The 144,179-nt window shown below is 43.2% G+C and overlaps 5 protein-coding genes across 17 annotated transcripts; 2 read left to right on the forward strand and 3 right to left on the reverse strand.

Annotated features, from left to right (window-relative positions):
• Window positions 1–3,009: 3,009 nt before the first annotated feature.
• On the forward strand, window positions 3,010–47,858 carry si:dkey-174m14.3 (uncharacterized protein LOC563117 homolog). Of its 8 annotated transcripts, none has more exons than XM_020056351.3 (8): window positions 3,010–3,933; window positions 14,159–14,187; window positions 14,598–14,699; window positions 36,163–36,324; window positions 36,577–36,643; window positions 40,609–40,716; window positions 41,216–41,296; window positions 44,366–47,858. In XM_020056351.3, exons 1-8 carry the CDS (start codon window positions 3,388–3,390, stop codon window positions 45,854–45,856), a joined length of 2,586 nt encoding a protein of 861 aa, XP_019911910.2. In that variant the 5' UTR covers window positions 3,010–3,387; the 3' UTR covers window positions 45,857–47,858. The 8 variants fall into 8 exon arrangements, with proteins under 8 accessions (XP_019911910.2, XP_010880570.2, XP_034143691.1 ...); XM_034287800.1 differs by lacking the exon at window positions 14,598–14,699 and adding an exon at window positions 33,704–33,922 and having other exon boundaries at window positions 3,917–3,933; XM_020056350.3 differs by lacking the exon at window positions 3,010–3,933 and adding an exon at window positions 13,759–13,937.
• A 422-nt stretch (window positions 47,859–48,280) lies between these two features.
• Window positions 48,281–50,967, reverse strand: rdh14b (retinol dehydrogenase 14b). Its single transcript, XM_010882269.5, has 3 exons — window positions 50,496–50,967; window positions 49,613–49,839; window positions 48,281–49,386 (listed from the first exon to the last, which is right to left on the reverse strand). The coding sequence occupies exons 1-3, from the start codon at window positions 50,847–50,849 to the stop codon at window positions 48,984–48,986; spliced, it is 984 nt and encodes a 327-aa protein (XP_010880571.1). The 5' UTR covers window positions 50,850–50,967; the 3' UTR covers window positions 48,281–48,983.
• A 199-nt stretch (window positions 50,968–51,166) lies between these two features.
• crip2l (cysteine-rich protein 2-like) lies at window positions 51,167–59,390 on the reverse strand. Its single transcript, XM_010882270.4, has 8 exons — window positions 59,208–59,390; window positions 55,800–55,894; window positions 54,727–54,784; window positions 54,298–54,426; window positions 54,093–54,161; window positions 53,770–53,864; window positions 51,969–52,026; window positions 51,167–51,835 (listed from the first exon to the last, which is right to left on the reverse strand). Exons 1-8 carry the CDS (start codon window positions 59,248–59,250, stop codon window positions 51,759–51,761), a joined length of 624 nt encoding a protein of 207 aa, XP_010880572.1. The 5' UTR covers window positions 59,251–59,390; the 3' UTR covers window positions 51,167–51,758.
• Window positions 59,391–63,969: 4,579 nt separating this feature from the next.
• Window positions 63,970–105,637, forward strand: rad51b (RAD51 paralog B). Of its 6 annotated transcripts, none has more exons than XM_010882272.4 (10): window positions 63,970–64,377; window positions 64,478–64,591; window positions 64,693–64,797; window positions 64,909–65,045; window positions 65,845–65,961; window positions 66,120–66,192; window positions 71,625–71,697; window positions 80,351–80,460; window positions 83,388–83,466; window positions 105,347–105,637. In XM_010882272.4, the coding sequence occupies exons 1-10, from the start codon at window positions 64,294–64,296 to the stop codon at window positions 105,478–105,480; spliced, it is 1,026 nt and encodes a 341-aa protein (XP_010880574.2). In that variant the 5' UTR covers window positions 63,970–64,293; the 3' UTR covers window positions 105,481–105,637. The 6 variants fall into 6 exon arrangements, with proteins under 6 accessions (XP_010880574.2, XP_010880577.2, XP_010880573.2 ...); XM_010882271.4 differs by having other exon boundaries at window positions 63,971–64,377; window positions 66,120–66,303; XM_010882273.4 differs by having other exon boundaries at window positions 63,978–64,077; window positions 66,120–66,303.
• A 3,556-nt stretch (window positions 105,638–109,193) lies between these two features.
• Window positions 109,194–113,511, reverse strand: zfp36l1b (zinc finger protein 36, C3H type-like 1b). The gene is given in 3 exon segments (XM_010882276.5): window positions 109,194–112,308; window positions 112,310–112,402; window positions 113,323–113,511. Coding segments are annotated over 3 exon segments (1,110 nt in total). The 5' UTR covers window positions 113,374–113,511; the 3' UTR covers window positions 109,194–111,342.
• Between the last annotated feature and the right edge of the window lie 30,668 nt (window positions 113,512–144,179).

Below are 144,179 nucleotides of genomic sequence, written 5' to 3' on the forward strand. Positions count from 1 at the left end.
CTGTGTGACAGGAATTCATTTCAGGACCATTACTTAGCGGCAGCCACTGGCTGACAGTCTCTGTCTCTCTTTGTCTCTCTTCTCTCTATCCTTCTCTTTCTCTGTTAGGGTGATACTTTAAAATTGGCTACCTCCCCTCTCCTCCTCCTGAGATTGAAAAGAGATTATTAAAGACATTAATCATGGGAGAGGCTGAGACTGTCAAGAAAAATCTGAGAACGGGAATGCGGAGACACGTGGGGGAGTCCGAGGGAGAGTGAGATAGAGAGGCAGAGAGAAAGGGAAAAGGAGAGACAGTAGAGGCAGGAGAGACAGCACCCCTTGATTGTCCTCCCCAGCAGAAGACAGGCTGGTGGCCCCCCCCTCAGGGCCGTTTGGACCAGCTGGACTGGAGCAGCAGGCTGGGTGTGGTGGCCCATCACCAGAGGGCCCGCATGCGCAGCAGTCCCCATTCAGGAACATCGCTCAAGACCACCATAACGAATGAAAACTAATGACCACCCTGGAGACCAGTACAGTCTGGGCATTGCCCAGCAAGAGACTCATAATAAAAAAACTTATATTAAAAAGATAATAATAATGACTCAAAATGTCCTGTGTCCACAGAATGAACTAGAACACTATAATCCTGTAGGTCATGGTGGTTTCTATGTTGACTTCATGGGGATACGGTGCGGGGTTTGGCAAGTCTCTTGTGCCGATCTCAGATCTGGGCTCTGATCCCGGGCATGCTCTGTGATTATGGTGACTGTAGGCAGCATCATTAAATGAAACAAGTTCAGAGTGAGGATTGTGGACTGGGTGTGTTATAAATGAATCCCTGGTTAGGAAGTATCTAGAGTGAACATTCTGGTACGGGACTAATGTGGCTCAAAAGGCCTGTTGCTCCATTTCAATGACTTGAGTTCATTGCTATCTGACTATCTGCCACTCGATAGCCAATCATGATCTGGAACGCACAGTTCTGACACACAGAGAGGAAGAGAGGCATTATCGACCGCATTATGTAACGTGCTGAATATTGATGAGTGTCTCTTCCATGGCTCTCATTTGAAGAGAGTAGATTCAGTCATTCCCCTCTACTCAGTCATTCCTCATAGAAAGTGAGCTCATATCTAATAGTGGTTGGGGTCAATTCCACTTCAATTCCAGACAATTCAAGAAGTACACTGAAATTCAATGTCCAATTATCTTTAATGCTTTTCAGTGAGGAGCATTTGGAGTTGGAATTTGGCTTATTTTCTGATTGAGATCTGTCACAAGGTATCTGTACAGTACAACCCTGTTTCGGCCTGACAGTGGCGGCATGCAGGCGGTAGCATCCTCCCTTCTACTCCTGGGTGTCTATCTCCTCCCTGGCTCCTCCTTGGGCAGAGCAGCTTCGAGTGAAACAAAAAATACAACAAAGAAGAGCCGGAAATGTTGAGCAGCTGAAGTCCTATACCAAGCAAGAATAAAAATAAATAAATATTTTCAAAACTACAGCAACTACAGCAGGTGTGGCCCTGCTGGCTGTGTCCGGAAGGATCCGGAACCTGACAGCTTTGTTCCTTGGGAATGTTGTTGAGACACAGGCATGTCCAGGGGTTGTAATGTCTGTTAGAACAACCGGCAGTTGAATTGATGGCCAACCAACTTTATGTTGCTGTGGCAATTTTACTGTTAGATTGTGTTATTACATCATTACCTGGAAACCAAATGAGAAAGACCATGTTAGTAAATGTTAGGAGAACATTCCAATAATATTTCATTTAAACAAAAAAACTAAACAAACTAAAAGTTATCAAGTACAATATGTTATTGTCCTACACTTACATAAAACCCTAGCTTATGTTCTGGGAATGTTCAATGGAGTTTGATGGAAAGTATAAGTATTTAGTATAAGTATTTATTACTACTGTTTGAACATATTGTGCATTTTGGCCACAAGTAACTGTTCACATCATTACTATTAACGTTTTACAATTCATCTCAGTCTCTCTCTGTGTTTCTATTTCTATCTCACTTTCTTTCTGTAACCCTGACCCAGTTGCTCTCTCTCTCTCTCTTTCTGACCTTCTGTCCCTCTCTGTCTCTCTTTCTGACCTTCTGTCTCTGTCTCTCTCTCTGTCTCTCTCTCTGTCTCTGTCTCTCTTTCTGACATTCTGTCTCTCTCGGTCAGTCTTTCTAACCTTCTGTCTTTTTCTGTGTCTTTTTCTGACCCTCTGTCTCTCTCTGTCTCTCTATCTGTCTCTCTATTTCTGTTGCTGTCTCGGCTCCTTTTTTCCCTCAGTTCAATTTCAATTTAAAGGGCTTTATTGGCAACAGAAACACCCTCCGTCTGTCACTCTTTCTATCTCTGTCTCTTTCTGTATCTCTTCGTCTGTCACGCTTTCTCCATCACTCTCTCCCTCTGTCTCTCTCTCTCTGTCTGTCTCCTCCTTTGTCTCTCTTTGTCTGTATTTCATTATGTCTTTTTCTTCCTCTCTCGTTCTCTCTTCCCATTGAATGCCATGTGTTTCTATCTGTGATCAATGCACTGTTGTTGCCAATGACCTGGATAAGGCGAAAAGGCCTCATTGGCATCCACTGCTATCAATAGATGGTCTAATTAATGACTTTGACTGTGCTCTCAGAGCAGGGCATGATGAAATGCTTTAGACTTATTTTCAACAAATAAAACAGATATTCGGCTGATTCTTGGCTTGCTGCTTTTACATTATAATGTTTGCTGTAATCTTGTTTTCAACCTGGACAGTAACTAACTAACCTTTTAGTTTAATAAAGCTGTAACAAGGGGATGGAAGATAGCATATGAAGGCCACATATTTAGGCTACTTTGTCTTTTACTTCCAATGCGGCAGCCCTCAGAGGGGTCGTGTATTACTGTGCTAGTTGAGGTGGTCCAGGGGCCGACATAGTGTCATATTGCATGGTAGATGGCCACTCATTTGGCGTGGGGTATAAATAAACCAGACAAGGTCAACCCGACTGGCAGAAAGGACAGAATTGGGGCTGAACAACACTTTGCAATCATTGACGTGAACCGAACCATGTTTCAGTCATTACTACAGATTTACTGAAGGGATCCTTCAGCTCTTCCCCAATGTGTCTAGTTAGCAGCAACCATGCAGAGGAGATCCATGCTGCCTCTCCAGACATGGGTAGCCTCCCTAGCCTTCTTGTCTCTCGGGAGACTTTCGAGCCCAGACTCTGTGGCCCCACCTCAAGCCCCACGGCAAAAGGAGCCCACATGGACTCCAGGGAGGGGCATGCAACCCCTCTGAGCGGCAGGAGGAGGCACCACAGGGAGGGGCAGTGTGGAGAGAAAGGGCTGGGACCCTGTTCCCTACAGAGCCTGACCTCCAGTAGTCAGAACTCCACAACAGCCACCAGAAGCAAAAGCAAATGATTGTTGGCTGGAAAAAAAGACTGCAGACAGTTCTCAGAGTTCTTGGACGACGTGAGCGGCAGAGCGCTGGTCCGGTCAGCCTGGATGCCTTCAGAAAACGACCACCCCCCCCCCCCCCGCCAAGATCCAGCTCACTTGGCCCGAGCCTCACCCCGACCACAGGGTCCAGAGACGACATTGTCCAAGCAGAGCGCCGGTGGGGCAGCAGTTGGCCCTGCTCAGGCTCCCAGCAGCAGAGCACTCGGCCTGGGGAGAGGATGCAAGATCGCACAGAGTCGACGGTGGGGAAAGCCTACCTGGAGACAGACATCGACAGTGTCCGGAGGGAGGATGAGCTGAAGGACATCAAGACTACTAAGGAGAGAACATTGTCAAAGCTGGAGAGGCAGAGGACAATGGCACTGGGAGGAAAAGCAGCTCCTCCAGAATTCTGGCAGGGAACTTTTGGATGGATGAGAAGTCCAAGTCTAGCTTTGCGCGATGAGGGGTTAGGTGTGAGATCCCACTACCGATCCTACTCTCTACCCAGAGGGATCAACATGGTGAGTTCAAATCATTGTGGTTTGTCCTCTTCTACCTTGATGTGTTGTGACATTTGTATACTAATTCATTTACATTAAGGACACAAATTGTGCTATACACTATTGTGCAATCACAGTAATTACCAATGGAATTTCAGTTTCTTCAACAAAATATTGTCTAAAGAAAATGAAGTCTAACAATTTACATAACGTTTGAGCAGCATCAACATGCTGCTTTAAGAATTTTAACAAAGGCTAACATACGTATCCTGAATGTGTACTACATTTTCTCAAAATTATAAACACAAATATTGTTCTCAAAAGGCAATTTTTTGTCAAATGAATAAAATTTTGCCCTCAGATGCCACACAAAAGTATAAAATACAGTATCACTACCAAACACCCATTGCAAACAGCTAAGAAGAATTAGACCTTTTTCACAACTGCTAACACACATTTCCTAAATGTGTTCTAATTTTCTCCAAACTATAAGATACACTTTGCAAAAATCCTACTACATTGATTAAAACCCAGACTTCTCACACAAAATGAAACAACATCAGCATTTTCATTTGCTGTTCTGGTTTGCCAATGCATACAAATTCAGAGTATAGAAAACCGTAGGGTAGTCAGCACAGTAGTCAAATACGTCTCCAGTAATTAACCTATTTTCAAATCTGGATAATTGATGCAACAGTAAAACGGCTCAGGTTTGGCTGTAGTCTCAGCCCAGTTTCCCTTATTATCATATAATGTACAAGAACAGGGTCAAGTACATTGTCAAGAAACTCATTACGGACCATTTCCTTCTTCCTCTTCCTCATCCACCTCCTCCCCTTGTTCCTTTTCTTCTACCCCTCTCTCTCTCTGATGTTTTTATCCATCGCTCCAAAATACAGTTGAACTTATCTATGAGCCTCTTTAGTCATGTTTGTATCCTTATTGCTTGTTGAGTAACCGTGCTTGTTGATCTTCACACTTTGACAACTGTGTGTCGAAAGAATTGTAATGATTTGAGTTTGGTTCACTTAATAATATTGTCCTCTACATGATAACATGGTGACGATTTTGGTTCACAAAGACATGGGTTTTGCAATAAAGGTTGAGTGAAACAGAGGTTTGTGTGAGTGGTGCTTATGGGTTGGGGTATATGACTTTCCTTATGTAACTTTGCAAAATGCTTTAGTGTATATTGTTAATGAAACCAGTTTTTGTTTTTAGCGATTGTGGTAAAACTGCATACTGTACATGTTGCTTACGGTACATTCTTCATTAATGTACATTTTATTTAATGGACTGTACTTTTTCTCGATTCCTAAGATACCTTTAATTTCCATTATGATGAAGTAGTTTTAAAAAAAATATTACAACAGTAATTTCTCATTGCTTTCACAAATAATATATACGCCAACCACATTTTTGAAAAACACAACTCTCTAGGAAACCTGCAAGACAGTTTAATAAATCATGCCGAACGAGGTTAATACATTTGGTCACAGCTGATTCAAACTACTCCCTTCAATGTGAACTTCTTCTGCATGTATAAAATCGTCTTTGCACAATTGTTAAATCACCAATCAGTCCCTTTTCATGCATAAAACATGTCACCTTTGAATTGCTATTTGCAAGAATAGACCAAGCAAAGTGAGGGGAAGAGGAATACCTCAAAGGGGAATAGTAGAACTATAGTTCTATATTACATTTGTGCCACAAATATTGACCATTTTGTGAAAAATGGCCTTTCCATGAAAGAGGCTGAACAACGGGTCTGCCTCAATTTCAGCAGATCAACTATGACATCAAAATAAGAATATTCAGGAATTCATTATATAGAGCACAATATATGTGTCAAATATATTTGGATATTGCTGTATTTTGTTACAAGTCATTTGATAGCTTGGTATATATTCTCTGAATATACAGTATCATTTAATTTCTTAAGGACAAATGTGAAAACATAAAATAAAACCTTTTGTTTCTGGATGTCCATGATCTTGAGTGACATTCTTTCTGCATGGGCCATCTATGGTAACATCGTTTTAGGAGTAATTCAGCCCATGCTTTGATATGTTTACTTCCCATTAAGTTTTAATATAGGTAGTTTTATGTCATATATTTAATGTTTTGAAAGTCTTAATGCATTTAAACAAGAACCCAGGCAAGACTAGTTCAGCCGGCCCGCAATAGAAAGGTTGGCCATCTCAAGATTCAAACCCCAGCCGCTAGGTAAAAGGCTGTGTCGTTAACATTACACCACGGAGCGGTACATCACGTCAAGTTTGAATATTTCATTAGACACCATTAACCATTGTGTTAAACTGAGTAACGTTTCTTATTAAGTTTACCTCCACCACAAATAGTATCTATGAAATGCATGACTTTTGCCACTGGTCGTTTTAAAAGCTTATTAGCCAGTAGTATGTCGCTAGACGCCTTTACGCAGTGTGTTAAACTAATTAGGTTTTTTATTAAGTTTACCTCCACCACAAATAGCATCTATTAACTGTATGGTTTTTGCCACTGGCCGTTTTAACAGCTTATTTGCCCTTTGTGAACGACATTGATACAATAACTAATATCAATATAGGTGATGATAACAGACTTTTATGTCAATTGAAAAGAAGAGTGAATCGTGTAGCCAGTGAAGTGTTTGACTATCCTGAAGAAATGCTAAGACATCATTCGAAAATCCAACAGAAATAATCGCAATATAACAGCAAACTAGTGATGGACGTTCTTCTAGCAGGATATTATGCTAGCAGCGCTAACTCAGATAAATCTTTTCAAAATAAAAGACATCATTGAATTATATAAGGTGATATAGTTAACAATCTAGTCTGTCAATCTAGTCTGTCCTTTTATGTTTAATGTCTGTTCCAATGTTATTCTTGTTTGTTCTTTTTTTACATACTAGATTGTTAACTATATGGCCTTATGAATGTCAATGGTGGCTTTTATTGTGATAATGAAAATCTGAGTGCTGCCAGCATAATATCCTGCTGCTATAATAACGCTAATGTAGCCTCGTTTGGCCATCACCACAGTAAAGATTTTCATTTTAGGCTTCCCGTAGCTACAGAAAGTTATAGCCAGCAGAGTTTTTGTTTGTCCTGAACCTCCGGCATAATGTGTGTTGACTGTTGCAGGAGTCAAACACAGGACCTGCTGTTCTGTAGCCCACAACTCTAACCACTATACTATTTAACAAGGGACTGACAGACTTAGTAAGAGACATTCACAGCTTACACGGTCCGGCAAAAGCAAGGAAAGTGAAAAAAGAAAAACTGTAATTGTGACTCACTCAGTTACAGCACAGTATTCTATCACGTGACTCAGGTACAGCACAGTATTCTATCATGTGACTCAGGTACTGTACAGCACAGTATTCTATCACGTGACTCAGGTACAGCACACTATTCTATCATGTGACTCAGGTACTCTACAGCACAGTATTCTATCACGTGACTCAGGTACAGCACAGTATTCTATCATGTGACTCGGGTATGGTACAGCACAGTATTCTATCACATGACTCAGGTACAGCACAGTATTCTATCATGTGACTCAGGTACAGCACAGGATTCTATCATGTGACTCAGGTACAACACCGGATTCTATCATGTGACTCAGGAACAACACAGGATTCTATCATGTGACTCAGGAACAACACAGGATTCTATCATGTGACTCAGGTACAACACAGGATTCTATCATGTGACTCAGGTACAACACAGGATTCTATCATGTAACTCATGTGACTCAACTCATCTGCTCGTGAAAATGGATGGACATTTTCTGGATAGAGGATGAATCATTTCCACTGTCTGCCAATGTGTGGCTTCCATTGAGAAAGCACTGGAAATCGTGGATACAGATAAATACATTTCTGGCTGCAGCCTAAGTTCTCTGGGGAGAAAATATACTAATGAGAAGTTTTTACCATTTCTAAACTCAAAACTCTCAGCCAGAAGTCTGAGCCAAAATATCTTCTCCCCTTCAAATCAGGATTGGTCCGAATAATCAGCTGTTACATTTTGATAACCATAACAGAACTTCTCAATTAAGTCTTAGGGACATCATACCAAGAATGGTCTTTACACATAGGATAATCATATGTATGATTTTAATCAAGTGTGCGATTAATCATGTATTGAAGTAGTATAATAATGCAGGTTTAATGAAAGCATAGTCATATGCTATGTATAATAAGTCCTTTGTAATAAGGTCTTTAGTTTGCTAAAAAAAATTGATTGACTGCATTGACTTATATGTGCTCCCGTGGGCTCACCACCCACAGGAGGGACCATAAGGGGCCGGTGCGAAGAGGATCGGGCGGCAGTCGAAGGCAGGGGCCTAGACAACCCGATCTCTGGACACGGAAACTAGCTCTAGGGACGTGGAATGTCACCTCGCTGGCGGGGAAGGAGCCTGAGTTAGTGCGTGAGGTTGAGAGGTTCCGATTAGAGGTAGTCGGGATCACCTCTACGCACGGCTTGGGCTCTGGAACCACACTCCTTGAGAGAGGATGGACTCTTCACCACTCTGGAGTTGCCCATGGTGAGAGGCGGCGGGCTGGTGTGGGTTTGCTTATAGCTCCCCAGCTCTGCCGCCATGTGTTGGAGTTTACCCCGGTGAACGAGAGGGTTGTTTCCCTGCGCCTACGGGTCGGGGATAGGTCTCTCACTGTTGTTTGTGCCTACGGGCCGAACGGCAGTGCAGAGTACCCGACCTTCTTGGAGTCTCTGGGAGGGGTGCTGGAAAGTGCTCCGACTGGGGACTCTATTGTTCTACTGGGGGACTTCAACGCCCACGTGGGCAACGACAGTGACACCTGGAGGGGCGTGATTGGGAGGAACGGCCCCCCTGATCTGAACCCGAGTGGTGTTCAGTTATTGGACTTCTGTGCTAGTCACAGTTTGTCCATAACGAACACCATGTTCAAGCATAAGGGTGTCCATCAGTGCACGTGGCACCAGGACACCCTAGGCCGCAGGTCGATGATCGACTTTGTTGTCGTCTCATCTGACCTGCGGTCGTATGTCTTGGACACTCGGGTGAAGAGAGGGGCGGAGCTGTCAACTGATCACCACCTGGTGGTGAGTTGGATCCGATGGCGGGGGAAGAAGCTGGACAGACTCGGCAGGCCCAAGCGTACTGTAAGGGTCTGCTGGGAACGTCTGGCCGAGTCTCCTGTCGGAGAGATCTTCAACTCCCACCTCCGGCAGAGCTTCGACTGGATCCCGAGGGAGGCTGGAGATATTGAGTCCGAGTGGACCATGTTCTCCACCGCCATTGTCGAAGCGGCCGCTCGGAGCTGTGGCCGTAAGGTCTCCGGTGCCTGTCGAGGCGGCAATCCCCGAACCCGGTGGTGGACACCGGAAGTAAGGGATGCCGTCAAGCTGAAGAAGGAGTCCTATCAGGCCTGGTTGGCTTGTGGGACTCCTGACGCAGCTGACGGGTACCGACAGGCCAAGCGGGCTGCAGCCCGGGTGGTTGTGGAGGCAAAAACTCGGGCCTGGGAGGAGTTCGGTGAGGCCATGGAGAAGGACTATCGGCTGGCCTCGAAGAGATTCTGGCAAACCATCCGGCGCCTCAGGAGAGGGAAACAGTGCCCTACCAACGCTGTTTACAGTAGAGGTGGGCAGCTGTTGACCTCAACTGAGGATGTCGTCGGGCGGTGGAAGGAGTACTTCGAGGATCTCCTCAATCCCGCTGTCACTTCTTCCATTGAGGAAGCAGAGGATGAGGTATCAGAGGTGGACTCGTCCATCACCCGGGCTGAAGTCACTGAGGTGGTCAAGAAACTCCTCGGTGGCAAGGCACCGGGGGTGGATGAGATCCGCCCTGAGTACCTCAAGTCTCTGGATGTTGTGGGGCTGTCTTGGTTGACACGCCTGTGCAACATCGCGTGGCGGTCGGGGACAGTGCCTTTGGGATGGCAGACCGGGGTAGTGGTCCCTCTTTTTAAGAAGGGGGACCGGAGGGTGTGTTCCAACTATAGGGGGATCACACTTCTCAGCCTCCCCGGGAAAGTCTATGCCAGGGTTCTGGAGAGGAGAATACGGCCGATAGTAGAACCTCGGATTCAGGAGGAACAGTGTGGTTTTCGTCCGGGCCGTGGAACACTGGACCAGCTCTATACCCTCTACAGGGTGTTGGAGGGTTCATGGGAGTTTGCCCAACCAATCCACATGTGTTTTGTGGATTTGGAGAAGGCATTCGACTGTGTCCCTCGCGGCATCTTGTGGAGTGGGGTCCTGGGTCCTGGGTCCTTTGCTAAGGGCTGTCAGGTCCCTGTACAACCGAAGCAGGAGCTTGGTCCGCATTGCCGGCAGTAAGTCAGACTTGTTCCCAGTGCATGTTGGACTCCGGCAGGGCTGCCCTTTGTCACCGGTTCTGTTCGTAATTTTTATGGACAGAATTTCTAGGGTGAGATAGGGTGAGAAGCTCGGTCACCCGGGAGGAGCTCAGAGTAGAGCCGCTGCTCCTCCACATCGAGAGGGGTCAGCTGAGGTGGCTTGGGCATCTTTTTCGGATGCCTCCGGAACGCCTTCCTGGGAAGGTGTTCCGGTCCCGTCCCACCGGGAGGAGACCCCGGGGAAGACCTAGGACACGCTGGAGGGACTATGTCTCCCGGCTGGCCTGGGAACGCCTCGGTGTCCCCCCGGAAGAGCTGGAGGAAGTGTCTGGGGAGAGGGAAGTCTGGGCATCCCTGCTTAGACTGCTGCCCCCGCGACCCGGCCCCGGATAAGCGGAAGAAGATGGTATGGTATGGACTTATATGTGATGTACACTTTTGTATAAATGTTGTGGACTGGGGGCAGTTCAGGATGCGTTTAGCATGGTATCCTGTGGGATGATTTTTATATTCAATTATGCTTAAATCTGAACATCCTAAGTTAAAAACTGCTTTCCATGTTACACAAGAATGTACTTCCTGCACAATGCACATGAATTGTGATGTTAATGTCAGAGACACAATCAGAGATATGTAGGGAATTCTAGGACCATTAGGGTCATGGGAAATGAATGTAATGTAGAGTATATGTCACAAGGTGGAAGGGGCATCTGTTTTCTTTCCATATCTGTGTTGATTAGATCAAGTTCAGCTTTTTTGTCACTGAACGAGTACAAGTACAGTACAATGAAATACATTTTGCATCTAACCAGAAGTGCAAATGGAAGAGGGCAGCAAATTTACAAGTATTAAGTATCTTGTAAGTATCTTGTATGTATGTATGTACAAGTGGAATGTATAGATGTGCAATTAATGCAAATGCATTACATATGGCAATTCTAAATGTGCAATGAAAAGCAAATAGAGGAGGGCAGAACATTTACAAGTATTAACTATAGTGTATGTACAAGTGGGATAAATAGTTGTGAAAGTAAAAGTGACAATTCTCAGTGGCTTCTGAATTTGCAATCGAGGCAAACTGAAGGAGTAGGGTAGCATGTGCAACTGAGATGCAGCGGTAGCAGCAATAAGGTTCCCGAGGTAGACACGTATGTGACAATTGAAAATGCAAGTACAGTGGCAGTTCTAAATAGGAAATGATGACAATTTTAAGGTGCAAGTCTTGCAAAGGAAATACAGGAATAGCAGCAATGACACATGAAAACTTTCTTATCAGACTTTGTAAGGCAGTGACAGAGTCCAGTAGTACTAAGGGTGGGTATGGTTGGGCAGGCAGATTGAAATAGGGACCAAGAAACGCAAGACCTGTATACAATATAATAAGTGAGGTTTTCATAGTTTTCTATACATCTCCACACTCCAGCCAAACATTCTTGAATTTCAATTACCTTTAAAGATTTCATTTCATCGTCTTCCATCTGTTATTTAAACATCAGCTGGGAAAACATGCTATTTAAAATCTGTACACAAAATCCGACAACATACAAACCAACAAAACTGGCCACAGGAAGCAACGCAGCTCAGGAGGCATCCAACATTACTCTAACAGCCATGTGCTCTCACCAAACTCCACATTTACGTTCACCGCACATGCCACCAGACTGCATCGAGGGGTTTTAAATATAATGTTTGAAATCACATGATCATTCTAATTGTCTAATCAAAATGAAGTTGTGGTGAAAACTGCAATTAGTCAAACCTGTGATATACTTGCTGGTCTTTACAGATACGGGTTGGTGACTGTCAAGTGGTCTCTGGTTATTTGGGAGAACAGGAGCTTCAGACAGATATCACAGCCAGTCTTCTGTTAGTGATTGTCTGCTGTACCTGGGCTTGCCTGGCCATCTGCCAATGCAACTGTGGTACTGATGATTGGATCAGGAATGTAATGACTCTTGTAGAATGATTAGGAACAGTTGATATATTCAACTGTCAAATGTGAAATTATTGTTGTGTCTCTATGCACGTAATTCACTGGGTTAACTTTCATGGTGAGCTCTGTGCTTTGAGCTTTTCACTTGCTGTGTGTTTGACTTTCTTCACGTGGAAAAGCTCAACTTTACATTATTTTGCATTATGCTTAAACTGACTGACGTGGACTACATGTACATTTCTGGTAGCTATATAGTGGAACTTTTTAATCAGCAAGAAGAAATCTCTGTTCCCTATACAATGTATGCTTTATTCATCGCGTTCCACAGTCTTTCAATAGGCACAGCTAATACTCCTCTTACATCCATATGTCCATGAGAGGTTATTACTGATTTGTTGCTGTTGCCCGGTGCATTGAAAAGCAAAAACATTTTTCAACATGAGTTTCAACTGGGAACATAGAAAATGTTGCATTCTGTCATCGTGCTGTAAGAATCATATGACTTTGGTCTTTACAGCTTTCAAAAGCATAAAGACATCACCTCGCCATACATAATAGGTATCATAGACATTCAATAATGAAGTAGAAAATAACATTGCCTTAATTTATTGTCTGATTAAAATTCAGTATTTGCCGTCACCTTAGCAACTGCTTGAAAAAAAGGTGGGCGGTGAGGGGGCTGAGAGACAACAGTGTGATGTCAGCTTGTATGTGTGCGTTTGTGAATAGGTGTGTATACTATGTGTGTATTCTTGTGTGTGTGTGTGTGTGTGTTCTATATGTGCGTGTAACTGTAAAGTTGAGTTCTCTCTCAGTGGCATGTCACAGGAGTCCTTGTACAGAACATGATGCTGGCATAGAACAGGGCTGTGACATCCATCAAATGGCCTTCTGGTCTCATCACATTTCCTGTGAAATAACCACAGAGTTTTCAAACTGTGTGTATTTTGTCCATTACTTTGTTTTATCATGCACAGCATGTTATGTTCTTCAGTTCATTCCAGTGATTGCCTTCAACTTGACTACTTAAGCTCAATCTTAAAGAAGGAAATATACCACTGAATGTCCCTGCGACTTGGTTAGCCCTGCACTCTAAAATCTGAATGGAGAATGTCTTAATCTCACCTAATACATTATGTATAAGGGGCAAGAGAGGGAGAGGAAATAAAGAGAGAGACAGAAGCAGAGTGTTACAGAGGAACTGAAAGAGCGATGGATAGAGAAGGAAGAGAGGGGGAGAGATGAAGAGAGAAAGCCTGGAAGAGTGGAAGAGAGAGACAGAGGGCTGGCCTGTGGGGTGGGTTTTTCTCCTTGAGAATCCAAGCATCATGCAGACGAGGTGAGAATCTCATTCCTCCTCACTGGCTGGTGACATAATATGTGAAATTCAACAGATGGGGCCACCTGTTTCCATCCATCCACCTCTCTCTCCACAGCCCTCTCTCTCTTGGATGTCTCTCTCTCCCTGCAGCTCTATTCAGACATGGAGTCACTGACAGTATCTCTCTTGTTGGGGGGGGGGGGGGGGGTGCAGTTGGTCTCTCTGTTTCTCTATCCCAATACGACACGATTTTAGCTTCACACCTAGGCTAAACACAGATGTAGACAGGCTATATAGCCTGGTAGGCTCTCTGCATGAAAGATAGCGGGAAGGAGCACCAGAGAGAGAGGGAAACAGAGAGAGAGAGAGGGAAACAGAGACAAAGAGAGACAGAAAGAAAAGGAGGGAATAAGGTAGGGATAGGGAGAATTTAGAAAATAAAGAGACAGCGAGAGTGATTGAGAGAGAGAGAGCGGAGATGGGAGCAGAGTCTGTGAGTGTGAAATTAAATGTGTGTGTGTTTATGTGTGAGTGAGTGTCTTGTTACTTGATTGTGACTAGCGATGCTTTTGGCAGTAGTCTCAGTAGCCAATGGACTCGTCCGATCCTCTAATCTGCTTTGACTTCCTTATAGGTTCCTGACGAAGAGATGAACACCATCAGGTAAGATGACTCTCTTTCCCTCTCTGTCCTTCTCTGCCTGACTACCAAGCTCAAAGAAACACGTTCTGTTCCACGGTCTCTCTCACTTTTCCTCACCCTCTCTCCTTTCTCTGTCCTTTTCTAGTTCTGACTTTTTATCGTCTGTCTCTTCATTACCTTCCTCTCCCTATCTATCCCTATTTCTCTCCTCCTCTCCTCCTCTCTCCCTCGTATCTCCCTCTGTTCCCTCCTCTCCTCTGTCCTACTGCCGGGGGTTTCTCCGGGCTTTTCAGAGCTGGGTAAGCCAGCCCTGGTTTACACAACAGGGCTTTCACCAGCAGCCCCAGCACACACATACAAACACAGACACAGGCAGAGACACACACACACACACACACACACACTCAGCACTGCTCCCCTCACACATACAGTGAGCAGCAGAGGCAGCAGGCAGCAGGAAAGCAGGATTTCTCTGTCATCATCTCAGGCACCAGGCGATTCACTATGAGGCTCTGTGTGAGCACCAGCGGAAGGTACTGCTTCTTCAGCAGAGGGGACACCTTTGATTTGGGATTGGGAGGTGGCATGGTGTGTGATGTATGTTAGTGATTGTGTAGGTGTGTGTGTGTGTGTGTTTGTCTGTCTATCTGTCCGTGTGCGCGATTTATTGGTACTGTATGTGCGCAGTTTCAGCTTGCTTTATGTTGGTGTAGCCTACAGCCTTTAGAATTTAGAATGATCATATTTTCGTGCTTTGCTAAGGTTACTTGTAAATTGCCTCACTTCAAGCATGTAGTTAACCTGCTCTTGTACAGTTATGCCACCAATTTCTTCTGTCTTTTTATTCAGTACAGGAAGCATGGACATTTAGAAATACACTCTTCTGTATTTAAATATGTTCTCCTAAATGCAAGAGACAAAGCTTGGCTAACAGGTTTGCTAAAAAGGTTGATTGAAGATTTGCTGAGTGAACTAGGATGGGTTTGTATGTTTTTAGTACTCATATGTCTGATATTATTCTGGGGAGTCACCTAGTTTCAGAGAAGCCACAAATTGTTTTTTCAATGTTAGATGGAGAAAATGCCAAGTACCTCTTGAGGTTTCTTCCTGTAGGTTCCTGCATTCTGTCAAGTTTTTTCCAGCCAATGTGCTTTGCCATTAAACTGATTTGCTCTTATTGTTTTTTTTAGCAGGATGTCATATTTTTTATTAGTTAATATATTCCATTTTATTTTAAATATTATTTTGTGGCCTCCTGAGTGTTGCAGCAATGAGTTACTTAATCAAAGTGCTGGTCGGCTGCCTGCAAGCAGCATTTCTGAGCACTCTCCTCCAAACATTTGGGTTCCGGCTTACTTCATTCCATAGTAACAAATCACAAATGATTCAAATAGTTTTATATTTAACACCTGAAAAATTAAATGTCCCAGTCTCTCTTACTTTTAATTTCTGTTGTACCTCCCTCATACATCAGCTTCGGTCTTGCCGTCTCTATATTTTTTGTTTAACTTGTCCGGCGATAAAAAAAAAAAGCCTGTAAATAACCTGGAACATTAAGTACTAATAAAGGCAGACTCTAAACATTGTACTGCTCTGTGGATTGATGAGGCAAAATGGCTTTTGAGAAGCGCAGGTTGCGTCATTTAATCTGATGGGCAGTTACACCAACACCCTGTATTGATTGTATTCACCTCTGTGACCAGTGTTAGCCACAAACTACTTTAAATATACACTTCTAGAGCACAGGTGCATGATCTACATTATTATAGACGCTAGTTGTTTTATAAATACGTTGTTATTACAAAAATGTGGAATGATTTCATTGGCTTAGCCAGAAATTATTGACATGAAAAAACATTTACACTTCAGTACTAATGGGGACTAGCTATGCACCAATCCCCTCTTTATTGTCTCTTTAAATAATCTTTAAATGGACTCACACCAGGGGTGAGTCATGTGGTTGTGTTTTTACTAATTTTATGCATTCATCACTGGTTTCAATTTACAAACAGAACAGAGTCTTGGACCTCACCCACAGTGACAGCCATAGCTTGGCTCATCACAGGTACATCTTCAGGTGACCTTAACCCAATTGTCCTGTAGGCCCCCCAGCCAAAAGTTACTGCTCAGATGGAATATAAACATGGCGTAAATCATGGCAAAATGTGTAAAATGGAAGGAAATGGGTTTACTTAAAATGGCAACATTTTAAGAATATTTTTTTGTTCCTCACCCAGGGTCTTGTTGTATTTTGAAAAACTTGATATAAAAAAATGTGTTATACACAACCCTGGAGAAACACAGAGTAGTAAGGCATAAAACCAAAAAGAGACACATATAAAAAGATTTTACTCCAAATCCCAGACTGCCTCACTCAGCACTGCTGTGCCAGTGATCCCAGCCAATAGATGTCTAGATATATTGACATATCTGCTGTGTCTTTTTCTAATTTACTGTATGTATTCCGCGGTCAGCTGGGATAGCAGGTGTACAGTATATGGAGAGATACGTAGGTGAGAAAGAGAGTCGTGTGGCCCTCTAGCCTTGTCATGGCAGATATAATTTAATAGGGTAGAGACTGTCTCTCAGACTGGACTCGGCTAGATAACCATTGATGAGAAAGAGAGCCATGTGGCACTCTAGCCTTGTTGTGGCAGATATAATTTTATAGGGTAGAGACTGTCTCTCAGACTGGACATGGCTGGATGACTCTTGGTGAGGAAGGCAGTCGTGTGGCCCTCTAGCCTTGTCGTGGTGGGTAGAAATTAGTAGGGTAGAGACTGTCTCTCAGACTGGACATGGCTGGATGACTATTCACTAATGAGCTATTCAAAACATGCCTCAGTGCACATGGAGACAGACCTGTCAGCTGTCAGTCTTCTCTCTCTCAGTCTGTCTCTGCCTCCCTCTCTGTGTCTTCCTCTTGGTCCCTCTCTCTACTGTCGCCTTGTTCTCTGGTTTCCTCTCTTACTCATTATGTGAGCTATAGCCAGTTACTCTGGAGATGATTATCCTCAAAACCACAGTGAATCTCACCCTCTGTCCAAACATTATGTCTGGCTGTCTCCGGCTGTCCCCCTTCCCTATCTCCCTCTCCTCTGTCTCCCCTCCCCCCTTCGCAGAGGGTCAACATGGGTTGGAATGGGGGGAAAAATGATAGACATGAAGGACAGACAGGCCAACTAATGATGAATGCTTGCATAGTTAGGTAGACAAATATTTTGGCTCTTACATTTATTTTCATTATATTCTAATTCGAACACACCAGATTGGTTCCCCAAAGCCTAGTTTCAATTAAAAATCTTGCCTAATGGAGAACGTACGGTATATGGAAATAGGTGTACATTATATAGACACGCAAAAATGTACACACACACACATATGCAAGGACAGAAGCTCACACACACACCCACACAAACAGACACAATGTCCAAGTATCCTTTTCCACAATATCTTGCATCCGAACTAACAAGCTATCTTAAAACCTATATTATTTTTGGCTTTCATTATGTGTGAGAAAGTAAACTATAACACGTTCTCCTTTGGAATAAAATGACCTGTTTTTTTTTTTTTTACAATCTGTGACTTAGTGTTACTCTGCCAGAAAAGTTTTACATCTCAGTTGAAGTGTAACTTTGGGAAAACAAATCACAATCTGGGAGAATGAACAACTCCCTGTAGGGTTGTTTGGCACCATAACACGTTTTGTATTGCCTGCGGGCGGAGCTTGTTTTTGTTTCGGAACAGCATGTGTTTGCATGCATGTGTGCGTTCTCCATCCGTTATGTTGCGTTTTGTTGTTGTTTCCGGTGTTTGTTTGTGTGCACCAATTTGTGTAATTTCCTCACGTTTGCCGTATTTTCCTGACATTGGTTCCATCAGGTATCGGACTTCTCCACTGATCCCAAATTCTTTCCTGGATAAGTGGCCTGATTATACTCTTCTCCTGTTTATGTGCCAGTAACACTTCATGAATCCTACTCTACCAGTACTAAGTCAAAAGCTGTTGGGAATGGGAAACTAGAGCCTGATATATACAGTAAGGGAAAACATTTTTTTATCCCCTGCTGTTTTGTACGTTGGCCCACCAACAAAGAAATGATCAGTATATCATTTTTATGTTAGGTTTATTTGAACCGTGAGAGACAGAATAACAACAAAAAAATCCAGAAAAACGCATGTCAAAAATGTTATAAATTGATTTGCATTTTAATATGTGAAATAAGTATTCGACCCCTCTGCAAAACATGACTTGGTGTCAAAACCAACTTGGTTTGGCAATCACAGAGGTCAGACGTTTTTTGTAGTTGGCCACCGGGTTTGCACACATCTCAGGAGGGATTTTGTCCCACTCCTCTTTGCAGATCTTCTCCAAGTCATTAAGGTTTCAAGGCTGATGTTTGGCAACTCAAACCTTCAGCTCCCTCCACAGATTTTCTATGGGATTAAGGTCTGGAGACTGGCTAGGCCACTCCAGAACCTTAATGTGCTTCTTCTTGAGCCACTCCTTTGTTGACTTGGCCGTGTGTTTTGGGTCATTGTCATACTGGAATACCCATCCACGACCCGTTTTCAATCCCCTGGCTGAGGGAATCTCCCCCAAGATTTGAAGGTACATGGCCCCGTCCACCGTCCCTTTGATGCGGTGAAGACCCCTTAGCAGAAAAACACCCCCAAAGCATAATGTTTCCACCTACATGTTTGACGGTTTGGATGGTGTTCTTGGGGTCATAGGCAGCATTCCTCCTCCTCCAAACACAGTGAGATCAGTTGATGCCAAAGTGCTTGATTTTGGTCTCATCTGAACGCAAACCCTTTCACCCAGATCTCCTCTGAATCATTCAGATTTTCATTGGGAAACTTCAGACGGGCCTGTGCATGTGCTTTCTTGAGCAGGGGCACCTTGCGGGCACTGCAGGATTTCAGTTCTTCACGGCATAGTGTGTTACCAATTGTTTTCTTGGTGACTACCTTGAGATCATTGACGAGATCCTCCCGTGTAGTTCTGGGCTGATTCATCAACGTTCTCATGATCATGGCAACTCCACGAGGTGAGATCTTGCATGGAGCCCCAGACCGAGGGAGATTGACAGTTCTTTTGTGTTTCTTTCATTTGCGAATAACCATTTGCGAATAACCTTCTCACAAAGCTGCTTGGCGATGGTCTTGCAGCCCATTCCAGCCTTGTGTAGGTCTACAATCTTGTCCCTGACATCCTTGGAGAGCTCTTTGGTCTTGGCCATGGTGGATAGTTTGGAATCAGATTGATTGATTGCTTCTGGCTCCCAGGTGTCTTTTATACAGGTAACAAACTTAGATTAGGAGCACTCCCTTTAAGAGTGTGTTCCTAATCTCAGCTCGTTACCTGTATAAAAGACACCTGGGAGCCAGAAATCTTTCTGATTGAGAGAGGATCAAATGCTTATTTCACTTATTAAAATGCAAATCAATTTATAAAATGTTTGGCATGCGTCTTTCTGGATTTTCTTGTTGTTATTGTCTCTCACTGTTCAAATAAACCTACCATTAAAATTATAGACTGAGCATTTCTTTGTCAGTGGGCAAACGTACAAAATCAGCAGGGGATCAAATAATGTTTTTCCTCACTGTACCATACATCTTTTGTTCTGATCTTGTCCACATTGATATGTGGGCAGGAAGTAGTCTGGGCTCTTTGGGATTTGAAAGATTCTGGAGCCCTGTAAACTCAATAACTCATCAAAATTCAAGTTCACCATATTTTTAGACTTATTCTGTACTACTATGATTGTAGTTGATTCATGAAACGTTATATACGGTTCCAGTCAAAGGCTTGGACACTTACCCATTCACTTGAATGGGTGTATCAAACATTTGACTGATACTGTTTATATACACTCATAAAGTAGACCATGTTCTTAACAAGCTAAAAGAAGCTGTGGTTTAATTCAATAAATGCTGCCTGAGGTAGTGACAAGACCCGTTTTGAATGCACTGCTGACTTCACAGCTAGCGGTCCCTGTCAATGTGGAGTAACTGAATAATGCCGTGACATCATTTTGGACTCCTACTTGATAGAAAAAAAACAGGAGAAGAAGGTAGTTAACATAGTGAAGTTTGGACTTCAACAATGTTAACTACACAGGAAGCTGCCAAAACACATGCTAGGATGCTCTCTTATCTAAGATATTGCCACACAAGCTGGCCCAAATGTAGGAGCCACCATCTAAAAATCAATCTACAAACACAGGATTCTTTATAGTCAGTCACCACCGTTGTCCAGAAACATAACATATTCAGTGTGGACAGCTTGAAGCAGTATTCAGATTCAGAAATGTTAACTTAGTCTTTAAGACCCTGCATGACCCCGCCCCTTCACCTCTACTGTACCCCAGGATAACAGGGCAGTAAACAGAGGGGCCTATGTGGCCAAGAAAACTGACCATCGCACTCTCATGAATAGATATTAAATCCTGGAATACACTGCCCATACACTTGAATAATTGCACTTATTATTGTACTTTGAAATACAATTTAAATAAGAGCTCTAATATAACCAGGTCCATGCACACGAGTACCAGAGACCCCTCATATCTAAGACAACAGATGAACACAGTAATTACTAGAGAGAAAAAATTGGTTGTGGTTATATTTCATTGCATGTAATGTATTTCCATTTGGTATTGTTTTATGTGAGTATTTGAATGTAACTGACCAGCGCAGTATCTCCTACAGTAGCTGCCCAGGAACTGCGGGTGCTAATTAGCTCTTGCCTAACCCGGGCACGGTGGCTGTTCAACTGTATTATTGATGTTGATGAAGGTGTGCTGTCCCTGTTGAATAAATACATGAATAATAAATATGAATTAATGTAGGTTATATTTTCTTCTTAAATGCTTTAGACATAAAAAGCCTTTTAAAATGCATTACGTGGGAAATCCATTTTTTACAATTTGAGGTGATATTTGATTATTAGATTATTGTCAATAGCAAGTACTGATTAATCCGAATTGAACAACACTTTTTTGTGAAACAAAACAGAACCAACAGTTTTGGGGTCAAAGAAAGGCCACACTTAAGCACAGATGAACTCTTGATATTAACGATTGTCTACGTTGTGTACAGGGAGTTGTGGTCTGACTGTGATTGTTGTGTACAGGGAGTTGTGGTCTGACTGTGATTGTGTGTGTTACGTACAGGGAGTTGTGATCTGACTGTGATTGTGTGCGTTGTGTACAGGGAGTTGTGGTCTGACTGTGATTGAGTGCATTGCGTAAAGGGAGTTGTGGTCTGACTGTGATTGTGTGTTGTGTACAGGGAGTTGTGGTCAGACAGTGATTGTATGGTCTGACTGTGATTGTTGCGAACACGGAGTTGTGGTCTGACTGTGATTGTGTGTGTTGTGTACATGGAGTTGTGGTCTGACTGTGATTGTGTGGTCTGACTGTGATTGTTGCATGCAGGGAGTTGTGGTCTGACTGTGATTGTGTGCGTGAGTTGTGGTCTGACTGTGATTGAGTGCATTGCGTAAAGGGAGTTGTGGTCTGACTGTGATTGTGTGTTGTGTACAGGGAGTTGTGGTCAGACAGTGATTGTATGGTCTGACTGTGATTGTTGTGAACACGGAGTTGTGGTCTGACTGTGATTGTGTGTGTTGTGTACATGGAGTTGTGGTCTGACTGTGATTGTGTGGTCTGACTGTGATTGTTGCATGCAGGGAGTTGTGGTCTGACTGTGATTGTGTGCGTGAGTTGTGGTCTGACTGTGATTGTGTATGTTGTGTACAGGGAGTTGTGGTCTCACTGTGATTGTGTGCATTGCGTACAAAGAGTTGTGGTCTGACTGTGATTGTGTGGTCTGACTGTGATTGTTGCATACAGGGAGTTGTGGTCTGACTGTGATTGTGTGGTCTGACTGTGATTGTTGCATACAGGGAGTTGTGGTCTGACTGTGATTGTGTGCGTTGCGTACAAAGAGTTGTGGTCTGACTGTGATTGTATGTGTTTTGTACAGGGAGTTGTGGTCTGAATGTGACTGTGATTGTTGCGTACAGGGAGTTGTGGTCTGAATGTGATTGTGTGTGTTGTGTACAGGGAGTTGTGGTCTGACTGTGATTGTGTGGTCTGACTGTGATTGTTGCGTACAGGGAGTTGTGGTCTGACTGTGATTGTGTGCGTTGTGTACAGGGAGTTGTGGTCTGACTGTGATTGAGTGCATTGCGTAAAGGGAGTTGTGGTCTGACTGTGATTGTGTGTTGTGTACAGGGAGTTGTGGTCAGACAGTGATTGTATGGTCTGACTGTGATTGTTGCGAACACGGAGTAGTGGTCTGACTGTGATTGTGTGTGTTGTGTACATGGAGTTGTGGTCTGACTGTGATTGTGTGGTCTGACTGTGATTGTTGCATGCAGGGAGTTGTGGTCTGACTGTGATTGTGTATGTTGTGTACAGGGAGTTGTGGTCTCACTGTGATTGTGTGCATTGCGTACAAAGAGTTGTGGTCTGACTGATTGTGTGGTCTGACTGTGATTGTTGCATACAGGGAGTTGTGGTCTGACTGTGATTGTGTGGTCTGACTGTGATTGTTGCATACAGGGAGTTGTGGTCTGACTGTGATTGTGTGCGTGAGTTGTGGTCTGACTGTGATTGTGTGTGTTGTGTACAGGGAGTTGTGGTCTGACTGTGATTGTGTGCATTGCGTACAAAGAGTTGTGGTCTGACTGTGATTGTATGTGTTTTGTACAGGGAGTTGTGGTCTGAATGTGACTCTGATTGTTGCGTACAGGGAGTTGTGGTCTGAATGTGATTGTGTGTGTTGTGTACAGGGAGTTGTGGTCTGACTGTGATTGTGTGGTCTGACTGTGATTGTTGCGTACAGGGAGTTGTGGTCTGACTGTGATTGTGTGCGTTGCATACAGGGAGTTGTGGTCTGACTGTGATTGAGTGCATTGCGTACAGGGAGTTGTGGTCTGACTGTGATTGTGTGGTCTGACTGTGATTGTTGCATACAGGGAGTTGTGGTCTCACTGTGATTGTGTATGTTGTGTACAGGGAGTTGTGGTCTGACTGTGATTGTATGTTGTGTATAGGGAGTTGTGGTCTGACTGTGATTGTGTGTTGTGTACAGGGAGTTGTGGTCTGACTGTGATTGTGTGCATTGCGTACAAAGAGTTGTGGTCTGAATGTGATTGTATGTGTTTTGTACAGGGAGTTGTGGTCTGACTGTGACTGTGATTGTTGCGTAAAGGAAGTTGTGGTCTGACTGTGATTGTGTGCGTGAGTTGTGGTCTGACTGTGATTGTATGTTGTGTACAGGGAGTTGTGGTCTGACTGTGACTGTGATTGTTGCGTACAGGGAGTTGTGGTCTGAATGTGATTGTGTGTGTTGTGTACAGGGAGTTGTGGTCTGACTGATTGTGTGGTCTGACTGTGATTGTTGCGTACAGGGAGTTGTGGTCTGACTGTGATTGTGTGGTCTGACTGTGATTGTTGCATACAGGGAGTTGTGGTCTGACTGTGATTGTGTGGTCTGACTGTGATTGTTGCATACAGGGAGTTGTGGTCTGACTGTGATTGTGTGCTTGAGTTGTGGTCTGACTGTGATTGTGTGTGTTGTGTACAGGGAGTTGTGGTCTGACTGTGATTGTGTGTTGTGTACAGGGAGTTGTGGTCTGAATGTGATTGTGTGCATTGCGTACAAAGAGTTGTGGTCTGAATGTGATTGTATGTGTTTTGTACAGGGAGTTGTGGTCTGACTGTGACTGTGATTGTTGCGTACAGGGAGTTGTGGTCTGACTGTGATTGTGTGCGTGAGTTGTGGTCTGACTGTAATTGTGTATGTTGTGTACAGGGAGTTGTGGTCTCACTGTGATTGTGTGCATTGCGTACAAAGAGTTGTGGTCTGACTGTGATTGTGTGGTCTGACTGTGATTGTTGCATACAGGGAGTTGTGGTCTCACTGTGATTGTGTGGTCTGACTGTGATTGTTGCATACAGGGAGTTGTGGTCTGACTGTGATTGTGTGCGTGAGTTGTGGTCTGACTGTGATTGTATGTTGTGTACAGGGAGTTGTGGTCTGACTGTGATTGTGTGCATTGCGTACAAAGAGTTGTGGTCTGACTGTGATTGTATGTGTTTTGTACAGGGAGTTGTGGTCTGACTGTGACTGTTATTGTTGCGTACAGGGAGTTGTGGTCTGAATGTGATTGTGTGTGTTGTGTACAGGGAGTTGTGGTCTGACTGTGATTGTGTGGTCTGACTGTGATTGTTGCGTACAGGGAGTTGTGGTCTGACTGTGATTGTGTGCGTTGCATACAGGGAGTTGTGGTCTGACTGTGATTGAGTGCATTGCGTACAGGGAGTTGTGGTCTGACTGTGATTGTGTGGTCTGACTGTGATTGTTGCATACAGGGAGTTGTGGTCTCACTGTGATTGTGTATGTTGTGTACAGGGAGTTGTGGTCTGACTGTGATTGTACGTTGTGTACAGGGAGTTGTGGTCTGACTGTGATTGTGTGTTGTGTACAGGGAGATGTGGTCTGACTGTGATTGTGTGCGTTGCGTACAAAGTGTTGTGGTCTGACTGTGATTGTGTGCATTGCGTACAAAGAGTTGTGGTCTGACTGTGATTGTATGTGTTTTGTACAGGGAGTTGTGGTCTGACTGTGACTGTGATTGTTGCGTACAGGGAGTTGTGGTCTGAATGTGATTGTGTGTGTTGTGTACAGGGAGTTGTGGTCTGACTGTGATTGTGTGGTCTGACTGTGATTGTTGCGTACAGGGAGTTGTGGTCTGACTGTGATTGTGTGCGTTGCATACAGGGAGTTGTGGTCTGACTGTGATTGAGTGCATTGCGTACAGGGAGTTGTGGTCTGACTGTGATTGTGTGGTCTGACTGTGATTGTTGCATACAGGGAGTTGTGGTCTCACTGTGATTGTGTATGTTGTGTACAGGGAGTTGTGGTCTGACTGTGATTGTGTGTTGTGTACAAGGAGTTGTGGTCTGACTGTGATTGTGTGGTCTGACTGTGATTGTTGCATACAGGGAGTTGTGGTCTCACTGTGATTGTGTATGTTGTGTACAGGGAGTTGTGGTCTGACTGTCATTGTGCGCGTTGCGTACAGGGAGTTGTGGTCTGACTGTGATTGTGTGTGTTACGTACAGGGAGTTGTGGTCTGACTGTGATTGTGTGCATTGCGTACAGGAAAATGTGGTCTGACTGTGATTGTGTGCGTTGTGTACAGGGAGTTGTGGTCTGACTGTGATTGTGTTTGTTACGTACAGGGAGTTGTGATCTGACTGTGATTGTGTGTGTTGCGTACATGGAGTTGTGATCTGACTGTGATTGTGTGCGTTGCGTACAGGGAGTTGTGGTCTGACTGTGATTGTGTGGTCTGACTGTGATTATTCCATACAGGGAGTTGTGGTCTCACTGTGATTGTGTATGTTGTGTACAGGGAGTTGTGGTCTGACTGTGATTGTGTGTGTTACGTACAGGGAGTTGTGGTCTGACTGTGATTGTGTGCATTGCGTACAGGAAAATGTGGTCTGACTGTGATTGTGTGCGTTGTGTACAGGGAGTTGTGGTCTGACTGTGATTGTGTTTGTTACGTACAGGGAGTTGTGATCTGACTGTGATTGTGTGTGTTGCGTACATGGAGTTGTGATCTGACTGTGATTGTGTGCGTTGCGTACAGGGAGTTGTGGTCTGACTGTGATTGTGTGGTCTGACTGTGATTATTCCATACAGGGAGTTGTGGTCTCACTGTGATTGTGTATGTTGTGTACAGGGAGTTGTGGTCTGACTGTGATTGTGTGTGTTACGTACAGGGAGTTGTTATCTGACTGTGATTGTGTGTGTTGCGTACATGGAGTTGTGATCTGACTGTGATTGTGTGCGTTGCGTGCAGGGAGTTGTGGTCTGACTGTGATTGTGTGCGTTGTGTACAGGGAGTTGTGGTCTGACTGTGATTGTGTTTGTTACGTACAGGGAGTTGTGATCTGACTGTGATTGTGTGTGTTGCGTACATGGAGTTGTGATCTGACTGTGATTGTGTGCATTGCGTACAGGGAGTTGTGGTCTGACTGTGATTGTGTGGTCTGACTGTGATTATTGCATACAGGGAGTTGTGGTCTCACTGTGATTGTGTATGTTGTGTACAGGGAGTTGTGGTCTGACTGTGATTGTGTGTGTTACGTACAGGGAGTTGTGATCTGACTGTGATTGTGTGTGCTGCGTACATGGAGTTGTGATCTGACTGTGATTGTGTGCATTGCGTGCAGGGAGTTGTGGTCTGACTGTGATTGTGTGGTCTGACTGTGATTGTTGCGTACAGGGAGTTGTGGTCTGACTGTGATTGTGTGCGTTGCATACAGGGAGTTGTGGTCTGACTGTGATTGTGTGTTGCGTACAGGGAGTTGTGGTCTGACTGTGATTGTGTGTTGCGTACAGGGAGTTGTGGTCTGACTGTGATTGTTTGCATTGCGTACAGGGAGTTGTGGTCTGACTGTGATTGTGTGCGTTGTGTACAGGGAGTTGTGGTCTGACTGTGATAGTGTGCATTGCGTAAAGGGAGTTGTGGTCTGACTGTGATTGTGTGGTCTGACTGTGATTGTTGCATACAGGGAGTTGTGGTCTGACTGTGATTGTGTATGTTGTGTACAGGGAGTTGTGGTCTGACTGTGATTGTGTGTGTTGCGTACATGGAGTTGTGATCTGACTGTGATTGTGTGCGTTGCGTACAGGGAGTTGTGGTCTGACTGTGATTGTGTGGTCTGACTGTGATTATTGCATACAGGGAGTTGTGGTCTCACTGTGATTGTGTATGTTGTGTACAGGGAGTTGTGGTCTGACTGTGATTGTGTGTGTTACGTACAGGGAGTTGTTATCTGACTGTGATTGTGTGTGTTGCGTACATGGAGTTGTGATCTGACTGTGATTGTGTGCGTTGTGTACAGGGAGTTGTGGTCTGACTGTGATTGTGTTTGTTACGTACAGGGAGTTGTGATCTGACTGTGATTGTGTGTGTTGCGTACATGGAGTTGTGATCTGACTGTGATTGTGTGCATTGCGTACAGGGAGTTGTGGTCTGACTGTGATTGTGTGGTCTGACTGTGATTATTGCATACAGGGAGTTGTGGTCTCACTGTGATTGTGTATGTTGTGTACAGGGAGTTGTGGTCTGACTGTGATTGTGTGTGTTACGTACAGGGAGTTGTGATCTGACTGTGATTGTGTGTGCTGCGTACATGGAGTTGTGATCTGACTGTGATTGTGTGCATTGCGTGCAGGGAGTTGTGGTCTGACTGTGATTGTGTGGTCTGACTGTGATTGTTGCGTACAGGGAGTTGTGGTCTGACTGTGATTGTGTGCGTTGCATACAGGGAGTTGTGGTCTGACTGTGATTGTGTGTTGCGTACAGGGAGTTGTGGTCTGACTGTGATTGTGTGTTGCGTACAGGGAGTTGTGGTCTGACTGTGATTGTTTGCATTGCGTACAGGGAGTTGTGGTCTGACTGTGATTGTGTGCGTTGTGTACAGGGAGTTGTGGTCTGACTGTGATAGTGTGCATTGCGTAAAGGGAGTTGTGGTCTGACTGTGATTGTGTGTGTTACGTACAGGGAGTTGTTATCTGACTGTGATTGTGTGTGTTGCGTACATGGAGTTGTGATCTGACTGTGATTGAGTGCATTGCGTGCAGGGAGTTGTGGTCTGACTGTGATTGTGTAGTCTGACTGTGATTGTTGCGTACAGGGAGTTGTTATCTGACTGTGATTGTGTGCGTTGCATACAGGGAGTTGTGGTCTGACTGTGATTGTGTGTTGCGTACAGGGAGTTGTGGTCTGACTGTGATTGTGTGTTGCGTACAGGGAGTTGTGGTGTGACTGTGATTGTTTGCATTGTGTACAGGGAGTTGTGGTCTGACTTTGATTGTGTGCGTTGTGTACAGGGAGTTGTGGTCTGACTGTGATTGTGTGCATTGCGTAAAGGGAGTTGTGGTCTGACTGTGATTGTGTGGTCTGACTGTGATTGTTGCATACAGGGAGTTGTGGTCTGACTGTGATTGTGTATGTTGTGTACAGGGAGTTGTGGTCTGACTGTGATTGTGTGTTGCGTACAGGGAGTTGTGGTCTGACTGTGATTGTTTGCATTGCGTACAGGGAGTTGTGGTCTGACTGTGATTGTGCGCGTTGCGTACAGGGAGTTGTGGTCTGACTGTGATTGTTTGCATTGCGTACAGGGAGTTGTGGTCTGACTGTGATTGTGTGCGTTGTGTACAGGGAGTTGTGATCTGACTGTGATTGTGTGTGTTACGTACAGGGAGTTGTGATCTGACTGTGATTGTGTGTGTTGCTTACATGGAGTTGTGATCTGACTGTGATTGTGTGCGTTGCGTACAGGGAGTTGTGGTCTGACTGTGATTGTGTTTGTTACGTACAGGGAGTTGTGATCTGACTGTGATTGTGTGTGTTGCGTACATGGAGTTGTGATCTGACTGTGATTGTGTGCGTTGCGTACAGGGAGTTGTGGTCTGACTGTGATTGTGTGGTCTGACTGTGATTATTGCATACAGGGAGTTGTGGTCTCACTGTGATTGTGTATGTTGTGTGCAGGGAGTTGTGGTCTGACTGTGATTGTGTGTGTTACGTACAGGGAGTTTTTATCTGACTGTGATTGTGTGTGTTGCGTACATGGAGTTGTGATCTGACTGTGATTGTGTGTATTACATACAGGGAGTTGTGGTCTGACTGTGATTGTGTGTGTTACGTACAGGGAGTTGTGGTCTGACTGTGATTGTGTGTGTTGTGTACAGGGAGTTGTGGTCTGACTGTGATTGTGTGTGTTACGTACAGGGAGTTGTGATCTGACTGTGATTGTGTGTGTTGCTTACATGGAGTTGTGATCTGACTGTGATTGTGTGCGTTGCGTACAGGGAGTTGTGGTCTGACTGTGATTGTGTGTATTACATACAGGGAGTTGTGGTCTGACTGTGATTGTGTGTGTTACGTACAGGGAGTTGTGGTCTGACTGTGATTGTGTGTGTTGTGTACAGGGAGTTGTGGTCTGACTGTGATTGTGCGCGTTGCGTACAGGGAGTTGTGGTCTGACTGTGATTGTTTGCATTGCGTACAAAGAGTTGTGGTCTGACTGTGATTGTGTGGTCTGACTGTGATTGTTGCATACAGGGAGTTGTGGTCTGACTGTGATTGTGTATGTTGTGTACAGGGAGTTGTGGTCTGACTGTGATTGTGCGCGTTGCGTACAGGGAGTTGTGGTCTGACTGTGATTGTTTGCATTGCGTACAAAGAGTTGTGGTCTGACTGTGATTGTGTGCGTTGTGTACAGGGAGTTGTGGTCTGACTGTGATTGTGTGTGTTACGTACAGGGAGTTGTGATCTGACTGTGATTGTGTGTGTTGCTTACAAGGAGTTGTGATCTGACTGTGATTGTGTGCGTTGCGTACAGGGAGTTGTGGTCTGACTGTGATTGTGTGTGTTACGTACAGGGAGTTGTGGTCTGACTGTGATTGTGTGTGTTGTGTACAGGGAGTTGTGGTCTGACTGTGATTGTGCGCGTTGCGTACAGGGAGTTGTGGTCTGACTGTGATTGTTTGCATTGCGTACAGGGAGTTGTGGTCTGACTGTGATTGTGTGCGTTGTGTACAAGGAGTTGTGGTCTGACTGTGATTGTGTGTGTTACGTACAGGGAGTTGTGATCTGACTCTGATTGTGTGTGTTGCTTACATGGAGTTGTGATCTGACTGTGATTGTGTGCGTTGCGTACAGGGAGTTGTGGTCTGACTGTGATTGTGTGTATTACATACAGGGAGTTGTGGTCTGACTGTGATTGTGTGTGTTACGTACAGGGAGTTGTGGTCTGACTGTGATTGTGTGTGTTGTGTACAGGGAGTTGTGGTCTGACTGTGATTGTGTGTGTTATGTACAGGGAGTTGTGATCTGACTGTGATTGTGTGTTTTGCTTACATGGAGTTGTGATCTGACTGTGATTGTGTGCGTTGCGTACAGGGAGTTGTGGTCTGACTGTGATTGTGTGTATTACATACAGGGAGTTGTGGTCTGACTGTGATTGTGTGTTTTACGTACAGGGAGTTGTGGTCTGACTGTGATTGTGTGTGTTGTGTACAGGGAGTTGTGGTCTGACTGTGATTGTGCGCGTTGTGTACAGGGAGTTGTGGTCTGACTGTGATTGTTTGCATTGCGTACAAAGAGTTGTGGTCTGACTGTGATTGTGTGGTCTGACTGTGATTGTTGCATACAGGGAGTTGTGGTCTGACTGTGATTGTGTGGTCTGACTGTGATTGTTTGCATTGCGTACAAAGAGTTGTGGTCTGACTGTGATTGTGTGCGTTGTGTACAGGGAGTTGTGGTCTGACTGTGATTGTGTGCGTTGTGTACAGGGAGTTGTGGTCTGACTGTGATTGTGTGTGTTACGTACAGGGAGTTGTGATCTGACTGTGATTGTGTGTTGTGTACAGGGAGTTGTGGTCTGACAGTGATTGTGTGTTGCGTACAGGGAGTTGTGGTCTGACTGTGATTGTGTGTTGTGTACAGGGAGTTGTGGTCTGACTGTGATTGTGTGCATTGCGTAAAGGGAGTTGTGGTCTGGCTGTGATTGTGTGCGTTGTGTACAGAGAGCTGTGGTCTGACTGTGGGGCTGGGGCTGTGTGGTTTAGCCAGGTACTGTGGCTTTCTGAAGGCTAGGCACACACCCAGGCAGGCGGTTCCTGCTGCTGCTGCATGAGTCAGCCAGGCAGTCACTCAGGGCTTCCCTTTAATGCTGAGTCTGGGCCTGCGATTAGGGCTTTCCTGCCAACTAATCCGTCGACCGGGGTAGACGTGTGCAGAATGGGGTGGAGAGACGGGGTGATGGGAGCCATGCTTGGTTCTCCTTTCATTTCTCGCCTTTTGTTCTTTCTCTCTGTCATTCTCGTTAGTTGATTCTCTCGTGTCTCCTTCTCCCTCTCTCTATCTCTGTCTTTCTCCCTCCGTCTCGCCCCTCCTTCTCTCTCTCGCTTTCTCCTTCTCTCTCTCGCTTTCTCCTTCTCTCTCTCGCTCTCTCTTTCTCCCTCTCTGTCCTTCTTTGTCTCCACTCTTCTCCTCTCTCTCCCTGCAGATCTGAGGAGAGGAGCTGGCCTCCCCCTACTGCAGCTCGTGCTCTCTTCCCTCCTACCTCACCCCCCCCCCCCCCAGCCCATCCTCCTCTAGCTGCTCTCAATACCTTCATTTTCCTCTGAAATGTCAGCATGGCACATGAGTGGGAGGCAGCAGCAGCTCCATCTGAATGGAGGGAAGTGTATGTTTTTTCCCGTATCAGAGGATTGTGCAGAGGAGGGCATCTTGGTCTGAACTTACTCAGGAGCGTGACTGTTCTTCTTGAATATTTGTATTATATTGGATTTTGTATTTGATTAGGTTTGGTAAAATATGTCATGAGGGGCTATGTTGCAAAGCCGCAGTAGCCAGGGAATTTTACAAAGGGAGATGTGCGTCTGTCAGTGAAGGTTGTCCGTTACCTCTCAGCTAGAAGACTATGTTCTTTTCTTTCCCAGGGAGGATTATTTGAGTGGGTAGAGTCTTGCTGAGATATAAACACACAAACACTTGCACATTAAAAAACAAACATGCACTCTCTCTCTCTCACACACACACACACACACACACACTCACACACACATCCATACAGTACATTGTGTGTGTGATGACTCAGAGGGGAGCAGCTGGAGATGACAAGGCCCCAGTTGTGAGGGTGAGCTGTCACCATCTGGAGGAATACATGCATCCCTGACACACCTTTCGTCAAGGGGCAGAACAGCTGATCTCTCAATGACAGTGTTTGTGTGTGTGTTTGTGTGTGTGCACGCATGTGTGTGTGCATGCGTGTGTGTTTTTTTTTGTGTGTGAGAACACGTTTTAAATGAGTTTTAACTGAACACGTTTTAACTGAGTCAAAGATTTCTCTGAAAATGTTTACATAATATGTTTTGGGCTTGAAGGGGAATACTGGCAAATATCGAAAACACGCCCAAGTTCATGAATTGCTTAAGCAATTGCTGTACTGTATTTGTAAGCATGAATCTCTGTCCTTTCTGACCTCTGCCAAAGATGAGGAAATGCCAGCCCATGTGTGTGCTTCCCATACAGGCGTGCAGTACTAAGTCTCTGCACGACAGATCAACCAGGGGAACTCCTTGTAGGCAAATTAACCAAAGAGGCAGTACTTCTCAGGGGACAAATTCTACCTGTTGCCATTAGCGGTGTAGAAATTGGAAAACGTTTAAACGACTGTGACATCTTTAACGATCAGAAAAATCTTTTTTTTATATACTGAAAAACAAATTGTGTAACTACCATATCTAAAACAAAAAATTGTGTTACTACCGTATCGTAATTAACTGGAGCTGTAACGCCAATGCAGGAATACAGCAGCAGAATCCGGCGTGTGTGTGGGTATGGTAATGAGGGAAGACAGAGCACGCCTGGTATGGACCAAATGCTTGTTATTTATTGTCTTTTCTGATTACACAGCAGTTGTAAGCCATAAGCTAGCTAGCTAATGCTAGTGTTGGCTAATTGAGAATACAAAAATGTAATGCTAAGTTAATTGTGTTTTTTGCCCTTACAACTCATTATTAGCTATTTGACAAGGCTACCTCTTTGGTGCAATAGCCTGTCCTTCTCATTTCAACACTTTGCGGTTTCATGTTGTGACAACGACAACCAACATTTTCATTTTTTTCATTTTCTTTCTTTGTATATTCCGGTTCAAATTAATATGGTTGTGCAATAGCCAAAAACTTTTCCTCACTGCTAATTGAGGTAGCATCGTGCAATTTCTTCCTCTGACGACACTCTCGCGCAAGTTCTTAGACACATCGTTGATATTTGCCATGATTTCCCTAAACATCAAATTTTGGGTTGGAATCCGAATTAGAAAAAGGTTTTGGAGTTTGGCTTGGGTGTAGGTTTAGGGGTAAAGTTGTGTTTTTATAATAGAGATTGGTAAAAATAATATATAAAAAAGTGATTTTTTTGATTTTCCTAATTTATATAGCTATGTTGTATCTGTGTGTGTGTGTTTGTGTGTTTGTGCGCGCATCTATGTGACAACCTTAACATGGCTATTGCGAGGCCCACTCTGGCCCGGTCTGTATTTGAGTCTATTTGAGTAGCATTCACGGCTTGAGAGTCTATCTTATTCTTAGGTGCTTTGATCAAGTCGCACTCTGTCTACCCTCATCGCCCACACAACCTGTCGGCTTGATGACAGCTACACCTGTGCTACGGACCCAATTGTGGGAAGAATACATTTTTACAGAAGTGTGCCCTCCTGAAGCAAGTCCATTACCTCTGTCATAACGCTTTAACGTCGCAGAGTGTGAAAAAGCGTAGATGTGTCTGTTTCTCCCTATGTGCATGCACTGCGCGTCCACTTGAGAAATAAGTTTGGTTTGACGATGGGCAAGGCCAATGTCTAATCACTGTTGTTGGGTTTTAACGGGTTTTAATGGCTGCCGAAATGTTTCTTTGCTCTGTTGACAGGACCAACACAGGTAGACAACTCACTCAGACAACTCACTCAACCGGACAACCTTAACCGACCCCCTCTGCCAAGACAAATAGACTCACTCCCTCAGACAATTTCAAAACACAAAAGCACATGAGAGGGAATGAACACAACAGCCAAACCATGAAAAAGATATATATTGGCAAAACGGCCCTAAAAGTATCCAGAAATGGCAGTAAACATCAGAAAAAGAGGTAAGAGAGAATGCTGCATCCACCCACCAGGCCATTCCATCCCCCATCCTTGTCAAGTAGTGGTGAAAACACGGTCATTCCTCTAGAGTCATCGTCCTCATCGTTCTCTCACCACTGACTGCCATCGAAATGAAAACACCCATTACAGTGTGACTCAGCTCTCATTTTCCACAGGTCACTAATGTGCAACTCCCATCCGGAGATTGGCTTCATAAACTCATTCACTTGTCACATACCGAAATACCTATGTTGTTTTGGTGTTGCCAGCTCCTGGCGAGCAGGTTGTTAAAGCATGAAGACCATTCAAACAGGGTGTAAATAAAAACATTGGAGTAACCCTACATTTCAGAATGGGATAACATGAAAAATATAGTCAGAAATGTGTTAGATATGAGTGCACTGTGAGCAAGTGGAGTAGTATGCGACCAGACTCTATAAATCGTTGCCTGAAAATGATTCATATTTCACACGTTAGGTAATTAGGAATGAATAATGGTATTATTACTCCGCTGACTTCTGTTTTTGTTTCCAAACAAATATCTCCGTTATCTCTCATGTTAAGGGCACTCTCTCTATGCTTTAAAGGTCCAATACAGGCATTTCTTTTCTTTTTCTACATCAAATCATTTTGGGTTAACAATTTAGTACCTGATAGTGATTTTCTTTTTTTTTTAAGAAACAAAAATAGCTTGTTAGTAAAGAGCAATCTCTCAAGTTATCCTTTTACTAGAACAGTCTGGGAAACACCTGAGTGGGATAGTACATGTTATTCAATCAATCAAGAGACATGAGACAGGACAGATTGATCCGAGACCCCATCATACAATATAAACAAACCCAAAATATACTGAGACAGGACAGACTGATCCTAGACCCCATCATATAAAAAAAATATATATATACTGAGACAGGACAGACTGATCCCAGACCCCATCATTTAAACAATCCTAAAATATACTGAGACAAATTTCACATATTCCAAACTTCTGTTGTGAAAAAACACTTTTCACTGCACTGGGCCTTTAATGGAAATGCTTTTTTGCATATGAATAATCATGATTTGAGGTTGTGTTTTGTGTATTTTCTAAGATATGCACTCACATGCATGCGCTTTTCTGCATATTGGCATGCCTGCATTTGTGTGTTAATTTATTCAGTCACTATTTTCATTAGAATTCAAGAGACCGACTACGTCCAGGAACAAAAACCTCCCAACAACAATTAAAATCAAAATCCGACACCCTTAAAAGAACATCTTTAATTTCATAATCTTACATCCTGTTAAAAAGATAAACCTCTCTCTCTCTTTCCCTCTCTCTCTCTCTCTCTCACCCTCTCTCCTTCCTCCGTTATCTCCTGGCAGATAGAGTCATTAACATCTCCCCCCTCCATCTGCCCATCAATAGAGGTCCATTAGGGTGCCACGGACACCCAGTGCCATCCAATGGGGAGGGTTACGTTTCCTTTGCCTCTCACACCCCTACCCTGTTGAATCTTAGGTGTTGAGGCGCTATAAATAGTCCACAGTATGCTGTCTCATTGAATTACACATGGGAGATCAGTATTCAGTGAATCTTAGGCGTCAGAATATATTCCTGTGATAGATTACATCTCATAGAGTCATATTTCATCGTAGGGCGCGTTCCAAAAGGCAATCATTTTCATATAGAATGCACTACTTTTTACCATAGCCCACTGGTCAAAGGTAGTGAACTATATAATCAATAGGGTGCAATTTGGCATGAGGCCTTAGTTGAAAGTGATCCACTCTCGCTGGCAATGGTGGTGGTGTTCTGTGTTTTGCAGTAAGGTTGTAGAATATCAAGCACAGCATCGTAGCTGAAAGCCGAAGGCATCCCAGCCTTAATGTACTGTACAAACGATCATGTCCAGGATCTCAAATGTATAATTCTCATGTCTTCTTATGTTCATAATATCTTTATCACCAGCATGGAAATATTGTTCATACGTCATCACACAGAAAACTCCCATTACGTCTTATTTTGACTCAGGATATGATTTGAGCAAGCGTGCGTAGCATGGATGTCTTCACCAGCATCTGAAAGAAAGCCTGTAGAAGCCTCATTGTCGCTTGTCTATTGTGCCCAACTAAAACACCTGTTGTCTTGAATCCCCGCTGAAGTTCCCTCAGTAAAATGTACAGTAGTATAGTAACAGTACAGTGATATGCTTCTTCCAGTTTTTCTAATGCCTGGCGGATGTGTGTTTGTGTCCTGTAGCTCTTTGCAGGAGCAGAAAGAAGACCTACGTAAGCGTCTGTCCTACACCACCCACAAGCTGGAGCTGCTTGAGAGCGAGTTTGACTCCACCCGCCAGTACCTGGAGACAGAGCTACGCCGTGCTCAGGAGGAACTTGACAAGTTCACGGACAAACTACGCAGGTGCGCCAAACTACACAACCGCACACCTTCATGGATTCAATTTTGCATAGATGTTCTTGTTCGATTCACATAAATAGTAAATGTTGAATACCTCAGAAGGTAAAGCCCTTAAAGTAACACCAGTATGCATTATCATGATGGATGCACGCACAGAATCCCAATTTTAACCTCATTAATCCAATTGGTGCAGAAGGGGTTCAATTATTAATAGTGTGAGTTGGTAAGCCAGTGTCATTGTGTGTATCCTGGTAGAATACAAAGCAGCTACTCAGCACTGCAGAGGATCAATCAGGACCTGGAGGATAAGATCCAGAGAAATGTAAGTGAAGTGTGTGTATGTGTGTATGCATGTATGCGTTTGTCTTAGCATGCTTATGGACAAGCATGTGTACCCCTGTAGATGTGTGTGTGAGAGAGAGACAGTGCTAAACGCGTGCTAAGCGCTTTCGTGTCTGTGGTGAGTCCATACATGTTTACGTTTGTATGTATGTGTGTGTGTTTGGGCCCAAATGCACACTTGTCGCTGGCTGTGTATACTCTTTAGAAAAGGCAGTGAAAGGCACTGAGCAGTGGATTTAAATATGAATTCACTAGCTGTTGGTACCAGTGACATTAATTACAGCCTATTACGATAGCCTGTCCTCCTTCTTATGGCAGGATGCTAGCAAGGCCATTGTTCTCGATTAGACCTGCGACTCACATCTTCTGTCAGTTGCGGCTCTCCGAAAGGAAGGACACAATTAACGATCTGCCGTGCTAGCGTTGTCTGATTACCATGTGTCTTCCCCCTTGCTATGAACAGGCAGATGAAAATGTCACCTGCTCTGAATTAGTTAAGAGAAGGAAAGTCATCAGCACAAAGAGTTTGGAACATTAAGGTGACGCTGGCTGAGAGGGAGGAGTGAATAGGGTATTTGTTTTTCATGGAACTAGGAGGACTAAATCATGAATCTAAATGCATAATGGTTTAATTTGGATACCAATTAGATTTTTAATCAGCTGTAACCCTTTAAAGGTTATCAAGTTGATGATGTAGTCACCCTGTTGGTGATGTAGTTTTCCAGTAGATCATCAAATGCTTTCAAATGGCTGTTTGTAAATCACTGGCGTAATTAGATCATGACAAGCCCCGGTGCAAAAACAATTATTCACGGGCCCCCTCTCTCCCCATCACCACCCGCATTCCCCACTAAATACCCCAGAATATCCACAGAGCTAAAATGGATTTTGTTGGAAAGGTTGTGAAAAAAGTAGGCAAAGATCAGGATGACAAAAATCATTCAGTTTTCACCCTGCCTGAAAAGAACAGAACAGAAATCTGATTAGAATTGCAGAAGGTAATCAACCAAGTGGAACATGGGAAGGGCAGCAAGGCTCAAACTGAAGTAACCACAAACAGTGGCCACTTTGCCAAAGCCAGGGGAGAGAATTGAACATGCCCTCTGCAACTCTCCCAGGTGCTGTAACAGAGACGCAGTGCTGCAGCCCACCAGTCCAACAACACCTCATCAAACCAGGGTTTTTCTTCACCTCACACAGAAAGTCCACAAAGGCTTTCTCTTTCACAGGGAATGACAACAGCCTAGTTCCTAGCTCTATTTAAAAACCTCAATATCTGGTAAACAATAGTGAGGGCTGGATGTTAAAAAGCAAAATTGTAAAATATGATTAAATATGTCAAGTGGAAATGTCAGTAAATGCCTGAACACTTCTCGTTTGCACAAATTGAGCTGTACCTGTTCTGAGTTCACTGACACGGTAAGCTGAGGGCTCAGAATAACACTGATACATTTTTGCATGAGATATCCAAAGTCAAACAATAATTATTACAGGTATTAAAACTGTTAGCTTACTTTAATAAACCCTTTGTACCATAACCTCTTGAAAACAAAACAAAGCAGAGGTGTGATCAGTTCCCAAGAACATGTGCTAGATCCCTGAATAGGCTGTACTGAACAATTGTAAATACAGCTATGGTTTCATAGTTATTTGGGGATATTAGTCACTTGCAAATTAGTCGGTTGCATTATCCATACTATTGGTAGTGGAGAGACTCACAAAGTCACTGCAATTAGCTTCAAATAGTCTCCAAACAAAATGTTGAATAGAATTAGGATGTTAATAGGTCTGTAGAAGAAAGTGATATTATTTGTAATATAAATATCCAAAATGTTTCATTTCAACCGAGCAAACAATCTGAAGATCTTGAGTAGGCGTCATCTTTTGCTTTGTTACCCTGGATATACTATATATAAGGAAATCCGGAAGCATTTAACCAGGACAGGTTAGAATCTACAGTGCCCTCAACGATTATTCGGGGGAAAAACTCTGTATTAGCCATGGCAGTATATATTGTCTTGTTGCAGGCTGAAGCACCATTCAGTGAGTTTGGCATTTGCTCATGATTTACCAGACAATATATTTCTGTAAACTTCAGAGTTCATGCTGCTGCTGAGTTAGCCAGTTACAGTGGCAACTGTCATAAAACATCTTTCACCATATTTCACAGATGGTGGTGCCCTGAATTTTTTTTCTTTATGCTTTCTTTCTACACATCTGTCCATAAGGTATATATTATTTAACTGTGCAGGCCTTTTTGGTGCTCTGGGCCATTCTGTGTTCCAGTCCCACTCACTGTGTAAGAGCTTGGGGGAGTGGTAAGAATACATATGCACTCCCTATTGTAAGTTGATCTGGATAAGAGTCTGGTAAATGACCTAAATGTAAAATATACAATAAAGCTAACTAGTGTTGCACTTTGATGTGCTGCCTGTGTAGTTATGCTGGTCAATTCTGACAAATCCACTCCTACAGTACCTTCTGGAGAGTATTTCTGATCTGTCACCTTCAATATTTGAAGCATTTTTGCCTCATAATGGCTTCACCTATTTGGCCCCCTTGTTCACAGACGACGATACAATGCTCCAAAGGCAAATGCATAGCCTAGAATCAAGGCTTGGCATTGACCTTTGTCTTATGCCTGCACAAATTATGTTGTGACACTCACATGTCCTGCCATTGAAACATTGAAAATAGCTAAGTGTTTTGATATTTACAATGGTCCACAAAGGCAGATGGCAGTGGAGTTTGTCTTGAAAACATTTTAAGCTCATCGGGGTACATTATTTGGTGAGTCTGATCACTACCACGCATGACTTATGCAAGCAACTAAGCCAGCCAAAAGAGACTTCTGATAGGATTCACAACCTTAGTACATGAACATTACAGAAGGACCGGCCATCAGGAAACATTTTAAAGATTTAAGGCAATCTGTTACAAGCATGACCCTTGCAGTGCCAGTGTTGTGGGTTTATTTCTCAGCAGTACGAAAAGTAGAAAATTGCATGCAATTACTATTGTTACTACTATGTTGCTATGGAAGACAGCATCTGCTTAATGACAAAAAATGTAAATTGTGCCACCACAGGCACTGTATTCCATTTACATATGGTTTATTCCTGAATCATCAAAGTGGTAACTAAAGCAACTGATACTCATAGAAATACTTCCTTTGAACAGCTGTTGCAGCAAGGACTTTGATGCCTCTCTTATGTAGTTTTCACCTTAGTTACATCCAGCAGAGCAGTTAGATTGTTTATTAATTGCTGCAACTCTGAGTATCAGCTTGTTAGCTTCTTTGGTTTCTTCCCAACTAAGTAACCACCTTGGTGATTCAGAAATAACTGTGTCATGTGTTTTCACTGCATTCTTTTTAAATTATAGTTAAAGTTAACATTTTAAAAGTTTGATAACAGACATAATACCTTCACAAAGACCAGGCCCCATGAGCAATCATTTCAATGAAATTATAAAATCAAATGCATAAAACTTAGCTAATCTTGTTCTGGAAATAGTCTTCTGTCAGAATATGAAGTAAAATGTTGCCTTTTCAACCATTTCAAGGCGGGTTTGTCACAAGTTGTTTTATCTGAGGCACAGAAAACTCTTTTAGAGCATTTTAACTGATGTGAACACCAAATACACAGGATAAAGATCATTTATGTATGATGTGGGATCCAGCTGGGTTCTCACCCTCATAGAAATCAAACAAATGGGCCATACGAACGCAGTTGAAAATTAATTATAGAATATATAAAAAGTGTCCCGGCAAATATCATTCCGTCCCTTCCTCCTTCCCCATCTGTCTGTCTAATTGACTTTCTAAGGTAAAGTAGATCTCATCCGCAGCCCTTCGAAAAACCGGTGGGCATTAGCTACATAACATAAAATGGAAGGCAAAACCAAGGGCCATGTGAGTCTGACAAGAGCCTGTGCCCTCTTTAGTCTCAGCACCATGACGATGAGAAGAGAGCCCTGAGCAGAGAGATCATTGTGCTCAACAACCACCTGATGGAGGCCAAGCTGACCATTGAGAAACTGCGGGAGGACAATGTAAGGCCCTGGCTATCACTGAACTCTATCAATGTTACTCTAGATACTATCTAAAGTCTGACCCCAAGTCTACATTTGTATTGTAGGGAATTGCTGACTGTTTGAAAGCTATGATATGCTATTCCATTGGTATGATAAAATGTAAATATTTTAATGTTGTTAAATGGTTTAAATTAGCAATAAGGCACCTCTGAGGTTTTTGGTATATGGCAAACCTACCAGAGTGCATTTGGTATCCATGTACTCTGTGCTGCATTGTAAGAACCGTTTTGAGCTGTGGTATTGACTACTGTATATACCAATCTCTGGTCCCTGTTTGCCTAAATACACAGCTCATAACACCTAGCATCTTCACCAACAGTTTCTGAGCCTTATGGCTAATGGAAAATTATTTGGACTGCCAGACACCTTAGTTCAAATCCTTAAGGTGTTCCTTAACGTTATCTCTTCATAACGTTGTTTTCTTCTAACACATTCTCACACGGTCTCTGTCCTGTAGGATTTGTACAGGAAGGACTGTAACTTGGCTGCCCAGCTGCTCCAGTGCAACAAGTCCCACTACCGGACCCAGCTCTCTGAGGTGAATCTCCCAACCATAGAAACAGAATTATTTGAACAACTACATTAAATATACCTGCAAGTATTTCAGTCAATTCACAATGGTCAAATCACATTAGCACCAGGTTCTCAGCCAATCGGCTCAAATAGTTCATGTTTCTCTTTCCCAGAGTGACAGATAATGGTGTAGATGGGACTTGAACTTTGGCTGGTATGCTACCAGGCCCATTGAATCATGCAGGCACAATCTAGCACAGCTTAAGTATTGGAAAGAACATTTATAGTAACTGACGCCAGGTCTGCAGATAAAATGTTATCCACATACTCCACTGGACATACTAAAGCCAATGCTAAGCTCAAGCTATGATTTTCTCAAGCCCAGCTTTATGATGGTGTTAATGAAGCTACATATGAAGGAAAATTCCTTTTCATAATCCACGATACATAAAACAGCCTTCGTTCTTCATCTGAACAGTAGAATACTCCTGACTTGAGGAGGGAGGAAAGTGTGCGGCATTGCAAATATCAGAGGTATAAAAAGTACAAAGTAGAAGTACTCAGCTGTGTTCACCAGTTTTGGGAAGTTCCTAAATCTTTGCATTGGCTTTCAATCGGTTACAGAATAGATTTCAAAGTTGTGCTTTTAGTTTATAAATCTCTGAATGGTTTAGGACCCGAATCCATTTCTGATATGTTTGCAGAATATAAACCGAGCAGGGCTCTTAGATCAATGAACACAGGTCAGCTAGTAGAACCCAGAGTCAAAACTAAACATGGAGAAACTGCGTTTAGCACTTATGCTGTACAAAACTGGAATAAACTACCAGAAGATCTTAGACGTGCCCCAAAAGTATTAATTTTTAAATCCAGGTTAAAAACACTTCTCACATGCCTATGACTGAGCACTTAAACTTAACCACACTGTTTAGCCTTATAGCTACCTATGTTTTTATCCCATTTTTAATCAGTATTTTTTCTTATTGTATTTTTTATTATTATGATGTAATCATTTGCTTTGATGTTTTCTTTTGTGTATTTGTTTTTGTGTTATTGTACTTTCATATATTTTCCTTTGTAAAGCACATTGAATTGCTTCAATGTATGAATTGTGCTATATAAATAAACTTGCTTGCTTGCTAAGGAAGGGCTAAATGACCACGTAAGCAGAGTTCATAACTCACCGGTGACCTTAATTGATAATTAAATGTTTTGGGACATTCTGTTGTAGCTTTGCTTGTGTGTTTTGGATCATTGTCTTGTTGCAGGATCCATGTTTGGTTCAGCTTCAGCTTTTTGCAGAGGTATAAAAAGTACAAAGTAAAAGTATTCGGTTGTGTTCACCAGTTATAGGAAGTTGCTAAGTTAGAGCAAAAATACCAGAGAAACAGAGTTCATAACTAACCAGTGACAATAATTGGACATTTTCACTCTTCCTTTTTATTTAATTGATCACTGGTTAGTTTTGAAGTCCCTTTACCTGATTACCTAGATCTTAATTCTATACTTCTCTAAAGTGGTGAACACAGCCGAACCCAGTTAAATACTTTTACTTTATACTTTTCACACCTCTGGCAAATATTAGCATCGAGTCCCAACCCATTCACATCAATCAGTGCGTAAGCCCACCTGAGCAGATACGCTTCCAACCTGCAATATTAAAACCGTGTGAATCACAAAGTGATTACCTGCTAATGAGGTGAATGTTGACACTGATTAACTGTAGGATGGTGAAGCTACCTTATGTGACAGGTAGGTGAGGAGGCCTCATTGGAATTGGGTTGCAGAGCGATAAAACAATAACAATGCACATAAAGAAACTAAGATTTGCATGTGCCCATACCCAAGAATGACCACGCTGCTTTTGTTTGCTAGCGGGGAGAGGAAACAGTGAGTCGGCTATTGTTGTGTTCGTCGCTGCCAGGGCAGATTAGCAAGGTTTCCTGTTGTATCAGCCCTGGGCCTCATGCCCGGCCCACGTGGCAAGAGCAGAATCAAAAGCTGGCCCATTGCCCGTACCATGAAAAGCAAATGCCTTACCACAGTTGGCACCAAGACCCTGAATAGAAACATTGGTGCGAACATGATTCATCGCTTATGTTATGGTTGCAGCATCATGGTCATAAACTAGTGTTGCCCCCCCCCCCCCCCCCCCCCCCCCGCTGATGTGTGTGATATTATTATATGGAGTGAAAAAAAAACGGAACTCTTCTCATTCTCCGTATGCTGTCTACTGCTACGGGGTCAAAGGTTATAGATCTAGTCATGTCCTCTAGGCTGATTGTCTGGGGGCTGGCAAGTCATCAAAATGTTATGGATGGACTGTGGTGCAGCGGCGATGCACAGCTCTGCAGCCACGGTGGAAGGGAATTAGACACTCCCTCCACCGCATAGCAGGCGTGAGTTGTCACTTAAAGTAAAGACTAATATTACAAAACCTTGTTTAGTCGGATGTTTGTAGCAGTTTGTCAGTGAATTATGTGCTAATAATTGGGTATTTACATTGGTTAAAACCAACCTGTGATACTAATGTTATGAAAGGTTGTTTGTGCAAGTGCTCAGCTTAATATCTTTTGCTCCTTCTAGTCATGAAGCTATAAATAGTTAGCTTCTCATATCCAATCAACCTTAAATGAGTAGATTCTTGCTGATAACATCATTCAGCAATTATCAAAGGGCTATATTAAATCTGTATCGAAGGAACTTCAGCGAATGAGTTGACATTTTTAAGTAATGCTCCTGTGGAGAAAATTAAAGCTATTTGCTATAAAGGTTACATCAGAAATGACTTTAAAGTGTGTTCAGCGATATATAGACTGATTACAACTCTCAAATCTTACTACTGCATGGTGCCAATCGCAAGGGGCAGCTCCAGATACATCAGTGTGGGTGGACAATTGGCCAGAATATTAGAACCTGGGGCCATTATCGATATTTTGTTGCAAATGTGTAACCACACTGGTGATAAATTCTGTTTCTTAATTGTTTCATCTTCCCATGAAAACTGCAATAATCTCACAATGTGTATCCACATTGTTTGTACTCCTATCTTTAACAAAATATATATATTTCTGCCTCTCTTTCACCTTGTCAGTTGCCAGCTGAGTTCCAGGAACGTGTCAGCATGCACATGGAAGGCACACCTCTTTGCCACACTGCCTACGCCGACTCAGTTCCTGCCTCTGTCATCGCCAAGGTGCTGGAGAAGCCGGACGAGGCCTGCAGCGGCAGCCAAGCCTCCAGTTCACCCACCCCCCAGGCCCAGGACCAAGGCTTCCTCCTTGACACCCTGGACAGAGGTGCGCACCTGGGCCTCCGGGCGGCCTACAAGTCCGACCTGTACAGCAGCGACACGGCCCTGTACTGCCCGGTCGATCAAAACCGTGAGCGCAGGCCAAGCATGGACCTCCATGGACAGAGGAAACTGATTTACGGACCCCAGAACTCCATGGACAGTAACCCAGAGGAGGGTCCCTTGTTAGGGCTAAGGTCTGGCTTCTCCCAGGAGTGCTTTGCCAAGTTCCCCACCACTCTGGGACCCGCATCAGGGAGCTCGTACTCCAGCTTCAGCGGAGGGGGCTCGGACGACAACAAGGGTGACGGCCCCCCGAGCAGTACTGCCTCCTCCCCCCACCACCACTCCCTGTACATGGACTGGAGAGATGGGGGAGACTATGAGAGGAAGAGCGACTCCTCCTGGGAGAGGGACAGTCCTGGCGGGGGTGGGTTTGCCAAGGTCCACGCCGTCTTCCAGCAGGCCGGTGAGCATGGCGGAGCACACCACCAGAACGGCAGCTCGCCCGTCTACAGCCGCACCATGTCGTCCTGCTTCAGCGAGCCCTACGAGCCCCTCCCTCCCTCGTCCTCGCCCAGCGTCGCCTACGGTGACAGTCGCCGTGGCAGCACGCTGGCGCCAGAGGAGGAGGAGCTGATTGGCCGCTGGAGGCAGCTCAGTGTGGAGGACCTGAGCGCCCACTCGTACCACTCGCCAGGCCGGGCCTCGCCCTACAGCTTCTCCGAGCAGCACTTCTCCGTACGCCCTGCCAAGATCCGCCTAGGGCCCCTGTACAGCAGCTTCCAGGAAGGGGCCGACTACTACCACCAGGGACCCATCATGGAACCCCCAGTGGGCTTCTCCACACCCAGCCCAGAGTGCAGCCCTGGTGGGGGCCTCCGTCAGGCCCATCAGTCCCACAGCCAACAGGCCCACCAGACCCATCTCTACCGGGCCAAAGAGGACAGCCAGGACTCTGAGAACAGCCCCTACCACTCAGGGAACACCAAGGAGGGTAGTGTCGGCGGGGCGGGGGGTGGGGTTGGTGCGGGGCAGAACAAGGAATACGTGGACGTCAGTCCCAACAGCTCCACTGAGTCCCTTAACCAAAGGTCCCTGCAGATGGCCGCCGAGATGCAGCAGCATTACCAGGCCGAGATGCAGCCCCCTTCGCCCCCTCAGGGGAGCCCTCCACCGCCCCCGCCAGCACCATGTCCTCCACCCCCGCAGTACCAACAATTTGGCACATTAGGACTCTCCAGAAAGGACAGTCTGACCAAGGCCCAGCTGTACGGAACACTTCTGAACTGAAAGAAGAAAATGCTCTTGTTCTCTGAGGTAATATTCTCTCTCTTTCTCCATCTCTTTTTCTGTTGGGATGTGAGGTGAGAGGTCTTGGTGAATCCGGCAAAACACGTGAATGTGTTTGAGGCTAGCCGTTCGTTCTGTGGAAGGACATTCGTTTTGATAGGTCAGTTAGAGGATACGGTGAGGTAGGTTCAGCTTGAATTGGTCATATTGTGGCCACGTCTGTGATGGACTGACAAACTACTGGTTTGTATCACTATAATGAATGTCTGTGGATGTTTAGGTCAGGTGAATTGACGATTTCTTACAGTGTCAAATGAATGGGAATTATAAAAAGCAACAGTGCTGTGGTACATTAGGTTTTACAAAAAACTATTTGAATGTTACTGGAGAACACGGTTGCTGAACAGTTGTACCCAAAGCAGTGAGCTTGTAGACAAAGTATTTAAAGTAACTGTTGAAATATGGACATACACATATATATTTAATTACAACTACAATAATTGAGTGTTCAAAGATATATTTTGTACGTAGCCACATTCTAAAGAAAGCATTACACTGATGATTATATAGAAATGGATACAATTCAATCAGGTGTGGACACCTAACACTGTATATATGTCTGGTTAAGAGCAACTGCCAATGAATGAGAGACACTTCGAATGTTGAAGATTCAGAAGACTCAAAGTCAAATATAGATTTGTTTATTGTCAACCACAGGCTGAAAACTGTGCTGCATTTGGGCAGAGTAAAATATGTATGGGCATGGGGCTTAGGTTAAAGTTGCAGTACTCTCTAGTATATTAGGTGCCTTGGGAATGTGTTAAAGTGATGTTTTACTCAAAAATAGATATCCTTAACCTGAACCTGAGTGCAGCTCCATTCATTTATTTTTTATTTTTGCTTTGACAGGATTTCACTATCTATAGCACCTAGAAAAAAATCTATTAATTATTGTATAACCAAATGACTTCTTTTGAGACATTAACGTATGTCTTGAACAATGATGCCATTTCTATTAACACACGTAAAATGTATCTGTCCTTGGTGACCAGATCCGGTATTCAACCTGAGGGCTGTATTTCCTTAAAGTGAAAATTAACAACATATTTTCCTATATCCATTGCTTTTGGAAATATTATTATTAGTGAGCTGGACAGTTGAGAAACTGAATGAATGTAAATACATTTTAATACACAGTTTCAATTCTGTAATTTTCAAGTACAGTATTTTTATGTTCGTAACCCCTGGCAGGCCAATGGTGTACACCTCTGCTCTATAAACATTTAGGTTTTCCAGTCCCACTCTACCTCAGATTTCCATGCCCATAGTCCCATCAAGCAACTACAATCCTGTTTCTGTCACATAATGATGCATGTTAATATCTTTCTGTTGTGTTTCGCTTAACCTAATAAAGCACAAACTACGCATTTATATGCACCAAGGCTTGATGAACTACTTCAATGTTGGTGTATGTGTGAGAGACTGCAGTGGATAATGCTAGCAGGTAGGTAGGTAGGTTTCCATGCAATTGGCAACATAATTTTTTGAAAGTATTCTCAAATCCACATGAAGGTGTGCATTTTCTGACCAGCAGTCTTTTTCTTTTGTTTAAAAAGGCATTGTGTCCTGTAATGCACACAAAATGTATTTTTTGCGTAAGTTTTCATGTACTAAATAAAAATCGTAACTTGTAAGTGTTTCAATCCCATTTCCACTCTACCAATAGTTGTGTCACTGAATTGGCAACTAACACGTGGGCCCTCGTCGTGGCATTCGGTCGAACAGCAGCCCCGCTTTAATCAAGTCACCGGGACCAATCACGCTTATACCTGTACACGTGAATTTCAGTAACTTATTTTATTTGTAGCCTAATAAACAGGATGCTTTTTGAGCAGTATTTAGAGGACTACAGAACATAATCATTGCAGGGCCCCAGTTTACTTCACTGTTATAGTTAGTTTAGCAATATATACCATCATTTCTTGCATAATGTATTTTACAAGGACAAAATGATCCCACCCACAAGTCCAACAAACCAACTGTCTGTTGTCATGCCACGTGTAGTGATTTCTTTTTAATACAAAACATGGCGTTACTTAAACTGTGGATGTAACCATGGACCGTGTGAGTGAGAGACAGAGTAGGAAATAAATAATAATTAGTTAGAAATATTCTAAATACAATGTTACTACACATGTTTCAAAATGAATAAAAGACAACTATGTGCATGCATTTACACACACACACACACATTTAATCTTTGGATTATCAACTGTTTTGACTATGTAACGCGTTAACCATACCTCCGCATTGACACAAAACACACACCCCCTCTCGCTCACCCTGGAAGGGAAAAGGGAATTACTTGAGATATAACATCTATCCCGAGGAGGGAACCTCCCCAGCAGCAAAATCACAACAGCATCCCACTGGATATGAACCTTTATTGTTCGCGTCCATCCAATCACAGCGGATGACAACACATTTCCACTTCAAACACTTTTTGAGAAAACTGGATTAGGCAACACAACACAACCAGTCTGCTATTCCTTTTTGCCACTGCCAAATGCATGATGCAGTATGCATGAGCTTAGCTGCCTTAGTTATATACAGCTGCCGAACTAGATACCGTTTCCTTTTGAACCCTGCCGGAATATTTCTATAGCACTATAACCAATCATCTAAGCACCGCATAAAAGCAAAATACGTCAGTCTAGCTTCCCTTTGATAATGGCTACTAGGAATTAGCTCCCCTACACTTTGACTGTGTGAACTAGTGACTCAGTGAGCGCTGATGAAATTACAGTTCTTACAGCCTAGTCGGTTCCCACGGCGACTTGTTTACTTAAATGCACATACATGGAACACTGCAGGTAGAAAATCCTCAATGGACTTTCACTATTTCACAGGTATCGCGCTCATATTGTTAGCACTCTCTGCGGGCACACTCATCAACCACATTCACACGCCATCCCCACATTATCTGCGCATCTCTCACAGACGTGCACACAAACAGTTCATGAAAAACAGTGGAAACTTCACCCACTGTGGCCCTCCCCCACTCCCCCCCCGTTGATTTGATCAACAGTCTGGATCCCGTTTCCTTCTGAGTTTTTTTTTTTTTTTTTTACAAAGACCTGATCTCCACCATAGTCTCAGACAGGTCCCACAGCTTCCTGGCCGCGTGATCGTCCGTCGCCTTGGGCAACAGCTCCTCCTCTTCGCAGTCGGCGAAGCACTTGCCAGTCACGCCCTCCACGTCGGGGGAACACGCAAGGTAGAGAGGTGTCTGAGCACCCTCCAGTGGGCTCTTGAAGAAGGCCAGCGAGGCCAGGTAGAAAAGCGGTTTGGCCAGGAAGGGGATGTGGATGTGCCTGCCCAGCCTGGTCCTAACCATACCCGGGGTGAGGGCATTCACGGTGACCCCGGTAAAGCCCTCGTCCTTCAGGCGCCTGGCCAGCTCGTGGGCGAAAAGTAGATTGGCTAGCTTGCTCTGGCTGTAAGAGAAGGCTTTGTTGTAGCCGCTCTCACTGTTGTGGCAGCAGACATAGAAACATTTATTACACAAGACATCACACCAACCTTGTATGTATTTGTAAATAAAAGGAAGAAAGTGGACTAAAGTAGAAAGTTCTTATCTCCTCTACAAACTTTGTTTTCTTTATGGTTGTGCTAATAAATACAACCCCAGGTAAATGTAATTCATGAACGAACAAATGTAGTCAATGAATGATGTAGTCTATAAACAAACCACACCTGTTGAGGTCATTGAAGTTGATGCTGCCGTACTTGTAGAGCTTGGAAGAGACCACGACCACGCGGCTGGGAGAGGAGCGCTTGAGGAGGTCCAGGAGGAGGTGGGTCAGGAGGAAGTGGCCCAGGTGGTTGACCCCTAGTTGCATCTCGAAGCCCTCCTCTGTCTTGGTGTAGGGACACTGGTAGATGCCAGCGTTATTAATGAGCACGTCAACTTTTTGTTCTTCCTAATAAGGGGGCAGATGAAGAGACACATTTAAGAGGCATATATGGGCTACTGTACAATAAGCAGCAGGGATTTGAGTAATAGGCTGGAGGACTGCATCTTGTTGGTCTCCATTTGATTCTATAATTTGTAACCAACTATGATCAATGCAAGTGATTTCAAGAAACTGGATAAGGAAAACCATGTCTTAGAACGTAAACCCTTTAAAATGGAACGGATGTTAATTGCTTTTGTAAACATATAAAATGTAGGCCTACCCACGTGACTGTTTCAGAACATTGGACAGCTCACTATGACGTCCAGTTGCCTTACCAACCTTCATTGCAAAACAATATGTTAGAACGAAGAGGACGTAGCCTACAGAACATTCTATGAACCTCAGGCTGACCCCGTCTTTTACCTTAATGAATCCGAAAATGAACAAGCTGCATCATATCCCGTGTTAGACTGTACTTGACCCACTAGCTAAAAACAGCGGTTATAGTGTACAGTATACCGGACGTGCGGAATCGAGTTCCGAAGTATACAACTGAATTGTTATCCAAAATAAATAAATATCAAAAATTGCAACACCATTTTTAATAACAATTAAATTCTATGTCAAGTCGGATCTCCAGCCCGATCACTCGTATAGCAGCCCTTTTAGCTAAACTTTACCTTCAGAATCTCCTCGCAAAAGCACCGAACAGACTGAAGTGAGGCGAGGTCCAGTTGTTTGATGACAACCTCCCCGCACTCTGGCCCTGCTTGCTTCTTGATCTCCAGTGCCGCTTCCTTAGCCCTTTGCTGGTCCCGACAGGCCATGATGACCCGGGCCTGGAGTTTGAGCAGCTCCCCGGCTACGGCCTTCCCTATGCCGCTGTTAGCTCCGGTCACAATAACAGTCTTTCCACGCATCATATCGGTAGGGTACGGAAGCAACTGTGCGGCTTTCTTTCGAGGGAACATTCTACGGACAATTAGCAATATTCCACCGCCGACGACTGCGGCAACAATAATCGCAGCTGACATTACAACAAGTAATTAATGTTTCAAAAGGTTCAAAAGGTATGTGAGCATGGTAGGAACAATCACCTCAACAACATTCACAAGCCTGGCATTTTTTTTCTGATTATGGCCATGTGCTCGTGACACCTCGATACATGAAGAATTGTCGCACCCTGCTGGTAGAAAATATTGATGTCCCGAAAAGGCCCATGCCTTGTACGTGGCCACTGGCTAGTAGGTGTCGTGCTTTTTTTTTTTACAGTCTATGGCTAAAACATGGGCATGTAAAATAAATCTAAAAAAAGTAACATAAATCTCACAAAAGACACAAAACAACCTGCTATGTTCTCCCAACTTTATTGTAGAAAGTCTGACGACCCATTCTCAGCAACAGATATTTGGTACTAAACGCCCTAAGTACTAAACATAATCAACTACCTCAATAGGCTGAATCACAATGTGCACATTCCTAGTATGCTCTATCTGTTATGTTTATACCTATCATCTTGTCTTCTTATAACCAGGGTGAATGATGAACTTGGCAAGAAAATACTGAACAGAGCCTATAGCGGCATGAAAATCAACACGACAACTGCTTCTGGCTCTCAAATGTGCACAAATTACAGTATTCTCAGGTAATGGAAAACACAGACCCTTCACTCTGTCCTATTGTGTATCATCAAACAATAAGAAGGCTTTCATTTAATACACATTTTTCTATACATCCTCTCACACAATTCTGTAAATTTGGCATCCTGGAAAGACACAAATGATCAGAAAGGGGAATACAGTTGGACTTACTTTATATATCACAGAATTAATCTCAATACAAAAATTGGCTGGAAATACAGATAGGGTGAGTTTAACTAAGAAGAGTAACAAGGCATAGGATCACTGTCGAAGAGGTCAAGTGTGGTGGGGGTGGAGGTAAGCTCAAGACTGGGCCTCAGGGTCTGCCTCAGTACTGGGTTCATTGTAGATATAGCTCCCAACACCTCCAGTGTTCACCCCTGGAATGGGTCAAGGGACAGAGACATTGGAATATGGTGTTAAATCTATTAAATATAATTACAGATTTAATGAATAAAGGGGTTTGTTCTTTATGTTTAGGAGGAAGATAAGTCTGGGGTGCGTAAAGCCTACCTTTAGGCCCAAACAAAGTGGCATAGCAGGGCTTGTGGCAGTAGGGCTGCCCATCGTGCTGTAACAGAATAAAAAAATAATTTAATTTACTGTACTGAGAAGGTTCTTACCAAATGCATTAGGTCTTCATTTATCTACAGTATGGCTATAGACATATTACTAGAACAGTGCTGTGCTTCACTCCCACTGCAATGAAGTAAACAGTAGGTTCTACTGTAAATTGCATGTGTAATTATATTCTTAGCACATTTTTTACTGGACATTTTTATACTTTTATACCTTCTATGTGTCGTTTTCTCTGTTATCCCTTTACAGAGTTGGGGAGTAACGGATTACAAGTAAACATTAACTGTTATCCGTTACGTTACCAACAAAAATATATTTACAGATACTTTTGAAAAAATGTACGATTACTTTTGTATTACTTCAATTGAAAAAGAAAGGCGATAGGCCTACCTGGTGTTATTTCTTTTTCAAGTTTCAGGGTTTATTTGTCAATTGCACCGAACAACACAGCCAGGACAAGTTGGACCGAAGAACTTAGACAGGAATTGTTCAATAGATTAGCCAACTATTTGTTAGATAGCTGTAAAAGGGCGCTGCCTTCAAGATAAAACATTATATGGAATTTACCATGACATTTGAGGAGAAAATGTGTGTTGGGAAGCACTCAGCCAAAGGATGATTATTTGTTTGATGCAGCCACATCAACTCCTTCAATACAGGTAGGCCATGTGATTCTGCTTGCTTTGCATCTCTGAAAATTGTGTTCATTGGTTATCATTGGCAGCTGACATCATTTACTTTAAGATTGCAGGTTCATAAACACAGTTTATTAATTCATATGTGTTTTGAAAATCCCTTACGGGTGGCCCTAATAATCTCAGGTTACGTTCACGCGGGTAAATCTTATTTCTATGTGGGTGTTCACGATTCCAAACGTGCATTCGCGTGACGGGGGTTTCTGCAACATTTTGACCATGTTGATGGTTGTGGAGCAAAACAGATTTAGTTTATGTGCTAAAAGCTACGGATATCTTAATTTTTATATAAAACAATGTCAATACCCTTTTCGAGTAATTGCCATTTATTTTTCAACAATGTTTTGAATCAATTTGAGGTAGTATAGGCTTACGCATCATTAGATTTTGGGTTATGTTCAGAGATTCTGGAAGATCATGGGTTATTGAATTAATTGGAATGACTGAATATCTGACAGAACTTTAGTGTGTAGAGATGTAGGCCAATCATATTGAAGTGGAAAGCAATGTTTTAGAGACCCTTCCCAAAGGCTGTACACAACCCATAAGGTAAAATGCAAAATTCAGTTTTTGGCCAGCTATGTAAACTCTAATATTGATTGATCCTGTAAAATGTGTTCAATTGATTATAGGCTATTCCTACTTTTTTCCAATGCCTCTTAATATGAAAGTGAAAGTAATTCAGATTACATTGCTGAGACTGAGTAATCAAAAAGTTACATTACTGATTACAAATGTGGACAGGTAACTTGTAACTGTAACGGATTACATTCAAAAAGTAACCTACCCATCCCTGTCCGTTTAATATATCATACTTGTTATTTGTGAATTCCTTTGTCTAGATTCTGAGTATGTGAACATGTACTTGGCCAATAAAGGGGACTCCATTCCCAGTCAATGTTCTGTGTTAGACCCAGTGGCTGTGGTTTAATTCTATTTATAGGGCTCTGCTTCATGTCATCACAGAGTGGCCGGGCAGGGCATCTCCCCAAACCCTTCTCAACACTCCCCGCTCTCTGCTCCTCCCATCTCTGTCTCACCTCCGCATGGCTGCCTGGGGCCAGGGTCTTGCTGCACCTCTCACAGCGCAGACAAGGTCGATGCCAGTCCTTCCCCAGGGATGTCACCTTCTCAGCTGTACGCACACCGACCCACGCATGCATTCATGCGCACGCATGCACACATAGACACACACACACACACACATATATGCACAAGCACACAATGTCAGACATATCACTATGGAAACACCATTCCTCTTCTCCCAGTGGCCAGCCACCATGTACATTGTTTACACCCACTCAGAAACCCAGATACATACAGGTAGTACACAGGAAATGACATGGACTATAACATAACTTACCAAAATACACTGTTTTGCTGCACCTTGGACATTTACTGGGTTCTCCAGAAAAAGTAGAGAAGCTTGCAGCTGCGTCAAAAAAGAGATTGAGAACAAGAGGCTTGTTACAACCTGCGGTCAAAATAGACTGAATACCCGTTATAGGATAATGCATTACAGTTGCTTCACTTGTCTACCTGTCTGTGTTTAATCTCATGCTTCTTACCCTTTACTGGGCCTCTGGCATGAGCTTTTTTCTCCTCGGGTTTGGCCTCTGTTTCCATGGAAACGCTGGTAGTGGTATTGTTGGCAGGAGCCTCATAAACATAAGAGCCTGCACCTCCAATGTTCACGCCTAGAGAAAGAAACTTAAGTCAGTATGCCTTCCAGCACTTGAATCAAAGCAGTGGCATTTTCCATAAGATTGTCTGTAAAACATAAATTAGGCCCATGTTATAGGTTTACTGTGATTAATCCAATATATTTTATAAGCACATAGGGTCAGTTTCACAGACACATACTTAGTCCTAGTCCAGAAAAAAAAAAGATCCAACTCAATTGAGATTCTCCATTCTGCTTGATTTTTTTAGTCCTGGACCAGGCTTAATTAGCACAAAAACGAATCAAGGCTGGCCATTAAGTTGACGCATTGCACCTTTTGGTCCAAAGAGGGCAGCATAGCAGGGCTTGTGGCAGTAGGGTGTTCCATCATGCTGCAAACAGAGGACAGTGAGCAGATACAGTTTCTGGGTACAGACATATCGGACTACGTTGGTAGGCTGGAAACCCCTACAGGTATCAGTGACTAGGGTCTGGCTTCAATTATAGTTTGGGCAACTTTGAACTAGGGAACACAATGTAAGGTGGTTCTCTTCAGACTTTCCCAACCAATCAGTGCAGACAGGACAGAACGTCACTTTTCAAAACCAAAGTTGGTGGGCAAAACTTCTTAAGTGATTTTAGTTCAAGTAAACTAGACACTTTCAAAATGCAGTCTTTAAAAATAAACTCTGTTGATTTCTGTCTTCTACCATGAGTAAGTAGTGAAGTGAGCAGTGACATGGTTGCTCTCCCCTATGGCCAGTTCTTTTAGGCTTAGACTACTGCATTGGGGTGAATCTTGTGGTGAATTCCACTTTGTATTTAAAGGAGCCATGTAAGATGTTTACCATACTACTACCATAAATTCTATCATAAATGACCAGAAAACCCCTGAAGTTGATGTTTTCAGTGATTGTTTTAAATATTTATTTTCTACCAAATTATTCAGAGTTCCTCAGATATTCCCCATTTAAAACTTAATCACTGGTCCATCAATCCGTTTGCAAAGACAGACCCCATGGATCTACCCCACCAAGCTGTACAAACTGAGGTACACGGGACACAGCATAATGATTTTCCATTTAAGTGTTATAGGGTAAATAACTGAACTGAGTTTAAAATGTCTACTGTAGCTTTGGAGGAATCTCTGCATATCACTGCACAGTACACACATCATACTCTTCAGCAGCCTTTTGTACCTTATCCAACCAAAAAATTAGCCAATCCTCTCTGGTAATAGTCTCATGTACAGTACAACAGATTAATAGTATTTCAGAGCAATGAGTCTCTAAGCCTCTCAGAGATAAATGGTACCAGATCCAAAATGTCTGCCTAGATACTCCTCTCTATTTCACACATAACCCCATGAGAATATCACCCGCCTCTGTGTGGGGCGACTCCCCTTACCTCAGCATGGCCCCCTGGGTTCAGAGTCTTGTTGCAGCGCTCACATTTCAGACAAAACTTGTGCCAGTCTTTGCCCAGAGATGTTACCTTCTCAGCTGTGGCAGAGAAAAAATGGGGACTGTTACGTTATTTGGTATTGTTGTGTAGGGAAGAACACATTAACTCTGGTGGTGGAATTATATCAGCAATTTCTTTATCAACCTAAAACAAACCCTATACATTTCCTTCTGAACGGAAGTTTGGTTATCTACAGATGACTCAATTCTCTTTTATGTTAAAATGTATCTGGCATTTTCTACACATTTCCTTTGTGCGGCTAGTTCTTTCGTCAATATATCTTCTGCTGCCCACTGTGTCAGAGTTAATCATTGCATTCACCATTGTAATTTAAAAGCCTGTTTCATATCTCAAATCCCAAAGTCATCGCTCCACTTCTGTCCATTCCGCCTGTCCATCGTTCTTGGTCAGACACACACTAAAACATGAACACAAACACCACACACACTAATGTACACACAAACTGTCTGCCTATGAATTACATATCTTTTATGCTGTAAATACTTCCTGTACACCACTGTCTACTGCCTATCCCTGGCTACTGTGGGATTAACAGGAGAGAGAAACAGAGGACATAGAAAAACAGTGAATGGTACAAGCTATGGGGGGCTTTTATCTGTAACCTCTGTTATATACAGCCCAGAATACCCAAGCAGATCACATGCCTCTGGCACACACAGATATCCTGTGCTCTTCAGACTGCCGACCTGTCACTAATGGGAGGTGCAGTTAAGTGGAAGGGAGTGGTCACATATGTGGACAGACTCTCCCTTGAATCTCTGTACATGTCAAAGGAGAGGCCTGAGAGTATGTCCCTTCTGGCGGTTTTCTCTCCTCTTTAGTTCTTCCCATGTAGCTTTCCCATCTGCGCACATGGCATTATCTCTCTCTCACACACATAAAAATAGTAAAACAAAGAAAGTAAGCAAGAAAGAGATGAGAAGGTAAAATAAAGAATTTGTAAAGGCTGTCAGGTTGTTTATTTTAAATTGTAAACTGTGTGGTTTGAATCCTTAATGCCAACTGCTTGGAAGCTGTGGTACATGAGAATGTATACCAATAAACAGCAATAAAGCAATTCAGGGGTTTGTGGTATTTTGTCAATTAACTACGGCTAAATGCTGTATCCAGGAACTCTGTGATGCGTTGTGCCAAACAGCCCCTCGTGTTTTATTGGTCAACAATAAGGGGTGCTTGGGGGGGATTTCGTTTCTCGTTTGGTACATTGCTATACATAATTATATTGATGAGCGCCATCTAGTGGCAGTTTGGGAGCAGGATTCTATGTCTGGGTCTCTCACAACCCCTATTGCCTAATAAATGAATCCATGTCAGGGAAGAGGGGGGGATTATCGTTCTCAATGGCTTTCATGGACAGGAGAATGACCTGAAATGATACATGCAGTCAGTATAGTTTCACAGAAATCTTCTCAGGTACCGAGGCAGTGGGACTCAGAGAGAACAGTTTTTCAGAATGACAGTGGGATTAGAGTACAAACTGTAGATCTAGAAGCACTCAGTGACATTATCAGAGAAGCTAGGGACTAAAGGAACAAGGGCCCTTAGGGGCCAGCTGGTATGTATGTAAAGAAATACAAAGAGCAGCATTTCCCTCTTTGTTAGTCACATGCTGCATGTGTATGGGTCAGAGGTAACGTTCTAAGGGCCATTTCAACACATTAAGGTATTGAGATACTTGTTTTTAAGGTTTTATACAGTGCGTACAGTATTTCAGGTTATCTAATGCCAGGTTTTCATTAATTCATTTCTACATAGAAAGCCAGAGGTATTGTCCATTTGGAGTGAATTAGGTATGTTTTTTTCTCCTTCTATTTTGTATGTGTTTTTATTGTTATATACAGGGCTCAGGTGTAAAAGACACCAAGGTGTCAGTTGATTCCTCTGTGTAAATTAAGGTAAATAAATAATGGTAAGAAGAAACAAGTGTTTCAAAGGTTAAATTTGTGTCAGGCAGGTTTCCAAAGGTTTCTTTCTGTCTCACCATTATATACCTAACACTAGAAAAATAAGTACCAGAAAACCTTATTGTTATTCATGACTCAACTATCTAAACTAGATTTGTATTTCTCTTTTCCCCAGTGTTTCTTTCTCTATAGTGTATGTACGGGAAGGCTGTACTTTTTACAGGTGAGTGGAAAGGAAATGTATGAGACCACATTGATTCATATATTTTATCCCTCAACATGGACATGTCTTCTAGGCCATATAAGAGAACATGTTGAATTTGCATCTTTACAAGGTTTTAGATTCACATGCATGTGCTGTTATTTTTGGGTGCGCTCACGCCTGGATTTCCTTCTTTAAGAGCTGTCCAGTTAGTTCTGAAATTGGAATCCTATTGTTCTCCAGAGATAGAGCACGGCAAAGTCGATCCATCACACAGATGAGACAAATTAATAATTCACATGTATGGTCAGGCTTATCTAAGCGTAGCAACATTTTAGTTAGGCCAGTGCCAACTGGTTCACAAACCTCTCCTTGGGGACCCCCAGACCGTATTTGAGCGATACTCGAATAAACTTGCACTTAATATTATTCCGGAGAAATAGGTGAGCGAAATTGTGAAATTCTTGGGGGTTAGAGACCCACCGAGTAAACCAATGCCTAATTCATGAATTTAGTGCTATCTCTTTATTGTGCCACGCAGCTAGGCTAATGGCTGCATGTAAAATATTTTATAACCACGAACACATCCCTGAATAGTCCTACTGTTAATCGCTATCGATTTAGAAAGATGTATTTAAACCCATTTAACCATCAATGGAATGCTGTATTTGTCACACATTTTTTGAGATATATTTCATTTTGTCCATCTCACTCAAAACGCAATTGGTCAGAAGCGTGCGCTTACTGCGCTCTAAAAGCCTTGTTCTTGACGCGTCTGCAGGGCGTAGTTTTTAAATTAAGACAAAAACGAACGAGCACATGTCGGATTCCAAAACATCCTATCAGAAGTCATTTACAGTCAATGACCATGGTCTAATTGGTTTAGACTATGTATAGCCACGCTCTACCGACCCATTGCCTATAGCTTATACCCACAGTAGGCTAAATAGTCTCCAGGTTTATTTCAATATTGATCAACAGCATGCACTTGCCTAATTAGGCCTAACATTACCAGCCAATACTGTATAGGTTTTATGTATAATTATAATGTGACGATTGCTCAGATAAACGCCTTATTTTAGGTAGAATATCCGTAACTGAGGCTAGGATAGCCAGTCCATATATTAGCAAGCATTGTTGATTCTTGGGAGTTTTCATCACACAAAACACATGGTAGATCAGTATTGGAGCAACATAATCAAATCAAATAAAAAAAACACTTACCAAAATAAACCGTCTTGTCGCATTTAGGACATTTTGATGCCATGTTCCATATATTCTGTAATATAGAAAATTGATATCCGTTTTCAGTTTAATTCAGCTATTTGAATCGTCAATTTTTTTCACTAGCTTTTATTGATAGACAAGTGGAATTATAAGGCAGCATCCTCCCTCACGTTATTCTGCTAAATTTATATAGCCCCTCCTTGATGATGACGTAAGAGCTGCTGATTCTGCACCGTCCTAACCCGGTAAATTGCTCCTTTGGCCACAGTACTACAGACAACCTAATCCATGAGGACAGAGATTGGGCATAACGTTATAGGCTAATCTGCATTAGAATCAAACAATTCCCAATATTAGCAGTCTGCAGGTTAAATGAAGACATATATTTGCGAGTTAACTTTTAATTGAGACATTACTTTTAATTGAGACAAACATTTCAAAGAGACAGTCAGACATCTTATATCAGATATAACTATATTTGAACTTGGTTAATCATGTCGGAAACCAACGGAGACAGTTTCCCAGGACATCTCTGTTTGTATTCACTTCATGTGGTTGTTAGGATACGCTCGTTAACGTTACATCAATGGAATGTTAAGTGATGCTCTAAATTTCCCAGGACTGTTGTAAGCTGTAGATACTGTAAGCTACTGTAGATCCTTGGCATTCAGATAATATGCATTAGGTATTTACACTTGCGCTACAACATATCTTGAAGCTCAAATAACCTTATCATTCCAATCCTGAAATTGTCTCAATTACAGTTCAAAACTCAATGGCAAGTTGTTACATTCATTTTTAAATATTTGCATGGAATATGATTAGATTGTTTTCTAAATTATACATTTTATGTGTAGTCTAGGCTATACTGTCTCAACCAATAGGATAAGCTTTTTAAGAAGAGTCACAAACAGTCCAACTCCTTTTTTACAGCAATGTTTACATTATGAATCTTGATTTGACTCCAAAATAAATTCTCATCCATTGCAATCCCTCTAATGCAAGTTTTATTTTTATAATAAGATAAACAATCTAAAACATAATGAACATAGATGGAAATAGTGTTGCTATTTTCCACAGGAGCTCACTTGCTTTCCCTGTGGAGTCTGGGAATGCACTAATCTTAAAATAAACATTACCGGAATGGTCTATCCAGAAAATAATTTTTGTCTCACTGACCAAAAACGGATGGAGTTGGGCCATTTTGGTCTCCATAGCCGACTATCAGCCTATGCACAAGCAAATCACCGTTTATTAGACCCTATCTAAGCAGTGTCCCATTTATGTGTCTTATAAATACCTGTAGCCCACTGTGTTGCCCTGAGTGACAAGTCGGCAGAGTGAACCATAGCAGTTTCACTGGGCTTATCAGCCAGTTCCTCTCTGTACTCTTCATTGAGCCTCTATTTTAACTAGCTACCTCAGTGACTGGGACATGCCTGCCAACCTCTGGGTACAGAAGAGGTGCTTATCGCTCTGGTGATAAGGGAGAACCCTGTTACGATGGCCTTACATGGGCCTCCCACTCTGCGCCAGACGGATAAAGATACAGGCCGAGGGAGATGGAGGGATGGGTCTAGAGGGAAAGGGAAAGTGAGGAAAACAGTTGATGAGCACACAGTACAATACATTTGTGATTGGCTTGTAGGCTTTGGTGAGTCTATGTCATGATAGTTGCTTATGTTCTATTTTAAAGTCCCATCATAACACAATAGACATAAATATATGTTAAGCAATTTAAAGAGTTACTTCTAATAAGGAATGCGTTAGGCTGACACAGACCTAAACGGATTCTGATAGCCTCTCCTGTAACTGGAAATCACCAAGCTGACCAAGTGAACAATCTGTCTCTCTGTGCTTGAGCAGAACAGTTAAACCTAATTGCTCCATGGTTGCCATGAATGGCAAATCGACTTGCTGTTATATCCCTCTGTAGAGGTGGATGTGGCATATGAAATAATTCCAGTACACGTGTATACGTATGCAATACACCTTGTATATGTGTGAAATAGTATACACTATAAACACCAACAATTATTATTATTAAATCGCGTTCCAGAGCCAAGGTAAACGTGGTCAAAGTGGTGAGGACCTGAGAAGTTGAGCGGGTCTTCTATAAGGATGCAGTGAATATGGTAGAATTAAGTTGGCAGTGGATACCCAAAAAGACCAAAATCAATCTGTATTTGTCATTTACTACATAAAAAATACTGTCGACTAACAGTGAAATCCTCATTCATTTACAGACCCTTATCCAAATCATGAGAGATTAGAAGAGTAGAAAATGAAATAAAGGACTATTTATTATATTCAGTACTGAAGGGATACCATAAAGAAAAAGAGACAGTTGATAAAAGATCTGATGGTTACAGAATCAGGGCACTGACAGAGCACACCAGGCCTGCCCACCCAAGACAGTCACTGTCTTGGGTGGCTGGAGTTATTGACTATTTTTAGGGCCTTTATCTGACAGCGTCTGGTGTAGAGTAGTAATGGGTCATTTGTGAAAGAACCCTTTTAGAAAGCCTCTTTTTGGTGAATATTGGGAAACACTGGTGGAAGGAGCCATTCATTTAGCTCTATGATTTCCTTAATATTTTACCTCACACGAAGATCACAAAATAATGAATTAAAGAGTGCATTACCGCACAGAAGAAACAATAATATTGGAGAAAGCACTTATTTGTGTTTCACACAAATGTTTCCAGCTCCATAACATTAGGTTAAACAATAATAGGCCACAATCTAAAAATTATGAAAGATAAAATTCAACCTATTTGCACATGCATTTCACACATTAACACTTTTTCGATTTGACATTAGTGATATTCACATTTACAGATTTCCGAGAAGAATCTTCGTAACATTGGTTCGTGGGAAACATCAGAGTTAGAAGAATAAACGTATGTATTTGCATGGGGGGTGCTTTGACCAGCTTCACACTCCAGTACGATAGGTGGCAGTGTATGGACCTTTGACTTTGGTCTAAATCGGTCTAAATCATAAAGAAAAAAAGAGAAGAAGAAGAATTAAATCGTGGGCATTCCGAGATCTTTCAGTGAGCCGGCTCATTTGGCTCGCGAACGGCTCTTCGATTTCAGTGCGTAAAAAGAATCCCAGAACAATCTCCAATGTAAATCAGAAGTCATAAACTATAATTACGTTACAGCAGGAAATGCACGTTTATATAGGCTGCATCTGAGCTGTTCTATCCCTCTGTAGAGGTGGATGTGGCATATGAAATAATTCCAGTACACGTGTATACGTATGCAATACACCTTGTATATGTGTGAAATAGTATACACTATAAACACCAACAATTATTATTATTAAATCGCGTTCCAGAGCCAAGGTAAACGTGGTCAAAGTGGTGAGGACCTGAGAAGTTGAGCGGGTCTTCTATAAGGATGCAGTGAATATGGTAGAATTAAGTTGGCAGTGGATACCCAAAAAGACCAAAATCAATCTGTATTTGTCATTTACTACATAAAAAATACTGTCGACTAACAGTGAAATCCTCATTCATTTACAGACCCTTATCCAAATCATGAGAGATTAGAAGAGTAGAAAATGAAATAAAGGACTATTTATTATATTCAGTACTGAAGGGATACCATAAAGAAAAAGAGACAGTTGATAAAAGATCTGATGGTTACAGAATCAGGGCACTGACAGAGCACACCAGGCCTGCCCACCCAAGACAGTCACTGTCTTGGGTGGCTGGAGTTATTGACTATTTTTAGGGCCTTTATCTGACAGCGTCTGGTGTAGAGTAGTAATGGGTCATTTGTGAAAGAACCCTTTTAGAAAGCCTCTTTTTGGTGAATATTGGGAAACACTGGTGGAAGGAGCCATTCATTTAGCTCTATGATTTCCTTAATATTTTACCTCACACGAAGATCACAAAATAATGAATTAAAGAGTGCATTACCGCACAGAAGAAACAATAATATTGGAGAAAGCACTTATTTGTGTTTCACACAAATGTTTCCAGCTCCATAACATTAGGTTAAACAATAATAGGCCACAATCTAAAAATTATGAAAGATAAAATTCAACCTATTTGCACATGCATTTCACACATTAACACTTTTTCGATTTGACATTAGTGATATTCACATTTACAGATTTCCGAGAAGAATCTTCGTAACATTGGTTCGTGGGAAACATCAGAGTTAGAAGAATAAACGTATGTATTTGCATGGGGGGTGCTTTGACCAGCTTCACACTCCAGTACGATAGGTGGCAGTGTATGGACCTTTGACTTTGGTCTAAATCGGTCTAAATCATAAAGAAAAAAAGAGAAGAAGAAGAATTAAATCGTGGGCATTCCGAGATCTTTCAGTGAGCCGGCTCATTTGGCTCGCGAACGGCTCTTCGATTTCAGTGCGTAAAAAGAATCCCAGAACAATCTCCAATGTAAATCAGAAGTCATAAACTATAATTACGTTACAGCAGGAAATGCACGTTTATATAGGCTGCATCTGAGCTGTTCTAATTATTAGATCTGATTTATTTCCCTTCTGCAAAATGTGCGTGGAACACACATTTGCGCTCTCCACGCAATATATATGGTTTCTCCAGTTCGGATATACATTTTTGTGAATAATGTAGTAAAGTATCTGAAAATGATCGTGGTTTAAGCAAAAATATAAGCAAATTAGGCCTACCGCCAAATGAACGGCTCATTTCATCCAATGTCAGTTCCCAACGTTCACCACCAGAAAGAGTCTTTCAAAAAGAGCCGTTCACTCGCAAACGACCCATCACTAACCTCCATATGACTACTTCAACCAAAATGCAAAGAGCGGTATTTGTCATGCTGCTGTCTAGGCAACGGATCTAGCTAGCAAATGAAGCAGTGAAAGTAGGTTAAAACATATTGCAAACTGTGGAATGTTTGACATTTTTGCACATTATTGCTTCGTTCTTTGGAAGAGCAATGTAGCTTTATTAACGTTTGCAAGTCAACGTGTGTTTCGAACTTTACTACTTTTTCATTTCGTGGCTAGGTAGCTGCACTTTTGCTTTCACTCCCAAAATATTTTTCTGTTGCTATTAGCTACTGTCGCTAATTAGCTAAATGGCAAGTAAAAAGCTTAGAAGAACCGGACTATCAGTCGAATTATGCGACAGACTCAAACGACACCAAATAGAAAATTGCCAGGTAACTCGAGAACTTGCTACTAACAAGTGTCAACATGGTCATGGTCGAATATTGACATTGATGGCTTTATCACCTGTGACTGCTGCGATCTTGTCACCAGGACCTGCTGTCCCTCACACCTATAGAGGTGATGCGCCTCGCCGGACAGAGTTACCAACAGGTTTTGGTGCTGCTGAAATCTGTCAGTCAGTCCTGCGCCCCTTCAATGACCACGGTGTGTCAACAACAATAAAACCCGTGTAACGTTTATATCTCAATCATTGTTCGCTCTTAAGGTATGAAATATTTCTCATCGTCATTTTTGTTCTTCCTCAGGCTTTGGAGGTGTGGAAGCAGCGTGCTGACCTGTGTTTCTCGACCTCACTGCCTGGCCTAGACAGACTTCTACAAGGAGGGCTATCACGGGGGACACTCACAGAGGTTACACAACTTCCTACTGTGTACGAGAATTGGTGGGAGTTGATTATCATAAAGTAAATAAATACACAGTGTGAGCAACAATTATACAGTAGATGTTATTGCCTTTTTCAGGTGACAGGCCCCTCGGGTTGTGGGAAGAGCCAGATGTGTATGATGCTCAGTGTGCTAGCCACTCTACCAAAGAGCATGGGCGGCCTGGACAGCGGAGTCATCTACATAGATACTGAGTCAGCTTTTTCAGCAGAGAGGTGAAATTATCTTTTTCCATCAGTGTTTCTCTTCTCTTTGTGCACATAATATCTGACTTATATTTATATAATTTTGTAGTTATTCCCTGTAGCCTAGCTATGTATGGTTTTAAAGAAACTAACATATATTAATTTAATTGTCAGTAATCTTTTCTGTTTTCATAGTTAAAAGTAGTTAAAAGTTTATTCAATATATAGTAGTTAACCTTTATTATAATAATAATAATAATAATAAATGTTATTTATATAGCGCTTTTCTTGGACTCAGAGTCACTTAACAGGGCAGGTAGATTATAAAAACAGAACAAAACAAAACAAAACAAACATAACAAGACAAGATTCAGACACAGATATGTTTTCACTAATTGGATTAGGAACTACTCATTAGGAATAAACATTAGTAACTACTACATTTTGACTAGTGAATCTGGAATAGTGACTGGTAGTAAGAATTGCAAAGCAACTAGTCCTAATTTCAAGTGACACATTTTTATCTGGGCTGATTGCCCCGGAGTTCAGTGCCCCAAAAAATTGGCATTTATGACTGTTACAAAAGTGCAACTAGTAGTATATACGAATACTAGGAATTATTCGATTTTTGTTATTAAATATAGAACAGCGACTGATATTTTTGAAATATTATGAAGTTCTAGTTGCTTTGAAAAGATTGACTAGTCAGTTTCAGGGAATGCATGCTAAAATGCCTTCTATGTAATATATTGTATGACATACTCTATCTATGTCTTATGAATGCATTGTTTGTCTAACAAATCTGTTTATTGGATTACCATTCTACCAGGTTATTGGAGATTGCTCAGAGCAGGTTTCCAGACTACTTCTCCAAGGAACGTGTGTTGGAGATGGCTGGACGTGTCCACGTTTTTCGGGAGCTCACGTGCCAAGATCTCCTGAACAGGTAGAGGCTAACGTGTTGCCCGTAGTTTCCCTAAAACGTGTCCTTCACTTTTCTGTTGGGCATGTTCTGGCCACATAGTGTTTTTGGGCCATAGGGAACTGTCTGATACTAAGTCTGTATGTGTTTAAGTGGTAATGTTTTGTTTTGGTTACTTCCAGACTGAAGAGGCTGGATGAGGACATAATCTCCTCAAAGGCTGGCTTGGTGATTCTGGACTCGGTGGCCTCGGTGGTGAGGAAGGAATATGACACTTCACTTCCTGGGAACCTCGCCCATCGCAGCAACCTACTGGGCCAAGAGGCTGCCACTCTCAAATACCTGGCCCAGGCCTTCCGCATCCCGGTGTGTCTGGGTGTTTCGTTGTCAGGTTTTAGTTGTAACGTGAAAAGGATACACAGAGTATGGACTGTTGAACTTAATTCTAATTTGTCGGTTCCTTCATGACAATGCAGCAGAAGTAGAAATAGCAAAGGAAATGAAGTAAAAAAAGAGAGGAAATTAAATAAGGAAACAATACGAAGAAAGGTCAAGTAGCAAGGCTAGTATTTATTTGCTACGGTATTTCGTTCTCCGATGCAGACCCCAGAGGGGGTCCTTGATAATGCAGGCCTTTGTACTGGATGGGTGGGAGCTTGGCCCCGATGATGTAACTGGCCATCTTAACTGTAGGGCATTGGGGCTGAATGGAACAGTCCCACACCAGGATGTGTCCTGTCAGGAGGCTGTGCTGCGGTGCTATTTGAAGAGGACCCTGGGTGGAATGCCAACCCTCTCTAGTTGACTTAGGGAATAGAACCACTGTTGGGACAATGTTGGTGGTGTTGGTAGTCCTAGGCAAGTGAACACAGGACTTGAACCACTGACTGGCAACTGATGCTCTGCTGATGTGGACCACAGCGGGTCCTGTCCACTACTTCATAAAGCCAACAGTCATTTACTATGGTTTGATGACATTCAAGGAGAGGTTGTTGTCCTGGCACCACAACGCTGGTTCGCTTACCTCTTCCATTCAGACTGACTCATAGTTGTTGGCTACCAGTCACACAGGTTGGGAGTCAATCAGTGGGCTGAGGACAAATCCCTGAACGTCCACCATCCTGTTGCTCAGAGTAGTGTCCGGACCCCTGTGCTCTGAGCTGGTTGACAAGTTCGGAGGGACAAACCGTGTCATTGTCACTGAACAGCATTTTCACATAGTTGTTGTTCTTCAGGTGTTCTGCATCTGTGTCAATAGCAATTGAAATGACATCCTCCATTTGACCATTGTGCTGGTAGTCAAATTGGAGAGGCTGTGGTGATACTGGAAATCCACCGTCATTGTGGGCCATGACAAGCTTTTTTATCTTGAGCACTGATGTGAGTCTCACTGAGGCAGGTGATGAGTGTGAGGTGGTAAGATGAGCCACTCCAATCCATCTGAAATGTCCTTCCAGCTAGGAAGTCCAGCCTTGTAAACCAATCATTTATATTGAAAACAACAGAGCAGTGCATCCCTCTCCCCAAACAATCTGCTGCAAACTTGAATCTCATTAAAAAAAATTTAACAGTGTGCTTTTGGTGGAGCTTGGAAATTTCAATCAGGTGATCATGTGACCGGAGTGGACCTTTAAAATACTATGGAGGGGTTTATATTAGAGTATCCTTAGATGATCCTTTGGTATAGTACTTCTGACTACCAAGTATAGAACTGATTTTCAGCCTCTAGATGTCAGTGTAATCCCATAATGTGGTCCAAGAGGAAGTAAACTGCCCCCTTTCAGGGATTTAAATGACAAGTCCAGTAAACTCTGTAAGAATGTTTTCCTATAATGTATATTTGAAGAAAACAACTAACCTATTTTACAAATGTTTATGTTAAATAATTAGTAATGAGTTGGCCACTGTGTATTCCTATTCTAATCAGTAACACAGATCAACACTCGAGGCAGGAAAGGCCATTTATTGTTACTTTGAAATACACTATATGGCCAAAAGTATGTGGACACCTGACCATCACACTTATATGACCATGGGCATTAATATGGAGTTGCCCCCAACCCCACTGCAGCTAGAACAGCCGCCACTCTTCTGGGAAGGCTTTCCACAACATTGTGGACTGTCTCTGTGGGAATTTGTGCCCATTCAGCCAAAATAGCATTTGTGAGTTCAGCTACTGATGTGGACAAGAAGGCCTAGCTCCAATCACCATTCCAATTCATCCAAAATGTGTTCAGTCGGGTTTAGGTGAGGGCTCTGTGCAGTCCACTTGAGTTCCTCCACACCAACCGGGTCTTTATGGACCCTGCTTTGTGCACAGGGGCACTGTCAAACTGGAACAGAAAGGGCCTTCCCCAAACTGTTGCCAAAAAGTTGGAAGCTACCAATTGTCTAAAATGTCTTTGTGTCCTGTAGCATTAAATTGACCCTTCACTGGAACTAAGGGGACCAAACCCTGAAACACAGCCCCAGATCATTGTCCCTCCTCCACCTAACTTTACAGAAGGCACTATGCATTCCGATATGTAGCGTTCTCCTGGCATCCACCACATCCAGATCCGCCCATCTGCCTGTCAGATAGCGAAGCATGATTCATCACTTCAGAGAACACAGTACCACTGCTTCAGAGTCCAGTAGCGGCGTGCTTTACACCACTCCAGCCGACGTTTGGCATTGCACATGTTGATGTGAGGCTTACTTACAACTGCTCGGCTCTGGAAACCCATTTTGTGAAGCTTCCGACGTACAGTTCTTGTGCTGATGTTGGTTCCAGAGGCAGTTTTAGGGCGATTTTTATGCGCAGCGCGCTTCAGCACTTGGCGGCCTTGATCTGTTAGTCTGCGTGGTCTACCACATCGTGGCTGGGCTGTAGTTGTACAATTATAGCACTTACATTTGACCGGGGCAGATCTGGTAGGGCAGAAATATCACAAACGGACTTGTGGCAAAGGTGACATCCTGTGACTGTGCCACGTTTCAAGTCGCTGAGCTCTTCAATATGACCCATTGAATTGCAGCTGTTTGTATATGGAGATTTCATGACGATGTGCTGGATTTTATGCACCTGTGAGTAACCGCTGTGGCAGAAACATCTGAACTTAATAATTAGTAGGGGTGTCCACATACTTTTTGCCATGTAGTGTATTTCTGACGAATCCAACTGCTAGCCTATTAGCATAGGGGACTGATATTAGTTATTACATAAGCAATAATTTCCCTCGCAACTTAAGCCTTTCTTAATCAGGCTTTCCTTCTTGGTAGGAAAGTGTAGAGAGTTCCAAAATCCATGTCCTCTAGTAATGCTGAACTCCATCTGACAGCCAGAGGTGAACAGGTGGTGTTTCTAACAGCTGCAGCATTGAGGCTGTGGAATCAAGTACTTGTTCATGTATCATAGTAATTCATTTCGTATTTACTGGTATTTCTGTATGTCTGCAGAGATTGCATTGGTCGTTACAGTCATAAAGCTGTAGAAAGGGCCGTTTGAGAAAACTTTAGAACTGTTTTTACACATGCTAACACACTTAGAGTGTTTGTCGTCAGTGCTTCGTTGTTGTCAGTTTTGAAAAGTGTCTACAGTTTGGAACAATATTGCCATGGCTGACTGAAGTCTTTTTTCCATTCATTTACTGTTTTCCCCTGAACAGTGTGATCTGAAACTTGTGGATGAGATGGAAGCAGACATGCAAAATGAATACTGCATTTTTAATAGTTTATGGATAAATTACCAAAGTTATGATAGATTGAGTAATGTATTTTTGGTAATGACTAAATTGACTGAAGGTTCTGGTAACTTTGGTATATTACCGGTAGCTTTGCAACCCTAGTCATGCGTCTTTCCATGTACATGTTTTGGCGTACAGACATGTTTGTGGTTGATGTGCTGTCTGGACTTGACAGGGCCAACGGAGCGTGTTGCCTTCACCCTACAGTAGCCTACAGTACCTTGTCTGGCCTGCATATAAGTCTTTTATAAGGACTTTTGTTATTAGCACCCTGGGCCAAACCAACAGGATTGTTACATGTACTAGTTCTTGTTGATACGTATGACACTGTGCCAACTTTTCTGAGACTGGATGACTGTGGTAGACTGGAGCCCTTTGCTTCCAATCCGCTCTGTGTGGAATTGTTGATTTGGTGTGAGTTTACTTGATGTAGCTGAGGCTATAGTTTCACAGCTTAACTCCGTTTTTTCTCTGGAATTTTCCTAGTTAAGGACAACACACAAGTTCATCGCTTGTCCATACATGAGTTTATTGTTGGAGCCATATTATTGACCTGTGGGCTTTGACTTACGTCCGCGGCGGCTAGCTCACTAGGCACATTTTGATTATTCAAGCTGGAGACTGGATGCGTAAGGACAATTAGAGCTCATGGGAATTAAACCTACTGTAAGAGCTATCTCTATGGAGATAGAATACTGCCAAAATGTTAGTATTCACAGCATCCAAGACACAAATGTGAGCCATGATTCGCAGCATACAGTCCCCACATGTAAACCGTGATCCGTGAATAAACAGCAGCAAATCCATGATTTTAAATCATGATTCGTATATACACAGCATTAAGCTCACAAATGCGTAGTTGAAAACTAAATGCACAAATGTAAGTCACTATCCACAAAACAAACCCGACCTGACTCATATTTCTAAAATAGGGTTTGTATAAGTGCAACCAGATTTGTCAGTCAACACTTTCGAGTTAGAATGGTCAAGTGTGCTTTTGTGGATCAAGTTGTGTGCGTGGATTGGTTTACATTTGTGCACAGAATTTTGGCAGTTATGTTCCAAGTTCAGGTCACAGGTCAACGATCCACAAATGTGAGTGAGACCACTAGTCGACGTCTCGTAATGTAGTATAATATCTTGGTGACTTCCAGCCAAGTGCCTAAGCACACAGTTATCTTGTCATCTACATTTTGGTTTTAACAAAGATGCAACCGTGTTGCTCGATGTACCTAGCTAAGTACCGATGCAGGTGTAGTGGAGTTTGTAGAAAAAACTTTGAGCCAAACACAGGGAGGTGATAACGAAACTGTATTCTTGAATAATCAAAAAGCATTTGTGAGTTTAATGCTGTGTATATATGAATCATGGTTTACAGTCATGGATTTGCTGCTTTGTATTTATGGATCACGGTTTACATGCGTGGATTGTATGCTGTGTATTTACAGATCATTGTTTACATATGTGGATTGTATGCGGCGTAATTACGAATCATGGCTCACGTTTGTAAGTTGTATGCTGTGAATACAAACATTTTGGCAGTTTTCTATTTCCATATATCTCTTCTTATGGGTCTGCTGGATTGGCAACAGCTTTATCACATTGGTATTTCATCAAAGCCAGTTGGATTGACATTGCTCATTGCAGGTTGCGACACCTCCAATGATATTTGAATGGATTTCACTCAATATGTCAGACTTGGAACAGATTATATTTAGAATACATTTATCTCAGAATTGGTCTGGTTTGGATACAAACTGACCACCCATGTTCTCTGTGTTTAATTATTTTTTTAAATATATTTTCTCAGGCTTTTCATGTTTTTTGGACAGGAATGTGGCGAAAGATAGAGGAGGGTTTTTCTGGAAAAATGCAGTAGAAACCATGCAAATCATGGCAAACGAGCACTGATGAAGAAATGATGTGCGTTATCTTCACACTCCTCTGTTTTTCCCCTTGTAGGTGGTCTTGACCAACCAGATTACAACACATGTGGGCGACGGAGGCGAGAGAGGCGCCGTGTCATTCACAGGAGGTAAACAAACACAACCCTAAAAGCCTCCATGTCAGCCGGTCACATCTGACCACTAAACTATACAACACTGGGTCTCCCGATTAAACAGGGGAAGTTAGATTCAACACACACTGATGTGGCGATGCACCAGAAGTTTTGTTCCAGGTCTGCTTGCGTGTGGCTCCATGAAATCCACAGTCACACAGCAGCTCTTTGACTTACGATATCCAGTAGTTTTACTTCCTCCCATGGCTTAGCGTATATTCTATGTGTGTCCCGGCTGAGTAATTGGGCTGGTGAATGTGGGGCCAGCGTTATGCTCGCTTTGGACTGCTAAAGGGATACGGGTAACGAGGTTGGTTCTCTTACGTTATCTACTAACCACATGGCATTGACCTGTAACAGTAATCGTTCTTTCTTCCACTGATGAACAGCTCATTAAATGCATTGATCCTCCTCAATGAAGGGCTGCCTCTCTCTCATCTGCCCCAGGACAGAGGGATGAGGCGGGGGAGGACTTACTAACAATTGGGTGTATCCCATTCACCTCTCTTCGCCGCTGGTGTAATCAGATTCACATCTCCCCTCCTCAGGTCTGACTTCTCTCCACCCCCGCCATCCCTCACTCCTTTTCTCTCTCCCGCTCCTTTTTTCTCTCCCCCTTTTGTCTCCTCCGGGCAGGTTTCTTCTTATGCAGTTTTAAACCAGCTATCCCAGCATCTCAGTTTCCATTCAAATGTAACTCTCTGTCTGATGGTCTCGAGGGTCCTGCCATGGGGGGGGGGGGGGGACTGGGTGTCGAGCGTGATGGGTTTGACAGGCGAGGTCTGAAATGGCCTTCTGTCTAGTGTGAGGGATGGTCTGGTTTAGAATAGGGCTGCACGATTTGGATTAAATATTAAATAAAATTTCATTAGGAATCACAAGATTTCAATTTTCAAACATGGGTGAAAAACAGCGTAGATAATCTTACCAAAAAATTGAGATCATAGCCAACGTAATGTGCTATTAAACCGAATGCCTATTTTACACTTGTTGCCAATTTGAAGGTGCAGACTGTGTGGAACTATTAATTTAACTGGCCATTTAATGCAATGGCTTTTGCAGCGTTTGCTATGTTTGTGCCGTTGCCATAGCTAGTTGGGCAAAATTTCTCAACCCAGTATTTTCTCCCGTATTAAGTTTTTTTTGTAGGCACCGACATTGAAGCTGAAACTTTTAACAACGATGCTGCTGTGTATGTGGGACAATACCTTGGTGCCTCTTGCTAACTTGAAGCAGAAGTCTTCGCTAGCAGTTGCAGTGTTAACTCAAACCAACATTGAAAAACCATCAAGTATTTAGAAAAATTTGTCCGGGTTATCTACAAGAATACCTAAAGCAACTGTAAATGAATAATCTGGATGTGCGATGCATGCCCGTTGCCTTGCATGAAACACATATCATTCACATTTTTTGGAGCTAAAAATCGTGTAGGATTTTGATATTGCTCATGTCAGTATTGCAATTTAAATTATATTTTGATTCATTGTGTAGCCCTAATTTGGACCTGATTTAGATTCAGTGGCTCTGGGCTCCAGGAAGCCTCTGGTGCTGTGTGGAGACATTACTGGGCATATGCGACTTTATCGTTGAATTCATGTCCGATTAATATCATGCTGTGGTTGTCATCAGTGTATTTTCAGGTTAATTGTAAGCAGTTATTGTCTGACTATTGTTTCTGTATGTCTAATAGACGCATTCATTCAGATCTCCATAATATTAGACATGGAGCATTTGAAGCTGGTGCTAGCTCTCTGAGAGTTTTGACTAGTGGGACTGCAGTTGTCTGACTGAAGTTCCCGCTGACCTCGTTTTAATGAAAACTCAATAGCCCACCCGGTGCCAACAGTAGCTGGATGCCAACAGTGGAGACAAGTGATGCCCAAAGCAGGGCATAGAACATCCCCCGACCCTCAGGTTGGGCTGACTGGTCATAAGAGTGTAGAAAGCCTGAAGTTCTGAGTGAAGGTTGGAGTGTGATGGGGAAGAGAATCCTGTCATAACATAAATATGACCAATGGTGAATATACAGTTAGGTCCAGAAATAATTGGACACTGACACATGTTTAGTTATTTTGTCTGTTTACCAAAATGTATTCAAGTTACAGTTACATAAGGAATATGGGCTTAAAGTGCAGACTCTCAGCTTTAAATCGAGGGTATTCACATCCAAATTGGAGGAAGGGTTTAGCAATTACAGCTCTTTAATATGTAGCCCCCTCTTTTTCAAGGGACCAGAAGTAATTGGACAATTGACTCAAAGCTGTTTCATGGACAAGTGTGGGCTGTTTCTCCATTATTTCTTCATAATTTAAGCAGGTTACATGTCTGGAGTTGATTCCAGATGTGGCATTTGCATTTGCTGTGAACCCACAACAAGCGGTCAAAGGAGCTCTCAATGCAAGTGAAACAGGCCATCCTTAGGCTGAAAAAATATATAAAAATCCATCAGAGAGATAGCAGGAACATTAGGAGGGGCCAAACCAACAGTTTGGTACATTCTGACAAAAAAAGAACACGTTGGTGAGCTCTGCAGCACAAAAAGGCCTGGACGTCCACAGAAGACAACAGTGGGGGATTATCATAGCATCCTTTCCATGGTAAAGAAAAAACGCTCCACAACATCCAGCCAAGTGAAGAACCATCTCCAGGAGGTAGGCATATCATTATCCAAGTCTACCATAAATAGAAAACGTCATAAGAGCAAATACAGAGGGTTCACCACCAGGTGCAAACCATTATAAGCCTGAAGAATAGAAAGGCCAGATTTAGACTTTAAAAAACATCTAAAAAAGCCAGTACTGGAATAGAATTCTTTGGACAGATGAAACTCAACCTGTACCAGAATGATGGGAACAAAAGAGAATGGAGAAGGCTTGGAACGGCTCATGGTCCAAAGCATATCACATCATCTGTGGAGCCAGTGTGATGGCATGGGCATGCATGGTTTCCAATGGCACGGGGTCACTAGTGTTTATTGATGATGTGACAGAAGACAGAAGCAGTTTCAACCCGATTGAGCATGCATTTTACTTGCTGAAGACAAAACTTTATCAAAAAGACCCACAAACAAAAAACAACTGAAGACAGCCACAGTAAAGATCAGGCAAAGAATCACAAAGGAGTAAACCCAACGTTTGGTGATGTCCATGCGTTCCAGACATCAAGCAGTTATTGCCTGCAAAGGATTCTCAACAAAGTATAAACATTTTTTTTTATATATATTGTGTTAATTTGTCCAATTACATTTGAGCCACTGAAATAAGGGGACTGTGTTTGAAAATGGTTGCAATTCCTAAACATTTCATACAATATTTTTGTTCAACCCCTTGAATTAAAGCTGAAAGTCTGCACTTCAGTCGCATTATGGTTGTTTAATTTCAAATCCATTGTGGTGGCATACAGAGCCAAAATGAAAATTGTGTCAGTGTCAAAATATATCCGAAGCTAACTGTATATCCGGCTATTTCGAACAGGCTCTTGTGATTCCTAATGCTAAATGTGTTATTATAATATATGCCATGTAGCAGATGTTTTTTGTTATCCAAAGGGATAGTCTTGCATGCATACATTTTACTTAGGGTTGGCTTTAGTGGGAACTGGAACACACAACCCCTAGCGTTCCACACTTCATGTTCTACCGACTGAGTTGTGAAGGACCACAAATGAACTCAAACTCAATCAAATTTACTTTTAACCCTTTAGAACTGGCCTTAAGGTATGGGTGTGGCCAAACAGAAATGTTTCTCACAGAAATAAAAGCTTCTGCATTTAGGCCACAGCTGAGAGCACTTAAAAAATCATTTAGCCGCTGCTTTTATCTGGAGCAGCTTACGGTAGTGACTGCATATGTTGTTGTACTGCCCCACCGTGGGAATCGAACCCACAACCCTGGTTTTGAAAGTGCCATGCTCTACAAACTAAGCTGGTATTCTTTTTTTACAGCATTTTAAAAGTAATGAAATCTGAAAATACTCACAAGAATGTGAATGCTCTTTTCAGTGAACTGTAGGTGCAAAATAATTAGAAAACAAATATTCCAGAGGTTTAATTGATAACCCTAGATTTAATCAACAACCCTATATTTCCAAGAGGCCACACAACTCTCTGAAGGAGTTTAACGTGGGCCCTCTACACACCAGCCCTCATACATTTGTTATTTATGCTATCCAGTCTGGGTCAGATGGACATTATTTGAAAGCTTATTCCATTGCCAGCATGAGCAGCTAAGTTATCAAATTCAATATTACAATGTTACGCTTCCACAATCCACATCAGACGAACAGCTAGTAATGATGCTCTTATAACGCCTTCATGAGTCCCTTCAAATGCTTGTTCTGTGCCAAAAGTTCTTCACAATATGGCAGTTCTTCACAAAATGTAGGCTGTGACCACCTAGGGAAAGACAGATGGCATCCATGTAACTTTACATAAAACATAGTGATCCTAGACATTGATACTCTAAACAACATTAGTTTTCAAATGTGGCTTTCTCGTACAACATCAAAGCAATCTATTGTAATCTTCGCAGTCAAATCTTTCAGGACACTTGCGCTCCTCTTCATTTGGACAACAAAACCTTTGAAAAACGAGACGTTTAGTGGGGAAGACCAGGGCAGATTTGGATCCTGTTCGTTAAACCCATTTAGACCAACTGTCTGTTGAAACCCATACAGTACTTAAAAGAGCAAGACCTGAGTTCTGGAATCAAGTGTGGTGTGTTACTCTGCCCACACTGCATTCCAGTTCTGCTGTTTATCAGTCAAATCTGCCCTATTTAGCCCCAGCATGGGTTAATGGGCTGTAAGCTGAAAGGGCTGTTCAAGCTATAAAGAGAAAATGTTAGCATCAACAGCTAGGATTTGGTGGGTTTTGAACTGGTTTTGGGCAAGGCTGCTATCACAAAGCTTCTGTGTTTGTTATTGGGGTGACGGGGGGCAGTGGTGGGGTGCACCCCTCCCTCGTTGTGGGCTTGGAGGGATGTAAATAAAAATAGTCTTTAATAGAGTCTAAACTGAGTTATCCGGTGTGGCTTAACCCTCTGTGTTCCCACGCAGGTTAGACGGGAGATGGGGGGGGGCATGCCAAGCACTGTGGAGACAGGCGCATAGACAGACAGACAGGTCCAGCGACATATATAGACATACAGACAACCTTTCAAAATTGGCCAACTATTAGAAACACTCAAGACGACCAAGGCGGCCTGGTGCATCGTCACAAAAATAATACTCCCGGGAAGTGTTAACCCTGCCAGTGGGCACTCACGGAAGGCTAAAGCAGACAAACCGAATCACATGAAAGGATTTCAAATGGTGTTTAAACCCAGGCAAGCAGTGAACTGACAGACGACCGGACAGACAGACCGAGGCTGACTGACCGACTCCCTTTGTCAGCAGCAGGGCTCTTCATTGACTGTGCATGACAGAGGCTGCAGTGATTCAGGCCCCTGAGACAGCCCTTGTGTGCAGGCAGCCAGCAGCACACTGAGCCAGTCTTCCATGCCCTCACTCTGGGTCTTTATCTGCATCCCCCCCCCACCCCCAATCGATTGACCTAATCTACCGCCGTGTCTTTCCCTCGGGGTTCGGTCCCACAGCCACACGGCACTGAACACTCCGTCCACCAGGCCGCAAGGGTTTACTAAGGGACAGGGCGATAAAGATAACAAGGCAGAGAAACAGAGGGAGAGTGAGAGGGAAGCACAAACAGATTGTGGGAAACAACAAGCCGAGTTAAATTGGATGCAGAGAGAGAGGGAGATAGTTGTTGAGAGGGTTAGGGAAAAGGGGGAGGTAGACATCTTTACTGGACGTGTTTATTGAAGCTCTTCCTTCTCGGGCACGGCGGTGTAGCGTTTCCAGAGAAATCTCTCACTGTCAGACATCAAGTCCTCCTGCAGCGAATGATGTCCATTCTCTAGTAGCATAGAGAGGGAAAGGTCCGTCATGCAAGGTCTGTTCTTATTTAGAGTTCCAGAAGGGCTTCTGGCTATATTTTGCCATGGGGTGGAGAGAAGACGTTTCATGTAATTCGATACGTTTTGGAGAGGAGATTTGGCACTTTTATTACACATTTTTATGTAATTCTCCTCATTTTGCAATCTACAGAGAGAAAACATTGTAGTTTTACAGCACGTTTCCTGCAATTCTACCCATATTGACATGGATAGAAAAACTTTTTTGCAGTTTTATAGCAAAAAAGTGTGTGCTTGCATGGGTAGACGAGTGTGTGTGAGGTTTTTGTGTTTGTGTTGGAGGACTGTCTAACAGTTAGAGGAGGAGCCAGGCAGGGGAAATAAGCTGATAGTCTCCCATCCTTCTCCAGGGAGCTGTACAGCAGATGTCTGCAGCACACATGGAGATTGTTTAGTCTGCCCCTCAAGCCCTTCGTCTTTCTATTTCCCTCTCTTTATCTTTCCCTGTCATTCCTTCTTTTTCCTTGTTTCCCTCTTTTCCTTTTATTTGCTTCTGTTTTCCTTTTCTTTTGCTATATGTTCATTATTTCCCTGTCATTCCTTCTCTTGCTCTATCCATCACGTTCCTTCTCTTTCCCTTTCCTTTTCATTCTCCCTCTTCCCGTCTCTCTATTACCCATGTTGCTTCTCTTTGTCTCTCTTGTGTTTTTCCTTCCTTGTCCTTCTCCACCCCTTTTCTTTCCTCGTCCTTCTCCACCCCTTTTCTTTCCTTCTCCACCCCTTTTCGTTCTTTTGCCTCAGTTCCCAAACTCAGGAAATATGGGCCATTTGTCCACAGATTGTTAGCGAAAGAGCCCCAGTGGTTCAGTTGGGTCACCAAGGTCCAGTGCTTTCCTTTTCATTATATTCAACTTTAGAATGACTCAAACAAAATGGGTGTTCGTATAGTACTGTGTGGCTCCTCTTTTCCAGTTGTTTACTCAGTTACGTTTTAACGTCTTTGTTTTTATCTAGTATTTATACTGCTTTTCCGCTCCGTGTCTTTTTCTCAGTACATTGGGATATTTCAACGAATTGTCTTTCTTCTGCTGTGGTTCGATGCAGCTGGGGGCTGTTCCTTCGCATGGCGGTGGTTTGCCTGCTTTATTTTCGCTGCCCCGCATACGTTCCCACAGGAAATGTTTTGAGGAAGTGAGACTTGCTGATAGGACACTTGTGTGAGCCGAATCCTTGCTTACTCCATGGAAAAACCCCACGAAGGAAGAGAATAGACAGGACACAACATTACGACGCGGGTTACAATGTTACAAGAGTGCAGGCAACGTACACATTATACACAACCACGGAAACACACACACACACGTGCACAGATGCATGCTTGCAGACACACACACTCAGTCATGGACACACCTCCGCCCACCAGGAATCGTCCATCAGTAGACAGAATTTGCCTTGCCAGGCCCAGGTAGGGTTTATTGATGTCATGGGATCAGAATGAATCACGGTCACATAAAAAGCAAGCAATGATAAGTGTGTCAGGTGGCGCACACACACCCCTTATTTGGTGACTTTATACTCTTCAAGGTGTGGTAATCCATCTATGTCGCTCATAAGATAGAACTTTTTAACTAGGGTTTGTCTAGCAGCTGCGTCAGGAATGAGGGAATGCAGTGGAATCATTTACATGCTGCTGGTTGCGAACACTTAAAAACATTGAAGTCAGACCGTGTGGAAAGTGAAATTATGAATCATGGTTTGGTCCAGGCGTAGGAATTGTACTTCTGTCTTTAACTATGGTGTAAACAATAAGATATTTAAATGAGCTCTAGTCATAAGCCTATACTGTCGCCTGTCAAGCTTCAAGTTGTCAATTTGCAGTTTTTCCAAAATGACCAAATTGATTCACATTTTCAAGATTTATGTAATAGATATATTTCACCTCCTTTCAAATATTTAGGGGTGGAAGAAGCTTTGTGGCAGGTGAGATTTAGCTCTGGTAATGTTGAACTAGACTTTTCTGAGTTGACTCTAGTGTTCAATTTGTACCTTATGCGTAAGAAAGAAAATATTGTGGAAATGTTTTCTTGTCAAAGTATTTGTCATTCTTCAGTTAAAAACCGACCGTGAAAAAGGTTTCATTACAGTGTTTCCCCTGCAGCCTATTCAATTAGCATCAAGAAGCAGGGTTGCAGTTTTTACCGTCTTCTAGCGTGCCTAGATGAAAATGTTTAGCCAAAAAATATTAACATGACACGTTAGTTAGCTACGAAGCCTATGCTTGTCTGGCAGAATGATATTATAATTATTTCAATCAATCCAGTGGCCATTTGTTTTGCCAACTGCATCGTGTGCTACAGAAATTCCTCTATATATCAAACAACCGTAATACATAAAGGCACACTAGAATTAAAGGCACAGTACAAATTGGGATTTAAATGTTTTGTGACATTCTCACACTATAATTTTGAAATCGGAATTAATGGAACACCCAAAATATTTGGAAGAAATATATCATTTCCCCATAGCCCCAGCAAGTGCCTTTAAATTAATGTCAAGCCCTGTTTTGTATTGTTTCTTTAATAGTAAAATTTTTTATAGTTATCAAGTTGGCCATTTGTTTTGGAAGTGACTGACTACATATGAAATGAATTAAGATTACACCTAATACAAGTGTTGATGAAGTCAACTCCTGTGATGTGTATTGGTTGTGTGTTGCAGTGCCAAGTGAGGAGGGTTCTGGGTATGTGACGGCGGCGCTGGGCAACACGTGGAGTCACAGTGTCAACACCCGCCTCATCTTTCAGTATGTAGATGCGCGACAACGACAGGTGAGATCTGATGGTGGCAACGAAGACAATGTTGTAGCTCTACTGACCATGGAAAAGGGACTGTCCTCCTGTGTCTTCTTTTTGCTCCTGTGATCTTATCCAGAACTGTTATTACCCGACGTTCAAAGAACACAGTTAAACCCACTGAAATCTGACCGCGCTCAGATTATCTGCTGAGGAAACACACAAACACACGCGCTCAATCTCTGTCTAGTCCCTTCCTGTGGTCAACTCTGCAAAAAGCCTTGGAGGCCCTAACGAAAGGCTCTGTGTTTTTCTTCTGACGATCCAAATCCCCCTCCCTTTCATGCTTTGAAAGGAAAAGCAACAGTCCACAACTGCTGGTCCATTAAGGCTTCATGTGTGCTGCTTTGGTCCACTGGATCTATGTACTGGTTCACTAGCACTGTGTGTATGCCCCTGTCTGTCTGTTTCTGTCTGTCTGTCGTCCTGTTTGTCGTTGTTTGTATGCTCCACTGCTCCACTGTGCCGGTCGCCCCGTGCCTGACTGAACTCCAGACAGTCTTCTATCTATCCTCCAAAACGTTCATCTCCACCACCGTTTCCGTCTAGATTTAACTGATTAGCGAAAACATGTCTCTGTCAGAGTTAATGACATGTTATTGTGGGTGCCGCGGTTTTGAAAACATGACTGGGCGCTGCAGTCCGCAAAGCCACGCATGCCTCTGAAAATCACTGAGACGGCATTTATTCACACTGGTCCTAATTCGAGTGGGTTTAGCGAAAGTGACTGATTACCGACCACAGGTAATCTAATCCCCTCAGTGAAATAGCACTCAGGTTTATTTTTAACTGAAATAAAGCAACAGCAGTGACGGCAGACATCTGTTTCTGGTTAGTGCCAAAGTGGAGATAAATGCTTGGCTTTTTTTTAAATGCACCTAAGGAAAGCAAACTTAAACTGTGTAGATGCCATTAGGGTTGTTTCTTTCACTAGTGCAACTCTTGAGATTTTCCCCCTCATAGTAAACATTTTACTGACTGGTCGCACTGTGAGCCAGCTTGCTCAAGGTAATGCCTATAGCTACAGAATGAGCACATTGCTTCTCAGGTTTGGAGAAAAGGCATTTCAATCCATTGGGAAGAGGTTATAATGTCAGGTGATTTGTATTTTTATTCCGTATTCTCTCTCATCCCACTTGGTAAGTCGATTGGAGGCAAACACTGATCCAAGCAAATTACACTTCCTTATTTTTACGGGTGATTTTTGTCATAGAAAGTCCTGATTCAAGGCACTTGTTAGTTCTGCTCTGTCTGTAGCTTTATGTGCAGCAACCCTCACCTGTCTTCTTTCTGCTTGGATTAGTTCCTGCTTTGACTTTCGTCACTGGCAGCTAAAAGGCCCTGTCGTTATTTGAACTGAGCGAGGCCTTGTCGTTTTGTACCAAATGATCTGACGTTGGCATGATGATATGAACAGATCTGGGATCAATCCAAAGTAGTCTTTGAGTTCCAAGTCTGTGGAGCAGCAGTAAAATGTCTGGGCATAATATTGGAATATCCTGGATATTTCTGATGAGTGAAAATGTGGATTGAAAACGTGGGCAGGATGTTTCGCAAAGCCAGCAAGGGCACAGAACAGTGATGGTCATTGTGACCTAACCCTGTGATCCCATTTCCTACAGTCCCAACTGACTGGCTTGTAGAGACATGCATGATGTTGCATTAGGGCATTGTGGAAGTCAAACTATCCAGAGGGACCAGTAATATCCTATTACATTTCCAAATTCAGAAAATGTTTAGGTTTCCCCCTTTTCTACAGACCAATATGAATCCAAATTTTGTGGGCATATACTTTTAATGTAGATTGATGTAGATAGGAATTCTTATAGGTCGGAGGATTTAAAGCTGTCTTTTAATGGGGTTCAAAAACCACCATACTGTTGCACAATCTTTAGGAAGTCCATTGACTAATACAGACTAGTGTAACCAACATCTAAAACAATACAACTGAAACTAATGTCAATAATGTTGACATTCTTTGTTAAGCAAAATCAAGCCATTGTATACCCTGCTGTAAGTTGTATGCATCAACAGTCAGTATTTATTGAATCTGACAATATCACAAATAGCCCGTCATAGTGTGAAACAAATTGGATGCTGCGTATGTAGATTTCCACCAAAGCTGGCCTGTATAAGCTGCAGCCAATAAGACTCTTATTTTAGGGCTGGACTGTCTAAACTGTTAGGCTTAACAAAACAAGCTATGTGCAATGTTTAAGAAAACAAAGGTAGTTACTTAACTAGCCTAGGGTTTTACCTTGGCTACCTTAGTAGCTAGTTTTGTCAGTACCATCATTAGCTACAGTAGATGTAACAAGCGCGCTTAAATAATATATGTAATATAATTATGCCATGCAACTTTTGTAGCAGGCTAGTTATTTCTTTTGGAAAGAATGGTATTGTAGCAGTTCATTTCAAGGGATCGGTGGTGGTTTGTTTAACAAAAGGAGTTAACATACCTGGATGCTTCAGACACGAAGGTGTGGGCAAATCGGAGTGTTGTGCATGTTGGTTTATGAAAGGGGTTTGAGGCCTCTGAAGTGGCTTGTCCTAAATTCTTGTCAGCCTTGTCGAAACCTGACTAACCTTACGAACGCCCCCCTCCCATCGGTGACGCTACACATTGGCTTTGTGCCCTTGTGTTTTGCTTGGCGTTGCCTAACTTTCCCACTGCCTGCATGACAAAAGGCCGGAACACTGGAGCACGCTACCTGAGTGTCCTCTCAGGCAGATGTCTCACTCCGAAACGCATAACATCTCTCAGTCTCCGGTGTGATCTAACCCTTGTTAGAGAATGGGGCTGTGTGAGAACGCTCTCCGCTCACCTTTATCTCTTTCTATCTCTTCAACTCTTTCTCTGCTCTCTCTCTGTCTCTGTACACTCATCTCTCTCCCATTCACAGATTGTGATAGCCAAGTCTCCGGTGGCCCCATTTGCAGTTCTTAACTACAGTGTCCAGAAGGAGGGCATCCGTCTTGAGGGTGAGTGGCCTGTTTCCAGTCGTAGTTCTGTCTGTCTCCGACTCCGGTCAAACCACCATACGAAGCAGCTGGCCGCGCAGATGGCCTGACTGTATTGAGGCTGACCTCCAGCCAATGGGCAGGGATTTCATACAACAGTGCCTTTTCTGGTTGAGTTCATCCTCTTCACCCAATGTACAAAACCCATGACCCTGTCTCGTTTGGTCTAATAAGAGGAAATAATAGCCCGCCTCTCAGTGTTTTATGGTCATATGACCGATTTTAAGGCAACAGGGAACAGGTTTTCTCCATATGGAAATATTACCACGGAGCAGCTCTCTGTTCTGTCTTGGAAAGAAAAGCCTGGCTGTTGAATATTCCAGCAGCACATTCATCAGTGAACTGGAGAACAGGAAGAGGTGTGAAAGAGGAGCTCTCCTTCGCCCACACGTGCCCCCCTCTGCACACACACATTTTCCCATCTGCAGTATCTGACTACTGCATAAACCACAGATTCCCTCTTGGACAGATGTGCCCTTCTAGGTTCTTGCCATAACTAACCGGGCTGTTTTCACTCCGAACCTGAAACCCGAAATCTTATTAGAACACAGTAACATAAATCAAAGCCTAAAAGAGTGTGTGGGGACGGTGGGGAGCTGGATAGGGCCTGTATAGGGGCACTTTGGTGTTTGTGTGTGTGTGTGTGTGTGTATGTGTGTTTGGAGTTGTAACCTGTTTAACCTGCACACCCCTGCCTCACTGTCAGTGTTGATTATTTGGACCCATTTGATTTACCCACAAGCCCTCAGGCCCCTGTTGATCGGTGTGGGTGCCAGACACCGCTAAAGTTTTATAGGAAATGTAATATCACAGAATAACATTCGGCTTTGGGAGGGATACATTATACTGTCTTTTTCCATGCTTTAGTAGATTCAGCATTGCTTTAAAAAAAAGAAAAAAGAGGCCTAGTTGTACTTAGTGGTGTGCCGTTCTCGTCATGCTCGTAATCGTATTCGTTTGTCACGCGTGATACCCAGATATACTCGTAATCGGTGCAATTCTGAGGTTGTTTCACTCAAACCATTTTTTGTAACTTTAGCTTGCGCTACATTTGCCTGTCAGTTTAGTCCTCCTGCATCAGACATGTCGAGGATTATCTTAGAAATATCAGATCGCAGTATTTACTCTCAGTACATAGGGAATCGTGGGAATCACGGAACACATCCCATCAACGTCTAAGCGTTGTGCTAATGGCAGTGCCCTATCTTAGCGTTAGCATCCTCTTGTCGTAGGCCAGTGTGGCTTTCTTTGAAAGCCTCTCCTCTCTCTCTCCCACTCCTCCAGTGAATGGGTCATGTTAATCTGGCCTTCTCCTTACAAGTGTGTCTTTGATGTGATGCGGGCGCTGCTTCCTGCCAGCGTCCTAACCGAGCTCTCCTGGCGGGAATGGGGTTTCTTTTCTTCCTCTGCTGAATACACAGGGCTTTGATTGGCTTTATGGTGCGGTGGGTACAAACCCGCCCTCAGTGCTCGCTCTTTCTCCCTCCGCCACTGCATCGTCATGCCAACAACAGATGCCCTTACTGCACACACTGAGTGAGTGTTTCCCCTGTATTAATTAAGCAGTGGCAGGACGCCCCGTTTATTGTGTTCTAATGGTTGAGTCACTGGAATAGCATAAGAACAAGGCATACAACACGGTATAATGCGTAGAATTTCAACGCGTGGCCTCACTAGCACGCGGGTGTGAACCTGCCTCCACCTGTTTGGTTCTTTTAATGGGGGGGGGGGGGGGGTCTGTACTGTGTACATTGCGTATTGCCTATGGGGATTGCTATTAAGATATTATAGTGTTGATATCATTAATATTTGTATTGTATACATAATCACGTGGTGGCAGTCAGTTTCCCCAGAGGAGCTGAACCTAAAACCAAGACATGTATGAATGTATCTCTGTGCATGTTTCTTACAAATGGTTACACGAAAACAGTGTTTTCTGTCTGAAACACAGTTATTTACCATTTTAAATTAAGCTTTTGCTGACTGAGCTCATGAGCTGGACTTCTCTGAGATACATTTGTCATAGTGTGTGTGCGTCAGCATTTGTGTGTGTGTGTGTGTGTGTGTGTGTGTGTGAGTGAGAGAGATGCAGTCAGCTTAAATTATTGTGCATGATGTGCAAACAACTTTATTAAATGAACAGCACAGGTCATTAATCTTCTCTATAAGGATAGGTGTCAGAATTAATGTACTAAAATCTTTGACCTTTATAAATCAGGCAGTGTGTTAAAGAAATTGCTAAACTCTAAATGTACTATTACCAATATTAGGGTAATAATGAAAGTTCAATACCAGAGAATAGTAAAATTGTGTGGGAAATGATGCTAGTTCATATTGTCTTGCACACACTGTGAGGAATACGGATGCAGAGAAAAAAAACCAACCGTCACATTTGGAGAGTTACAGAACTTGATTTTGTATCTTGAGTTCACCAAGTCACAGAATCTACAATTAGACTCCACATCCATTCCAGTAGCCTATTTAAAAGGTTCCAGAAAATCTTTTGTTGAGACCAACCAACAAATTTTACCACCTGGACTTAATTAAGCATTGTCACATGGATTGAAAACAGGTGCTGTGAAACAAAAATAGATGAAACAAAAATAGATTCTTACACCAGCAGTGAGTTTGACTTTGAAGGGAGGATGCGTTTGCAGAAAATAACCTGTTTGTTTTGCTGCTACTGGTCCTGGGGTGCTTGTTAACATTTCAAAATGACCATCTCCGTCTCCAGGCTTGAAGACCATTGAAAACCTGTGGTTTCAGTTTCAAGTTAGGTTTAGCTCTCTTGGTATTTACTGACATTACCATCATCGGTCATTTTAGTTTTTTTGTAATGCTCAATAGCAACATCTTGTGTTATATATTGATGTTGGTGATACAAATAATGAATATATAGACAAATATTATCATGAATATTAATGAATAATACCTGATCTAACTTTAACCCCTCTGACCCAACTAGTCTGGAAACCAGTTTAAAACATCTCAAACACATTTCCCAGCAGCTCTCTAGAAAAACTGCAAAAAGTGTTTTATCGTCATTTTTTAAGAAAGTACAGTTATGCAAGAAAGGGAAAGTGTGCTTTACGGGCGGGGGGGGGGGGGGGGGGGGGGGGGGTTGAATGTGACACTAACGCACCCCGTGGCAGTCAGCAGCCGCTCGGCTCCTCGCCTCTCATCAAATGATCTCATTACCATTCCGTCGATGGCACGTTGCTTTCGTTAGGAGCAGCGGCAGACGGCGATCCCGTCCAATCCCTGGGCGTTACGTAACTTCCCTTCCCCTCAGCTTTTGTAATGAGTTTCGTGACCGGGGTTTGAGACTAGCCCTGCCAGAAAGTCAACCCCCTCATCCGTCGGGCCTGGCCTGTCAGATGGGCTCTCTGTTTCTCACAGCACGCAGGGAAAGGAGACCAGGCACACGCACCGCTCCTGGGTTATGTTAATATTTGATATCTTTCAGATACTTTGAGCGTTTGCTTTGGCCTGCCAGATGAGACAAAGGGTGGGATGTCCACTTTTGGGACCATACCACTGGTTCCATTTCACAGGGCGAACTCAGTAAAACACTGCGAAAGTTACCGCATGAAGTTGCAACCGTGTGAAAACGAGGAATCAAAGGCACTTTGTTGTGGAATATTTAAAAATACTATAATTTATCTGCTATTCTGAGAAAAAAAGATTTTATAAAAACGCTCAATTGTGTTGCAGCCCAGAGATCTGCTGTAGGGTGCAGAGTAATAGTGTTTGAACCCAGGTCTGAAATCCGACAGAGACACTCTGTAACGTGGTAAACAACCACAGTGGAATACAGCACAATCAGAGGCTTGGGAGCCACAATAGATGAAAAATGTCCATTCCTTACATAGTTCAACTGACAAAAGTGTAGTCGATCTGTGTGGAATAGATTGTTAAGGCTGTATTTCAGACACGCGGCTGTTGGGCTAGCTGCTAGGTATATTTGCACACCATACCTTTTAATGTTCATACAAAAGAGCTGAAGTGGAGGGTTTGTAAAGGAACTTCAAATCCGCTGAGGCCTTGCATGATGATGATGTGAAAAGCAAAGGGCTTCTCTCTAGCGAAAGACAGGAACAAGACAGAGCCAGGTGCCTGAAAGGGGAAGACTGGAGAGTGCGAGAGAGAAGGAGGAGAGAGACGAAACAGAAAAGAGACAAAGAGAAGGTTTGAGAAGGGAATAAAGAGTGAAGGATGGAAGCATCGAAGGATTGGAAAGAGAAAAGATCTTCAGCCAGGAAGCACCTTTCTCTCTCCACAAGATCCTGCATGCCTGGGAATTCACTTATTGTTATTGCCTTCAGGATTATTTATGGGGCCGCCTCAAGTGGCCAACCTGGCAGCTCATGAAGGGGGGGGGGGGGTGCTGTCACCACACAGCCCTGTAGAACTCTGTAACTCTATAAGACTATGGACCCTATCTCAACTAGCCTGCTCGTCGTGCTGTGGTCCTGCCAATCCATGGGTTTAGCTGTGGCCCTACACAGCTACCGCCACGCTACCGCGTAAGCACTCACAGTCTCTGCAGGAGAGGCGCTCCCCAATAGACTCACAAACCAGATGGCGTTTTTTTATGAAACGTTTTGTTTAACCGAGTGTTGAGAGCAAATTCTTCTTCGCAACGATGGCCTGGCAAGAGGAACAAGGCTGGGATAAAATATGTCATAAAAATGGACCAAACAGACAACATAGACAGATGAGACTGGCAGCAGCTCAAATACAATGGAAGGCAAACAGTGTGTGTGTGTCTGTGTGCATGCGGGAGTGTGTGGTGTGTGTGTGTGTGTGTTGGTACGTGTGAAGTAACACAATATGGTTCCTTACATAACTCAGTGCAACTCGTGACAACTAGAAACATCTACATGACTCCACAGCTTGTTAATCCATTTGACTTTTGAACTCCTCTAAGGTCACTGGGTCATGGAGTTTTAGGTAGAGTTCCACGACCAGGGGGCTGAGTAATTAAATTAATTTTTCCCAAGCGGCGTTCTAGTTTTTTGGTACTGTTAACTTAAAACAGGATCTGAGCTTGTATGTATTTCCATTTGGAGCCAGAAGAGATTCGGGTGTCGTTTTCTTTAAAGGGCCTTTTTAAATTAGAATTTACAAGTGTCTTGCATACAGGTAGTGAGGTCCATCTGATATAAGTGAAGATATCATGAAGTTGAGCTAGACCTCTCTGATTTCTAGTGATTTAGCCAGTGCTCGTATCCATTGACTTACCGGAGCAATTATGTTAGCTGGCTTGCTCAAGGATAGATTTTTTTCACCTTGATTAGATCTTGCAGCCTTTCAGGTACTAATCAGATGCTGTAACCAATAACCTGATGTCCCATTCAGGTTGCACAAGCATTGTTACATTACAATTACAGAAAGGCAATGTGTATTAATCAAATAATTTATACATTTTCCATTCGTTATCAGTCTTATTATTTTGGACAGTCTTTTGTTATTAAAGTATAAAGAACGATTGTTGTAGTCTTTGTTCGCTCTATGTTGTTGTCTGTGTTTTCTTAATGTTTTTTTTAGTCTTTGTTTGGTCTGTTGTTGTCTTTGTTTGCTCTGTGTTGTTGTTGTCTGTGTTAAGTCTATGTTGATGTTGTTGTCTGTGATCGGTCTATGTTGGTGTTGTGTATGTTGTTTCAACTAATAAAACTGTGGCTGGCTCAGTCTGTCCCACCTTGATTTTAACCACACCCTTCCCAAGTTCCACTTTGAAGCACAGTTGCACCTGAACATGAGATTATTTAGGTCAGTGGTTCCCAACTCCGGTCCTCGAGTACCCCCAACAGTACACATTTTTGTTGTAGCCCTGGACAAGCACACCCAATTCAACTCAATGAGAGCCTGATAATTAGTTGACAAGTTGAATCAGCTGTGCTTGGCTGGGGCTACAATGTGTACTGTTGGGGGTACTTGAGGACCATAGTTGGGAACCACTGATTAGGTGTGGACTCACTGTACAGTGCAACTCAGCTTCACAATTTTGTTTCACCATAACAGTAATGGAGTGAACCTGGAAGATATTTGTCCACCAGTGACATATGCCTTTTACCTAATGAAAGGTCGTAAATGAAAGGTTTTGACACTGTTTGACACTTAAGGCGCAAGACCCAGAGTACTGCTTAAGATTCTACCTGGACCAGCAATCTCCACCCATGTTCACTGTGAACCCAGACACACTAATTCCTCCAGGAGAAGAGCCAGGCCTCCTTTATGATGTGTTGGAACACTTGACATTCATGATTACACTGCACGTCACACCTGGTTTACTGCAAACGCCTGCTCAGAAGGATGGAGGGGGCGGTGAGAGTTGGAGCGTTGATGGGTCTGTTGCAACATTATAGGCTCCACATGTCTGTGTAGCTGGTTTTGTTGGGCAATGTTATAATAACTGTCGTTTGGGTTTTTCCAGAAATAATGTTTGATCAGATTAGCAGTTTAAAGCTGCCTGGGTTCTTGTCTTCTAGGATTTAGTCCCAGACCTGTCAGTCTGTTACAAACTCCTGACCAGAAGGATGGTTTGTGAGGTCTGAACTCTCTCTTGATCCCCCCGCCCACCCCTCTCCCCCGTCCTCTGCCCCCGCACTTCTCTTTCGTTTCTCGAGATGTAGTTTATTGAGCTCCTCTGCTTTTCATTAAAGTTGCCAAGAAACTGACAAACACATGTAGAAACCCCTGGAATGTCAGATGGATGGTGTCCAACATATTTTAATCTCCACTTTTGATATCCGATGCTGGGTTTTTAGAATGGAGGCTTCCATGGCCTGATGACACAGAGTCTTGTGTGCTATTTGTTTGTGGGAAGCCATTGTTCTGACTGCCTGTCTGTCAGTCAGTCAGTCAGTGGCCAGCCCGTTCTAAATGGTTTATATAGAAATCCACTGTTTACATATCGTCTGAGGGGAGTGAAACATGAGCACTGTTGGCAACCGCTCTCTGTAATTTATCCAAAATCTCTGTTATTGGTAGTCATGTTTTTAGTGGTTTATCTCGGGTAGACCATGGCAGACCACTGCCTGAGCAGTTACGTCATTTATCTGCATTGTTTCAGCCAGTGTGGGATGATAGTAAAGCCTGATTCCAGATCAGTTTGAGTTCAGAAATTATCATCAGACTGTCATAGTCCTAGCCTGGTCCCAGATTTATAGGACGATAGTAAAGCCTGATTCCAGATCAGTTTGAGGTTGCCCATTATCATCAGACTGTCATCGTCCTAGCCTGGTCCCGGAATTGTTTGAGCGGTCTTGCCAACTTTTTTAGTCACTTTCATATGAGTAAGCCAGACGGATTGGGTGATGACACAAAGTGATTCAATGTGCCTTCAAGCCGCTAATGTCTTTCCGGGAGCCTTAAACACATGTCCCCGTCCAGTTCTTTTACAGAGACTCGGCTAGAGTTTACTTTAGACAAGTGGATGGGAGGCTGACCAACGACCTTTTAGATCACAGTGAAGATTTGCACTCCTACCATTAGAAACTCCATACGCCCCAGAGCTGCTCATGGTCAGAGAGGGGATGTCATTCTTGTCAACTGATGCCAAGTCAGGCTCGCCAGCTTTACTCAGAAGTTCCCTTAATACTCACCCGGGCTTACAGTGCATCTGGGTCAAGACGAGTGGGGTTCAGCTCCAGTCAGAACCGTCTTTTCATCCAACGTGTTTGGGTTACCTTGATGGTAGTCCTGCGAGGCCACTCCTCCAATCTCATCTGGAAGTCTGGAAGCTTGCCTATAAAAAAAAAGTGGCAGATGATTCTCAGTGGCAGGATTTCATTTGTATGTTAGTTTTCAAATAAACCTCCACTCACTGGCTTGTTGAAGGCGGGATTAGTGTGGTTTCACTATTTCTTCTAACTGGATAGAACACATTTCCTGAAAGTTTTTAGTTCCTACCTAGGTTGCAACATATTACAAAATAGTTTTTTGCTTAAATGTTGTTTTTAAATTAGATATGTTTTGGGGTGCCTTCCTACAGGCTATAGTAAATGTTTCATTTATCAAGCATGGCCGACAGTTTGCCATTTACTGAAATTGGAAACGGACCGTTCAGTGATACTAGTGGTTACTCCTCTGATTTCAATAATCCAGGATCAGGTTCGTGTTCTGAACGCAAAAGGAATTGCAGCAGCATATGCAGGTGAACACGAGACGGAGGACAAGAAAAGTCGTTAGGTGAAAATCTTTCGGTACATTTGGGTGTTGAGACTGCCGCGCCACCTCTAATAGTTCAGTTTTGAATTAGCCTTTTACCCTCACAAAAGCGCTAATCAGTTCTACCTCATCCACACCTTTATATTATAGCAGAACATTGCGACAGGATCCAAATACCGCTTTAGAAAACACATCATTCAGCATTACGGATCCTATTATATCTTCTAACACGAGTGTGTAGTCCGGTCGCAATAACGACGATTTACCTAGGAAAGGTTATGTTTGTTTCTCAAAGACTGATATGGTTCACCACAAACGCAACATACATCCACAGATCTCGATGGGGTTTTTATTTAGCGATTTTGCTTCCATCTTCACTTAGCTAGCTACTGTTGCACTAAGACATTATTCTTGTGAGCACCTGTATAAGCCCCTCCCAAGCTTACTGTTAGGTGTTAGCCCAAGCAATGAATTTGACTGGGTTAACTTACTGTTAGGTGTTAGCCCAAACAATGAATTTGACTGGGTTAACGTGTTTTGAGGTGTTAGCACAAGCAGAGAATTTGATTGGGTTAACGTGTTTTGACATGTTACTGCCAAAAAGTTTTTTCCACCCCTTTACAACAAAAACCCTATAGGTACAGTATTCCCCAGGCCAAGCAACATTCTAGGCCTGGTTTACGAGGCTACCTTGAGGGTCACAGTGGGTCGAAGTCATGCTACCTGGACAGGGCTGCTTGTGTCACATGTCCAAAAAAGCACTCAGCCAACACCTCCCGCGCAGGAGACCAGAGCACGTTGTGTCGTCTGTGGTCGGAGGTCCAAGTCGGTCAGTCACACGCTCTCATCGTGCTCTTTATAACCTGTCAACCTTTAGCAGCGGTGTCAGTCGGACAAGGGCCCGGCTGTTGTTCGCCGTGTGTCTCCGAGGCGCCAGCATCTGCTCGCTGGGATTAGCTGTTTCTCCCTTCCTCCCTCATTCACTGTCCCTTCCAAGCCCGGCTCTGCTGCGCGGACAGTGCTGCCCTGTGTTTCTCCTGCGGCCTGACCTTTCCGGAGCCTGACGGCTGACACCGTTCCCACACCGCACGCCGGCCACGGCCACATCCTCTGGACGACACAGGCACAGGGACACACTCCCTCACCCAGGTCGGCCAGCAGCTACTTCCTAATTCCTCCGTCAGCCACACACAGAGGAAGCCGGCCTGTTATTATTAAATGCAGCCCAGGAAAGATGCAGCAGCACAATGGCACCAGCAGCCCCCTTTGAACTCCCTCAGTGTTTTGCTGGGTTCAAAGTTCAAATGGCGTTATGTCATTTCTTTTTTGTGCTTAAGAGGGCCGCCGTGGGGATGTTTGTTGTAAGGCTTCGCTAAGAGCCAGTAAGAAAGGACATTCCTCTTTGTTTCTCACTATCACGTGTCATTCTAACCGCCTGATTACTGCTTGGCTCTTGAGGGCCATCTGAGCTTCTTTCTGTCCTTGTGACCAATGACATTTTACCCCTACGCATCAGTTCCTCATTTCCAAAATAGGAGGTTTTGGCATTGAGACGGGTTAATACTGGAGTAAGAACAGAAGCGGTGCACGGTGGGACGGAGGGTAGGGGAATAACGGTAGTCATGTTGGGGGGGGGTGGCTGTGCGACTTAAGACTCAGGCGGTTAGGGAGGGGGGAAGCCTATGGGAACACCAATATCCTCTCTGAATTAAATTGCCAAGCCCCCGCTTTGATCCCTTTGAGAAAAGGGTTTTATTCAGGCCAACTTTCACTTGCCCTCTCCTTCGCCCCCTCTGCCTCTCTCATTCTCCCCCTTCCACCGACCAACCAATCTTTCTTTTCACGCTCAACAGCTGGTCTGTGACGGTGCAGTTGTTCAGAGAAGGGTCCGGGGTGGAAGGGAATGTGCTGGCCAGAAAATGCCCCGAGAATGTCGGGGTGGTTGTGGTTGGAGGTGGCGGTTAGGCCGATTGGCTTTACCCCTCCCCTTTCTTCTCTTTCTCTTTCACTCTCTCTTTCTCTTTTTATCTCCCTCCCCTCTTTCTCTGCCTCCCTGGGTTAGCAATGAGCCTGTAGGGCTTTAGAGGGTTTTCTCTCTCTCTCTCTGTGTGTGGTCCAACATCATGTATCAACCCCAGGAAGGCCACCGCAGCCATTATGCTTAATATCTCCCATTCTACCGTTCACACTCATTCTGCCCCAGTCACTGTGGAGCTCAGTAATAAGGAGTGTTCCTGACATTAGCATGAGAAAGTAGCCTGGTCCCAGATCTGTTTGTGCGGTTTATCTAACTCCTACATGGACGTTATACCAAACCGGTTAGTGATGGCTCTGTAGAATAATTACACGTGTTTCCAGGCTACTAAAAGAAAGAAGACAGCCGATTAACCCAAGACATTTATAAACTGAAGAAAAGGGAAATTTATCCAGTATGTAAACATGAAATCATGTTTCACTTCCTCCTTCAGATTCGGTTCCACTTCCAGTTCTTGTGCGGTTTCTTTGTTTCTGGCTCAGGAATGAACAAACTGACTGGGTGTCCTAGAGATCTAGGTCAATGTCACGTAGAGTAAGACACCCCGGGCAGATCTACGATCAGACTCTCATTTTCAATGTGCATTCGCTAAGAGGTTCACGTTAAATAGTTGAACGAGGATCAGCCTGCCTGACTGTAAAATACATCCCAACCCAAGCCTGCTGTGTGCTTAGCTGAGACCAGACATTCAGCAGGGATCAATGGCCAGACCTGTAATAGTACATGTTGTTTCATCTGGCAGAGAATGGGGATGGTTCAAGGCCTGGTAGACACAAGGGGTCAGAAGAGCGCCTGACATTTCCCAAATCCCATAAGTACATACACACACACACACACACACACACACACACACACACTGTCTCAGACAGACAGACAGGGCAGAAGAGTACCTGTGTTCCCCCTGTCCCATAAGCTGTGTCTTGTTGGTTTGAACAAACGTCCTCCACTCTCCCTTCCCACATGCCTCTTGTTCTGCAGTAGATGGCTGCCAGGAAGTCTCTTGCCAGTGTGGCCTCTATGGGATTATGGGTAATAAGAAAATATTTGTATACATGCCTTTCTGGGCTGCATGTTGTGTGTGTGTGTGTATTATGTAGAGACTGTGTGGACTAGAGAGAGAGTCTGTGTTCATAAGAATGTTAATGTGTTGTCCAATGGCAACTTTATTTCTGTACCTCAAGTCCTCCCTGGGCTCAGCTCACGTCCAGCAGGCACGCCCCATAGGACTTGGAAATAGGGGTATTTGGCGCCGTGCCACTGGACGTTCAATTACAGTGTGCTTGGGTTAATCAATGAAGCGCTGTAAGTAACAGTCCCACGCTGTAGCTATTTAGTATTTATGCACTAAGAACTAACACAGGAAAGTCTTCCGCCAGTTTGAATCTGTTTGTTTCTTGGCACACGTGACTGATAACTGTCCATTTAAGGTAAATACTATGAAACTGTACAATACGTTGCCGCTAGCAACTGAGCCCTCATGCGAATTCTAATGCAACACATCTGTAAGATAGCTAGTGCCTTGGAGTTCTGTACAGCACTGCAGCATATACAACCGTTGAGAGGGAATGTTACACAATAGCCTGACAGATGTTATTAAAGAGAAGGGCCAAGAAGAAGTTAGGGCAAAATAAAAAGAAACAGAAAATTATCTGATTTAGTAAAAGCCTAGACCTATGTTGCTGAGTAACAAAGACAGAAAGGGATGAAAAGACATAAAAATAAGAAACGGAAGGCTAAAAGGCAAGAGGGCAGGCAGGGATAGAGTTAAGTCTGTTTCCTGGAGGAGAATAAATTAAAAGCGGCTCGTAATCACATTGCAGGAATGCAGTCAGTGTACACTGTTAAACACTCCCTAAGCCCTGGCTCCACTTCACTCTCTCAGCACTCCACACAAAGACCTCTTTGTTCTCCTCTCCCTCCTCCCTCCTGTCTCCCTCACTCACTCTTTCTCTCTCCCCTTTTTATTTCTTTCTTTCCTCCTCTCTCAATCTCTCTCAGCTGCTCTCTAACCCTAACCCTCTCTTTCCCGCTTTTATTTCTTTCCTCTCTCAGTCTGTCTCAGCTCTCGTCTCATTCATTTCCCTCTCAGTGTTCTACTTCTCCACTCTTTATTTTCTTGGGCGCTCCCCCTGTCTTCCCTGACTAAGCCGGCTATCGTTTTTTTTCCCCAATGCTCCTCACACTTCAAAAGATCATATTTCTCTCCGAAGGCTTTTATTTTTTTGAATCGTCCCAAGGTCGCTGCTGCTTGCATATGGAGAAAGACTTTTATCTTGTGAGAGAAAAGACAATAAGGTGAGGGAGGGGTAATGAAAAAGAGAGGACAAAAACCTTTCCCGACCCCCTAGCCGCTCATGGAATCTGGTGGACTTTAATCTCCAGTGCTGAGCAGTAGCATACCCACAGACACACACGGGGGGGGGGGGGGGGTTAAGACTCCACTGACACAGAGAGAATGAGAAAGAGAGGGGGTGAGTAGTTAGGACTCTAATGACAGACAGGGGAAGAGGGGGGTTGTAGTAGGTAAGACTCCACTGACACAGAGAGAGGAGGGAAGAGTAGTTGAAAGTCCACTGACAGGAATGAAGGGCTCATAAAAACTGACACAGGAGAGAAAGTAGTCAAGTCTGGAGGAAGAAAGGGGATATCCAGACTATATGACAGGAAGGGATAGTCAACTAAAGCCTGTGAGTGAAATCAAGATTGTATTGGGAGTCAATGACTCGGTGTGAGGTTGATCATTTAATTTTACAGTACAGTTTGTTTATAGCCTGGGTGTGTGACCTCTCGCATGCCGTTCATTCAGCGTTGCTTTGGTCTGAGACCACACTGGGCTGCACACTGGGCTACATTTTATGGAGCTGTTATTTAAGCAGAACCAATCGTCGTTTTTAATGAAGGCCAGCGGCATGCTATTGTGTGCCAAGACAACACACAATAAAATACAAACTAATAAATCCTTGCTGCATCACAGGGATGATTGTTGAACGTAGCTTTTTAGCGGAAAAGCCATAGAATCTTGCAATAGTGTTGGATAAGGAGGTTGGATATACAACACATTAGGTGCTCACTAGCGCTCCAGGCTAGGATTCTCGAACTGCTGCTCACTATTCCCTCCACATAGTCGCGGGGGCACGTGTGTGTGCGTGTGACGTTAATGTAAACAGAGTAGCGTTAAAACATATTGTGCTCCCCTATGTCATTTCCTGGAGCAGTGAACACTCCGCTCTCCAAGGTTTATACCAAATGCAGGTGTTCAGACGTTTGGTCAGTAGCTCTCTGCGCCAGACACACGTCTCCAATGCGCGTGTGTGTGTGCACGTTCCCAGGCTTGGGGTGCGTGAGTGTGTGTGTCTGTGTGTAGTTGGACCCCACTCCCCTGCAATGAGTCACCCTGTATCACAGCTGCAAGCCTCCACCCTCCCAGGACATATTGTTCCTCTGGCAGACAAGGGCATTACATGCCCTTACACTAATATCCCCAGCCGGCATTGGACTAATAAATGGACCACCTAACTACTGTACTCTGTCATATGACTCTGGACCCTGTGACCCCAAAATCTAAAGTGCTTATTACAACACTGTTAAGTTGAAGTGATTAAGGTAACTTCATTTAACAAATGACACTGAAAGATTATACCTGGCAATCATTTCATTTAATTCATAAAAAACTCAACAATCAATTTCATAGTGTGGTAATAAGTATGTAGCTTATACCCGTTCAATAAGTGGTTGGCCCCTTTGGCTGATATTTCATGTACATGTTTTTTCTAACTGTCTGTCAGTCTTTACAACAACTGCCCACTCTAGTTGACCGTACTGCTTCAGCTGAGTCATGTTCAGCCATTGTATAACACTCAATTTCTTCATTTTTTCTTTATTTTTTCTTTCATTTCTGTTGTAAATTTGCTTATGTGTTTTGGACCACTGTCCTGGTACAAAGGTTCATGTTCAGTTCAGCTTTAGCCTTTAGCGTTACTCTGATGATTTTCAACACATTTTGGTGCACACCTTTTGGTGCACCTGATTCTTGTCTTAGCCATTTTATGTGATGGTGAAAGTAGGGGTTTACTAACTTTTGTTGCATAAGGAAATTGCAAATTATGAATGAATTATTTCAAAGTAGAATTTTGTTATCTGATGTGTTACCTTTATTGGGAAGTATGGTTTTAATGTAGCTCAAATACCCATGTTTCCTAATATGAAAAAAATATTCTTGGGGGTGTAATTACGTTTTCCCATGTCTACACATTGTATGACTCATTTAGGCATAAACTTGATAAAAACTTTCCATACTGTTGAAAAGATACATTTTCGTTGAGTACAAGCATGTGTCATTTCTCAATTCTATGACTTTTGTGCAAACTTGCTCCCAGTCAACTGTTAAAAAAAGAATGACATTGGTAACAGTATCATTGTGTCAGTTATGTAAGTTGAATTACACAACTACTTTTGTTATGTCCATGTTTGGACACAGAGTTTGTGGGTTACCAAACAATCACACACACACAATCGATCTCACTTGGGGAAATCAAGCATTTGTGAATCATCCTAGTGCATTCTGGTCCTGTGAGCTTTAATTTGGATCAGATGAACCAGCCCAACTCTGTTTTACTATAGTGGCTATTATTTGTTTGTGTATTTCACACTGTTATGGTAGACAGTAGAATGTTTGGTTGGATTTAAATCCTGACATACTGTACCCTCTGTGATTATTGGAAAGGTAAGCATACATACTCATAACTCAAATATCCACTATGAAGTTCAGTTATTGGTTCTCCAATTTTATTTGGAGGTATTTGTGTACATTTATGTTTCCCCATTTAAAAATGACAATTCTTTGTATACATAGTCCTCCTATTTCAGGGCACCAACGATATTAGCACTTATGTTAAGTATTTGGTTGCATATCCAACTGGCTGAAGTCTTTGACCCACTGACCCCACCAGATGCTGGGTATCTTCTTTGATGATGCTTTGACAGGCATGTCCTGCAGCCATTTTCTGTTGTTGTTTAAGTAATTGTTGCCTTAAGTCTCATTTTCAGCAAATGTTCAGTTGGATTTCAGTTTGGAGATTGACTAAACCTGTTACAAACTTTCTACTTTTTGTCCCTGAAAACATAGCATGTTAAAGCTCATTATTCTTGATACAACCAGTAACTTTGAGGTGTTTCCCTGTACTTTAGCAGACAATGTTTCTGTACAATTCACGTCAGAGCTAATTCTGCCGTCAATGCTTCCGTAATCAGAGAAGACAAGTGAGCCAGGTCCAGTGGCAGCCGTCCGTGTCCAAGCTGTAACACCCCCACCACCATATTTCACAGATGAGGTGTCAGGCAGTGTGTCTTGACTAATTTCCCCCCACTTTCCTTGTGACTTTTTGGCAATCTAAAACCTGGCCACCCTGTTCTTGAGGCTAATTAGCGGTTTGCACCTTGCAGTGTAGCCTCTGTAGTTCTGTGGGTGATGTGTTCTGCAGATGGTAGCCTACCTCCTGGCAAGTGTTTTTGATCTGACAGACATTTTCTTTCTGTTTTCTTCATTATGGTGAGTATGGTGCAGTCATCTGCTCTATTTCTTGGCCAACCAGGACGTTTGCAATTTCTGTATGCTAGCTATGCTACCAGCTTATATACCGATCAGCCATAACATTATAACCACCTGCCTAATATTGTGTAGGTCCCCCATCAAGGCTTGGACTCCATTAGACCTCTGAAGGTGTGCTGTGGTACCTGGCACCAAGACCTTAGCGAGGTGGGGCCTCCATGGATCGGACTTGTTTGTCCAGCACATCCCACAGATGCTCGATTGGATTGAGATCTGGGGAATTTGGAGGCCAAGTCAACACCTTGAACTTGTTGTTGTTTTCCTCAAACCATTCCTGAAACATTTTTGCTTTGTGGCAGGGCGCATTATCTTGCTTGGGAGAGGCCAACGCCAGAGAATACTGTTGCCATGAAAGGCTGCAAATGGTCTGCAACAATGCTTAGGTTGTACGTGTCAAAGTAACATCCACATGAATGGCAGGACCAAAGGTTTCCCAGCAGAACATTGCCCAAAGCATCACACTGCCTCTGCCAGCTTGCCTCGTTCCCATAGTGCATCCTGGTGTCGTGTTCCCCAGGTATGCGACACACATGCACCAAGTCATCCATATGATGTAAAGGGAAACGTGATTCATCAGACCAGGCCACCTTCTTTCATTGCTCGGTGGTCCAGTTCTGATGCTCACATGCACATTGTAGGCGCTCTCAGGAGTGGACAGGGGTCAGCATGGGCACCCTGCCTGGTCTGTGGCTACGCAGCCCCGTACGCAACAAACTGTGATCCACTGTGTGTTCTGACACCTTTCTATCAGTAGCAGCATTCACTTTTCAGCAATTTGAGCTACAGTAGCTCATCTGTTGGATCGGACCAGATGGGGCACCCTTCACTCCCCATGTGCATCAATGAGCTTTGGCCATCCATGACCCTGTCTCACGTTCAACGGTTTTCCTTCCTTGGACCACTTTTGATAAGTACGGACCAATGCAGACCAGGAACACCCCACAAGGGCTGCAGTTTTGGAGATGCTCTGACCCAGTCGTTTAGCCGTCACAATTTGTCCCTTGTCAAAGTCTCTCAGATCCTTTTCTGCTCATTTTTCCTGCTTCTAACACATTAACTTTGAGGACAGAATGTTCATTTGCTGCCATGATGCTGAGATTATCAGTGTTATTCACTTCACCTGTCAGTGGTTAAAATGTTATGGCTGATCGGTGAAGTATGAATGGGAAGTAGAATTTAGCGGTCACTTCAAACCTGTGTACCATTGACCACACCTCTCCCTGGCCCATGGTCTGCATTCCATTGGCCTTTTTATCGTATTCATTGGTTGTCTGGTATAGTGATGCAATCATATCCATGGTAATGTGCATGAGGTTTTGGCTATGTTTTAGATTGTTCAGCTTCATAATAACTTCCTTGGCAGCCACCAATTGCAGGTTCAAACGTCAAAAGCGAAGCCTCAAGAATCAAGATTAGAAATTGACAGCTCTGTAATGCCTGCACAAATGATGTGACAAAACCAGAACAGTAGTTGGGATATATTGTGTTATAACTTGCTGTTGATTCTTTTTTAAAACACATAATTTAGCAGAATCACAGGAAAGTAGCACAAAGAGCAATGCTGTATTGGAATCCTTCTTGTGCTAAACTTGTTGAACCTAGGCTGAAACTCTGTCACGCAATCATTAAGGGGACGCTGTTGATACGATTTTTCAAGGGGGAAATTAGAAGACCTTTGAATAGAGTAATTTCATGCTCATTTATAAAATTTAGCCCATATGTACATGCAAATTAGTTGTTATTTTCAATCATTATTATTCCATCAACATAATACCTAAACATTCAAAAGGGCCATATGTGGTTTAAAAACATTTGCATGTTTTCAGTAAAGAGAATTTGAAATTCCATAGATAATTGAAAACTTAAGTTCCACCAACATGTCTGGATTTCATTGACTGTCTCTCATTATGCAGTGGTTTATTTGCTATAATACAGTAAAGGATTTAATAAAGTTTAATATTTCAAAACAAGTTTAGTATCTTATTCCATTATGCAGATGGTAAATTGATCAGAAATACATTTTAGCAACTGTTGCTAACTAAACAGATTAAACATGACGTCCAAGGCCTGTGTTTCCAAAGCTGCCTGCATGGATCTCTCATTATATATGATTAAATGAAAGTGAATAAAATGACTAGAAATTGATTACTTTCATTCAGATAGATAATATTTGAAAGAACAAGAGATTATTCTGAAAATGGTCTTGTTAATTTGGGCTGAGGTGGAGTAGCTTTTTAGCAAAGATCTGGGTTAAATTATATTTACAGTAATTACACAATGCAAATCTTTGCTTGAGTTTGCCTGTCACAACGGAACCAATAAAACAGTCATGAAAGGGCAAAACCTGCCCATCTGCATTTCTCAGGATTTTCGAAACAATTCTTGAACCCGGGTGTAATTGTGAGCGGCTCGGACGGACAGAAGCAGCGTTGCTGTACCACGGCAGAGCAGAGCTGCGGTGTTCTTCTGTAACCCGGCATGGTCCAAGTTCTCCCATTAGTGGCGCATAGATAAACATGACAGAAAAAGGGCCTTGGGCACAGCTGACTCAATGTTTCCAGTGGGCCTGAGGGGTGGAGGGCGGGCGGAGGGCGGGCGGAGGGTCGGTGGAGGGTAGTAGGAGGGGAAGGGGTGGAGGAACACGACTGCACAGTCCGGCTGAATCTCTGTCTGCCTGGGATACAAGGTCCAAGCACACTGACTCATTATTAGCAATCAGAGGCTTTGGATCTGGAAGCCTTTAGTTGCTCGGCGGCTGCACTTCTGGAGCTCCGTGAGGGCCAAGCTCCCATGACTGACTGGGGCTCTGCGCATGAGAAGGAATTGAACTGCGTGCCGAGTGGTAATAGCCCCTCTGTAATTTAGCAGTTTGATTTGATTATTGGTGAGGTTTGTCTTGGGCCCGGGCCTGTGAAACTGAGAGAGGGGCTAATTACCAACTATTATGTAAGACTTCAAACAGAGCCAGGGTGGGTAGAGTGGAAGATGGGGGGGGGGGGGGGGGGTTCAGGTTGTGTGTTGTGTGGTTCAGGTTTTACTAATCTGCTGGGGACTGAAAATCCCCAGAAGAATAGTGGAACTACGAAGATTTTACATCTTATTGGAACTTTAGCCAGTCCCCATGAAGGAAAACTGCTATTTCTAGCTAAGACGTTCATTTTAGGGTAAAAGTTACAATGAATGGTTGGATTGAAGGGTAAGGAAGGTTTTTGGTTTTAAGATTGAGGTTAGGTTTAGGGTTCAATAATAGAGAATGTGGATTTCTGTATAAAAGTTAGGTCTCAAGTCTATCCAAGGATGACAACACAAATGTGTGTTTACAAGTCTTACTATGTTGGTGGGGACCAAACATCTGCACAAGGTTAGGAACACAAAGAACTGACAAAAAGGCATATTTTAGATTTATTGGGGTAATGGTTCAAATTTGCATTAGGTTTATTGTTAAAGGTTTAGGGATAAAGGTGGTGTAAGTTGAATGTATTCTTCCATGTGGAAGCTAGGTGAATTGTAGCAACAACAGGTGGCATTTAAAACAACTATTCCCAATCCAGAGAGATAAAGAGTTTGATCATTGACATTGGTGAATATCCTGGTTTTCTATGTTTGGAACTTATCGAGGTAAACCACGCATCCACCCAATGTCTATTATAATCTAACTTGCTGCTAATAAGTTTCACTTTTGGTCAACCATATAGAAGCTGTAAAATCTAGATCGTTTTTATATTTCTTCAGTTGACCAATAGAAATTCAGTGTCTTTGGATTTTATTTGGTATGCACCCAGACTAATCTGTGATGAATAATTGTTGTGAAACACTATGATTCCATTATTTCTGCATATATATATATATTATTATTGAAGTTTTGTGATCACAGTGCAAATTGGGGAACATAGTATTTTGACTGGCAATAATCTTTAGTGTTTTCACAAGCATGAGCACAGTTGGTTTCTCTCACCTCACACACACTCTTTCTTCTGGTAATGGATTGGTGAGTAGAGCACTGGGCGGTGGAGCCGAGGTGGGCCTGGTGCAGCTCAAGCAGGAAGCCCCCAGACCTCACCCTGTGTTACTTTATACAGGGGCAGGTTTCACCAAGGTGTTCATTTCAAGACGGCCCTTTAACTTCTTCCCCGATCCCAGTGTCTGTGTGTGAGGGGCCATAAATCAAAGCAGGGGCAGAGGGTTTATGGCGGAGGCCTGGATGCAGATCCTCTGACAGAGATGCAGAGCTCATGTCCTTCTGTTCTTCATGCCCTAGCGCTGACATTGACCCCTACCTTTGGAGTGCTATCTATTGCTCATCCCCCTCCGGCACAAACACACATCTCATCTCTCATGAATGCCCAACTATTTCTCCTAAAGTGGCATCTAATGCTTTCCCTGGACGCCACTTGGAGAAGAGTGGATAGGTCTGTCTTCCATTGTTATTCTCTCTGGTGCCTCACCATGACTAACCCACGTTCTTGTTTTGCTTCTTCTGGGAAGTTGCTCGTAAGCTAATCCTCCGTAACTATTATCTTGACTTATCTCAGGGCTAGTTTAGGATTGTGGTCATGTTGAAACACAGTAGAAACTAATTTGAGCTGCTTCAGTTATGACTCTGACTGCACGGTTGTAATAACAAGCCGAGCGGCACGGAGAGAGGCAGTGAAACAGAACATTGATTTCACATGAACGTTTAGCTCACTGCTGGAGTGAACCACCACCCGTGTCTCACAGCAATAGCTATGCTGTAGCTATATAAGACTAATACTATAAAAAGCCATCAGCAGACATACACAGACACTGCAGGGCTGATTTAGAAACCTGTTCCAGGATTTCCCATGGATACTGAGTCATGATTCAGTGCTCCTAACTTTGTGGTGTCTGGAACCAGAAACAGGTGAGGAACGGGTTGGTTTGGGCCAGGCAGGGTTCAGGATAATGTCTTGTGCTTCTCATTGTCCCCCATCCTGCTGCTTCCCTTGAGGATTGACCTCTCCCCGATGGCCTTTTGTTCTCAGAACAATAGCCTATGATTATGATTTCTGCCCTTCTGGAGCGAGATGGTCTTTTGAAATAAAGAGGAACATTTTCATTTGACTTGGTTAAATACAGTATAGCATTGAAGATTCAGTAGGTGACCATATACAGCTCCGGTAAAAATTAAGAGACCACTGCACATTCTTCTTTCCAAAAAAGTTGAAAAGGAAGGTTTTGAGTGAGGAACAGAAGTGTTCAGTTTGCAGCGGTCTCTTAATCTTAACCCTTCAGTTCCTCACTCAAAACCTTCCTTTTTGAAGTTTTTTAGAAAGAAAAGAAAAAGGTGCAGTGGTCTCTTAATTTTTTCCAGAGCTGTATTTCTATGGTCGCTTAAAAATCACATACTCTTCATTAATGCAACCACACCTAGTCTGAGCCCTCAGGTGTCAGTCTCTCCCCTATCTAACAAGTTACAAAGTGGAAACCTTGTTCTTTCTAACAAACACCGTGGATAGCAATATAAATTACTTCTCACCTGTCTAAATTGAACACAGCACATTTCGACAGGGTTACACAGACTGGACGGCAATGTTTAATGATCTGTAGCCGGCTTGTGCTTTCAGAGCCCGGCTCCTCACCCCTTAAGGTATGGATATGGATTACGGCAAAACAAATAGATGTTGTAAAAATACCCCCTTTGACGTCAACAGCTATGGAAGTAATTCATCCCCTATTTTGCTTTGGGTCGGGTTTTGTTTTACAAAGTCTGTTTTGGACCAACATTTTCTGTAAATATTTACCTCAGACATGAACCCACATTGGTTCCTGACTCCCTACCCATATGGTAAGCTATGGAAAGAAACCAATAGCTAGCAATTTCCTTGAGCCCCAGGGAGTCGAAGAGCGAACTGTTGATGAGGGGTTATTTGTCATCGGGAATAAAACTCAGATGGACCAGTAATAAGAAAATCCATATCCACTTGTAATGTAATACTTCCCTCATGTTGTTTCAGCAGAACTCAGATGCATTACATGTTAAAGGCTGTTTTTTTTGTGTTTTCTAGGGAATTATGACAACCAGGAAGTGGCGCATCAAGGGACAGACCCGGGCCTCCAGCCTATCAGAGTATGGACAGGATTCAACTACAACCTTATGAAAGACACTTGTGCTGCCTCTGGCCAGCTGAAGCTGCTTTGACTTGTGTGTGTGAGTGTGTGTGTGTCTGTGTGAGAATGTCTGCTTGCAGAATGTGCGTCTGTTGGTCCGTGTCTGTGTTTTAGTGTCTGTAACATTTGTTGTAAAATTAGAATGTCCTAGAATGTATAATAAAATAAAGAGTTGTGTTGACCCCTGATCCATTCACTTCCGGAGAGAAGGATTGGTTAGAGTTCTACTATAACGCTGCTCAATGCCTGAAAAGGAGAGGGGAAGCTAGTTGAAAGTCTGTTCTGCGGGGGACTGCAGAGTGCCAGCCAGGCAAGTCTGACAATGCCTTTTAGAAGTTGCAATAAGAATTGTCATGTGGACGTAGAAGTAATGATAATAATCTTCATAGATTACATTGGTAAAGCACTTTTTATTACACCAGAAACATCTCCAAGTGCCACAGGTGAAACTGTCAAACGTAAGACACTAGCCTGTCCTGTTATCAACCAGCAGTGCGTAACAGGACGTACTGTACTCACCCCAGACTGAGCCTTTCAGGGTTCCCATCCAGGCCTGAATGTATGTGTCTTCCTGGCCTGCACACTGCAGGCCTGCGAGAACATGTGTGTGCTGTGGATTCTGTGTAATGGCTCATTGTGTGTAGCAGTCTGTGGTTGAACACTGCCCTGCTCTGTGTGGTTCAGCAGGTTACAGGCCCTTAAGGCACTGGGAGAGGAGAGAGCATGCTGGACAGGTTTTACACACAACCACAGCCCTCATCTCAGCCTTAGATTACCTGGGAGGGTTTACCAGGAGTCTGAAAAGTGCCGTCTGTTTGCCGCTAATTGACCAGATTCCTGAACCTCTCTCTGAGCGGCTTTTAGCTTGAAGAAGGACCCGTCAATCTTCTGCCGACTGGAATCGGACTTGACAGAGCGTTGCCATGCCTCCCATTCCCATGACTTCTGCTCCCATGGCTTCGCCAGTGCCTTCAGGGGAAGTTTGGCTGATTAGCTGAACAATGGTGTTATTTTGGGTGGTTCCTCATTTTTCTGTTGTTTTCCACTAATACTTCCACACTCAGTGTGTTATTGTTCATTCATTATACAGTGTGTGTATTACAGCTCACTGCCAAAGAGAGGAGGAACAGTTATAATGTATAGCACGTAAGAAAAGCTGGTCTTACTAGTCATATGCTGTTTGTTCCAGAGGCATTTGTTTCACTCCAATCGGAGAGAAATTGGAGCGTCTCTTTCTTTCTTATGTTGTGTTTTGGGTCATCTCACTGAATTAGTATTCTGTCATGTCCAAACACACCACTATTTCACTTCCTGGGTTTCCAAACAGAAAGAAAAAAAAAAAACAGCACTGACGGGTCTCATACACACCCAACACGCACTCATACACAGCTAGTCTATGCAAAGCGCGTGCAGCAGTGCCGACAGCCATGCCAGTCTAGCAGTTTGTTGGAGAAAGCGGTGCTGTTGAATTCTGGCTAAGAGTGTTTAGACAGGAGCACAACCTCAGGCCAGACAGACAGCGTTCGCTCACCTGGGAGTCAGACTAAGCTAGAAAGCTGACATGTTTTTACAGGTAGTCTGATTTGATAGGCTACAGGAGACCCTGTGAAAGTATTTCACCCCACCTTGTCTTTACTTTACACTGTGAGAAGAGCCTTGTCAGCAGCAAAAACCCACAAGTCTGAAATCACGGCTCCCCTTTGCACCTTTTATTTTGATTTTACAGCGTCGCCGTAGGCTTGAATGCTCACCGTTTAACACCGGGGCTCCACTTGTGCAGGTTGACTTAGCCAACGCAGCACTGGAGTCTTGGAAAAAGTGGGTCATTCATTGGCTGTTGATCTGAAGTGGGTCAGGGGGCGGGGAGAGAGGGAGCAATGTTCACCACACGCTCCGTCCGTCCCTGCTAGCTCATCCCTGTCGCCACAATATCTCCTGCCCCATGGTCAAGACAATGACAACAAAGCCCGGGAGATCCATGTTACATGGCACCACTGCTGTCACATTCATTGTGCTTCTGTTAGTTGACTACTTTATTATTCTCTCTGATCGTCACTCTTGAGAACCTTACAGCCTACATTTCAGTCAGGCTTCCCATAAAGTATTTGCACTCTAATTAGAATCAGCGTTCTTCTGTAAGCAAAGATCAGTGAAATTAGATTTTGTCACATCAGTGATCAACTCTATACATGCCTTTACATTGGCTTAAGTCATCTTAGTGAAATAGCCCTGTCTGTGAATCAGGACTACTGATGTTACCTTGAGTTGATGTTTACAAGTCCCATTTACTCCCCACAAATAGAGTTCAACTTCTCCCACAACCATACCCTTTGTGTGTTAATCACATCTTTTAAATCTGGGCCTTCTGTGCAATTAGTGTAGGCAGACAGAGTCAAATGCTTTAATTGGATAGGGAGAACCCGAGAGGTATGGACCTCTGTCTTTTACCCTGTTCAAACAGAGGAAAATACAGCAGATTGAGTCATTGCAAAGTATTCAGGGGTATTGCTCAACAAGTATAGTGCTGGCCTTCTAAAAGGCACAGGGACTCAACTTCATGAGTGTCGGTGGAAACAGAAATCACAAATGTGTGCTACGGATTCACAGCACTTAACCAGTTTTCACACCCTGACCCTCAGGCAACCCCCACCCACTAGTAAAGAGTCCATTTTTTGCTAGTCATGTTTTACAACGTGGGTGTTTTTCAGTCATTAGCATTTGTGGTTCAGTTACTGGGATACGTTCACAAAAGGGTTAAGGCGGCCCGAGAGGAAGTATAAAAGGTCTTTGCTAGGTCATGAGGTAAAAAGTAAGCAAAACAAGAGATGTTCATTGCTTCGCAGCTCGGCGTACTACAATGAATACCGGAGTACCGTGCCAAGAAGCCCCAATGCTTTGCTTTACGTTTGTATTGACTTAGAAACCTGGCTGCTCCATTAGTGGACCTTCTCTCTGAAAGGAAATTAGAGATAAGTCCAGGCCTCGGGGGAACAAGACCTGGCTCTGCCTAGTGTGGAGGACCAAATGAACAGAACTTGTAATTCATCAGCTGTAACTGGCCTTACGGGGGGGGGGGGGGTGTCAAACACATAGGAGTCAACACTAAAAGCCTGAGTTACCTTACAGTAGCCATGGTGACACTGCTTGTGAAAGGCTGATCGAGGCCTGCAGAATGGAGTACTAGCAATGCTGAAAACCAAGGCTGCAGTTCTTCAGTTACTTTTATCAGCGAAAAGCAGTCCACAAACTCTCAACAATAGTTTCATAGGGAGAGGCCTTGAGAAAAGACACAGCACAGTACAGGACAGAAGTTGGATTTCCTGTCTTGGAAATGTTTTCCTGGAAAACAGTTTAAGTTATTATGTCTGACTATTTGGGGGGTGAGATTTAGCTACTTGGCCGTTCACAAACCCAAGCTTTCAACAGGAATTTAAAACGAAGTTCCCCAGTTTACTGGCGTACCAAGACTGTATCAGGAGAATAAGTCAAAGATACGTGGTTGGATAACAAACTTGTCTGTTTGCTTAAGATTTCAACAGCACCACTACACCCACATGAACTTTATAGTTCATCTTGAATGCAGTAGCCAAACAATCAGCTCCTAGAATGACAAAGGCTACTTTCTCCCCTGACAAGTCCACCCCCATGTGATTTGAGTGTGGCTGTGCATGATAACATCAACAGAATAAGGATTAGTGAAACTTTTGCCATCTTTGTGCACCTTGTCAATCAGGAATACAGATATTCAATAGAAATGTGTTTTTATTGGTTTAAACTGCAATCTGTCATTACAAAAACAATACGTGACAACATAGAAATTACTGTAGTGAATAGCAACGGCTGCTAAAAAGAGAATACATTCAACTGTTGCTCTTTATGTCAGGTATCAATCCTGTTAACCTTTACCCTACTACAAGAACAAGTGTTTAGGCTTAAATTTGCTGTGTTATAAAAACGTGATAAAGGCACAACTCTTGGGGATACCTGGAATGTACTGATAGGCACTTAATGGGAACGAACTGCCAACAACTAGAACAAAAACAACCCAACACAACATTACCATTTGGCAACTAAAAAGTGCTAGCAAGTATGTGCATGGTATTGTGGAATAGGCAAGTGTCCATAATTCATTAATTCAAATAAGAGCTTTCCATTTGTCATTCACAGCATAAATGCTGGTTTTATAGGCTAAGAGTGATCTCTTCAATACTAAAATGAATCTTTGTCCTGGTCAAAAGACAGCAAAATACCAGGGCTAGGCCTGTTATCCAACTTAGTCTACATTCTACAGGGCCTTCGAGAGCTGCTGCTGCCCACAACAGGAAAAAGGATTAAGACAGCAAAGAGAACCTGAAAACCGCAGTCCAACATCACAAAGAAGGAAAAACAATAAATAAAACGCAAAAAAAGAAAGTTTGCATTTTTAGTATTTAAATTAAGATTCACTTTCAAAATCAAAGTGTAGTTACAAAACAAAAATGTCATTGCAGTATAATATATTAACTGTGAGAAAAAAAAAAAAAGAACTTGGTCTTCACAATCTTACGATTAATATGGAAGATCATAATTTAACATAAAAGAAAATATATTCTATGGTTTCATTATCCAGATAAATACAAAATAAAAAATGCTTTAAGATCAGCAATAAATACATTTTTGATAAGTTAAATAAGCAGTGACAAGCGAAAACTGTCCGTTTGAAGGCTTTTCAAAACAAACTAAACAATAATATAATAATAATAATAATAATATAATGTTGAACAAGGTGGAATCGATGGGAGAGCCTTTTCGCTCATGTGATTTGACTGGAGTCTGAGGAATCATCTCAGCCAGCTATTGAGCTGGATGATTTGGGGGAAGGGAGGGGTTGTGCTTGGGCCAAACTCAAAGAAAACAGGCCAAGCTCAAATATGAATGTTTGACAACCAGAATTTACACAGATGAACAGCACTACTCCTTCCAACATCTTTAACTAGAGAAACCAAACCAGACCAGCAGACACATTAAGGGCAGCATGGGGTCTTAGGGGTTGTTATGGCACCAGAGAAAAGTAGCACCAAAAGAATGACAGCCCTGATTCACATGAAACAATCAGAAAAGAGAGACAAGAAAAAATAAAGTGTAACCATTTTAGTCTCACACATTTTGTGGCACACATTGATCAGACGACACTAAGGCACGTCATCGGAACTGGTAGTCCAATAATGTTAGTTTTGACGGTTTAATTTGAAGAGCAAGGTGACCCTGTTTTTTTTTTTCCCTCTCTCTACCTTTTCTTTTCATTAAATGGAGCACTGATTTGTCACAAGTCCTCTCAACTCAAGAGTGAAAGGACAGGAGGTCTGAAGATATCTGTGGCTCAGGCATCAATGGCCGCGTGAAGCTCTGCTACACACCGGAGGACAAGGGAATCCTGGGACACCAACACTTTCTACTGCCCTGTCTCTCTCCATCCCCTCAGACTCCCACCGCTCCCTCCTTTCTGTAGCACTTCGTCCAGGGGGACGTTAACTACAAATCTCACCACTCATCAAGGTTACTTGGTGACCACGTGGCTGAGTGACCATTTCGTTCAAATAAAAAGACAACGGTCTATTATTGACTACATTGGAATCGTCCGGGATGAGGAGGGGAGGCCGATGTCAGTTCGAGGGAGCGACAAGGGTGCTGAGGCTCCTCTGCAGGGAGGCGATCCACTTTCGGGGCATTCTGATTGGACTCAGTGGCTACAACACTGCTGAACAGAACCAAGTCCACCTCTGGGTTGTAAACAAGACCAGGAGACGAAGGAGGGGAAATGGTGTCTGGACTGTAGGGGAGGCAGGCACTCCATCCAGCTCAGGCACTGTGTGGGGGGGGGGTAATGTAGGGGGGGGTGGTGGATGAAGGCACTCTAGTCATCCGAAATGGAGAGCCTGCTGAAGATGGGCAGACGCCTAGAGGCATCCAGGCTGGGGGACTCTGAGCCACTCTGACTGCCCAGGCTGCTCTGATAGCCCTCCTGGTCAGAGAGGGAGTCAGGGGGACTGGGGGGAGACTCCGACATGATCCGGAAGAAGCAGGGAGCTGTGGGGGAGGATGGGGCCGGGCGCACCAGACTGGGCTCCAGGACAGGGGCGCCCCCTCCCAGGCTGGGGCCAAACAAGTTGGTGAGCTCCTGGCTGGAGTAGGTGAAGGGGTTGCTGGGCCACTCCCTCAGGTCATCAGCGGGGAAGATGGGTGGCGGGGTGACCGAGGTCGGGCTGTCCTGCAGGCCACCTTGACTGGGGAAGCCAGCGAAGCTGAAGCTGTGTTGGAGGCGGGGGCGCTCCATCTTGTTGAAACTGGAGAGGGGCGGCGGCGGCGGGCCGCGGCGCTCCTCGGCGTTGTGGATGAAATGACAGCGAGGGCCGTAAGGGCAGAAGCCAATGGTGTGGAAGGTGCGGCACAGCTCCGTCTTGTACTTCGGGTGGCGGCTCAAGCTGCGCAGCTCGTGCATGCCGTGGGCAAACTGGCACTTGTCGCCGTACTTGCAGGTCCCGTTCTCCTCGTAGGGCCGGCACAGCTCCGTCTTGTAGCGGCTGGAGTTGACCTGCTGCTGGCTCTGCCCTCCCCCAAGACACTGGAGCTGGCTGCCTGGCTTCAGGCGCTCCCCAGTCTCTGAGAAGGAGCGGTCCCGGAAGCGGTTCTCCTTGTTGTTGCCGCCACCTCCAATCAGGAGCGAGGAGGCGTCCACCTTGAGGCTGTTGATGAACTGGTTCTGGTTGAATTTGGCGTTGGGGAGGGTGACTGAGTGGCGGCGCTGGAACAGCCCACCGCCCCCAGCAGAGGGGGCCCCCACCACCTTCCTGTCCAGCAGGGTACCAGTGGGGGTACAGGAGGGGGGGGGTGTTGGCACTAGTGCAGATTGGGACAGACGTGGAGTGGGGCCCACTGAAAGTGTTGTTGTTGTTGTAGTTCAACATCTTATTGTTCTGGAAAGAAAAGAACGGTCACGCTTAATTAAGTGTCAATGTAATTTAGTCCTGAAAGGAAGAAAAAAAATTATACGCAATTCTCAGCTAGTAGTATTAACGAGTGATTAAAAGTAGATCCCGAATATTAATTCGCGATCTAGTGAACCTCTAATATAGAAACTCCCACAAACACAAGTGCTTAGTCGTTGAAGCTAATTAACAAACTGTCAAGCAAACAAAATGCGCGGTCAAAACAAGTACACACATATCTTGGCCGCAGAACCGTAGTACTGGTAGGCACAAATATACATTTCAGTTACAACGATAGCTATAAACAATAGGTTAAACGTTTAACCGATGTATTTTAAACTAATCGATAAATACAACGATATAGAAATGACATGTTTCCTTGAAGAGCGAACGCAGTTAAACTAGGCATGCACAACTGTTTACAATTCTGTCTGTGTGAAACTTCCATATCCGTGCGCGAGACAGTTCCCCAAGCACACAACGGTGCAAATGGTTGAGCAACTAGGGTTTAATACCTACCGTCTAGATTGCAACGTGTTGCTTTTTTTCGACAATTATATCCTCTGTACTTACTACTGTACAGCTATAAACTGACATTAAACTGTCATGTTGAAGCTAAACTCGCGACGTTAAACACGGGTGCATAGTGAGTGTACAGACTACATGAATAAGCATGTGACAGAAGCAGAGACAACATACGTTGCCTGTTAAGCCTAAACTAATTGTTAAAAACTTTTTAATCACTTCGTCAGCAGTTCACATACAATCCAAAACGTGCATTAAACACTCGTTGAAATTGTTGAACAATCCCGAAAAAATTCGCTAGCTAGACAAATCTAGCTAATTTATCAATTTTTCAGCTAGCCTAGCCAGAATTAGCCTCGGCCTGAAGCAAGCACATAAATTACCTTGTTGACTTCGTTGTAGTCGAAGAAAGGAGAAACGATAGTTGCTGTCATTTTTATTGATTAGAAATAAAATAAAAAAATAAGTTATCTAAAGCACAGGGCTGATTAGTCCAGATTCAAGTTCTTTCTGCCCTGCAGAGAGCCCCCTGTCCTACAAAAGTTGTGCGCAGTTCCTTTTTAAAACGGGGCATGCATGGTTATGTCTCCTGGGAGTGGCCTGAGTTTGATTGACGTTAGTAACTATCTCACTCCCAGTTTTTTCTTGCCTGTCTGTGTTGCAGAGATAAATCTTTAAACGAGTTCGGTGGTCCACGCATAAAAAGAAAATACAATTTTTAAGTAAAAAGGTCTGTTCATGGCCTCATGATTTGCCTCCTCTCCTGCCTTTTTGATACATTTATAATTTATCACGGGCAGGTAACATTTCTGATTAGGCTGTTTTAACTGTTAATTCCAAATAGGCAGAGATAAACAATAAAAGCATACTACTTAAAAAGTAGCCATATGGTTGCTTTGTTTTATCTGTCAATGACCCAAAACTATTTCCAAAATAGGTAATAAACTCCCATGGAAATGGTTTAGAATAAATTTAGGGCCATATGTAATGTCTAGGAATCACACCTCAAAAACATAGCCTGAATCTTAGAACAAATACAAGGAGGAATTGAGTGTGTTGTGTCAACGGTGACCTTGACGTCCACATAACCACTGAAGAGTTCAGATGGTGGGAAATGTAATCCCTGACCTTTTAGGCTACCTATTATGGGTTTAAAGACACCTAAAAAAAAAAGCCAATGATGTTATGTCACTACAGTTGTGTTGTGTCGGGGGAAGCGAGTACAAACATAACCGCCAGAATCAGTAAATATGCAACTCTCAGTCTGAAACTAAACCTCAAAAAAAGAAAAACAAATATACATTAATGACATCCCAACCATTACCCCTGATTGGAAGAAATCTGATATTTGTACAATGCATGTGAGTGTGTATTTATTCCAACTGTCTTTCTTCCTGATATTTTTGACAGTACAGGTCAATCTGGCATAGTCACTGTATCATAATTTTACTTCTTTGTCTTACAATACATCCCTCCATTTTACCATGTTGTCTCACCAGTAGTTTTCCCCAAGTTTTCCCGGTCCAAGGAAAAATGCAACGGCTTAGGAATTATAATTATGGGATAGATTTAGGGTTTAGCGAAAATATGAATTTGAATGGGAATAACTTGTTTGGTTTTCACAAGTATAGAAACACATGACTGTGCGTGTTTGGGTGTGTCTCAGAGTGTGTGTGTGTGTGTCATTAACCACTTTTATTCCCAGGATGCAACTTAATCTGTTTGAGCCAGAGAAAAATAGTTACATAGGAAAACTTTCATAACCCCGCCAGATAGCTTTGGTTTCAAGATTATTTTAATGAATGCCATATCGCTTTCAACTGTCTTAAGTCATACAGACAAAGCAAGGTAATTGAATTGTTTATTTTTCAAATATCTCAAGTCACACAGGAAAATTAATTGATATTTATAGGTATCTTTATTAGATGTTATTTTTTGCTTAAACGATTAGCTCGATGACTGATTTTGGGGCCATTTTGCCTGGACACTGATCTCAATATGATCAGGGCCGATTTTAGAAAGTGACAGTCCCTTGCTGAGCTGTATTTTCTGTTGACAGTGTGCTTCTAAGAAATGACATCATACACTGACCAGGGTCATGTCCAGTTCAAAGAAAACCATCTGCCCTGCTCAACAGAACCCCGGTGTTGCTAGGTGACCTCTATTCCAACCTATTGTAAGAGGTGTGTGTGTGTTTGTGTGAAACAGAGATGGAGAGAGGCGTTTAGATTCAGCCATATTAAATGGCCTTCACCACAGTGTTGTGGCAGTAAGCTCATTTCTGTCCAAACTTTGGTTATTCGTTTGACTGCTCGTTGTGTATGAAAGGAACATACACATATACTTTCCATGCTTTCGATAGTTCCTGGTGACAAGCATTTATAAACTGACCAGGAATTGGTTTCTGCAGAATGGTTTAACCCTTAACTTCCTTCGGGTTAAGATCGACTATGCTTTTTTAAATCTAGTGAATACAAATCAACACAACTCATGTGCTCGCTTCAAGGCATTGCATGCTCTACTGCCTCTTCACAGTTTTTCCTAACTTCCAAAATATTGGATTAAATATAAATATAAAATAGATTAAAAAATATATGAAATCCATGTAATCAAGTGAGTATTATAGTGATGTTTCTTCAGAGACATTTAAAGGTCCTATGTTGTCTAGGTAGCAAATCTGTGTGTCTAATAAATGAATGATAAAAAATAAATTGTAATAAGTTACAATATGCATTACTTTCTTTCTTGAGAAAAGCCAAGATTTGCCTGGTCCTGTCAGTAACCTGTCAAGTGGGAAATATGGACAGGATTTTTTTGTTAAATGGATTTCAATGAGTAAGGAGATGCCGAGTGACAGACATCCTATCCACCTAGCAGAGTTCTGCGGTTTCTGCTTTGTGATAACACAACAAATACCACAAAGGAGTATTCGGTTTGTTGGTGTGTCAGAGGATTTGATACAGCGAACCAGACTTGCCTGTGCTAATCATTCAGTAAAATGATCCATATTACCTTGCTTGTTATGTGTGAATTTTCACTACTGTAAAAGTGTGACAGCAGCACAGGTAGTCTGAAGTCAATACCTTATAAGCATACCAAGTAAGTGTTAAAATTAAGATTTAGAAAGATTTTGTGGCTCACATGAAAGTCCCCCAAGGCACACCAGTCTCACACCAAAACTAATATTATCATTTTACAACCTTAAGTATGGAAAATATCAATAACAAACAGGAACACATTTGTAACTGCACTGCTCATTTAACTGAGGAATGCATATTTAGTTGAAAGAATAGTACCTGCATGATAATGACAAAACTGGGATTCTTACTTCCACAAGTCACATTTGAGGAAACTAACTTTGTGTGGGAGGTGTTATAGCTTGCGGTTTGCAGGGAAATACATATTTTGCTACTTCCTTTTCCTACTGCCATTTCAAAATATCTTTCAGAGTCAGAGAAAGCAATATATATTTAACACAATCCCTCCCGACTATTTCAGTTTTCTCAAACAAAGGGCTGTCCATAGTAGAAGAGGGTAAAGAAGTTTGAATATATAAGGTGGCGGTGTGGAATAAATAATCCAGATCCCCAGCCATGTATGACCAGGTCTAGATGGGATGGCCAAGTCAAATGGATAAATGTTTGTTCTCAAGTTTATGGACTTGGCTAGTGATCGCGGTTAACCTCAGCCAGAGTTAAACAGTCCTCGTCATATCACCACAAACAAGCTGTCAGGAAAAAGTAATAATGTAAATGTGTAATAATATCAAGTTATGTAAATTACGTCCAGAGAATTGCATGTACCGAAACTTTCTCCTGCACACAGGATAAAGTAATCAAGTCAATCAAGACAGAATAAACAGATTATATAAAGAAAGGCAGAAAGGGAAGAGAAAGTAAAGGAGATCGCATACAACTTGTGTTACATGTAGCTAAATAGTGTCCTATTTTAAACAGTAAACCTCTGAATCTGGCAATATCCCCCAAAGCCTTTAATGTGCAGATTTTGGGAAGCAACAAGGATTGTATTAAAAAAACATTCAAAGTAGTCTCTCCCTTTCCTCACAGTGTCTCCATCTGCCCTCACAGTCTCCATTCCTATCTTCTGCGGCAATCTTTCGACCCACATGTTTTGCTCCAGCAGGGCTCATGACCTTGGCGCGGATTGTTGGCCGCTGAGAACCATTGACACGGTACTGTTTTGCAATACTAAGTGGACTGTTGTTTATTTTCAGAAAATATCTTTTCTTTCTGCCATGTTGCAAGTCAAATTTTACCCTTTCATTCTTTGTTATTGTTATGGTGGATTAACGTCTGTGTGCTTTTGATTGTGAGAGAGGGAGAGAAAGCTGGGGATGGAGGGGAACGGTAGGAAAGTGCTGGGTTATCTGTTTGAAGAGCATGTCTGGGATTTGAGTTCATACATGTTATGTTATTTCACAAGGCGGTCATAGCAAGATAAGAGCTCCTCATTCAAATCCATGATTGATCGAGTCTCTCCACCATCACGTTTATTGGAGTGGATGTAAAGCGTTCATTTAGCTATTAAGAGGACACTGCGTGAAGATTAAAAAAAAATATATTTCTTTTTCCACCCAATGAACAACAGTGGATTGAAAGGCAGGAATAGCTTGTTACGTTATTAAGCAAGGACGTTTTTCTTGGTGTGAAGTCTTGGTCTAACAATAAGGGGCTGATATTTGTTAACGCTGTTCCGATTGACATGAAGCTGCACAAAAGCAAGGTTTGCACAGGGAGAGGCCCCACTACAGCAGGGAAGAAGGCCTGACAAGAGGCTCAGAGCCTCAGATGACCTGACACATCTGGAGTTGTGTGGGCCATGTCACTGTTGGTTTTGTTTGTCTAAGTTCGGACCACTCAAGCAAAAGTAAAGCTTTCCACCCCCTGATGAAGACGATGCATGCAACAATCTGAAAGCTCCAAATAATAAATACCCCCAGAGGGCGGGCTGTTCTCGATGGATGTTTGTGAACACTTAAACATGGATAGAATGTGTCTGAAACATCAACCACTCGCTTCACGTTCTTCACCATCAAGACCCATTAAAATCAGTCTCTTCTTCACACACAGAAGCAACACACAGATGTTACTTAGCTATCTAAATGGGAACATGGCATAATGTTGATTGCCCTAAAAAAGTGGACGTTTTAAATGAATATTGAAATGTTCAACCCATATCTTAATTCTGACCCTGACCACAATTGTAACTCATGTCCAAGCTTACAGTTAAGTCAACATTTTATTTTTCAAAATCAGGATTTTCTGTTTCTAATTTATCCACAGTTGGGGGATTTTTTTCACCCTTTTATATAATTATGTCAGAAACACACATACAAACACACACACGCACACACACACACACACACACCGCCTCCCCCTTCCCTTTCACAGGCAGGGAGTGTTAGGCCCCAGAAGAGCAACTGTGTATGATTAATGGTGTTTCATGGTTTGTATGGAAAATTTTAAGAGAAATGATTTAACAATTCTAAGGAAAAGAAAGAAGAAATCTATGCAAAAAGACAGGAAAAGAGAGGGAGAATGTCTGAACTCTGCTGTGAGTCAACTAGAAAGAGAAAGTTGTAAAGAGAGAAAAAGAGTTGTAGTGTGAGCGTGTGTGGGGAGAATATGCTCAGTCACTCCTCAGGAATGTTGCGGGGGCGCTCGCCGGTGTGACTAAAGCGTTTTTCACAGCTGTAATCTGAGGAAGCCGTCGGTGTGTTGGCAGGGTGCTGCATGGCCTTGGAGGTGAGGGGGGGAGACGGCGGAGAGCCAGGGAGGAGGGTCACATCACACATAACCCAGTTTTTCTTCCTCTCTCACTCTCTCCGTTCTTCTCTCTCCCTCTGTCTCTCCTTGAATGACAGAGTCATTGTAAACAAGCTTAGAGGATTTACAGAGCTGCTGAAATTGTGTTTCTGTGCCCCATTCCTCTAAGCAATGCATTCTGGGAGAATCTACACAACAGGCCTGATGTGTACCCCTCTCTCTTTCTTTCTCTTTCTTTCTTTCCCTCTCTCTTTCCTTCTTTCTTTCCCCCTCATTTTCACTCTTTCTTTCTGTCTCTCTGTTTCTCTGTCTCCCCCTTTCTACTCCATTCTCACCCCATTCTCTCTCCCCCCAAACCTCCTTGTATTTCTGTAACGTTTATCTGACTGTTGAGTAACGTATGGAAGATTTTGGCTTCGCTGGAGAAGTTCACTGGTTTTCGGGACTGACACAACCCCCCTCACCTGAACATTTGTGGTTGTCAGTGCTGTGACTGATCACCTCAAGTCCACAAGCAGATGTTTGGATGAGGCTCAGCAATATTACATAAGCCCCATTGTTCCCCTGGCAAAGCCTAGAGCACTGGACTCATGGGTCTCGTCTTCTAGAAATACATCTGGAGAGGAACATGGCTATTAGGTTTCATACTGAATCACAAAAAGTCAAAAGATAACATAATAATCCGACTATTATTAATAAAGTGAAAGTGATGCAATGTGAACAGTTATGCAATGAAAAATATACAGTTCTTTCTCTAATGATGAAATGGGTGGGTGGGGGGAGGCTAATATGAGAATACAACTGCTCTTATGTAAGTATCCAGTTTCGGTTCACTTTGATCTTTGATGTTTCCATAATGATCCAACAGGGGCTATCAATGTGAGCACACAGCACAGTAGATAACAGCATGTTCTCAGCAGGCACCCTAACCATGTGCATTTCTGGTCATATCTTAACCCATGGCTAGCTTGCTAGTAAATGGCATCATCTCCGACTAACATTAGAGTCACATCCACAAAAACTTTGTAAAGAAGAATGTTAATAATATTGTTATTTAATTATGTTTCTCAAATGCTTCCCTAACCCTAATTTCATGCACTATTTTGGAACAATGCGCTACAACGAATTATAATGCCAGTAAGGACCCTGTAGGCTCTCTGGTCGTAGTATAGGGTATATATCCAGCAGGAATGAACCACTGGTCATGCAGTGTCTCCCTGCTTCACATTCTGCACTCGTTGCTTTACATGGTGAAGCAAGACGATTGTTGAGGCAAAAGGTTTCCAGGGCAGACATTTATGACAAACATACTTGTAAAGACTACACACCCGGATAAGTGCATATACACATATTTGTTGTTCTACTCTCATGTGGACCTGAGACGCAACCCTCACTGAGATATCCATGTTCCCTTTTTCCTAGCCCTAAACCTAACCCTAACCCTAATCTTAACTCTAACCTCAACAGTTACTTGAACCTAACGTATTGTAACTTTTGACCCAAATCTCACACTTTGGCCAAACATTTTAACTTACCTTCCTTCCAAACTGAAACCTACCTACCAAAACTGTAAATAATTTTCTTTCTCATGGGCACCTGCAAAATGTCCCTACAAGGTCATATTGTCCCTGCTTTTCTATTCTCACTGGGATTTTTATACACACAAGTATAGTAAAACATGCACAGATATGGACTGACACACACACACACACACATACATACACACGCAAATAGAACTTATTAATAGAGCTGTCAAGACGTTAGGTTCAGAGGTTACCATCGCTAAAAACCCAACTCTTGCTGAGGCCTCTTCAGGCATCTTGAAGAGAGCTAACACTGGGTTTAGGATTTGTGAGGAAGTAAGGCAAGCCATGTTTTGAGCCCTTTGGCCTGGGATGATGATGTTATACTTGGCTCAGAGCCCAGTTAGTCACCTGAGGAGAATAATACACTGCAGAAAGTGTCTCTGGTTATTTTGATCTGATATTGGGCCATTTGTTCTACCTCCAGCCCAGGGTGTTGGCGAATGGTCATACTTCTCTCATCTTGACCTCTCTATGTAAACTCATTGTCAATGTGGCCTGGTTCCAGGTCTGTTCGTGCAGTCTTGCTAACTCCCACCAGGCTACAATCAATGGGAACCCAGTATGTATTTGACTGACTCAGTTAAAGTACACGTCACCTCAAGGAGCAGACCCCTTGTTCCTTCACTGTGGGAGAGTGCGTCTACCACAGTCACCACATGTCTGGCTGAGTCTGGTGTATCTACCTTTACCACAGGCTTTCCTCATCATGCTACATGATACCTGCTCACCCCGGGGGTCTGAAGTCACCTCCCCAGGATGGACAGGAAGAGGCGTTACATCCTGGTGACTTGAGGAGGACTGATATCGAATCGGTCACCATTGTCTCCCTCCATCACAGTCTCCCGGGGGGAACAAAGGAGAAAACATCACTCCAGCATGGTTGGAAGGTGACCTGATCATCTCCCGCAGTGATAGAGATACCAGTTCAGCAACAGTTTGGGTTCAGGGACCGTGAGGGGAAAAAAAAACAACATACAAACTGTCACACCACATGATAGACGGAGGTTCTTGGTGCAAAGGAGCTCGGACACTATTTCAGGGAGTTCTAAGCCACAGAGATGGAAGAGTACTGTATGCATGCTGAAAAAAAAAACAAGGTGGTTATGTCCTTGAATGATTCCTCCTCTTCTAGGAAATGAAGCCTTTTTTTACACCAAACTCTTTCAAACGGTGCCTTCCTGGAGAAAGTGGGGGACTTTTTTATTTTGTTTTGGCATTGTGGTATGGTAAAACTGGGCCTTCATTCATCAAAATAAAATGACAGAGAAGGACAAGTGTTAGTCTCTGATTGGAGAATCACGGGACTTTCCCTGACCGATGTACATAAACACACACACACACACACACACACACAAACATAACACACACTCAGTCTCTCCCTTGGTCTCTCTTCTCCCCCTCTCTCTCTCCCTGCCAGTACCATAGCCCAGTCATATCATGGACCTTGTGCTGTGACTGGACTGCCAAATCAAACACTCCACATTTCACAATGCCTCTGTTCCTTCGCTTTAAAACTTGATAAACACGTAGCCAACAGCCATATCGGAGTTCCAGCCAGGATGTTAGCCTTCCAGTGAACCTGGACCATAATAGCAATGCTGCTCTTCAGCACTCAACCAAAGACTGCCGGCTCCTTGTGTCAATTGAATTTTCCCCTTTTAAGTGTTCACTGCCCTAGGCAATTTGCTGCCCTTGTGTCCATCAAGCATCAACTTCAATGTCATTCTGTGGTTTGCGGATGTTGTCCACTTCACCCAGCTCACACATGACCTCGATCGGAATTTCCTTGACTTTGTACTTCACCTTAGATGAGAAGGGATGAGGTCATTGTTTCCGTTTACATTACCATAGGAGGTGTTATGAGTTATGATGAAATAAATGTTGATGTGTGAATGCACAAACACTTGTTCTTCCCTCATTTTGCTTCCTTCGTGTTGCTCTATCTTCCCTCCAATCCACGGCTTTACATAATCTCAGTGATTTTGAGGGAGGGTTCAGAGAACTGGGAGGAGTGGGGGTGGATCAGTGATTTCCCGCTCCCACCACCTGTGCCACATGCTTTTGTTCAGGTTGTCAACTTCGGGGGGACATGAAGACACAGTTCATCCCTCGCACCCTCAGTGCCATAAACGAGGCCGGAGAGAAAGATTCACAACTGACTGTTGTCACGTCTGGGTGCCCGAGAAGAATCACGCAATCTGCCTTCGAGGTCAGACGATTAGTCATTTCAGGGCGGGTCTGTCACATATCTATCAGCGTTTGTAAATGGCTGTAAATGATAACAGGAGTGAAAAGAGCAGGGCTGCTGGGAGCTGCTCTGTTAGGTCCCTCTAATCTATTGAACCCTTCTAAAGAATAGTTCCATAGAGGCACCATTTATTAGCATTTTTAGAGTGGCAGCACTGATCTAAGGATACAATATGTTGTTATTCATTAGGAGCTATAAGGTCCTGAACCAGACGATAGCCTGCTACTGGTTCTGAGCATGATAGGTTCTGGCTCCTAGCTGTGTGTTTAAACTTTTGTGTTTAAGATTTGAGCACTTACTAAACGCTCTGTGGTAAATGTCTTCCAGCAGAGGTAGACCCCCCCCACCCCCATTATGCATCCTGGTTTGTGTCAGTGGAGAAGTTCCTCTCTTAGTTCTTAGTTCCAGAGGGTTTATTTTCCTGTGTGAAGGACGCATGGGGGAACTAAAGTGGCAAGCATAATGCACAATATAAAGTCAATGAAAACATCCTGTATGGATTCCTAGAGTGTTATTTTTTATCCTTCCTGCTCATGGCATTTGACGTCACTTAACACAATAGCTCTTTTATAGAAAATGTCTGTCATTTTTTATAATGGGAATTGGGTTTTTCTTGTTAAAATGTCAAATTGATTACAACGTTATGGAGGAAACTAAGAATTTAGGCTATTTAGGCGTTGGGCGTGTGTGTATACAGTGGGGAGAACAAGTATTTGATACACTGACAATTTTGCAGGTTTTCCTACTTACAAAGTATGTAGAGGTCTGTCGTTTTTATCATAGGTACACTTCAACTGTGAGAGACGTAATCTAAAACAAAAATCCAGAAAATTTCGTTGTATGATTTTTAAATGATTTATTTGCATTTTATTGCATGGCATAAGTATTTGATCACCTACCAACCAGTAAGAATTCCAGCTCTCACAGACCTGATTCTTTAAGAAGCCCTCCTGTTCTCAACTCATTACCTGTATTAACTGCACCTGTTTGAACTTGTTACCTGTATAAAAGACACTTGTCCACACACTCAATCAAACAGTCTCCAACCTCCCCACAATGGCCAAGACCAGAGAGCTGTGTAAGGAATATCAGGGATAAAATTGTAGACCTGCACAAGGCTGGGATGGGCTACAGGACAATAGGCAAGCAGCTTGGTGAGAAGTCCACAACTGTTGGCGCAATTATTAGAAAATGGAAGAAGTTCAAGATGATGGTCAATCACCTTAATGGATTAAAATCCTGTATCGCATGCAAGGTCCCCCTGCTCAAGCCAGCACATGTCCAGGCCCGTGAGATCTTGGCCAATAACCTCCTTCCCTCAGTAAGAGCATTGAAGATGGGTTGAAGATGGAATGCAAGAGCATTGAAGATGGAGTGGCCTAGCCAGTCTCCAGACCTGAACCCAATATAAAGTCCGTATTGCCCAGCGACAGCCCCGAAACCTGAAGGATCTGGAGAAGGTCTACATGGAGGAGTGGGCCAAAATTCCTGCTGCAGTGTGTGCAAACCTGGTCAAGGGCTACAGGTTGATCTCTGTAATTGCAAACAAAGGTTTCTGTAATATATGGTGGTGCTTTTCTGATGTATATAAAGTTCTGCTTTTCTGATTTATCAAATACTTATGTCATGCATTAAAATGAAAGGGCCAGTTTGGGCCAGTCATATCAGGTGTGCTGTTCATCCCCGCCTGACTTCTCCCGGGGGCGCGGTGCCCACAGATGGGGCTACCTGGCTACTGTTGTCCGTCCCTGTCACCAGTCAAGCGGGTCGGGGTGGTGTTCCAGATTTAACAGTTCTGCCTGTAGCATTGCTGCATTGTTGCATCTCTCTCTCTCTCTCTCTCTCTCTCTCTCTCTCTCTCTCTCTCTCTCTCTCTCTCTCTCTCTCTCTCTCTCTCTCTCTCTCTCTCTCTCTCTCTCTCTCTCTCTCTCTCTCTCTCTCTCTCTCTCTCTCTCTCTCTCTCTCTCTCTCTCTCTCTCTCTCTCTCTCTCTCTCTCTCTCTCTCTCTCTCTCTCTCTCTCTCTCTCTCTCTCTCTCTCTCTCTCTATATATATATATATATATATATATATATATATATCCCTCACAGACCTTTGAATGCCTGTCTTTGAAAAGCATTATGACATTCCTCCTGAGGTGCTGGCCTACTGCTCACACTACTACTTAGAACATATGTTGACCCCCCTGAATACCAGCCGGCCTTAATTCATGTTTCACCCTGAGCATCTTACTGGAACAAGTAGGGATAAGTGATCAATGATCAATGGCACAGCAACCGATTCTTCACCTTGTCGCCACTGGGATTCAAATCAGCAAACTTTAGCCCAGCGCCCCAACCACTAGGCTGTCCTTTGGCTACATGGCTACTTTTATAATCTCCACCAGTCTTCTTGTGATTCCTTTCTAGGTTGCTGCCTTTATAGGAAGTTTGTCCTGGCCACTGTGCCTCGACATCTGCGTTGCTTGTTGTATGTGGTTTAGGCTTGTTATCTGTAAGCACTTAGAGACTTACTAATGTTAAAACGGCTTTACAAGATACATTTCATTTGATACTGTTGTTACATCTACAGCACTGGGATTTCAAGCAGACTCAAAACCTAGAGGCAGTGGTTCAACATTAGTTCAGGTTTTCTGTGAAACAGTATTCACCGTTTTGGATCTGGATTAAACCAGTCCACCTACTTCCATCCGTCCAGTTTGTATGCGTGCAGTTAGGTCCGTATGGGTTTTTACTGTAAATTGCTAGCAAAAGCCCCTGGATAGCAGTGAGCACACTGAAACATTACATAGTGTTCAAGTTCCTTTGCTTCTTTGTTAATCATTCAATGGTGAGGTGAGCCAGCTTCCCGGAATCAGCTGTCCTTCTCAATCGCCCGGTTGTAGAGAGAAGTGAGTGACCAGGGAATGCGGGGGAGTTTCCTGTCAATGTAACAGGCCCCAGCGGTGAGCCCCGGGACAGAGATGGATCCTGCCTAGGAGACGAAGCGTGCCGAAACACATGGATTCACAAACACTAACATATGCACAGGTTAGGGGGGGGGGGGGTTTGCCTTGGGTGCTGGCGCTAACCCAAAGCTTGTTCGTACCCTGGCCATAACCTCTCTCTGAAAGCCCGGTCCGGAGTGTGTTCTTTGGGAGCAATGTTCCTATCTGAGCCCTATGCGTGTCCGGTCAGAGGCCTCGGTGGCTTCCAAATGTGGGAAGGAGACATGGCTCGCTAGAGCCCCGACATCTTCTAGAGATTAGACCAATGGCAGAGGAAGTGACACGCCGGGCCATGGGTGACGTTTAATGACTGCTGTTGATGTCTTGAATGGAAGCGGTAAAGCCATGGTGAAGCTCTTCTTGTACTGGAGTCACACAAGATTTGGTTACGATTGGCATGACTTACAGCTGGGATCAGTGCCAGAGTAGATGGCTTGTAAACTGTTTACATTTTTCTCACTGGGTCGGTGCCATCCAACTGTCCGAGCTGCACAATTCCAACCCTGTTTTATTGCTCTCTCTCTCTCTCTCTCTCGCGCTCTCTCTCTCTGGCTCTCTCTCTCTCTCATGTTTCAACAGAACAATGCAGGTACAAACATTCTCTGTCTGACTGGCCGTTGCTTACTTTTTCACAGACACTTGTGAAGACACGCAGTAAAAAGTCTTAACAAGTCAATAAATATGACAGCTTCTCAGCAGGTTTTGACATGAATGAGTCAACTTCTCGATTCTGTTGGTCCAAACAGATGTGCCCAATCAATCAATCAATCAAATGTATTTATAAAGCCCTCTTTACAAAGTGTCACAAAGTGCTTTTACAGAAACACCCGGCCTTAAACCCCAAGGAGCAAACAAACAAATGCCCAGTGTTGTCATTTCAAGAGCAACAATTTCTCACACACACACACACACACACACACACACACACACACACACACACACACACACACACACACACACACACAGGGCCAGAGTGAAGAAGAACAAGTAGATTTCTCTCTTTTGATGTCTTTCTCTGTACCCAAACAAATACAAGAGAATACCTAAACTAAGACACCCACAACATTTCTGGAAACCATTCTGTAATATCAAGCATCTATCCAAATTAAATAAGTCCATGATTAGTTTTTTACTTGCATAGCTTTTTAATGGATCCCCACTAAGCACTCTCTGCTGCCAACTGAAATTCATGTTTAGGCCACAAACAGAAAAAGGCTTGTTGTTTTGCCCCTAAAGCTTTTTTCAAACAGGCTCATGTGTTCAGGTAAGCATCAATTGTGTGTTTGGCACACAAGCATATCAGTGATGCGTCCCGTATTAAGTATGTTCACAGTGAGAGAATGACAGTGTCACGAGTTGGATTGTGGAAGGACACAGGCGCAGAGTCAAATAAATGTAGGTAATCCATGTTTAATAAAAAAAGAAAAGACTCAAACAAAACAAGCAACCTGTGACGTGGGATATTCCATACAGGGACAAAACCAAAATAAACCGCACTGGCATGGCAAAACAAGGAAATAGGGTCCCCAATTGTAGGCAACGACCAACACCTGCCTCCAATTGGGGAGACCAAAAGGATTGGAGGTGGCTAGATGAGCCTCCTCCTGTCCTGTCCTGACTATGCCCCGAGCCCAGCGCAGAGATGGCTAGGGGCATAGCCAGGACGTGACAGACGGTTTCTTTTTGTATGTTTGCTGAATTGCACAACCGTTTGGTATGTTTGTAATTTCCCAGCTCCTATGAAGCGTTGTAGTATGTGGGCGGGGAGGATAACATGTTGACTTGCATGCTCTAGCTTGACCTCACGCTTCCTGAGAGGTTCACACTTTGACAGGGTCCAACATTAAGTCAGAAATGTTTGCAATTCCCTTTAATTGCATACACATAATGTTCTGGAGCTTCTCCAGGATGCCACGAGAACAGACCACTTAATAAGCAAGCCGCATCAAAGCCAAGTAGCTATCCCTACCCGCATCCAAGTAGCTATCCCTACCCGCATCCAAGTAGCTATCCCTACCCGCATCCAAGTACCTAGCCCTACCCGCATCCAAGTAGCTATCCCTACCCGCATCCAAGTACCTAGCCCTACCCGCATCCAAGTACCTAGCCCTACCCGCATCCAAGTAGCTAGCCCTACCCGCATCCAAGTACCTAGCCCTACCCGCATCCAAGTACCTAGCCCTACCCGCATCCAAGTACCTATCCCTACCCGCATCCAAGTACCTAGCCCTACCCGCATCCAAGTACCTAGCCCTACCCACATCCAAGTACCTAGCCCTACCCGCATCCAAGTACCTAGCCCTACCCGCATCCAAGTACCTATCCCTACCCGCATCCAAGTACCTAGCCCTACCCGCATCCAAGTAGCTAGCCCTACCCGCATCCAAGTACCTAGCCCTACCCGCATCCAAGTACCTAGCCCTACCCGCATCCAAGTACCTAGCCCTACCCGCATCCAAGTAGCTAGCCCTACCCGCATCCAAGTACCTAGCCCTACCCACATCCAAGTACCTAGCCCTACCCACATCCAGCTAGCCCTACCCGCATCCAGCTAGCCGTACCTGCATCCAAGTAGCTAGCCCTACCCGCATCCAAGAAGCTAGCCCTACCCGCATCCAGCTAGCCGTACCTGCATCCAAGTAGCTATCCCTAACTGCATCCAAGTACCTAGCCCTACCCGCATCCAAGTACCTAGCCCTACCCGCATCCAAGTAGCTAGCCCTACCCGCATCCAGCTAGCCGTACCTGCATCCAAGTAGCTAGCCCTACCCGCATCCAAGTAGCTAGCCCTACCCGCATCCAGCTAGCCGTACCTGCATCCAAGTAGTTATCCCTAACTGCATCCAAGTAGCTAGCCCTACCCGCATCCAGCTAGCCGTACCTGCATCCAAATAGCTATCCCTAACTGCATCCAAGTACCTAGCCCTACCCACATCCAAGTATCTAGCCCTACGCACATCCAAGTGGCTAGCCCTACCCACATCCAAGTAGTTAGCCCTACCCACATTCAAGTAGCTAGCTCTACCCACATCCAAGTATCTAGCCCTACCCACATCCAAGTAGCTACCTAATCAGAGAAAAGTTGGTAGACTTAATCAGAATCAAGTAGCCAGCCCTTTTCAGAGACAAGAATTGACAATGAAGATCATTGTGTGTGTGTGTGTGTGTGTGTGTCTGTGTGTGTGTGGATGCAACTAAATCCTGCAGGACCAGAGAATAGTTGCAATACAGCAGTTGATGTATTGAGGGTTCTCAGCCTGCTATATCAGAATGTGACATCAATCCCCTTGCATGACTTCCCACATGGTTTAGGGGATTAGGGGTTGGGGTTAAATTCTATATTTTCTAACATATTATACAACGGTGTAGGCATCTTTGAAAAATAATGGTTGTCAAGCTTGTGGTTCCATGAGGTGTAAATGATAATGATGAATGTTGAAACTAAATATTTCAATGATGAGTTGACATTCTCAAATGTCCAACTTCTAATGGCAGCTGTAAATGTAGCAAACTTGAATGTTTTCACCCTCTAGATACTGCTGGTGGCTTAGCATTGGACACAACGATGCCTGCAAAAAAGAATTAAGATACATAAATCAGATACATAAATCACGTTTTAGTAAGAGGAAACAACAGTGAAACAAAAGGTATCTAACACACTACAAAGAGTGTGAGTTTTAACAGCATGTAGCTGTACTGTCACATTTTACTCTTCTAACTTTCAACTAATAGCTGTCTATCCTGGGATGCATTAATGCCAAACCTACCCATGCTTCTTTTTCCTGCTGTGTTGCAGCAAAACGTTCTGACAACCTTCCACCTCACCTACCACAACCTGCTATAATAACCCGAAGGCCCATCTCTGACACTCCTTTTATCCTGTATAGGGCTACCTGTCATCAAAGCATCTGGCATTGAGGATATTCTTTTGGAGATGAGGCCACTCCCCAAACTATTTAATAAACTTTCATATTGAATTTTGTCTTTGTTGTTCATTCAGTTAAGCCTTAAATTCAATTAAAGCCCACTTGTTATTTTTGTTATTATTTTTTTTCCGAACAGTCTCTCTCGCTCTTTGAACTACACAGACAGTAAACATATGCAACCCACTTTCAATGTAGGATGTTATGAGTAGAGCTCCAGTGGAATGATGGGGCTGAGATATGGAGTTTGTAAGCCTTATTGGGGTTGACGTCGTTGGTTTTCATCAGTGTAACAGAAGAAAGATGGAGAGATAGAAAAGAGGAGAACCGGGAGTTTGGATGGATCACCCTGGGGCTCGGAACCTCTCTTTCTCTCATTTTCAGTAAGGGGAGGAGGGGAGCAGAGGGAGAGATTCTCTTCAGACATACGTGCCTCGCTCTGCTCAGCCTGACAGTGTCTCCCTCTCTCATGTGGCTTCCTGTCACAAACAGGCCCAAAGTGAGACACTGCAGGACACAGGCTTCGGTTGCACGGCTTTGTTGTTCTGACCGGGGAAGGAAGCAGATGAGGCGAATGGGTATGAGGAGAAGACGTGTGAGCCTCCACGGGGTGGGGTTTGGTTTGGGGGGGGGGCTCTGTAGAGGTTTTGTGGGCAGTCGTCAGAGGATGGGGGGGGGCTCATGTCGACAGTTATTCTACAGGGGGAGAGTCCAGGCCTGGTTTTAATAAAGGAGAATGGGATAGAAGCCATGGTTCCCACCGTCCTCCCACCACCATGTCTCTCTCCAGCCCCCAGTCAAGACCTGTCATTAAGTCCACTTGAGGAAGGGGATTCCCCCCACGGTAAACACAATTTTACGCTGACATAGTTCATAAACATAAACAGACAGACACATCTCTCCTTCCCTGTGCGCTCTCTGACATTCCTCTCCTCTAATCTAACACACAGCATGAAAACCGTGTCTGGCACAGATACCAAAATGCAATCACTGGCACACTACATCACTGTTCTCCTGATAAACAGAGGTCTGCTTTTAACTTTGAGTCAGAAGTCAGCACTCCCTTATGTAATACACACTCATAGATTTTGTAGGGTTAACGGGTGCAAACACACACACATAAATACCACCAAATGAGTCAACAGCCATTCCAGTTTCCAGTTAAATGTCGATAGGATGTCCTGATGAGAGAAACCAGAGGATCTGAAATAATTTGGTAACAACCAATGAAACACAACAAAAAGTGTTCTTAACCTACTGGGAAAAGTGCACCAATTGCTGGTGAAAAGACACAATTGTGCAATAATGCATATTTGACATGACACAGGTGGGCTCTCATAAAAAAATAAATATATAATCATGGCAGAATGTGTGGGGCCCCTGTGAAGTCACGTAAAGTGGGCCTCTATGAGTGACATTTACCAAGCCTTCAGGACCCCTGATGAGTTTAGCAGAGTAGACCCCCTCCACCTCTGAAATCCAACCTCCCTCTCTTCCTCTGTCCCTTATCCGTCAGTGTTTCAGCACCAGTCACCTTACTGTACTACATCGAACTCAACAACTGGTCTGCCTTGAGTTTGGACTCTCTGTTTGGACTTAGACAAAATAGATTGTGGCCATGTTGATTCAGAGCATTCATCAACTAGGTCAAATATAATATAATTGAGGGAAAAGCAATTAGACGGTGGCTCTTAGGGCTTTTGACATGGACAAAGATTATGCCTAGTTCTGGCCTTGTCCTGGACTTTAAAAACAAGCTCAATTGAGATTTAACTTTTAGTCTGTGTCCACAAAAGATTCAGCAAATGGAGTTTACAGGTCACAGCATCATCACTCCACGTATTTGGGGTAGCAAGATGGCCTAGTGGTTAGGGCATCTGACTAGCGTCTGCAAGGTTATAATCCCCCAACCGCCAAGGTGGATGCTAAGTAAGACACTTAAACTGAATTGCTCCTCTCCCCCCAGATCATTGTTTCAAGAACCAAATAATATTTGGTTCTTGAAACAACGATGAAATGACTTTAAAAAATCTGCAAGTCAGGTATTGGTTGTAACGGAAAGGTGTGTTCAGAGGACAGTAGAAAATGGCGAGGGAGTCTGCTTAGCATCCTGTAAATGGGAAATCTGTGATCTTAAAGCTCATTCATTTGGTACCCAACTGTACCCAAATATCTCTGCAGCTATGGAAGCCAGAAAGCTCACCACACAAAGAATATTTGCTAGTTGACCAGTGCTCAGGAAAAAAGTATATATTCCACTATCACCTTTCCTCTCAAGCTTCAGGAAACTCCTCAAATGATGTTATAAGAAGATCAGGAACTGGCAGCCAAGTAAAACAAAACAATGGTATTTTTCCAGATGCATTATTCAACTGAAAACAAAAGCCAGCTAGCTATCTATAAAAAACCAAGCCAAAATTAATAAACCTCTCTGTCAATCGGCAAATATGTGTCTCAAAATACATCACATACATACAGTATATATATGGAAAAAAATAAAAAATAAATAAAAGAGAGCAATAAATAAGAAGACATGTTTATGCTGCTACTAAGGCATCAACCAACTGCCAGAGGAAACCAAGAATAAGGAGGCTTGATGACCAGTCTTTGTGAGTGGGAAAACAGGTGGGTCGTGGTCTTGGTGGATTGGTCATAAGGACCCTTGGACAGCCATTACTCTTCAACATGGTGTCTGATTCTCCACCCTCCTCTTCCCTACTCCTCATTTCACTCTCTTCCATGCTTAGAAAGCTGCAGAGAACAAGAGGTTTGAGAGGAGGTGGGGGTGAAGTATGATGAACTCTCGTGGGGTTATCCAACCATGGCTCCAGCAGAGTACAGGCTGTCAGCCATAAGTTGTTTTCCGAGACAAAGCCCAGAAGGCTTATGTAACATCTGGGTTGGGATGATGGGATACTCCCTTTTCTACTCCATTAATTACATTTGAGTCATTTAGCACACACCACTCTTATCTAGACTGATTTACAGTTTATGTATTCAGCTTACATACCCAGGTGAGAGCAGACCGGTCATTGGAAGTTAAACCCAATTAGTTCAGTTTAACCAATTCACTAAAATGGCATTATGATTTTCTTACAAAAAGGTTTCAGGGTGCTATTGACATTGTATCTTCCTCCACTCCTCATGACCCACTCTCCATCCTCTGAATCTGGCTCCACCAGACACCACTGTTCCTGAATCTGGCTCCACCAGACTTCACTGTTCCTGAAGCTGGCTCCACCAGACTCCACTGTTCCTGAATCTGGCTCCACAGGACAACACTGTTCCTGAATCGGGCTCCACCAGACTCCACTGTTCCTGAATCTGGCTCCACCAGACTCCACTGTTCCTGAATCTGGCTCCACCAGACTCCACTGTTCTGAATCTGGCTCCACCAGACTCCACTGTTCCTGAATCTGGCTCCACCAGACTCCACTGTTCCTGAATCTGGCTCCACAGGACACCACTGTTCCTGAATCGGGCTCCACCAGACTCCACTGTTCCTGAATCTGGCTCCACCAGACTCCACTGTTCTGAATCTGGCTCCACCAGACTCCACTGTTCCTGAATCTGGCTCCACCAGACTCCACTGCGGTTTGACCCAACTCTATTTCAACCAAACCCTTAACCATCACATTCACATGCTAACATGTACAAACCCAAACATAGAGACACATAAAATATCAGAAAAACACACACAGTGAGAGAGACACACACACACACAGTTTGAGTTGTGTCCAGTTAATGTCTCCGGGCTTGAAAAGAGTATTGTTTCACTTTGGGCCCAAAGCCAACATTTCACACAGGTAAGAGTTGAGAAAATGGAAGCCGTCCAGCCTTCCTTTTAATTTTCTTTCTTTTCCATTTCACTGTGGTCTGTAATGAAGAATGAAAAGAGTTGGGTCGGGTGAAACAGTGTGTGTGTGTGTGTGTGTGTGTGTGTTTGGGGGGGGGGGTCTGGTTGTAGAGGAGTGGTGGAGAGGAACACTGTGGGATATGCTGTGTGGTGTAGCTGCGGTATATGGCCCTGTCATCCTGCTTTTTGTAAGCGGGTAGATGGGTGACATCTGAGTACTGTGGCTGCAGGGCTATAGTGTGGGTCTTACACGATATTCTTTCCCACTGCCACAGACACACAAATATGTGCATAAATACACACACTCCCACGTTTTCACGTTTTTATTCCCAGCCTCTAGTCTCCCTATTGTCTTCCACAACATTAACAGAATACCATCAGGATTCAAGCATACAGTAGATTCACTGGATAAAGGCAAATATTCAAGGGATGAATGCATATGTTTAATGGCTAGAAGTACAGATGTACTGGCTAAAGTCCAAGATTCACTGGCTAAAGGCAAATATTCAATGGCTAAAAGCATAGATTTACTGGCTATATGTACAGATTCACAGGCTACATGCATAAATTCACTGGGGAAAGGCATAGATTAATTGGCCAAAGACAGGTATTCACTGGCTGAATGGATCTCACACATTCTTAGCCTACCAGTTATCAAATGAGCTGCCTTACTCTTTCTTTCTTTGTCTCCATCTTTCTCCGTTTGTCGCCAAGTGCTGACCCATGGGGTCTGGAGCAGACTGCAGGGTCAAAGATCAATCATGTGATGGTCTGAAGGTCATCTCAACTTAGTCCTTCTGAAGTTAACATGTATCAGCGGGAGCGGAGTTAATGTGTTGGGTAACCATTAGGAAATGCGTTAAGGAAAGCCCATTATTTCCCAGAGCTTACAGGGTTACAAGTTGTAAAGAACAAAATGGAAAGGCAACAAAAACACAATATGGTCTTAAGTGATCAGCGATAATACTGAGCATATGACCTGCCAGCGGTCACTTAGTATTCAACCTCAAGGACCATGACCACACAGGAGTTCAGGCCAAACCCCATCCAGAGAGTGTTGAACGCCTATGTGGTCTGAATGGAATTCTCTCCTGTCCTGTGATCATCACACACTCCCACTGCAGAGCACCCTGGGTAATAACAGGGCCATTTTCTCCCCTGTCTCTCTCTCAACCTCTCAAGCCCAGGGGAAGGTATGGGAGACAGAGAGGGGAGGGAGAAAGAGACAGAGAGAATGGCTGGACTTTGCTGTATCTTTGAAAACCAAAGTGTTTGTTTTAGGATATCATCAGGCTCTTTTATTTACAGGAACCCAGCCTGTGGTCCAATAGTCTTTCCAAATCCCTAACCTCTCACTAATTTCTCAGCAGAGTTATTTAATTGTCAATCAAGCCATAGGAGTGTACACACTTGAGAAACTAGAGCTGCTATAATTGTATGCTAAACTGTAAGATAATTTGTATCTCTATTTTGGTTAATGTAGATAGCAAAGGGGGCAGAGAATGTATGGATATACTATATACAAACTAGCCAAATGTACTCTTATGTGAGAAAGTAAATGTTTCATATTTCCCCCCAAAAAATGTTTTCTCGATCCATTTTTAAATACTAGTAGTCCTTACTGTATAAACTATTGTCATGTAAAGAGATTAATTGCGGCCCACTAATATTGGAGCTGGAGGCATGTTTGGAACATAGTATGTAAATACCGGTCGTTTTGGCAGGAAAAAGCCCTAGTTTTCCATTCACAGAGCAGGTCTGTGGTCTCTTTTCGTCCCTACTTAGCATAGCACAGCGTAATTACATAACCACACATAATTATTGCGATGGAACAACTTGCTTTTCGTCCACGCACACACACACACACAAAGACTGTTGGATCTTGTCCACATGAACCTTCACCATGGAGGGTTAGCTAGAGTATTTTGGGTTAAATAATAGTCTTGCTTGGGGACAGATTGGGACCTTGTTTCTCCCATGTGACATCAGTAGGCTAGGCTATAGAGTGCAATACAGTATTTGTTCCTGTTCCCACTCAGTTGTCCCCATTAACGCTGTCAGGTAATCCAACACCCTCCATTGAAAAGTTCAAACCTGGTCACCTAAGACCAGTCTTTCACAACATGTGTGTTTGTTATATGCAAGAGGAGAGAGGGAGTGTCTGAGAATACAGTGCTGTGTGTGTGTGTATGTGTGTGTTATTAGTTTGTGCATGTGTGTGCCTGTTAGGGTTAAACTATGGTAACTGTGTTACAGAGATTTACCAGAATGTCCCCTCCCAAATAATATTTTTTCTCGTTATAAATATTTGCAAGAGACCAGTTAAAGATGTTTGGTAACAGAGTGTGAATGTGGTGCTGTCAAGCCAAAACAGGTCCATGAAAATGTATACTATGTCATGCATGTGCCAATATTTGTCCCATGTTATCCAAACTCCTTGCTTACAAACTTTGCTAACTTTGCTAACTGAGGTATGATAGAAATCTTGCTTAAAGTTATACACATAAAAACAACATTTACACATCCAGCCCAAAAATGGTAAAAAAAATAAATAAATGGTTATTTAGCAAATGTTCCAAACTGCATTTAAAAATTGTAATACATTATTCATATGAATTGCATGGGGAGCTTTGGAACTGCAGGAAGAATATGCAGTGTTTAAATCTGCCTATTCTATGGCCTTTTCTGTTCTCTAAACTGCGTGATGAGTAATCAGTACTCAGAATGTGTGTGCATGTGTGTGTGGACAGTCTTTGCCCATCCTACTTTGTCAAACTTCAGCAGCATAACCTTGGGAAACACGAGGTGCCACAACGGGGAACATGCATGCGTGAAATCAAATTCAATCATGCCAGATAAGGTGCTACAAGTGTGTAGTAGTTGGGGGCCCATTTCAAGGGCGTAAATCTGATTTAACAGTAGGGGGGGACAATAAACATAACATTTCTGAAGAGCAATTTTTGAAGGGGACACAAATAATACAGCCACAATTATACTTGTAGAGGACGTGTACACAGAGGAAAGCCTTAATACTATCATTAGTGTGGGCTAGCATGGTACCATCATCCTTCTTTTCAGTGTTTCTCTTGATTCAATGAAAAAGCTGACTAAATTGACCATATGACGACTTACTGTACTTACTTTGCGTTTTGGTGTACTGAAAAAGGATCTTATGTCCGTTTTTCTCTTCTCCGTCATTTTATCTGGGCAGCAACACAAATCTTTAACGTCAGATGTCTAAGTATAGGCCTACATTAGGTTCACCACGCGGTCATATTATAATTAGGGGTTCAAGCACGAAGTGCTGAAACCCTATTGTTATTGTACAGATTTGTATTATTATTCTTCTGCCGTAAAACGCATCGTGCAGCCCAAACCGTAAGAGCTGGAGCTTTGAAACTTTGGCATATGGTAGTACAAAAATCGAGGAGAGGTTATCAAAATATGAGCCCCATTGGCCCATAGGTGGCGCTATAGCGACCTAAAGCGCGAAAGTGGTCATAACTCCTAGACCGTATGTCGTAGACTCAAGTGTCTTATATCCCTGTAATCCTTGGCTCAAGACGAACAAAACGTATATCTCCGATTTCATTTCCGCCATGATAGATTTTCCGCCATTTTGAATTTTGTCAAAAACCTACTTTTGCGAACTAGTCCCTGGATTTTCGCCCGATCGGAACCAAACCAGTGTAGAAATGTTCTATGGAGTCTGAAAATCAATAATTATCAAAAAAAAGTTTAAATTTCGATTCATGGTCGCTAGGGGGCGCAGAATTTAAGTTGTGGGAGGAGCCTATTTTACTAAAAAGGCTATAACTCAAGAAGTAGTTAAGTAAACTTCACCAACCTTGGTATACATGTGTTAGAAGTCAGTCTGAGGTCACAGTAAAAAAACTGCGTCGATTGGCCACATGGTGGCGCTATAATACGAAAAATAATACGAAATACGTATAGACACCTGACCGTTTGTCCAAATTACTTGAAATTTGGTATGCAGTGTCTTTGCCCAAGGGGCCATGTATGCCTAAGAGGATATTGGCGTATCTCAAAAAACATGGCCGCCATTGGCCAATGAGATTTGAGCACCTATTTAACCAGGTTGACATACTCTGATCAGAACGAAACTTGGTGGGCATGTTTGGCACAAGGTCCTAGAGGTCTGTAAGAATTTTGAAAGAAATCGGCCACTAGTTGGCGCTAACGAGTTTTAAGGCTCTCTAATCACGTGTTGTTACAAATTTCGTCAAAAAATGCATATCACTTGATAGATCTCCTCATGCTGAAAAACTTTGCCTCAAGAACCACTACTGTCAATCAAACTGTTCATTTAATATTCGCGAATATGTTAAAAACCTACTTTCGCGAACTAGTACCTGGACTTTCGGCCTTTCGGAACCAATTCAGTCTACGATGATTCTCTGGACTCTCTAGATCAATAATTATCGATTTTTTCCATTTGCCTGGCTGTAACAGGATAATTTATTCAAGTGGCAGGACAAAATACACTCAAAAGCCAATAAATCCCATAGAAAAACCCCAAACTTCACAAAAATAGATGAGCATATGTGTCATAACATAGTGAAGTTTTGTGGAGATCAGACAATAGGTGCAACTATAACTGTCAAAAAGCTTTGAAAAACGTACATTTCCAATGCTAAAATGCCTGTATTGGCTATGAATGGACTTTTCCATCTATTATTTCAGTGGTTAAATGCCTGCTAAATAAAACGTAATGTCTTTTGATGTTTGGGTGCTTAACCCTTTGGCGCGTACGATCACACCAGTGTGATCAATCTTGAGTGGTCCCTGGAGCGTACGATCACACCAGTGTGATTAGAACGTCATGTTTAGAATGCACCATTAGCATACCTAGCTACAAGTAACGTAACAATGGCTGGTAAAACCGCGCTATTATTTACTCACATTTAGCTCAAACAGTGTTTATAACTTTATTTCCTGATTGTAATTGTTTCAAGACCATACTATGATATTAACCAGGTAGAAAGCATTCAAATCGGGACAAGAAGTGTTAGTTACGTACCAACAGACAGCCAACACTAATGCACAAAAACGAATTATATTAGCGACTACTACCGATCAAAACCATTGCAAAAACTTTCTAGAAGTTACGTTCCCCGTTGTATGCATTTTATATAGTTTATTCATTTTCACTGCATTCAATAACTGGTCACGATTTGTTAGCTAGCGGGCAGCTGATGTTTGCTAGCGGTTAGCTGACGTTTTCTAGCTAGCTACAGTAATAAATCAACCAACTTTTGTAGCTCTTAGAATTCGAGTCAACGAGAGAAGCTTGCAATGCAATGCATGTAGTGTTCCTTACCTAGCAAGGTGACTGTTCAAAGGCTGGCATGAGTTCAAATGCTGCAGAGTACCGAAGTCACGTGCAAAAAAACTCACGCTGGGGGGTCGGTAAGAAATATTTGAAACTCACGCGTGAAAAGGTTAAAGGCCTTAACAGCTTGAACCCCGATAAATGCTGCTTGCAGCTTTAATTATAAAATGATCTTGCTTCAACCACATAAATATTAGGTTTCGTCTGGGACAGAGGATATATATTTAACAGCAGCAAACCCACTGATCAGCCATACTTAACATCATATTGAGCAGAACACAACCTGTAGATCTTCAATATTAACCCTAATATCAGTTCACAGATAACGTGGTAACGTTAGTTGCAGTGGCCAGGTGCATTTCTATCCAACAAGCTATTAAACAAGCTAGGTAACGTTACATAATATTACACTAAACATAGCAAACCTTTATGTCATGACTAATTTATTAATTACTCAGCATCATTTCTATTTGAGAAAAGAAAACCTTCATCCGATGTTTAATGTGAATAAAATAGCTTTGAACCGCCTATTTACTACATTCCACAACCAGCGTTACTGTAGCGAATCCTACTACCAGTGTGTTGTTCTCTCGTCCACGCTCTCGCTGGACGGGTAAGGCAGGCTTTGGACCAAACCACTGTGAGGCACGGGAGGGGGGACTCAAAATGTTTCTAAACTTAAAAAGCATAATTTGGGGTTTGTATCGTTTAATACTTATGGACATATAAATATATTTAAGTATATATGATTATGTTATTTACAATACACAGCATTGTTTTTAAGGATATTTTTAGGGGGGGACAACCCTTAGATGGGGGGGGTCCTGACCCCCCCGACCCCCCTGGGATTTCCGCCCTTGGCCCATTTCCTGTTCTGTAAAGTAACCATCCTCACCTGTATTCAATGATTTCAGAACTGATTTTCACAACGACCCAAAAAGTCCAAAAGGTGTGGCATATTTCCTCTCTGAACCAAGGTTCCCTTCCATTCCAATGCATACATTCCAGACAACTACGACTCCTTTGCCGGACAAGGTTGCAGAGCTCCCAGGCCATTGTTTTCAACTTGTTTTTAACTTGTGTGTTGCTATTCCATGCAGTATCAGTTCTATATCGTGATGCTTTGCCCATTGGGGCTTCGCTCCTATTGGTTTACCCCTCTCATGGCCATCTGCCCCATGGCTATAAAAGAGGTAGTCATAGTCTGTTTTGTCTCCCTTCTTTCTTCACGAAAACGTTTTTAGTATGCAATCAGTCATTTCTACAAAGCCAAGGATGGCTTCACCTACTTCAGCCGCTGTAGCAGCTACTTCTAGCACGGCACCTCGGCCGCCGACCTCACTATTGGCCTGCCGATGTAGCGAGCTGGACACACTATGCTGTGCGTGTCTGGGACAGCTGCATGCTCGCAACGGTGCCATCGAGGAGCCTATATGCACTGCCTGCGCCGTCCTCCTTTTGCAGGTGAGGATGGAAAGGCTGGCGTACTTTGCAGAGGAGGTCCCCCTCACCGACGTCCTCTTTCTCCTCTCTGAGGAGGACTCCTTTCCCGGAGTTGGGGTCAGGAACTGTTCTCCCCCGCTGAGTGGGTGCGGAGTCCTCTTTGGAGGAGGAGGTTGCGCCCCCCAAGGACAGGTGTGTCGAAGGTGAAGGTATCAGGTGGGCTGTGCTCGGCTACGCCACCTTCTGGAGCCTCTGCCTCCTTGGTTACGGTGTGTCAAAGAGGCCGTTTTGCATGCTCACGACGAAATTTTTGCCACAGTATCGACCTAAAGGTTGCCTACTTGCACTCTCGGCTTCCACTCTCTCGGCTGTTGTACGCGTTTCCCCCTCTACAGTGCATCTTCATCCCGACATTGTGGCCGTGGTCTGGAGACGCTTCGGGAAGGTACAGGTGGATCTGTCTCGCCATCAACGGCGATGGTAGCAGGGCTGTGTTGCTCCCTAACCCGTCCTTTCTGCCCAAGGTGATCAAGGCCTCTTTTCGTTCCATGAAGATGGTGTTGTGGGCATTTTCTCCTCCTCCCCATGCGGGTATGAGGGAGGAGAGGTTGCATCATTTGTGTCCGGTGCGCGCTTTGGCACAGTATGTGCAGTGCATGGCCGCGGTGTAGACCGCGCCCCAGCTCTTTGTGTGTCACGGAGGCCCCAAGGCAGGCCAGCCGTTGTCGAAACAGCGTCTGTCTGACTGGTTGTGTGAGGCGATTAATCTGGCCTACAAGTCACGTGGCACTCCTACACCTAGGAGTGCCACGCGTGGAGTGGCGGCCTCGGCCGCTGTTTAGGGGCGTGGGGGTAGAGGACATTTGTGTTGCCACGTCTTGGGGCATGCCGTCGCCTTTTGTCCGGTTTTACTTGTGTGACATGGCTGTGGGCAAGTTGGCTTACTCTGTGCTCAGTGTGGCTGAATCTGGGGTGTGCGTTGGGTCCGTTGAGCTACTGGGGCAGTGCATTTGACATGGGTCCGTCCGTTGCTCTGGTGTGCCTGTGCGATTTTATGTATGACGCTTGCATTGTATGTGCTTGAGCGTCTACTTGTGCGCCGAGTCCGGGTCTCGGCGTGTTTTCTGGGCTGGCCTCGGATGCTCCGATTCAATCAAGGCTGATTGAGGAGGTACCAGTTGGGTTGGTGCCGTGATTACATTCGTTTGGGGCTGTTGTCAGTGCGCAAACGTATGTGCTTGGTGTGAGTATGATGGAAGCGGTTAGGTGTCGTAGTCGCTTCACGCCCGAGCCGTCCTGTTGGCTCTTATCTCGTTAGTGAGGTAGGTGACCGGCTGGGAGTACATCTTGGGCTCGCTCGCTTTGCCCTAAACCAAAAGGAGTGAAGCCCCTATGGGCAAAGGTTCACGATATAGAACGATGGTTACTTTTGTAATTCCAGTTCAATGAGTGGAGCGTTGCCCATAGGGTTCATACCCTGAACGGTCACTGACTGCTTTTCTTGTGAAGAAAGGTATGTCGGGAGACAGAACAGAGTATGACGACCTATTTTATAGCCATGGGGCAGATGGCCATGAGAGGCGTGATTTGCATATTTAAATTTTCAGTGCCTGCCTATTGGCAGAGGGGTAAACCAATAGGAGCGAAGCCCCTATGGGCGACGCTCCACTCATAGAACTGGAGATACGAAAGTAACCATCGAAACATCGAAGTAGATCAACCAATGAATATGCTGATGTTTAGATTTCAGCTATATGTTTAGGGCCCTGTTTCCCAATCCTGGTTCTCAGGACCTAAAGGGGTGCATATTTTAGTTTTTGCCCTAGCACTCACACACCTGTTTCAGATGTTGCCCTACCACTAACACACTTGATTGACATAATCAACCTATCATCAAGTCTTTAATTTGAATCAGGTGCGTGGGTGCTAGGGTAAAAACAAAAACGTGCACCCCTTTGGATCACGAGGACCAGGATTGGAAAACACTGGTTTAGGGGATAGGAACAAGCACACATTGACAGCACAATATATTTGACCGAAGTACAATATCACCATTGATTGCTGATTGTATCCATAAGAAATGTCTGGCCAGTTATGAATGTCAGTTTTTTTTGCAGTTTTGTAGAGTATATTTAAGTGTAAAAATCTTATTATTATTGATGAGTAAAGTTATATACAATGAGACAAATGTCCAACACTTTAACCCTTTGACTCATATGATCACCCCAGTGTGATTAGAACATATTGTTAGTCAGACGATGCTTGTCAGGTGACGCTTTTACTGGTCAGACAACGCTTTTATTTACTCACATTTAGCTCAGTGTTCATAACACTGTTCATATTTACTCATAGTAATTGTTTGAAGATCTACACTATGAAATTGACTAGGTAGAAAGTGTTCAAAACAGGACAAAAAAGGGTTACTTACGTATCAACACACAGCCAACACCAGCAGTCGTATTTTGAGAAATTAAACATAATACATCTAACACAAAAATTATATTAGCAATGAAAACAACTTAACCATAACCTGGGAGAGCTGACAAACGGTAAAAAAAAAGAAAAAAGAAATGTCAAATAAGTTATGTTAACAGAAGGTAGCTAACGTCAGTGGGCACTTATCAACCAAAGATAAAGGTGATAAGATGAGTAACTCTGTGACCGGATGGTCATTTCCTTTTGCTCACATTCCAGACAGATTTGTGAATTTATGGTCAGATAAACCTGGATATTACTTACGGCTCTCAGAATCCAGTGCAATGTAAATAAACATAGCTATGCATATAGACAGTAATTAGCTAAAAATGCTCAATGAAATCTTCAAAAGCTTCACTCAACATAATCTTCACTGATCATATTTGTCCATCACTAAATATGTAAGGATCGGAAATTCATAATTTGTCAATCTTTTGAGAGCATCTGAATAATAACGTAAATAAATTATTAACACACAATATATTGTCTGATAGTTATGTTTTATTGATACAACAAGTGAAGCATGGCAGGACCTATTGAATCGCAATCTACAGGAAAAGGACAGCATTTTAAAGGTTGGTCAATAATGACTAAGTATATTTTTTAACAGTATTACTGCCAGTAGTAGTTTGCTAATAAATCAAAATCAGAAATTAAATACAAACCTAGTAAACAGCATGGTGTTTTTGGGCAGCTGTGGATGAAATGTATTGTGATGTCTTAATCAAATTCTGAGTACTGAAATCATGTGCAAAAAAACTCACGGGGGGGGGGGGGGGGGGTGTTAAGTGATATTTGAAACTTATGCGTGAAAAGGTTAAAACATCTTGTATCTGATTATTTTGCCAACCCATTTCCACTTTGTTCAATCCCATATGTACGAATAATATATGGGAATATATTTTGCTAAAATTGAAATATATTTATAAAATACATAAGTAAATACAATTCATTTAAATATATTTAGTAAATATATTATATATTATAATATTTGCGTATGGTATTGATGATAGCTACTGGGACATCATTGCTAGTATAAGATTCTTCACCCGGTCAGTTAAAGTGAAATAATTATCTGGAAAGCAGAAGATGGGTGCTGGCAAACACATACTGTATTTAGAATGGTTATTAACTTTGTAGATAATGATCAGATCATTTGCTTTTGAGTTACTACTTGTAACGCAGAACACATCATCGCATTTATCTTTTTAGCTCAATGGACAAACTCATTTTCAACTAGCTAGCTGTATTTTGTTTGTCTTCTGTTTGTCTTGTAGGAACTATACACCAATCAGCCATAACATTATGACCACTGAAAGTGAAGTGAATACCACTGATAATCTCATTATCATGGCACCTGTCAATGGGTGGGATATATTATGCAGCAGGTGAACATTCTGATGTGTTAGAAGCAGGAAAAATGGGCAAGCATAAGGATCTGAACAACATTGACAAGGGCAAAATTGTGATGGCTAGACAATTGGATCAGAGCATCTTGAAAACTGCAGCCCTTGTGGTGTGTTCCTGGTTTGCAGTGGTCGGTACCTATCAAAAGCGGTCCAAGGAAGGAAAAGCGGTGAACCTA

This window comes from Esox lucius, chromosome 18 (genome assembly GCF_011004845.1).
Source record: "Esox lucius isolate fEsoLuc1 chromosome 18, fEsoLuc1.pri, whole genome shotgun sequence".
NCBI lineage: Eukaryota > Metazoa > Chordata > Actinopteri > Esociformes > Esocidae > Esox > Esox lucius.

Coding starts and splice junctions, on each gene's coding strand:
- rad51b (XM_010882271.4), top strand. CDS start 64,294: ATGGCAAGTAAAAAGCTTAGAAGAACCGGACTATCAGTCGAATTATGC. Junction 65,046..65,844: donor TCAGCTTTTTCAGCAGAGAG/GTGAAATTATCT, acceptor CCATTCTACCAG/GTTATTGGAGATTGCTCAGA. Junction 80,461..83,387: donor TAGATGCGCGACAACGACAG/GTGAGATCTGAT, acceptor TCCCATTCACAG/ATTGTGATAGCCAAGTCTCC.
- crip2l (XM_010882270.4), bottom strand. CDS start 59,250: ATGGCATCAAAATGTCCTAAATGCGACAAGACGGTTTATTTTG. Junction 55,895..59,207: donor CGACAAGACGGTTTATTTTG/GTAAGTGTTTTT, acceptor TCTCTGCCACAG/CTGAGAAGGTAACATCTCTG. Junction 53,865..54,092: donor CAGCAAAACAGTGTATTTTG/GTAAGTTATGTT, acceptor GTGTGCGTACAG/CTGAGAAGGTGACATCCCTG.
- rdh14b (XM_010882269.5), bottom strand. CDS start 50,849: ATGTCAGCTGCGATTATTGTTGCCGCAGTCGTCGGCGGTGGAATATTG. Junction 49,840..50,495: donor TTTGCGAGGAGATTCTGAAG/GTAAAGTTTAGC, acceptor CCCCCTTATTAG/GAAGAACAAAAAGTTGACGT. Junction 49,387..49,612: donor AACTTCAATGACCTCAACAG/GTGTGGTTTGTT, acceptor CTGCCACAACAG/TGAGAGCGGCTACAACAAAG.
- si:dkey-174m14.3 (XM_020056351.3), top strand. CDS start 3,388: ATGATTGTTGGCTGGAAAAAAAGACTGCAGACAGTTCTCAGAGTTCTT. Junction 36,644..40,608: donor AGGATAAGATCCAGAGAAAT/GTAAGTGAAGTG, acceptor TGCCCTCTTTAG/TCTCAGCACCATGACGATGA. Junction 40,717..41,215: donor AGAAACTGCGGGAGGACAAT/GTAAGGCCCTGG, acceptor TCTGTCCTGTAG/GATTTGTACAGGAAGGACTG.